The sequence below is a fragment of the Ixodes scapularis genome, unplaced genomic scaffold (genome assembly GCF_016920785.2).
Source record: "Ixodes scapularis isolate PalLabHiFi unplaced genomic scaffold, ASM1692078v2 PGA_scaffold13__105_contigs__length_92229423, whole genome shotgun sequence".
Classification (NCBI taxonomy): domain Eukaryota; kingdom Metazoa; phylum Arthropoda; class Arachnida; order Ixodida; family Ixodidae; genus Ixodes; species Ixodes scapularis.
This window is the reverse complement of record NW_024609839.1, coordinates 87770827-87875578: the sequence shown is the minus strand read 5'-3', so window position 1 is coordinate 87875578 and position 104752 is coordinate 87770827. Positions and strand designations below refer to the sequence as shown.

The 104752-nt window shown below is 45.7% G+C and overlaps 3 protein-coding genes across 3 annotated transcripts; 2 read left to right on the top strand and 1 right to left on the bottom strand.

Moving 5' to 3' along the window:
- Window positions 1–18403: 18403 nt before the first annotated feature.
- LOC115326839 lies at window positions 18404–66428 on the top strand. The gene is made up of 10 exons (XM_040211345.3): window positions 18404–19421; window positions 23126–23252; window positions 26263–26345; window positions 28498–28596; window positions 29678–29785; window positions 35978–36070; window positions 47134–47378; window positions 55046–55864; window positions 61384–61712; window positions 66038–66428. Exons 1-10 carry the CDS (start codon window positions 19332–19334, stop codon window positions 66064–66066), a joined length of 2022 nt encoding a protein of 673 aa, XP_040067279.1. The 5' UTR covers window positions 18404–19331; the 3' UTR covers window positions 66067–66428.
- A 682-nt stretch (window positions 66429–67110) lies between these two features.
- LOC8035508 lies at window positions 67111–87193 on the bottom strand. The gene is made up of 7 exons (XM_002411361.4): window positions 86902–87193; window positions 86544–86673; window positions 84370–84464; window positions 83599–83691; window positions 81636–81698; window positions 77217–77297; window positions 67111–69760 (listed from the first exon to the last, which is right to left on the bottom strand). Exons 1-7 carry the CDS (start codon window positions 87019–87021, stop codon window positions 69611–69613), a joined length of 732 nt encoding a protein of 243 aa, XP_002411406.2. The 5' UTR covers window positions 87022–87193; the 3' UTR covers window positions 67111–69610.
- Window positions 87194–87226: 33 nt separating this feature from the next.
- Window positions 87227–93617, top strand: LOC115322966 (BRCA1-associated protein). The gene is made up of 2 exons (XM_029983318.4): window positions 87227–88814; window positions 91107–93617. Exons 1-2 carry the CDS (start codon window positions 87408–87410, stop codon window positions 91473–91475), a joined length of 1776 nt encoding a protein of 591 aa, XP_029839178.2. The 5' UTR covers window positions 87227–87407; the 3' UTR covers window positions 91476–93617.
- Window positions 93618–104752: the final 11135 nt, after the last annotated feature.

The following is a 104752-nucleotide window of genomic DNA, read 5'->3' as shown; positions in this document are numbered from 1 at the left end:
CTTAATATCGCATGGTCGGAACGAGCTCACATTAATAGGCCGCCAAGACCGGCCATCTTGATTGTTAGTGCGGAATGCACGTTGCAAAAGAACCGCGGAAGCTCGCTGTCAGCTCGCCCTCATCAGTTGCGCCCACAGCTATGGCCGCCAGTAAATACACGCCTTTTTGCGATTTTTTTTTTTTGTTCTTTCTGCGAGGGCTTTTGCGTAAGTATGCGTCCACGTGTTTGCGCGCGTGCTCACAAGCTTGTGTCAGCATTGCTACCAGCGCGTCGCAGCGTCTCACAATTAACGTGGCCCTAGCACGCGGTGGCGCCCAGACTGGCGCGTCTGCCTGTTGAGGTGTCTCTCACTGAGCTTTAGCGCGCTTGCCTGTTGAGGCGTGGTCGGCGGTCCATTAACGGTGACGTCACGCGCAGGCCTTGTCTGCTTGGTGGCATTGGCTCACTGAACCATGACCGGAAACGGGAGGTTATTCGGAAGCCGCCTGCGTGCACCACCAAAGGGAAACAAGGGGAAAAGGGAGAGGGGGAGAAGGGGAACAAGAGGGATCATTCTTGTCCAGCTCGCTTGCACATTTGCATTTCACTGCATTATATTCATAAACTTACAAGTTGCGCGCTCTAAAACTCCCAAGAGTAGAAAGTTTTGATAAAAAAAAAGGACTGGGTGGAAAAACACTGGGCTTAGGAGGCCCTGGCGGCGTCCATTTCGTGAATATTTGAAGCATGTGATTTTTCCTTAATCTTTGATGACCGAGCGAAGGAACGGAAACTTTGTGCACTGTCGCTCGCGCGTCAATGTTAGAAGAACTACGGGAAAAAAACTGAATTCGAAAACGCATGCTTCTGGGAAGCACGTATTGTGAACGTTACGTTGTTGCAGTATATTGTGCGCTTTATTGGGGAAAGCAGTAATCGATTATTGCGGGCGGAACGTACTTAACGGGATTACTTAGTCGCCGTACTTGGAAAGAAACCGAAGCATTGTTCGAGGCAAGCGTTAGCACTTTTTTTTTTTTACTTTAGTGATATTGCGTAATAAGCTGCTGTCGTCTTCTTTCTTTGTATTTGCATATAAATGATTTTGGCTTAGTCTATAATTAGATATTTTTCCTAGCTAAAATGATGTTTCTTGTTTGTGCACATTGCGAGACCGTTAAGTGCTAAATCAAGAGAATTTTTTTTTTTTTCGCGTGTGCGCATTCGAAAAACATTGTGTGAGAAATGGGAGGTGCATTCAGCACACTCTAATAAAATGTGTTAAGCTCACTTTTCTGCAGTACAAGGTTCAACAATACCTGGATCCCAGCGAATGAACAACCTCATAATCAAGATTTTTGTATTTGACACTTTAAGTTAAGATTGATATTATTATTATTATTATTATTATTATTATTATTATTATTATTATTATTATTATTATTTCGTGAGCTCGTATGCACCCGGCTCAAGACACGGTATGAGGGCTACTCGTCCTTCCACGTAACGGCTGCGGAAGACGAAATGGAGAAACTTTTTGATCCCCTCCTCTGGCCAGAGGGAAGCCTCTTCAAGGAGTTCACAGGCCAGCTGACTGACAGCCGTACCTATCAAGCGGTATCTCCAACACCTTTCTCCAATAATGCCGAAACAGATACCTAAACTAGACATTTATTATCAAAATGTCCGAGGTCTCCGCACAAAAGCTAATGAATTTTTTTCTAACGTAACCCTAACTCATGCATCTATTATTGTGCTAACCGAGACCTGGCTCTGTTCGAATATTTCTTCATCTGATCTCTTCCCACCAAATTTCACAGTATTTCGACGCGATCGCACATTCTCTACATTGAAAAAGACAGGGGGTGGGGTGCTGATAGCAATTGATACGTCGTTACAATGCGTTAGGCGTCCAGATCTCGAGACATCATTTGAGTCAGTGTGGGTAGAGCTACAATGCGCTAATGGCGAGCGTATCCTTCTCGGCTCTTATTACTTGCCCCCTGATACCTCTCCTGATGATTTTAGCCAATGTCTACTAGGCATTGAGCGCACAACCAACGCCCTTGAAAAATTTAAATTTATGGTTCTTGGCGATTTTAATGTCCCCAACATATGTTGGGAAACAGCCTCTGCGTCCTCAAAACATTACTATATTATTCAAAAATCTCATCTTTTGCTTAATTTCGCATCATTTACGAACTTAAGACAATATAACTGTATCCCGAACACCCAGGGCAACATGCTTGATCTTTGCTTCTCGGATCTTGACTGCATAGATGTAACTGAGGGTGCGTCAGGCTTGGTTCCCCCCGACGGATATCACCCCCCTTTGGAGATTAGTATACCTGTCCGACAGGGCATGAGACGTTGTTCACGGAAACATCCTGAAGGGAATAGACACAATTTTTGCGCTGGAGATTATGTTAGTTTGTACGATCATTTTTCCAATTACGACTGGTCCTCAATTATCCTGTGTTCTGACGTTGATCAACAGGTTCGCGATTTCACTCGAATCGTCCGAGAAGGAATGGATCAATTCATCCCGCTTCGTAAAACATCAGGCTCAAAGTTTCCCTTCTGGTTCTCGCACGAATTACGTACTTTAATGAATAAGAAATTGCGCGCTCATCGAAAGTTTAAAAAGAACGATACCCCCGAATTAAAATCAGAATTTGGGCACTTTAGGTCTCTCTGCAAGGAAGTTTTTAAACGTGATCGTCAGGCGTACACTGATTCCGTCGAGTTGCAGCTAACTAAAAATCCCAAAGAATTCTGGAAGTATGTTCGCTCTCGGTCTCAGAAAAAAGGTAGAGGAGAGATCACCCTGCTGGACTCACAGGGAAACTCGACGACAGATGTTTGTGAAATTTTTGCACGCCACTTCCAGTCTGTTTTTAAGCATCATCCAATCCCTTCAACTACTGCCGCGCCAGCTGTCTCTGGGAATGCATCCTGTATTGCACTCTTTGACGAGGAGCTACTGCATGAGTGTGTAAAAAAAATGAAACCATCATTGTCTTCTGGCCATGATGGTATTCCGTCAGTCCTCTTGAAGGCATACAGTGCCATATTTATTCCTGTTCTAGTACAGATTTTTAACAACTGCCTAAAGAATGAGGTCTTTCCCGCCATGTGGAAAACGGCACTTGTTGTACCTGTGCATAAGTCCGGTCCAAAAACAAATGTGTCGAACTACAGACCTATATCTCTTCTTTGCACATTTTCGAAGCTCCTCGAAGTGGCACTACACAAAATATTGTCATTCAATCTCAAGCGTTATCTTATCCCTAACCAACATGGATTTATGGCGGGTCGCTCGACCACAACTAATCTCGCCTGTTTTATGTCAACCGCTGCTCACGCCGTCGCTAACAGAGGCCAGCTTGATGTGATTTACTTTGACTTGAGTAAAGCGTTTGACATTGTTAATCATGAGATGTTACTGGCTAAACTGTCAAAGCTAGATATTCACAACTCATTGCTTTCATTGCTCGAAAGTTATTTGCGTGACCGGAAGTGCTTTGTTAGCTCGAATAATAATTTTTCTGCTACTTATGAGGCGACAACGGGTGTGCCTCAGGGCTCCGTTCTCGGACCTCTTCTGTTTTCAGTTTTTGTTAATGATGTTTCGACTGTGATTCGTCACTCTTCATTTCTTCAGTACGCAGATGATATTAAGATGTTTATGGAGGTACGAGAAGACCGAGACTGTGTTTTGCTACAGAGAGATGTTGATGCTTTTGAAGAATGGTGCCGGGGGAATGACCTAAAGATAAATAGCTCTAAAACGAAAGTCGTGTCGTACACTCGTAAGACACATAACATTGTATTCCCATATGTTATTCAGACAGACCTTTTGGAACGTATGAACAGAATCAAAGATCTTGGCGTAGTGTTTGACAGCACCTTAATCTTCTCCAGTCATGTGGATCACATCGTGAACGCAGCTCTACGCACGCTCGGGAGTGCGTGCCGCATCACTAAAGAGTTTATTAACCCCTGCACATTTCTTATACTCTACAGTGCATTGTGTCGACCACAGCTTGAATACGCTTCTGTTGTATGGAATGGAATTTGTGCCACAAATTCCTCGAAAATAGAACGGGTTCAGAACAAGTTTCTTTCCATCTATAGACATCGTTGCTCAGCGCGCATTGTGCCCACCACTACTGATGTCCCTGTCCCTGTTCAGCGTAGCGTGGCACTACCTACCCTGCTTCGTAGGAGAGAACTTGCCGATATCTTATTTTTATACAAACTTGTCCACGCCGTCACTGATTGCACGGTATTGACGTCAAGAGTACTCTTAAAAATTCCTCTAAAAACAACAAGGCAAAATGCGTCCTTCTGCAACAGGCGTCTACTCAACCTCCACGATCCTGTGTCCAGACTTGGGCATACTTATAATTCTTCTTTTTCTGAAACACTCGACATATTTAACAATAACACGCTGCAGTTTGTAAAAACGTTAAAGGCCATCACTTAAATTTGAACTGTATGCACTAACTTGCGGCGTTCACGCCGAAATTCCCCACTTTGAATGCATTTTTTTTTTCTTTCTTTCTAGCAATTGGTGTTGGCGGTAGTACCAATAAGCTTATCGTGTGTTGTGACTTTGTGTTTACTTTTTATAATTTTTAAGTGTATTTTTCTAGGGCTTGTCCGTTGTTTGTGTTGTCCGTACTATTGCTTTATACCCTGTTCTGCCTTACATGTTAACACAGTGCACCTGTACCAAGACCGCAAGGTTGTTCCCGGGCACGAATAAAAACATTGATTGATTGATTGATTGATTGATTGATTGATTGATTGATTATTATTATTATTATTATTATTATTACTAAAATTATACAAAAATATGGTATGTGTGCGGGGACCATGAAGTACTATGTGTTGCCTAATTGTTGTTTTTTTTTTCTTTTTTTTTGTCAATTGACGTGCGTTTCAAACTAGACGGACACTACAACAAAATTTCGGCGCTTATTTCTTGGTCTGTGCGTGTTTAAGGGAGAAGTATCCTATCGGACACCCCAGTCTCTCGTTGAAAAGAACGCGAAAACAAATTTTAAAACGAATTAAAACCCTTCGCAATCGGCACCTGGTGGATGTCGCTAAAGCCTCGTCGTCTGTAATGTTTGTCTAGAAACATTGACAGGAAGTCAGGATGCCTGTCTCGCCCAGAGCTGTAGTTTCACTGGTGCTCCACGCGCGCAAGCATGTGCACCCTGCGCGAGAACGTAGCTTTGGTAAGCTTGTAATTGCACGCACATGCTCGCACGAGCAGAGACATGGCGATGGCCAGATGCCCTGCTTGCAACCGTCTTGTGGACGTCAGCCACGCCGCAGCTTTGCTCGTCTCGAGACAGGCTGCGTCACGATTGCGCCGGATGTCACGTGCTCTCCGCTGGCTGCTCTCCCAGCGCTTGCCAGAGTCGCTTCTAACAAAAATACAGCCATCAAGCTCAAAATGAAAACGTGCGATAGTGTGGATCGTATTCATCCTCATTCTTAGCACCACGGGTATATTTAAAATTTCGTTGAAGTAGCCCTTTAAAGCTTCATGTGCTCGGTTTATTGCAGCGTCAGTTCGACGCTTGCGCCATGGACCTCAAGGCCGGTTGACAGATTCGCGTTTAGGCGTGATCGACTCCGTTGCCAACACTTGTGACCGCTTACAACGAGAAAAAAAAAATACTGGCGCCATCTACCGGGCAGGCCTGGAACTACTTTTTTTTCGTCTGCGCATATTTTACGCGTCGCTCTTTTACAGTGTGTGTCCAATAACTCTGACAATGTTTTATACCCAGATTATACCCAGATTAGAAGAGTTCCGGGGGGCTTCCTGATAGTTGGGGGCAGTGTGACAGGGTATTATATTATTTAAGCGGTTACAAGCGGCCGTCACGCAGTGGAGCACGCTCCAATGCCTATGTGTGAAGCATTCTTAACGAGAGTGACTAATTATTGACTTAAAACTCCCATCACTCAAAGCAACTGCCGACCATCCCTCGTATTTGAGAGACGTCACCCACAATGTGTCTATCCCATGAAAATGTCCCAGCATGATACTCAAATTGATGGCACTACAAATGAAGCCCGCAGTAAATGATGTATCCCCCATAAGTGTCTTAATCACGTATCTGGACAAAAAAAAAGGGAGAAATAGGAAAACAAATTTGTCACTGTGTTCTCCGAGGTGGTCCGAGGTGAGTCAATAATCAATTTCTCATCAGCCGGAATAAACGAAGCGAATCGGCTACAGTGATTTCACTTGGAATGGGTAAAAGGCATCCACCGTGAAACCGGTCCGAAATATATATAAATAAAACAAAAGACAACAACACTAAGGGTAACAAACTTATCCGATACCCTTTTCTTTGTAATATTATTTTATCTCTTTGTTCCAATAATTAAGTAACATTTGCTAAGTAACTTTTTTCTTAATTTGTGAGAATAGACAAATGGTTACATTTAGGAACTTGCTGAGCGTTATCAAAAACTACTAATTCAACAATTTTTTTTATAAATACTTTGAGTGCGTCCGTCTTTTATCAGAGCCCCAGCCTTCTGCTCAAAGTCTTTCTGAAACTGGTTTAGTGATTTTGAATGACGCTCAGCAAGTTTCTAATTGGTACCATATGTCTATTTTTAATAATTAAAAAGTAAATAAACTAACTTTACGTTATTACTTACCAGACTGTGACAGTTGTTCACCCCTCGAATGTTTGCAGAGCTCAAGGAACATATGTGAAGACGGCCTTCACGTAGCAGTAAAGACGCCTTTTTTTTTTAATATCTTTCAAATAAAAAATTTAGCCCGGTATACTGGGTGTTTTTGCAAAATTTTTCAGAAAACTCTAAAAAATATGCTGTTCGGTATAAAAAGAATCTCTTTGCGGGAACAAACTATCAGGGTGGGCGGTCGTCAAGGATTGCAAAACCATGATAATCAGCATATTATTACCTACTTACTAATTATTTTTAATTCGCGAAAATAGACATATGTTTCCACTGAAAGACTTGGCAAGCATCATCGAAAACCACGAGATCAACTCCTTTTATGAAGATATAAGGGTAGGGCAGCATTTTACGGCGTTCCGTAAAAACGAAAAACTTTTACGCGTTTTTGCGTTTCGGTTTTTTTCATCGGAGCGCATCCCTCCAGCCGCGTTGCTTCTATGTTGCCTGGAGCGCGTCTCCGACTGGTGTGTTTAGCGTCCTGTGGTGCCCATACATCAAAAGTGGTCCCAAAGTGGCAACAAATGACGTCACAGAAGCCGGAGTGTCATCCCGCGATCCTGGCGGTTGGTTGTAGAAATACTGGCGAAAAGTGCGAGCGGACGCCAGGGTCGCTGTCGTCACGGCGTCCCAACTTCGGACTGCCTTAACGTCCGTGGACTGTCGATGTGAAGAGCGACCTGCAGCAGAACAGGCGTCTGCCACATCCACCCGTGCTGCTGTGACACCGCCAGGATCGCCACCGGCGACAGCATGACACTTGTATGACGTCATCAGGCGAAGATCGATTAACCACTTTTTTGGACGTGGACGCGGTAAACACACGGCGTTCCAAGCACCATAGTCCTGCTCCCCAGTGACCGAGATGCGCAACACACGTGCGCCATACCGCCCTCCATCCCTCGAGGGAAGCGAGGCAGTGTGGCTTCGGGCCGCGACCACCGGGAGCAGGACCGCGGGCGCAGAGATGATCGCGACATGTTCGCCACATTTCAATATTGCGGATCTGTAAACACTGAAAATGGTTGAACCGTGGCCCCAATTGAAGAACTTTTTTATTAGCTTTTAATTTTAGCTATTCGTTCTCCCACTTTGACCTGAATCAACTCTCAAACTTCGTGCGTTTAGGGATTAAGGGGATTGCTTCGCTAGCCACCACCTCGTATAACGACGTTTGAAGCTCTTACAAAGTCACAAACGACGCGCTCAGCGAATGCCGTCGACCGTATAAGTTGAGTTAGAAAAAATATCGGAAATTCGTTCAGGATCGCGCCAAGATCCCGCGGAACCTCTAAATTCCGCGTCACAAGGTCCCAACTCTGTCTGCTAGTCAAGCGTCTTATCATACGCCCCCAGCAGACGTAGAAAGGATACCAAAACCGTTCGACGTCAGTGGGATTTCTTTCATGCGAAAAAGACGTTCGTAGTCTATCGATGATATGTTTCTCTAACGTCAGAAAGTTCGTAAAAATGTTTTAGTTTATGTTTTGTTCGCGACCCGTTCAAGGCACTTTTTAAAGCCGCTTTGGCTTCTGTCGGTTTTTCGAATGCACCGGCATGCATTCATGCAGACGGGCTAAAAGCAGGCAACAGACAAGAATCTGAATGCGCTACGCAGAAATCGCCTATCTTCAGAAGCTCTCCAATCCAAACGGATTTGGCTTCACGCTTGTATAGTGTCGCATCGTTGTCGGATACGGTCGCACATTGGCACGCATGTTTCAATTCAATGTTATTCCGTTCAAGATGTTTTATTAATAGAAAGGCATACACGCTACTGAAAAAGCAGGAAAACAAACTTCTCGGGGTTTGTCCTCTGCAAAATTCAATGTGTTGTCAAAAAAAAAAAATAGTTATCGCGAAAATATTTTGGAAAACGTACCTTTACATCACTTTTTTACGCACTTTTTTGAGACCGATTACAAATTTAGGCCCGGATCGTTTGGTGTAGAATGACTCTGTACGCACCGGTGTTCTTCTCTATTGAATTTGATATTGATTGATTGATTTATATTTATTTTGACTCAGGAGAACCGCGGCGCCGCAGAAAGGCAGATTGCCCATACCGTGAAGGCCTGTGGCGCCGTAACTAAAACCCGGGCCACATTGCTTATGCATACGAAATACAGTCTGCATGCAGATTCGAACGCGAGTCACCGCGAGATCCGTGCTTCGAATGCCGCATGGCAATGAGTTCAAGAAGGAAACATAGCACGCGGCATTCGAACCACGGATATTGCGGTGACTCGTGTTTGCTGACTGTCTTCTGTATGATGGTAGTGCCACTAAATAAGCTACGCTTCAGAGTACCGTCACTTACCCATGTTACAGTGTTCCCATGTTGTGGCTTAAAATCATGGTTGCCAGCTATGTGAAGCTTTATCGGAAATCAGAGGATACGCTTTTCCGTCCTCCGTAAATGTTTAAACAGTTGGCAAATGAGCAAAGCAATATTATATTACATGAGCTTCCAAACACAGAATCTAGTGCTGAGGAAGTCGCACTTTTGAATCATGACGATCGGCGGTTGCGTCTGCTCTGCACTAGCACCAAAATGGCGGCGCTCACAACAATGTCGGGGAACAGAGTGCCGATAGTTTAAGCGCAGATTTAGTGGCTCTAGTATGATGTATGAGCAGTGTGACCCCGGCTGATTGATGGTGAATTAGAATGAATTAGAAAAAAAAATGTTTTACTATATGAAAGGATTTACTATATAAGAGGTTACAGAATCTTTGTCTTCCAGAATGCGAATATATTTTAATGCATGCGTGATGCCTGCTGAGTTGCGGAGATTGCAGCATCGCTAAAATAGCCTGAATGCGTCAACAAACTAGACCAGCCCGACACGCCGATAGAAAAACTCGTATACTCCGCCCACGTGAGATATGATACGGGCGTGTATTGAAGCAATTTGTGTGCGCAAGGAAAGTTACCCGTGCGCTTCGCACGCAGCAATAGGGCTACCTCCAGAGCCTTATATTGGGAAAGACTGGACAGTGGGTGCGATGACCAAGGCGCTGGAGGGGAGAAAAGTGAAGAAAAGGGAGGAGAGGAGAGCCAACACCTCCTAGAACAAAAGGCTGTAGCGCTCCGAGTGGTTACGTCACTATGACGGAGAAGGAAGTCCATGGCGCAACTACGTGAAAAAATATCTGGTATCGACGTGAAAAAAATGCGTTTTTATCCGACACTAATATACGGTTTAAAAGCGCAGTCTTTTATAATTATATATATATATATATATATATATGCAACGCGTTACCAGGGTTGAAAGTGCCAAATTTATATTTATGATAGTCCCCGTCACCGCGGGACTACGTGCAGTCCCGCAGCTCCCCAGACTTTTCGAATGAGCCAGCCCGGAGCGACATTTTCTTCCCTCATACGGGATCCGATTCTGGTAAATTTACGTTGTGTGTGAGCTGCTGACTGTCTGAAAAGGAACGCTGAGACATTTCAGAAGGGAAAGATACCGAAAAAAAATCCAGTCATCGCCGCTGGGAGCGCACACGAGCAAGAGATGGGTCGACAAAGTTAAGCCTTTCGTCGGCTTAACGTTGTGTTGACGTTAAGCCGACGTGTGGTTCTTTTTGTTCTTAACGTGTGGTTCTTTTGAAACTTGTTTCCTTCTTCCCGTCGTTTTTCTGCCGTCACCGCAGTCTCGGGTAGTTTTTTTAGTTCGCTTGATACTACGGCATTTACGTGGATTCACGGAACAAGTCCTGCTACGGTTTGAGTGACATGTGTGGCAACTAGTCAACGATGACACTGGTTGATTATCGATAGACCTCTCTCTTGACAGAGATACTTCTTGGAATTCGTATTCAACTGTTTTCGTGATGGATGTTGCGGGACGTATGGATGCGATGGACAGGTGGGAAACAACTTATTTACGGGCTTTCTTGGTCATGTAGACCACAAGTTAAGTGCTGCAATCGTTTTTTTTTTTTTTATCTGATAGAATGGAATTTCGTTTGTCGTTATCCGTGTTAACTTGCGTCGATATTTGTAAATATGCGTGATAATCTAGTTTTTAAAGGAAGGCGAATAACAAGTTTGTGCGATTATTAAAAGTGCGTTGTTTTTGCATACGTCATTATTTATACTAATATTATTTTATTGCCTTCACCGCGTTTATACTAGAACCTTAACTGTATTAGGGTAATAGTGTTATTGTATACAAAAAAAAGTTATATTTTGTTCTAAGGCAGCTCGAGCCCGTAAGGATAAGTAAATTAGTTGACTAAATAGTAAGTTTAGTACCCCTGGCGCACGGCAAAGTTAATACATTTTCATTATAGGTCAACTCCGCTTCATTTTTGGTTTTGGAAAAACAGTGCAGTCCTCTTCAGTATCGCCTAGGAAGACCACACGTCAAATATTACGACGCAGTTCTGTTAAATGTTTCTTCAACGCTCCGGCAAAGTCAGCAACTCGCCAAGTTGCCGAGATCGGCTGACTCGAGCGGGTGAATTCAGGCACAACGAACAGCGCAGTCAAGGCTACGGCATGGGAGTAGCCAACATTGAGCTAAACGTCATCACCATTCCCCCCTTTTGCTTGTTTTTACTTCTCCGGGCGAGTGTAGCGGATGACGTCAAAAACGTTTTCTTTCTGCGCCCCCCGCTAAATTGAGCTAGGAATTTTTTTCCGATGAATTTAGAGGGAAATGTAGCTAAACCTTTCCGCTAAATGGGAGGGAAGCAGGAGAGGAGGAGGTGAGGGAAGGAGGGTCATGCCTTCCTTTCCCATATCCTCCCCTCCTCCTCCTCCTTAAGAGCTGCGCTCTAATTCGGCGTTACAGGGGGTTGTAAATGTCTTTCATTTTTTTATAATACTCTAACATTCATTTCTCTGTTTAAATGCTTATCTAGGTTTATTTATCCAGTCTTTTTTTTCTTGTTTATTATTACTTTTATTTTCGACCCTCGAGACTACGACCGATACCTAATTCAAACCCCTAGCCAAAACGATTGGAGACCTTTCCAGTTTTCTGTAGGTGAGTGCGGTCCACTCTGGTGTCATGTTGAGCTGTTTTAGTTGGCAAATGAACTGGACATAGGAACACTATCGTGTGCTTTTGTAATGACAAGAAAACAACATAGAAGGCTCTTATTTTATTTTCTGGCCGCTTTTAGACATCGTTCCAGGGCAGACAGTTGATCTTTCGATCAACGCCCCCGTCGGAAGCCTGCTTGAAGTTCCGTGGGTTGACCTCCTTTTACAGTCCATGTGGTCAGCCCATGTGATCGTTTCCTGATGTGGCTGAACGTTCTACATGTTGTGCTAGTCACGGTTAGTGGTAGTATAGTTTTGAATGTACTGAGGATCACAGCTCTTTTTTTGGAACCAGATCGACCGTACCGCAACTCTAGTCGCAATGAATGGCTGCTGCTCCAAGGCAATGATATCAAAGATGTTATTGAAAATCTTACTCCATGTCTTTCAGGACGGTTGTTAGAATCTCGTCTCTTCCCTGGGGAGTGTTGCTCTAGACGTAAGTCGTCGCGTGTATCACTGGCACTCTGCCGATAGTTTCACTGGCAACATCGTCCGGTGGACATCCTGCACTCTGCTCGGGGCAGAAACCTTGGAGTGTTACTGCTCTCGAATGCAAGAAAACTTCTACTAGAAAGTGTGTAAGGTTTTGACCCAGTCTCTTTGTGGTCATCCCATGTCCTCGTCAAGAATAGATAGTGGCTGATTTCGGCTGCGTCTCTAAAACTTTCTAGGCTCACCTTTACCATCTGAAACAATGTTTCTCGAAAAAAGAAATTACCTACCCCCAAGCAATTTGCTACAAAAAAAAGTAGTTGCTCCCTGGCCCTTGATTAAAAAAAAAAAAGGGGGGGGGGGGGGGGGGGGGGGCTGCGGCCAATTCATCTTAGCGCAATGCGCACAGTTATCGTGTCACTAGACACCATCCGACTTAGAGTTGTGTGCGCATGGCAGGCTTAGTCTTGCTTCCACCTATCTCCTGCGTCTATTTATATTGAGCAAATGTCGTGCTGATAAAGACATTTGCCGCGATGTGAGCGATCACTTCGCTACATATTGGACGACTTCGCGTCACCGTGAATATCGGGGCGGCATGTGCCAAAGTACCACATTCCTCTTGTCTCGTTGACTTTGCCAAGGCCGCTTGATTGCGGTTCTCGCTGGGAACAGCCTTCCGAGTGGCTCTCCTTCCCGGAGGAGGGCTCGAGGCGGACGCAGTGAGGGGGGTTGAGCGCGCTGAACAGCGGTCTCAGTGAAGGCCCCTGAATAAGAAAGGTTGCGACGCCTTCTTTATCCTCCTTGGCGCGTACACTTTCTATATTTATTTTTAGGGGCGAAGCTCCTTAGGGTCTAGCCTTGTCCGTCGGCCCGTCCGTCCGTCGGTCCGGCGTCCGTGCTAACATAAAAAGAAAAAAAAATGTTTGCGCAGACGACTGGATTCGAAGCTGTGCGGGAAGATACCAATGGATTTCTAGTCCATCGCCTTAACCACTCGGCCACGACTGCGGGACGAGTAGGGGGCTCTGAGATGTGATGGTAACTCAAGAGCTGGGGTTTCTGTCATGGATGAAACGTTGCATGTAGCCGCTCAACGTCTATACAGGAGAAAGCGCTGCGGTCAAATGCGTATGTAATCGCGTTAAACTTTGCATGCATTGGCTCAACGTTTATAGACGAGAGGGCGCTGCGGTCGAATGCTCAAATGCGTATATAACCACGTTCCATACCACACATTCTCTTTCTGACATAGACCGTTGATCAGCACTACCTATCAACAATAAAATCAGTATCATCAGCACCACCAGAGCTTCGCCCCAATCAACATTATTCACCACGTGGAGATGCGGTCATTTTTGTTGTGCTCTTTCGCACTCCTCGAGTTAACTGTAGCGCCGCCTGGATCGCCCCAAATAGCAGATGGCCTTCCTATATTTGGTTTATACTGGCGTCAAAGCGCAGTTAAAGGCTGAAAGACACGCAAGCACATACACACGGACTAAACGCGCACTGTCACCGTCTACAAGCCACGAAGGATGTGTTCAAAGAAAGACGACGAAAGGCGTGACGATGCACCGTCGGCGTTATTTGATTGGCGACATGGGCATGCACTGCACTCCGACAGCAAAGGCATTCCTTCTCCCTCCTCGCCCTTCATGCACACTCCTTTAGCTTAAGTATTCTTTGGCTAGGTGTTCGGCATTTTGTGAAGCCCAGATAAACGCGTGGATAAGCGCTCGACACTGATTGGTTTTGGGTAGGGGGAACAGGCCATCGCAGTAAAAAAGCGTTTGCGCTTTTTTCGAATCCTTACAATTTAGATTATTAAGCTAGCGTCTTTCCAGCACATCACAAAAAAATCTTTTTTTTTTCTTTATTGTCTGTTTTTGGCTTAGGTGGCAAACAAACCTCACGTACAATAAAATATTAAAAATAAGCCTCAAGGACTATGTGCACATACAAAAATCTGGCTCATCAAACACCATCACAGACCTGTGATGGTAGCCAGCTTCTCAAAACGCCGCAATAAGTCCGAGGGTCACTGTTGTACTTTAAAGGGGCACTGAAGTCATTTTTGAAAAAGGTCGTTTTTATCTTGTATTGTTTAAAATGTGTTAGTTCCCACATATACCAAGTGCTATATTACAAAAGCACCTATTCATCTCAGGGCAAAAGAAAAACGTGTGGACTATTTTCCCTCGCGGACTACATTGTGTGGGCCGATACGAGCAGATTCCGAATGATTTTATTACAACTAGTTTCAAAAAGAATTCGATTCGGATAAGACTTTCTTTTTCTCCGCGGGCGAAGCCATCACTTGCAACTCGCCGATAAGAACCCTTCGTTGACAACTTCACTTGGAAGAAAATTCTTCCCAAAAAGGGCGTGTCGCGATCTTTGAACAGGCTTTTAACGAGGAAATGACCTAGATATGGTTGTGGTTTCGGGTTTATTGGAATGCTTAGAGCGTGTAGAATGAGTTTTCATTTTAAAAGGATGATCTCAAAATCGATTTTAGTACCCCTTTAAACATTTCCTTAAAAAAACGCATCGTTTCAACAAAATACTTGTGTGCGAGATTCACGTCGACGTCCGCGTGTTTTACAGCCATGTGGCAGCGCCATAAGCAATGGAGACCCACCAGCATGATCATATCATAGAGTACAATGTTGTCTCCTCCATCCACAGACAAATAACGAATGTTAGATGTGAGATGCTACCGGTAAATCTTGTATTTTTTTGTGGTACTTTGAAGGACATTCGAAAGGAACACTGCGTCCCAGCAGTTAAGAAAAACGTATTCTATCGTCTCTGTCATTTTGCAAAGTAAACAGTTTACCGACCATGCAACAGGAATATCTTTTCCCTCTAAAAAAAACCTTTGACCAACAAAATGTCACTGTGCAGTTTGAAAACAAAAAGATTTTGTGAAGTCGGGCATTTTCATTCGCTTGTCTCGCTTCAAGACATCCAGAACCATTTTCCTCACTGTTCAACGAGAAGTACAGCGGAGTAGGAAAAAGGAAACCAATCGGGTCTTTGGTCAAACGCTTTCGTGACACATTGGACAAATACTCGAGCGAAACCCGCGTTGCCCAAAACGGATTAGCAGAAAAAAACCTCTTCTAAAAAAACCGCGCACAACAAAAACGAAATCAATATCAATCGAAACAATAAATTCGGGCACTGCTCTACGTAACCGTACCTGAATGACCGAACGCAGAAAAGGGTCCTTCTGGTCCCTTAGAAAGCAAAGCCTATTAACGAGTTGTCTCACAAAAAGATGCGACAGGCCCAGCTCGCCATCACTGACACGCCGAAAACGATGGGTTCGGCTCGTTCTCTTCCACGTCGAGCTCCAAATAATCACAGCAAAACCACAGTGTATGCGCTGAATGTTGCACGTACCAGAACCTCGCAGCTGAAAGCCGTTACATAACGAGCCACGCGCAAAAAATTAAAAAGCCCCCCCGCTTCCACCCACCCAAAGTGGGTGGGTGTGGGTGGGGCACGGGGGGGGGGGGAGGGGGGTTCGCATTTCGTGAAGCCCAGATAAAATCGTGGCCGCGAGGCTCGATTTTATCTGGTCACGGCATGTTCACTTATGTTGATTTGCTTTAGCCAATGATAGCCTACTCACACAAAGGTCACGAACGCCCTTTTATCCGGCGTTTTTATCAGTTTGTCTTGCCCTACCTGTTCGTTGTGTCGGCAGCGTTCTAACTTAAGCTGAAACCAAGTAAGGGTGGGGCGCAAGTAGAATGCGCGTCCTAGTTACCGCCAAGACAACATTGTCCCATTTTTGCGAATTTTACGCCTAAAGATAAACCTCGAAGAGGCCGACCATTACCATGCCTCGAATTAGCACGTTTTGTAAAACCTGTAGTTTTTAAGATTTTTTTCTGCTGCTCAGAAAGTATGAGAGGTACCGACGATTTCAATCCATATAAGTAAGAGTGCAGTAAAGGGCTGGAAGGTACACAAACGCATACACACAGTCTAAAAGCGCAGGATCACGGCGCAATTTTTGTGTTCATCGGATGAACCGGCAATGAAACACGAAATGAAAGATGAGGAACGCCGTGAAGTTGCTCTTTCAGCCCTGCGCAATTGGTCCTATCGGTTCCTAACGTCGACTGCTCTTTTTTTTTTCCTTTTTTTTTAAAGGTGAAACGAACTATAATTAGCTACGTAGCTGCTCAATAAGCCACTTGCCATATCGTGGGTCAGTATTGTACAAAACAATTAGTGTGACGGCAGAGGACGTAGGGAAAGTAAAAATTATCAAGCAGTGATTATCTGAGTGATGACTGACATAAAGGTGAACACTTTGTCATCTCCCTGACTATTGTCTGGGCGGAATGAGTGTCTTACTCGGTGCCTTGGTGGCGCCTCAGTCCAGTGGGTCTGGACGTTTAAAGCAAGGGTATCAAAGGTGAATACTATACATGGCGTATAGCGTACCACATTTCATCGTAAAACATATCTTATTTATCGTAATAAAACATAAACATAAAATGCTAGCCGCTGCCCAATATTTGGGGCTCTGTCGTATCTACCTGGTTATCCAATAATTTAACACAGCTGTTACCAGGTAGAAGTCATCTCGATTTCAACCAAATGAAAACTGTGAAGATCCACCGGCGTCGAAAACAAACAACCGATTAGCACCGAAAAACAACAGTTACGTACTTAAATTGTAAAATTCTCCTTTCAGACCCAAACGGTTATATAAAAAAGTTTTTGACAAATTTCAAGGTTTTCATAGTCAGTAGATTGTGTGCTAAGCGTGTTGTATGAAGCAAGCTTCAAATAAGAAATTACATCTTGTCTGTATATTATTACGGTAGTCACATTTTCCCCTACTGAAAACATACTTTTTTTTTTTACAAACTAAACAAATTAAAAAGACATCGACTTGTTTTTTTACTCGAGAATAAAAACGGGAAATCGTGTAGCCTATCTGTAGCTTCGGCTGTCACGGTCTACAAAGTACGCTTTATCTGGCTGACACGTCTGCCAAGGTGGCAGGGTCTACGAAAATAGACTCTAGCAGATAGGGGCGGCTGACGGCTCGAGCCTGCTCCTGGGGCAATTAATATTTGTTGTTTGTAGTTGTTTTTTGTTCTTAATTACCACCTGTTACCCTTAACCTGACAATGTTTTTGTTTTTGCTTGTTTTGTTTCTCGAGAATAGAGTGAAACCTCCGTGTCGAAAATGGAATTGGTATATAGGGCTCTTGTGGATACACCCGTATCGATTAAAGCCCCTTCATGTTTTAAAAGTAGCGCAAAGTACGTCGATGCACGAGGCACGTGCAACGTGCAGCCCTTGGGAAGATCATGGCGGCACAGCGCAGCACTGAGCTAGATTTCAGACGCCATGTTCTTCCCAGAATTGGCGCGAGGGACGTGCATCTAGCATTCCTGCAAGATTGAATGGCGCCACTTTTCCCAGGATAGAGGGGCTTTAGTATCGATAAGGACAAAACTCCCTCTGTGTTGCTAACTAAAGGTTTTTGCTTCATGTCTTTTGATCTGTGATCACCCGAATCAAATCATTCAGTGTGCGAAGATTCGCCTAACCAGCTTAGGTTTATATTCTTAAACTGGTTCTAGTAATCGTCGTGACGCATACAAAGACACGTAGAGTTAGATATTGCAACGGCCACCACTTGTAACTTCTGTGCTCCTTCTGATAGTTTGAAACATACGCATAATTTATTTGCATCCCAAACACAGAATGAGTAAAGTAAGTATTATATATGGAACAATATTTCGCATAGTGTTTCTGTAAGGTACCGAATGTCGGAACGGAATCGCACGTGTTGCGGTAAATCTGCCCGGTTTCCTTTAAATTCATTAACAGTAACTTGGTTTACGCAAAATTTTACTTATCGATGCTTCCAGTGACAGGCTGAGGTTAACAAAGAACCGATTTTTAATGTTTTTACAATATTCAATGTTTATGTGTCAATTTTTGTTGATTAATAAATTAATAGGCTTATTAGAGTGTTTTTTTTTACTTGGAAGAGGAGCGTTTTTATAGAGCCGCATTAGACCATGATCACTTAAGGGTCGAGGAAAATGCGACCTGTACCTATCTGCGCAGTTAGTTACTTGCGCTAGCTTGTGCCATAAAGGACTCGCCGAGAAAAAAAAAAAGAATCCTGATATAAGTCATTGAGAACGTTCGTGGAACGCGGGCGACTTCGACCTATCGTTTATCTCTCCCCAGTCCTCTCGTCCGCTGTCAGAGCTATGGCAGAAATCCCGATCCCGCAAATACACCAAAGTCCACGAGCCGCAATACCTGTTGCAGGAGCCGCCCGGTGACGCTGCGAAGCGCCTTCGAACACCGCCCATAGAAGCGCTGCTATCTTATCGTTTCTGATAACGGCATACCGGGCACGGGGAGCAGCCGTCGTAACGGTGCCCCTTATCGGGCCGCCCGCCACACAACATTTGCGCAGGAGAAGGCGGTGACGTCGCCAGGGATGAGAAGTCGGACATCGATGACCCGGCCGTTGAAGGCAACAGGGATACCTGTGTGTGAGGCGGCGATGGAACTGCGTGTTTGACCCGTCGTTCTTTCTAAGGTGGTGGACGCCCTCAGCGAGATCACTTCAAGGATCAGATCACGTCACGGACTGGGCTTGTATTCTTGACGCGTGCAGTGGGTACCAGAGGGTTGTCTTCTACGGGCGGCGAGCGATTCAAGGCTGACGGATTGACCGGAAACAACGCTAGTTTGCATACCGTGAGAGAGAAAGAGTTGAACGGAAGGCAAGCGGCAAGAACGAGGCTTTTGAAGTGTCTGGTGCATTCAGGTTAACAAAAGGGTTATCTCCCAAGAACTCGCAAGTTCGTCGATCCTTAGGTTCATCTTCGTGGGTCATTAAGATTGCGAAAAAAGAGTGAGTTCATCAGCACTGCCTGCGAAGAACTGCAAGTTTTTAAGAGTCAAGGCAACATACCAAAGGTTCGCGCCTCAACCACAAGGTCCTGGTACAACCGAAGCGACCTTCGTCTCTCCGGACAAATTGTGTCACCCGTGGAATTAAGTGTCTGCCATCGAGGGTCCAAAAACGCGGTCGTCAAAAGGACACCATGGATAATATATTGAGCCTGTCGGAGCGCAGAAGACGTGAGGCCAAGCCTTACAAGTGCATGATTAACGTCGTTGCCCTGATAACCATTGTGAGTAATCCTGATAACCTTGTCGCGAAAAAGAGATCTCGTTTATGTTGATGAATTTCGGTTCTCGGCCTGTTACATCCTACTAGACGCGATTTGTATTCGTGTGAATTATTTAGACAAAGAACGTTTCACAGTGCTAAGCTTTAGATATGCCATAATATCAAGATGGTCGGAAGCTGAGCGGTTAATCTGTTATCCGGTATGTTGCGTTTCGTGGGGCTTACTACCATTGTTGAGTGCGACATTTACATCTTATCTCGCCTTCGACATTCAATGTACGTCACTTCCGTTGCCTCCATAATTGATGCAGCCATATATACCGGCCATAAATCCACTAGTAAACTAATAGACTGCTAAATGCACACCCTTGGTCAAGCAAACAGCCTATATTCTCGTAACGAAAACAAGTTATTCAGTAGTCAAAACGGACACGCTTCAGAAATAAAACGCAAAGAAAAGCGCAGTTACGCGATGCTTCGTCACAGAAGCCGTCGTGAAGCCGACAGGGTTCGTCGCGCCTGCGCAGTGGGGGAGCGGGATGTCACCGCCGTAGCGCCGTGCGCGATAGGAAGACGTGGCGCGCTGCTTGTAGAAATGCGCTACGTGTAGGAATGCGAAAGCATTCCTACACGTAAGCAGTTTTAAGTGTCTCTGCCGAATTTTTTTGACAAGGAGTATAGATAATTATACTTTTTTTAAAGATTTCTACTAAGGTATTCGATATCTTTGAACGGATTTAAAAATTGCTCTTTATATAAAGGCGAATTAAAGGAAGCGAAGAAACAAGACGCTTAAAGGGAAGCTAAAGAGGTCCTTCAAAAAAACGAGTTAGAGGTGAATTCTCGAGTATTTTTATTCCGCGAATCTGAATATGACGTTCGTTTCCCGTGAAAATGTAACTGAACACGAGAAAACACGAAAACCCTCCGACCACTTGTTACGTCATACACAGATGTTTTGGCCGCCGAGCGCGAGTCGCTCGTGTGGGCAGCGCGTGCAATTGCGGGCTTGCCAGGTATATTCCCTCGCACTGACACCAGTCGTGACGTTTTTTTTCTGTCCTTTCTGAAAATAGCGAAAGTGCACGAACATAGCTTTGACAGGCGTTGAAGAAGCGCGGGAGCTGAGATTCCGAAAAATCTGTATATCATGCCATCTCCGGGAAGGGCTTCAACGGTACTTTAAAAATGCCTTCTGCGCCCTCCGTGCACCAAGTTGAAAAATAATCTCGATATTCGTGATCCTGGAGGCCAAATTAAGACGATTTAAGTGTTTCTTTTTTTTTTCCCTCAAATACAGAAGCGCCTTAGTTTCCCTTTAACTCTCATGTGCCTGAGGTTGGCGCGTGACTGAAGGTTCTGTACTTGTTGGGACCCGAAGTACCATTATGCATTCGTTTAAATTTGTTTTTACTTATTTAGAACATATAGCAATTCAAGCAGGAGCGAAAAAAGAAAACGTAGAAGATACAAAACAAGGCACTTTAAAAGCAGAGGGTGCGGTGTTTATGAGTGAAGTACAGACGCGCTGTTAACTGTGACTTTTAGCAAACCGTTACCGTGTTCCGCGTACCGCACTACGGGCGCCCTTGAAGCATGCCTTTAAGCGCGCGCCCGGGTGACACCGTGACCAGGCGCCCGTAGTGCGGTATGCGGAACACGGTAACCGTTTGCTAAAAGTCCCTAATAATACATCTGCCCGTATTAAATCACAGATTAAAGGGGTCATGAAGCCATATCGGGTTGGAATGTTCATGACTTCGCAGAGGCGTGCTGGTCCTTTTCTGGCCCAACTATACTCGGAAGTGACCGCCACTGATTCAGAAGCTTGTTTGTCGCGGCGAAGTTGCGAGGATAAAAAGGGACTATTTCTTTTAGTTTTGCCTTCGCAAAAACTGATGACGTAATTGTAGTATCAAAACCACCCGCCTGACGACAGTCGAGCGCGGCTCATGGATTGGACACGAAAACTGCGTGAACACTAGACTTGGGCTCGTAACAATCAATGCCTCGGTGGACACTATAGGGTAGGGAGTCGTGTCCAGCCACTGCGGTGATGATAATACTCCAACTTTAACAATGCCTGAAGCTGAACACGTGTTTTCTTACCTTGCCAACCCCAGCGCGTGGCTATGATTAACGTTAGCGGCATAGGGTAGGCACCAGGTCACGTGGCCACGTTTTCTGGCTCCGAGTTGAGGGGATGAACGATGCTCATAATTCGCGAATTTATTTGGCGACTGCCATGGCCTAGAAAGAAAAGCTAAGGCAAGTTTATTCAGTTATTAACGTTAGGGAGTCATTCTAAGTAGTATTTAGGGAAACCAGAAAAATCGCTTCATGGCTCCTTTAAGAAGTCATCAGATGCATCGCTTCTAACACGCGCCAAAGCTACTAGTCTACCTCAGTTGTGGAACTCCCGCGGAGGGGGGGTACCCACCTCACTCACTGCAGTCCGCCTCCCGTCGTTTGAAGCGCCATCCAGATTTTCGTTTCATAACTGTGTGTTCCATAGAGCACAGCTGGAACGCTATCTTGACGCTGTGCTTTGAAACGTATACGTATTTCATAGAATACGCTGGAGTTGCTATAGCGGCCGTCGGGCGCGTCGAACGACGGGAAGCGAGTCGTGGTGCGTGAAGGGGGGTATTGCCCGTGCAAGCAGCGTCTATGAGCAGTTCCGTGACTGAGCTAATCTAATAACGTTGGCACGCGTTCATTGCCTTCCACTGGGCTTTGGCTGCGCGTGCGGCGAAGTGTTATCAAGGGCAGAAGACTCGCATTCAAAGCAGATAATCTAGTGGCTTCTTTCACCTGTCGCCGACTATAATTTTGCATATCGTAATAATCTTTCCGTGAGTGTCAGATGACGTTCCCATGTGCCAAAATTGATAATTTGATAGAACGTTAGTCTCGTATCTCTTCCCGTGCTGTCAGTATTTATGCTATTTTTATATGGTAAGCAAAAACACTTTTTTTTGTCAGTGGCTCGCGGGTGATTTTTTGGGACTGCTTATCATGCTTGCGTGTTTTGGTTAACTTACGCCTGCCAAAATATGTTTTTGAACAACATTGTGACGCTCTTCAGCGCGTCTCGGGCTGGTGTGTATGCAGCGTCCTCAAATCTGGTTCTTAGATTTATGTCTGATGAGGTCATAAAAGCACCTGCCGCGATCCTGGTGGTGTCACAGCGGCAGAGGTAGATGTAGCCGACGGCTGCTCTGTTGCAGACGCGGAACGCAATATCGTTTGCTTCCTTTGCAGGGGTTGTGGTGACGTCAGAACGACGAGCTCTGGTTGGCTCTGATTGAAAGATAGTGAGGAGACCTCAAATCAAGTTGCCTCGAAGTCCACCCACTCTCCTTCGATCAGTACCATTCAGAGCTCGGTGTTCTGACGTCAACCCCAACCCCTGCAAAATGAGCAGACGAACTTGCCTGCCACATATCAGACACGAGACACGGCGCCGCGATGACAGCGACCCTCGCGTCCGCTCGCCTGTTTTCGTCAACATTTCTACAGCAACCGCCAGGATTGTGACGTCCGGCAGCAGTGACATTGCGGCTTTTGTGACGTCATTTGTTGCAACTTTCGATTCGTCGCCGAAAGATATATAGGACGCTAAACGCACCAGTCGAAGCCGCCTTCCAGGCACAGTATAGAGAAAGCAAAGAACGTAATCCGTTGAATTCCGTTTTATTTCAGCTCGAAATCTTCGAAATCTGGGCATGTGGGTGGTGTCTGATCACCCTACTGTCGCCCGAAGACTACGGAAACCTGTGGGAAGGAAAGAACGGGTCCATACCTTTCAAGGAGATTAAATTACGCTATGGTACGTTGAAACCTTTGTGCGCGTATATCTGCCAATTTGGTTTTATTGTTGAAAGAAACGGGTTAAAACCTTTAGTTTGGGTATGCGAGCGTTCAAACTCTCTAATTAAGCCGAACGATTTTGGGGTCTTTGTTGTGGAGCGAAAGCTCGCGCAGCAAAGAACATGGGGATTCCGGTTTATCTGGCCACCCCTGCCCGTTTCGATCTGGATGAGCTTCGATACCAGCGTGTGGCTTTGTATCACTACTGAGGGATGCACGTTAATGACCCCAGGCTGGCGGTGGTACTTGCGAAGTGTCTCATCTACGGCAGACACACCCGAAGCCCACAACATAATTAGGTCTCTGCCAGGCCCCGACTGGGTTAGTTTTTAGTCTTGGGGTTCTCACCCTCTCCCCCTTTTTTTCTTTTGTATCGAAGTGCCTATATAACCAGGTTTGGAAGATAAAAATTTCAGCTGTGTTAGTTGTTGTTGTTGAAAAACTTTATTGAGTTGAAAGATTTAGGAAAGGGAAGGGGAGAAGGGGGAAGAAAAAGGAGAGAGTGGTTGTGTGCCCCTATTCCGGGAGACTTTTTAGTGTTGTGTCGTTTACCCGCAGTCTCGGGTTTTTTTCAACCATGTGCAATGTACACCAGCTCGTTTGCGCCCTTACTTTTTGTTCATTAGTTTTAATATTTGTTGGAGGGGGGGGGGGGGGGGTCGGGTCGGGTCGCGGTGACGTACTTATTTAGCGAGCTCACAAATATTTAAAAGAGTAATTAATCCTAAATACTTTATATCATCTACCTTTTGAATTTTATTAGTTTTCAAGTATGTAGCTGGGACAGAATTGGTAAAACGCCTAGAAAATACTCGTTACATAAAAAAAAAAAAAAAAAAACTGATTCTTGCCGAAAAAAAAACGGTGTCAATCAACTTGGAACAAAAACGTGATCTTATTTATTTATTTATTTACACTATTGATTTTTAATACTACCAGCCCGTTAGCGGCAACGTAGAAGTGAATGATCGAGATACATTTGGCTGATTTTTCAATAAAATAAAACGGCAAACGGTGCGTACATCTTTTGAAACAATACATCACTTGAGCTGCACAGTGAGAATTCATTTTTTGACAAAATGTGACGAACCATACCTAGTCGATTTATACGATTCTTGCACAGTTATAAATATATGCTTAAAAATGTATGAACTAATACAGTAACAAAAAAGTAATCAGCAACGTCACGAATACCTTTGAATATAGTAGCCAGGTATTGATCTCATCTAGTGGTAAATTTGTTTGTTTCTAATCGTTTTTTTTTTTATTTCTAAGTGTGCAAGATTTTTTTTAACGCACGGTTCCAGTTCTCCTCCGAAGCTTCCTCACTTGATATCTGAAGTTCCGTGTTTTCGGTATAAATTTTTGGGGGAAATTGTTTAAGTTGGAACTAATTTAGACAAGACAAATTATCACAAAAACACCGAATCTGTAGAAAAATACCCCCTCCCCCCCCCCCCAAAAAAAAACAAAAAAAAACACACATCCTGAATTTGAAAACTAAAATGAACACCAAACACACGGAACCTTATTTATTACTAAGTTTCATGTCCTCAGGTGTGTTTTTTTTTTTTCGAATTTAGGGTATTTTTGGCGGCTAATCCCCCCTCCCCCCTTCCCCCCCCGACACACACGCACACACACGCACACACACCTACACGCACAAACACACACGCACACACACACACGCACACACGCACACACGCACACACGCGCACACACGCACGCACGCACGCACGCACGCACGCACACAAACACACACACACACGCACGCACGCACGCACACACACACACACACACACACACACACACACACTCACGAACACACACGCAGACAGAGATTCTGAGTTTTACGGTGTCAAATTTTCGTTGTCTAACAAAAAAGTCGGCGTTGATCGGAGCTTATGTTGAAGAAAGCAAAACACGGGCGTAGGATTTCCCACCCTTCTGGGAACAAGGGCGTGACACGAATACTTAGAAATCGCCCCGGTACCGATAGGAAAAGGAAACGCGATAAAAGGGTGTGACTTTCTAAGAAACCATCAGCTTTGCCGACAGTTCAGCGCTGGCTGTGTTCAGTTTTGAACAGGTTACTCAAAAAAGTAATTGATTACAATTATTCTGAATCAAAAAGTCTTCAATTAGTATATTTAATTACTCTTTCCAATTAATTCAGATTTTCAAAAACGGCATATCTCTCTCGCGGCTTGAAAAACGGGTCTTTCGTGCCATCCGTTATTGGGTTAGAATGACCGAATTACAAACATTTTTATATCCACCACCACAAGGGGGTGGTCTACATCCACAAGGGGATGTAGACCATCCTCTTGAAAAAAGTCGGTTGGAGGATTCCTTGGTGGAAAAGTTCTGGAAACAAAGCACACAGTTAGGAAGGGAAATGAAATTAGTAACGCTTACGAATAATTTTATTAGTTTCAAACGTAATCAGACTACTCTTGTGATTACCACCCAACACAAGTAATCAGAAGGTGAAAAATGTAGTCCAAAAATCAATCGATTAACAGTAATTTGATTACTTAGGATGAGTACCGTCTAAAGTTGGCTGCTTTCCGGGTCAAGACAAAATAAATCTCTAGATAAATATTTCGTCCTGTAAAAATTGTTTTTTTCTTTATTTGAGGAAAAATATTTTTTTATTCGGAGCTTTTCGTTGTTTTTGTTGTTGTCGTTATTTTTTCTTCTGATTTTCAGATAACCCGTTTGGGAGTTCATTTTCGGCGTTTACCGGTATACGCCTAAAACGCAGAACCATATATACACTAACTCAACCCTCTGACATCACGCCGCTGGGGTGGCGCTGCTGTCGGTACTGCGCATGCGGAGGCGCTTCCTCTCATGCAAATATGGTTTCTGCGCAGTGGCCAGGCCTGGTGTGGGCACTCGCGGACTTCTTTGTAAACAGCATGTTGGTCTCTATAATGCACTGTGCTTGTATAACCTTGTTACAGAATACACCTACTGCGTCATCTCCTTCTTGGCCTTCCATCTGGTGTACCTGGTGCCCGCCCTTCTCTTAATATGGGGAAACCGGGTAAGCCTTTATCTCCAACGCCGAAGATATCGCTCCATAAAGGGCACGAAGATTCTAAGAAATGATAGTATAGCGTGTTTTTTTTTTGTTTTTTTTTTCCCATTCCGATAACTGTACCCGATACTCCGTCGATACCTTTTGCGGGTGCATCGTATTGTAATGGGCTATCATTATCGCAGCGCAACTACTATGTACTAAAAGTGCACCTTTTATAGTCGGTGACCAGTTGAGAATGCAATAGATTATCCGCTTCTAACGCGAGATTTCTACATTCGATAAAACTTCGTCGTCTCCTGAGCACATGCTATCAAATCAAAGCATGTGGCTCCTCAATACTATGATAAATTTAAACAATTTCCATTTTACAGTATATACAAGATGGTTGCTTTAATTCGAACAGACTTACTGTTTAAAGGGAAGTGAACGGTACACGGATCCCGTCTCGACCGACGCTACGGGGAAGTATAACAGTTTATGCCTAAAATTTGTTCATTATCTTTTTAGTAACAGTTTGATGGATCGCGTTACAATTGCCGTCTTGATGGTAATTTATATTGGAGGATAAATCAATTGAAATGCTTTGCGAAAAAGCAATCGCCTTATGGGTATTTGTCGATAAGTTTTCGCGTTTTTGTCGCCTATCTGAAACTGGATGCAAGAAAAGCTCCGGGAGCCTTGTTCAGAAGCAAGCGTAAGAGAATGGCGTACACGTTTTTGCAACAAGTCATTATCTCGGCAGCGTGCCGTCGGCACGTCTATCAAGGGCGCGCTATCGAGATAGTGACGACGTGACTGAAATGACTGCGTCGCACTTATATGCGTTATTGAGGGCACGACTTCCGGTGCTCTTCCTGCGTCCGGTTTCAGAATCGGGAAACTAAACTGCTCATCGATGCACATCTCAAAACCCGATTCGCAGATTGTTCTAGATTTAGACTCTGTTAATGAGTTCCTTTCAAATAGCAATTGCAACATGATCTAACTAACAAATCAAATTAACGAATTTTAGCTGTTTACTCACCTTATCGTGACGCTTGTTCACCCGTATAGTTTCCTCCGAGCCCCATAAAAACACATAAAAAAAGTTACGGGCCACACTTTATAATGTTGACATTAAAACATTCACCGTAATGACAGGCCTTTTATTAATATAGTAAAACCAATTCTAACTCGAATACCTTAGGTCCCCTCTGGGGTTCGCTGATTTAGGTTAGGGAACGCGGTACGTTGATGCTTATCGGGCCTGTCTCATTTAAAAAAAGTTGGATATATATGTATGGATGCTAGTGGCCAAACTCTTAATATGGGGTGGTAGCTTGCGCCATCTATCCTAGAAACATTTACATCCCTTCCTTTTAAATTTAATTTTTTCTGTGACTTTTGTTTCGGTAAATCGTCTAAACCACCAATTTTCTGTAACATTACGCTTCTTTAGACCTTTCCCTCTAATATTCTAGCCTCCTCTTTGTGTCTGCAATATTTTTATCGCCCGTTCTTCCAACTTCGTCTGCACAACCCAGCGCTCCCGCAAGATACCTTACCCCTTCAGACAGCGCTGAACACGAAGCTCCGTGCACATCAAAACCATGTTTCTAAGTATCGCCGTCTATATGACCCACGGCGCACAATGTTTCTACCTCTTAAAATTTGACCTTATATTATAACTTATATTTTAGCCTCAAACAGTAAAGAGGTGCACAAGTAAAATATCAAGTACCTAAATTATCAAACCCTTCATTCATATCTTGTTTTCCCGACCTGCGCATTACCGAAATTTAATTTCCCTTGCATTCTCGCCTCTCACTTTTTTTTTTTGCTTTTTTTTTGTTGCTTTTTTTTTTTTTTTTTACTTTTTTTAGTTGAACTAGTCTAGCACCGTCACCAGTGTGTAGGTATTTAAATTTTGGCTTCCGGGTTCGGTTTCCCCAATTTGTGTTTGAAATTTCCATGTATAAGTCCTTCTATCTTTCTCTTTACCGTCTAACAAAGGTGCCCGGCCTATGTCCGATTGTAGCTAGGTCATTATTTACTCTGTAAAGAAGACATCTCTTTGACAGGGTCTTAATGTGATTATCTTGTTCCGGTGACGGGACAGCAAATACGGCCAAGTTTGCGTTTATTTCTAACATTCTGGTGCTGTTGTTACTTCCAGGGTAACAAGGTACTCGCGTTTCTCGTCTTCTCCATCACTAGCGCCGTGGCGCTTCTGCTGTCGATTGCAGTGACTGTCTACTTCCTTACTCAAAACTACGTAAGTAAAAAAAAAAAAAAAATCAATCCATGGTAGAATACTAGGTTACGCACGCATTTGTTTTCATTCCTGCAACACTGGTCTTGGATATATGTAATACATTAAAACTGATTTTGTGCTGTTAGGAAGCACTTCGTAAATTATGCTTAGATTCATTTTTAGCTTATTAGCCGTATATTAAATGTATACTTTTACTACGCACACTCAGGCTGGATCGACTTGAAGACCGCACCTCTAGGTTACGAGCACTAAAAGTATACCTCAAATACTAAAAAGCAAAAAATAAAAGATATTGTTGAATATACTTTGCATACCTCATAAGAGTATAAAATTAGTCTACTTCAGTGTCTGGTGTTACCAACGCCGGAACTCCGACCAGTTGTCCTTTTTTATGAAACGCAATAGCTGAAGGAAATTCAATGCGCCTTCGAAATACTCCTTATATGAATAGCTTACATTCGCTACAACTGATAACTGCAACTGCAATCAGCGTTGGTGGTTAAAATGGAGGCGCCAGACGCCATTTTCTGGCGAACTTACTTTTCGATGTCGAACAAATCTGACGACATATAATGTGGTAAAACAAATATGCAAGAAAACAACCCTGACACCCCTGACCTCCTCTAGCGCTAATCTTTGCACAGAAGGTTGCGTCATTGGGCGCCCTCTAGCAAAGGTCATTGAAGTAGCCATTTTCCGGGCAGTGGCTGGACTTTCATGGGCTATGACGTCACGCATTTCTGCGAAGGGAAAGGGCGCCGCGTGTGGTGCTGCGGGGCTTTTTCTAGGCCTAACGTTCCTGATTTGAGCATATTCTAAAGTCACTCCGGAACAGAGCAGCAGAAGGCCCTTATAGAACACAGACAGCATCAAAAGCAAGTGGAAGTTGGCGTTCCCTAGCTAGCAAATTCTCAATCCGCCTGAATTGGGACACATATTGCGCAGATCAGACATTTTAAGGGTCTTATTAGGCAAATACTCAAATCCAGACCGTTGTGTGTCGAGCTAGTTTCTAAATTGACGTACTACTGTCTTCAAGGCAGTAAGAAATTCGGATTGTTAACGCTCTGTTTCCTCTCAGAATAAAGCCTTCCTGATCATTTCCGCTCCGGAGGATCCTCAAGCGTTGCCTCATTTCCTGCTCTTCCTCTACTTTTCCCGGTACTTCTTTATCGGCTGGATCGCCAAGGTGAGTACGCGGATCTTCTCTTTTACGTTGACTATCCCAAACGCAAGCGCATATTCGCGACTCCAGCGGGCAAAATGGCGAACGAAAGGAGGTCGTTTTCGTCGTTCAGCCCACGGACCACCATATATATTTTTTGACGGCAGATTAAAATCGGTGTTACATAGGAAAGCAAAGAGATTTTTCGACGGTAGAGACCTCCTTCTAGTTTGTGCGTATGCATGACAAGGTGGAAGCATAAAAATATTTACTGGAAGCTATGTCTGTTTCTATGGTACCTACGGGAATCAAGCAGCGGTAGCAGACGACAGATTCGGAACGACCTCCCCTTCGGAGATTCTCGGCGTTGCCGCTACGCGGCGTCGGTTTCGCTGATGTTTGTAAGGTCAGAGCTTCTGCGAACGTTGAAGAAGGCTTCTTGGGACTGCTTCCTGAAAGGCAAAAGTCGCGTGAACGCTGTCTATCCTTCCGTCGGCGCAGCGACGATATTGGAAGCTGTGATATTTTGTTCAACCGCCCGATAAGGGCACGTAACATAGCCGATGGTGTCACGTAACATTAATAGAGAGTCTTAGTAGATCGTGTTTTCAGGTCCCGCCATTTGTAGCTGGAGCTTGCGCTGCCACTTCGATGCATGCTCTGAAGCGCGTGCCCGTTACGGTAGCGGGCCCTGGAAAACGACCTACTTAAGCTCCCTAAGAAAAAAAATCTTTATATTCGAAGAAAAAGGAACATTTACGCTGCAGCCTGTAGTATGTCTTCTTGAGATGTCCATACTGCTTACTAATATCAATAAATTACGCTGAAAGTTATAAAATATAAAAGACATTTAAAGGGAGAAAACACCGACACAAAGACGGACAACCACACACAACGTCTCAACGTCTCAACCAATCACGGCGTCGTGATAGCCGTCTTCTTTATTTCTTCTTTTTTTGACTAGTCTTGGATGTATTACGATTAAAGACATATCTTGCGAAACCTGAAATGTAAATAATAACTGAGATTATTATAAAAAAAAATATAGAGCTTATCTTTTATTTATCTGAAATAACATTCTATAATTTTAATATATTGGAAATATTGCTGTGGGAGCACTCTCAAAACATATTGAAACACATTTTGTGAATCGGTATTTTACGCCCAGCGATTACTCTATGCTGTCGTTAGGGTTTCCTCGTCTAAGCATTCAAAACATCAAAAAAGAAGATTTTGTAATTTTTTTTGTTATTTAGTTCTGCAGCGAACTATTAGGTATAGTCACTGAGAGAGCAAGAACGGTAGGACGTTACCTTGGAACGTCCGGTGAAAAGGAAAATAAAGTAAAAATTAAAACTAAATTTAAAAAAAAATTATTTTCATTTAATATGTTGTATGCGTAAAAATAACTTAGATAAGTGGGTAAATAGTCACGTGATAAAATATTTGAGAAAAGAAATATTGTGAACAACAACAAAAAAAATCACTGTCTTTTCAAACAAATTTTGTCGACAAGCGAGGCAATGCCAAGTCTGCTGCACCCTCTGCACCACGCATACTATGACGCAACGACGATCACACCGCATGCGGACATTTTTCCGATAAATGTAGCTAACTAATGTTCCCGCAAAATGTCTCCATAAATGTCACGGCGTGAAGTGACGTCACATTACGCCACGGCGTCACGTCGCACTCAACGTTACTAGATCAGCTCAGATGGACGCTGCTGCTTGCTCAGATCAGCACATCTAAGCAAGCAGCTCAGATCAGATCAGATCTGAGCAGCAGCTCAGATGGAGCTGCTGCTGCTGCTCAGATCAGATAAGATCTCAGCAGCAGCTCAGATGGACGCTGCTGCTTGCTCAGATCAGCAGATTTAAGCAAGCAGCTCAGATCACATCAGATCTGAGCAGCTGCTCAGATGGAGCTGCTGCTGCTGCTCAGATCAGATAAGATCTGAGCAGAAGCTCAGATGGACGCTGTTGCTTGCTCAGATCAGCAGATCTAAGCGAGCAGCTCAGATCAGCAGATCTAAGCAAGCAGCTCAGATCAGATCAGATCTGAGCAGAAGCTCAGATAGAGCTGCTGCTGCTGCTGAGATCAGATGGACGCCGCTGCTTGCACGAGCAGTAACCCCTCTTTCCCCACGGTTCGCGTTCCGTCGTTTGACGCACCTCCGTTTTGGGGATGGCCACTATAGAGTAACTTCAGCGTACCCTGATGAGGAATGCATATATATTAAGGCACAGCCTCGATCAAGATCACCTATTTCTTTCTAGTCCCCATATCCCTTTCTTTTCATAAAATAAAAGATTTCCTCAACAACAACAACTTGATGCTGCTTGACCTCACGCTCTAAAAAATATCTGGTCGTAAAACAACTCTTAGGGGTTCTTCGGCTTGTCCATATTTCTCAACCTAAAATGTTCTTTTAAGCACTCCCTAAAAGGGTTCTTTGTGAAAAACCCTAAAAGGGGTTCTTTTAAGCTCTTTTTTTAATCCAGTTGCTCTTCTAGTGCGCCAGGGGGCGATGGTGCTCGAGGCGAAACCGTTCTGCAGGAGCTGAAAGAGGTCTTGGGGCGTCGAAGAACCTTTTCAAGAACGGACTTTTTTTAGAGTGCATATACTCTACGCAATAGACAGTTTTTGAGCCCCTTCGCGGGAGTTGAGCTAATCTAGTGACCTTGGTTGGACTAGGACGTCACTGTTGCGACGACCCTACATGAAAAAATATCAATAATGGAAAGAACACAAAACAAGGACGGACAAAACGACTTCCCACTTCCTCCCATCATTTATATTCTCCTTACCAGCACGCTGTCCATTCTAAATCCTGCATTAAACGTACAGGAAGATCCGCGGCGAAATTTCGTAAGCAACTGCTACCTAAAAAAAAAAAAAGAAAAAACGTTGCCGTGTGTAGGCAATAAATCGTTCGACGCCCGTTCTAAAGAGCCAATCGATAACAGTTAGGACAGCTTCGTTCCACAGGTAACCGACAGCCTAAATTACTTCCAACTTTTGAGGAGGATAGGTAAGTTTGCATGGCAGGGCGATAAGAGGGCTGTCCTGGATCCACGGACGGAGTGTCGTTATATCTTCTCTTTCCAAGTCCGCCCATACCCGAGGGCCTGCACGTGTATACTCCGTTGGGCCCTTAAGCTGACAGTGCGGTGGAAGCTACGTACTCGTTGGACCAGTCATACGCCTGCCTTTCGTCACGTGATCACCCTCCTGCTCATACCCAGGCGCACAGTGGGATCGGGTACTAAAGCGGAGGGCGGCTGCTTATCTGGCGAGCGCGTAGCTCCCACTGCACTGTCAGCTGCGGGCTGAGCGGAGTGCAGGGCCTGACGCAAGAGGTTCGCTTTCATCTCAGAAAACTTGAACCATTTTTTTTACGATTATTTTTTTCTATTCTCGAGCCACGCGTGAACGCGATCCGAGCCCCGAGAACGCTTCGGTTCCACGTCGGCCCTCATCCGGAAGTTCCTTCCCGAGAAGGAACCCTTTTCATGTCGTCTTGCGAGAACTCGTACTCTCCGAAGATACAAAAATAAAGGCGAAACTGAAACTAGTCGGTAAACAGGTTCGTGAAAAAAAAAGAAGAAAAAAGTCACTATATGCAATGACACGCTGCGCATTCATACATAAATACAATATCCGTTCTGTTGACATAACAACAAAAAAAAAAAAAAAAAGAGCGGCGGGGGAATTTAGGGTGTCTTGGGATCTTTAGCGTCGAGACTTCTCCACTTAAGGTGTTCGAATAAGCGTAACAATACTGAGAAGAAAAAGTCAGCAAAAGTTACACTGTTGTCATCTGTGCTGGAGGTGGAAGAATCTCGGAAGTGGGAGTGATCGCGAAAAATTTCGAAAATAGAGGCGATTAGGATACGTTTGGCATTCAAATGAGCACCGGAGTTCTCCGAGTTTGCCCTGAATTATTTCTTTTTCTCCTTAGCTTATATTGGTATAACCGCGGCCGTAACTTTTCGGCGCAAGTGGGTGGGAAACCGACCGAGCTCGCATAAATGTTTGGCGCATTAAAATAATGTCTTGGGATTTTTTGCCCTGTCGTTATCTTTTCTTTTTTCTCTGTCTGTTGTTTGTTTTTTTGTTTGTTCCCCGAACTTTTTTGCGGTTTATTTTGAAAACGACCGCGCACTTGGTTCGCCATGGATTTCAAAATTAGTTCGTGTACGCTAGAGGCTGTGCAAAAGATATCCACTAAAAACGCTAAAAGAAAAGTTTGGGGGACCACCGCAATTAGACAGGCCTTCAATCACCCCTGACTGGAGAATTAATGTAACTGAAATAGGGCTTAAATAATTAAAGTACGACCAACCAAATCCTAAAAATAGAGGCCCTCGATTCGAGGCCTACTCGACCCTTCTTCGGGGGTGACTATGGCGATGGCCGTTGAGCAGCAGTATTTTTCCATCTTCCTTTGCCTTTGCCATAGACTGCTGGCAGAGCACCGAAGCGCCTATTTACGTTTTCTGGCGTCGTTTGGATATGCCAGGATTCAATGAAAAGTCTATACGCCGGGGGTGAGTCTCCGCGTCGATGACGCTGTTGTTGGAGGCGATACCGTGGTTCTGACGTCGCAGTGCTCATCGACTGCGCTGCACTCGTGGTCGAACTTCCGCACGTCGTTTTTGCGTTCGGATTCTTTCACTCAAGTTTTAAGTAACGCCGATGTGGGTGGCTGGGGGGAGTCCGCATAAGGAATCTCATAAACAACGCCTCGCGTTCTTTTTTATTTCGGCGGGGGTCTTTTGGACGAGGCACGAGCCTTCCAAGCATGGACGTCTGCTTGTGGGCCACGTTGACTCCTTCGTTGGCTAGCACGTGCGCCAGTGCTTCGCTCGCTCTTTTGATGTAGGGTACGCAAACGCGCGAGGTTTGAGCGAGGCAGGCCTACCTGCCTGTGGCTGCTGGTGGCAATGATCTCAGGTTTGACAACGGGCAACGCGGCGAATAACGGGGCTCGTGCACCCCTTCAGTCTAAAAAAAAAGGGTATCACCTTACACCCTTTTGTCCCATATAATACACCCCAAAACTTCATTTCGACGTACAGCGCCCTAGAGTCGAACAGACGGCACGAAATTTTACCAGGGGCTTGATAACGGTGCAATATAACTTATTAAATTGCTAAAGCACGTATCAAAGACCAAAGAAATAAAACATGAAGCTTTTGCAGTGCGGCCAAGAAAACTCCGATAATCTTTTTTGTAGTCAATAATACGTGCATCAGCTATCTTAATAAACTGTACCACACAGCTATCAAGCCCCTCGTAAACTTTGGGGCCGCCTGTTCGATTATGGGGCGCTGTACGTCGAATTGAAATTTTGGGGTGTATTATATGGGACAAGGGGTGTAATAATACACCTTTTTTTCTGAGAGTGAATTCTTCTTTAGATCAGCACGGACGATTTGCTCTCCTTTTCTGCTGTCCGTTTCAGGCGACCATATATGCGGAGCGCAAGTTCGTCTGCTTCTTTTGCAGGGGTTGTGGTGACGTCAGAACGCCGATCTCCAGTCGAGTCTGATTGGAAGGATGGTGGCCAGACTTGAAAGCAAGCTACCTTGACGTCTACCCACTATCCTTCAATCAGAGCCAATCAGGGCTCGGCGTTCTGACGTCACACCAATCTCCGCGCAAGAAGCAGACGAACTTGCGCTCCGTATAGTCTTCGACCTACACAACAGTGTACTGACCACCCAAGCTTTGTGACAGGCCGAAATCATATGTGCGAAATCATATAAGCACGCTATCTTCTGGAAATGGCACTGCCAGACTTAAATCACTCTTACGATAAAAGATTGATGAGTAGAAAATTAGAAAATATGCGTGAACCGGAAGTGAGACGGGGCTACCCAACAGATGACGCCACTGAGTCTGTTGCCAAACAAAACAGGGCAAAAAGACCCGATGATATTTATTCGAACAGTCACGATGTATCCCCGAGTAAACCGTTAAAAAAGGGCGATTAGAAGGCTCTGTCCAGAGCTCCTGACGAAAGGTTAGGAAGGCTCGGACATTTCTGGTCAGCATGGCAAGACCAGTCAGTAACTGAAGGTTTATTTTTTACTCTAGCCTTTATAACTAGCGCTCATCCTGTAACTATAAATATTGCACGATATTGTACAGTAATATATCGTAAATACTGTCGAGCGCTGCATTAATTCTAGTTCTTTTTTTTTTCAGTTGGCCTTTATTATGTGCACTGGCATGCGAAGACGGGAAATCGAGGAAGACAAGGACGTGGATATTCAGACCGCCGTGGACAAAGCCTTCAAGGTAAAACGCTCCGCTTCCACCCTCCGGCAACGCCAGCGATCGATGGCTGCGCGCGCCTAAAGACAGCTACGCTTGAAAGAATTTCAATTAACGCTTTTTGAGAACTGTCGGAGCCATCTCCGTTTTAAGACCCTACAAAGTGGATTCATATTCTCAGCCCCTTCTTAGGGACCCTCCAAGCATGCTTACTCGCAACACTAATTATTAAACGCGGAAGTGTAAGGCTTGCTTCTAAAGCTGGTTTGTAAAACGCATCAGTAAAAAAAGAGAAAAAAAAACTATCCAATTTATTTTTATTATGCTTGGAGCGCTGCTTCACGGGCACTCAAAAAGCCTTCAGACAGGACTCTCTTAAAGAATCGGCGAATCAGCTCACGATCGCGATTCTGCACATGCCCATCGGCATGCGCTGAACGAGGAGTTTTTTTAAGCTATTGTCTTGTAAAATTTTGTATTAGAAAAAAGTGTATGTTCATTGCTTTTAGGAATATCATTCGCACAATATCCTAATTTTTAATCCTCCACCGCAACAAGTAATTCAATTTTAAACAGAGCCCAACTGCTCAGATTGCACCCGTAAAACAGACAGCGTGTTCGTTGGCAACAGCGAAAGCTCTGACGTAACATCAGGCAAAAAGTTATCCCCCACAGCTCTTGACTGCTGTTTCAGTCAAATAACTTCGTTCTAAGAAAGAGAAAATTTACGGTATTGAATGAAGCTCAATTCTTCGTCAACGATCTTTGTACGCGCCATCAACCATTCTGATCAAAACCGGAAATAAGTCAACGCCCGCGACTCTGACGTTCTCATGCCTGAAGTGACGTCACGACACGACCAGCCAGGCACACTTGTTAAATTTGGCGTGAAGTTTCCTATTTATGTTCATAAATGATTTAACGAATATTCGGCCGTCTTTTAATGAAATAAGGATCACATCTGACTAAATTTAGGCCCTCTCAACAAAACCAGCGCAAAAAAAAAAAAAAAAAAAAAACTTAGTAACTTATGGATATCATCGGACAATCTCTTTTAAGAGAGTTCGTCCAAACACTTTTAAGGTGCCCGTAAAAGAGGCCTATTAGTATGTGTAACGCAACTCCGACACTAGATACTACCGGAAGTGTTGATCGACTAATACCAATTATTATTGGCATTTCAAACAATAATCTATGGTTTTTTCCACGCGTCGAGTTCCTTTCGAACATGTTAGGATCGAATAATGATTGATTGTACAGTATAAATAGGTGCCGGAGTGATCTCCCTACCTCCGCACGAGGGAGATCACGATGTACGCCGTAGAGTTCAACGCAAACAACTTGGGGACGACCCCAAGCCAGCCTCCGCGTAGTCGATACATTTTTCATCCGGGGTCATGGTGTATACTTGAAACTTCAGCTACAATTCCACTACTGTCCCGTATTCATAATAGAGCCCCTATAGATAGGCTAGGCTTCAGAGTCACGTCAGCCATCTTGGTTCGTAAAGAAATATCCTTACCGGTTATCTAAGGCTTTATCTTAAATCCCGGTAAACGCTCTTCCATCATTCACAAATATCAAAACGGTTCGCGACAGAGAAAAATAATATCGACGGACATTCTTGACACGGCATCCAAAGCTCAGGGGGTCACATTTTGGAATCGTGACGGTCTCCAATTGCGCTCGCTCCGTACGCAGTTGACACCAAGATGGCGGCGCTCGCAACGCGGTCGGGGAATGGCATGTCGTGACTCTAAGCCTAGCTGAGTGGCTGTAATTCACACTAACCGCTCGTAAAGAAGTTTTAGTAAGTGCCCCATTAGTCACCCCGGCTTCAAATTATTATTTGCTCTGTTGCTGCTTTACTTTTTTTTTCTTCTTCCTCTCTCAATCTCTCTTCCCAATGTTTCCAATTTGTGCATGTTCATTTTCTTTGTTTCCCCTCGAAGAGAAAGTCCATCATCCGTGCGTGGAGCGGTCGTCGCAAGCGTTTGGTAAACTTTATGTTTTGATACAATAGTTTGTTGCAGGTTAAGAAGGTAGGAAGAGGGAAAGGCAGGTGGGAGAGGAGGAAGCAGACGCAACGCTGGCGAGGTGATGAGGTTTCCCCCTCTCCCGCCATCGTTGCGTTCATTTCCTTCTCTCTCACCTTCCATTCCCTCGCCCCACCTTCTCGAGTTGTCACCGACTATAGTTTGCATTGTTCAAAGCAAAAAAAAAAAAACGGTTGGTTTTGTTTTTGTTTCTAACATTTTATGTTCTATCCTCATGTCTGTGTTTTTCAGGTGTCTGGTTTTGTTATTTATTACGGTATTGATTAGCATTCTGACTTTCATTGTTTGTTTGTTTTTTTTGCAGAAAAATACAAAAATTAGTAAGCATCACTGATTCTCGAACAATCATTTCAATTAGGCTGTGTTAACTAGAGGAGTCCGCTAACGTGCGTATGCTACATAAAGCTGTATGTCTGCACGGTGACCAGTTCATGGAATTCGCTTAGTTCGGCTCAAAAAGCAACTGTCGGTGTTTCCCATCAGCGCCGCCGTTCAGCATTAAACAATGGTGCCATCTGACAGCGTGGCGTCACGTGACCTCACGGTGTCGCGTGACGTAAGGTGGCACCCATACGTCACCTCAAATTATGATGCCGTGTGGCACCGTCACGTGACTGTGACGTCACTGTGTCGTGTGATAACATCGACGACGGTCGCCCTGTAGCCTCTCGAGTGGGGAAAGAGCCCGTAACAGCCATTGCTGTGAAACACCGGATCGTAGGTTGCCGATTTGGGAATGATTGTGCTATAAAATAGTTGACGTGGCTGGTCACGGGTAAGAGAGAGCGATGTACGGATCTAACTTTATGCCTGCGGTAAATATTGTCACTCGCTCTTCCTGTTCTTCGCAAAAAAAAAAAAAAAAAGTCTTATAAACAACGAGATTAGTGCCCAAAAGCTTCTCTATGACAACATTTTATGGTGATCACATAGGCAAAATAAAAGGTAATAAATGAATATTAATACATTTTCTCTACATGATCGTGTTAATAGGGACAGAAAAGAAGTAGGGAAACCCAAAGCTCTCATGTATACTCCGTTTCGCTTAACTTCGACCGTAGCCCACGCTGCGGTCCGATGGAGCCAAAAAACAGTTTTAGGGAAGCGTTTTTCCGCATCCAAGACGATTCGATGGGCCCTCCGGTACAAACTGCGCACCCGCGAGCCTTCTGCGGTTGCACATGCGCACTTCGCTTTGGAGGGCCCATCGTACTGCTTAGGACGTGAAAAAACAGTTCCCTAAAACTCTCTATACTTCATTTCAGCTTAAGTCCGAGCGCGGGCGATGTTACGAGTCGAAGGGCCAATCAAACAGCGAAAGAGGCACAACGTCACGGCGAGCTCTGCAGTTGAAAGGCGGGATTCGCCGTCTCTCTGTGCGTACTCCTCCAGCCGGCTAGTAGCGCAGAGAGCACCCCTTGACGTTGCGCTTTTTGCGCTGTTTGATTGGTTCTTCGGCTCATAACATCGTCCGCGCTCGGACATCAGGTGAAACGAAGTATAGCCAAGCAGCACCAAAACTGCATTGTCACCGCGTTCGTTGCCATGACCGGTTGAACCGATCGTGCACAGAAGAAAGCACGTGAATCGCTGCGCAGTCATTAAATACGTGATTGGTTTGGTCGTTGATAGTAAACGCACAAAGGTGATGAGCGCAGGCCTGTGACGATGCATTTTTGGCCCTGCTTGATCGGTTTCATCGGATTGCAGTGTCGGTTACGGTCGGCCCTAAAGTGAAACGGAGTTTTTTGCTCTTCTATAGACCGCTTTCGTGTGACATTGCCACGTTGAAATACGACGCAGTTGGGTTGGGCGACAAAAACTAAGTAGTTTAAGCGTAACTATACAATGAAGATAAGATGGCATATATAAGAGAAAAGTAGAACTATTTGGCATGCGAACACGTTGAATTCTAGCACCTCCCAATCGACAAATGGATTTTCTATTTTGGCCCAACAATCGGCTACGTCAAAACTCAACATGTCGGCCGCCCCGAAAAAAAAAAGATCAGTCTATACAACCTTTTTGGCGCTTCTCACCCCGGCCAGAAATGAAGATGTTAGCGGCGTTCAATATTCCACAGAAGTGATCCACTGCGCATGCTTTGGACAGCCCGGTAGGCAAGAATGTCAGCACAAAAAAAAAGTGGAAGCCGTTTACAAATCCCTGTAACGCCGAATTGGAGCGCAGCTCTTGAGGAGGAGGAGTGAAGGGTACTGAGGGGAGGGTAGACCCCTCCCCCTTCTCCTCCTCCTCCCCTCATTCTTTAATATGCTCCGGGGGGGGTGTCACGTGACTTCGGGGAGGGGGTCACGTGACCTCGGGGAGGCGTGACCTGGGGGTGACCTCAAGGCCACGTGACCCCAAAGGTGACCCCCACGTGACCTTGGGGGTCACGTGACCTGGAGGGGTCACGTGACCTCGGGGGTCACGTGACCTCAGAGGGGTCACGTGACCTCAGAGGGGTCACGTGACCTGGGGGTCACGTGACCTTGAGATGACCTTGTGTGGTGATTTCGGACTTCAATGTAGAAGAAAAAAGAGGACGACGACGAAAAGGAATGCTGATGTGGCTGGTTGACTGTGTGTTTGTGTGCACGGGGAAAATTTGGCGCGAGTGGCGGGTGGTGGAAAAAGAAGAAGTTGAGGGAGGCCTGGAGGTGACCGAACAGGACAAGCGAGCAGGATCTGGTGGACGAAAAAACCGACCCGCAACGATAGGCGTGGTCGGCACGGCTTCAGTTCGTCGTCCACAAACACAGGCCTGGTCAGCGGGCCTCCGAGGCTGCCCTGCCGCTACTTCAGGCCACACTCTTCAAGCCACCCCGTCGTCCACTACCCAGCCCCAACGCGCCAATCTACCTGGCATCAAGACTTCGGCGTGCCAACCATGATCAGAACTCAGACCCGCTTCACGGACTATGTGAAGTACTCCTCTTTAATTACCCTTTAAGTGCTAGATTTTCCGATAATTAATTTTTTTGAATTTTCTCATTCTCTAGTGTTTAACGCTTTAATATATTTTCGTACTGGCCCAAAGATGTCGTCTCTTTGTCCATGCTCTTCGCGCCGCACACCCACGCAAGCGTGAACGCGGTCCACTACATATCTGGCGTCCGCGACAGGACCTTGCTCTTAACTGACACCCTAAAGAGCTTCACCTTGCGAATCGGTGCGACGGCTGAGAATGGATACCGAGAAATTAATGAAGGTTGGCCAGGAGTTGGGGTTGTCTGGGGCAGCTTTGAAACAATGGATGGATGAAGAGCGAGTGCGCGAGAGGGACCAGCGTACAGCAGAACGCGAGGCTACTAAAGAAGCAGAAGCCCTTGCTCGGGCTCGCTTAGACGCGGATGACCATACTCGTGCGCGCCTAGAAGCAGAACGTGCGGTACTGGAGCTTCAATTACGTTTACAGGAGCGACGAGAAAGTGCCGTAGAGGGAATTCCGAACGAGTCTGGTGCGGGTACACCTGCTGGCTTTGTGCAGGGGTACCGGAGCCCACACAAGCTTATCCCCGTTTTCAATGAGAAACGCGACGAGCTTGACGCCTACATCCAACGATTCGAGCGGGTGGCAACGTGCCAAGAGTGGCCACAGGATAAATGGGCCTTGTCCCTGAGTCTATGCTTGACAGGGGAGGCATTAAGTGTAGTCGGACGCATGGCTGCTGACGCTGCTACAAACTACACTGTGCTTAAGCAGACTCTTCTCCAACGATTTCGGTATACGGAAGAAGGGTACCGCGCCAAGTTCAGAGAGGCAAGACCAGAGGAGGCGGAAACAGGCAGACAGTTTACTGGTCGTCTGTTGGGATATTTTGACCATTGGCAAGAAATGGCCAAAACGGAGCGTACCTACGACGCACTCCGGGACAAAATAGTGTCAGAACAGTTTCTCAAGAGATGTCACGAAAAACTGACCATCTTTTTAAGGGAAATAGGCTGCCAAGGACTTGACAAGTTGGCGGAAGCTGCCGATCATTATCTTGAGGCTCAAGGACTAGTCCATCTTGGCAGAACAAATAAGGAACAAGAGGCGAAGCCACTGGGGAAAGCGAAGATTTCTAAACCTCCAGATGCAACGGGGAGACCCGCCTGTTTCCTTTGCAACAAACAAGGTCATCGTGCAGCAGACTGTTGGTCCAAGTCAAGAGGATCCAACCCAAAGTTGACTGTTTGCTGGAAATGTCGCAAAACCGGGCATAAAACAGAGTCTTGCCCTAACAAGACAGACGCGGGTGGACAAGCATCGTGTTCCCTGGCGCCTCAGAATGAGCCAGGGAAAGTTGGTTTGGACATTCATTCCCTTAAAAGAAATGTGAAAGCAGAGCAGGATGAACAAAGAATCGATGTTCAAACAGATGGCATGCCAACGGCTGAAGGACTGCTTGAACGACAGCCTGTCATTGTACTGCGTGATTCAGGATGCAACTCGGTCATCGTAAAGCGATCTCTGGTTCCTGATGACAAACTGACAGGAAGGAGTCGATCGATCTACCTTCTCGACCGGACAGTTCGATGCCTACCTGAAGCGGAAGTGGACATCGACTCTCCTTATTTCACGGGCACAGTAAGGGCAACCTGCATGGAAAGACCGCTGTATGATGTCGTCTTGGGCAACATCGATGGCGTACGGGATGCTTCTGCTCCTGATGTCAAGTGGAGAGCAGACCAGAAATTTCTTCCCCTGCAAGAAAAGCCCCACGAAAAAGACGAAATCTTGGGCAATCAACGAATTTGGACAGGGACGACCTCCTCACCGAGCTCCGGAGAGCAGAAAGGCGAGCTTCAGGCTAGTGTCGTAACGATGCGAACCTCGGCGACAACTGCTGGGCTACCAGTTGCAGAAATAAATCCACTGGACATCAACCCGGCGGAGCTAAGCGCCAAGCAAAAGCAAGATGCTACACTCAAAAGATGCTTTGAAGCAGTGGGAAGCAAGGTTGCCTCAAGATCAGCCGACATCGACTTCGTGCTGATGAACGGGATTCTTTTTCGACGATACAGACTTCCATCGCAAAAGGAAATGGAACAACTCGTTGTCCCAACTGGCCTCCGAACATTCGTTCTAAAAATGGCACACGAAGGAATACTATCTGGACATCAAGGAATCAAAAGAACGACAGATCGAGTGCTCGAAGAGTTTTACTGGCCAGGGGTACAAGGGGATGTCACGCGGTTTGTGAAATCATGCGACATCTGCCAAAGAACCGTTCCAAAACACTTGGTAGGCCGCGTGCCTTTGGGAAACATGCCCGTGATCGAGACGCCTTTTCAACGGGTAGCAATTGACATCGTGGGACCACTGTCACCAACCTCAGAGAAGGGCAACCGTTACGTACTAACCATGGTGGACTACTCGACCCGCTATCCTGATGCAGTTGCCCTGCCAAGCATCGAGACGGAGAGGATTGCGGAAGCTCTCCTCGAGATGTTTTCACGCGTGGGATTTCCTAGAGAAATCATCAGCGATCGGGGCAAATCATTCACATCCGGACTCATGAAGGAGTTTAGTCGTCTCCTCTCGTTTAAGCAGATGCCAACCACGCCGTATCATCCCATGGCCAACGGCCTCGTGGAACGGTTTAATGGCACGCTAAAACAAATGATACGACGAATGTGTCAAGAGAGCCCGAAAAGATGGGACCGATACTTGGCACCACTACTATTCGCGTATCGCGAAGTGCCGCAGGCCAGTGTTGGGTTTGCGCCATTTGATCTCCTGTATGGCAGGTACGTCCGAGGACCGATGGCCATATTAAAGGAAATCTGGACAGGAGAGCACCTTGACGAAAACACGAAGACCTCGTACGGCTACATGGTCGAGCTCCGCCAGCGCTTGGAAGACACTTGCCGGATAGCACAGGAGCAGCTCAGAAAGGCGAAGATAGTACAGAAGAAGTACTACGACAAGAAGACGAGAGTGCGCCAGCTAGCTGTTGGAGACAAGGTTCTACTTCTTCTCCCCTCCGAGAACAACAAGCTGATCCTGACCTGGAAGGGCCCCTTCAAGGTTTTGGAGAGAAGAAATGACATCGACTACGTCATTGATCTGGGAACAAGAAGTAGCCTATTCCATATTAACATGCTGAAAAAGTACGAAGAGAGACCGGTTTCTAACCAACCACCGCAGCATGCCTCAGTCGCGGTCCAGCACGAGGAAGTAGAGGAAGAGGACATACCTTCTGTGACACTCCACAAGAAGGAAACTCACCAGGATGTGAAAGTCTCGAACGACCTAACAGCCTCTCAACAAGCGCAGGTGTCTATCCTCTTGGCTGCGCACAAGGAAAGCTTCACAGATGTCCCAGGAAAGACCTGCCTGGTGGAGTGCAAACTGAAGACCACCACCGACATTCCTATTCGAGTACAACCATACCCGATACCGTTCGCTATCCAAGAAGCGGTGCAGGAGGAAGTCCAAGAAATGTTACAGCGGGGAATAATTGAACCCTCCGAATCGCCGTACCAATCTCCCATAGTGGTGGTAAAGAAAAAGGATGAATCAATGCGGCTGTGCATTGATTTCAGGCAATTGAACAAGGTCCTCGTCCCCGACAATGAACCCATCCCAAGGGTGGACATGATGTTCGCTAAGTTGGGAAGCAGCCGATACTTCTCAAAGTTCGACTTTTCGAAAGGTTATTGGCAGGTGCCGATGCACGAAGGGTCAAAGCAAATGACAGCTTTCCCTACGGCTTCGGGACTTTTCCAGTTTCGATTTATGCCTTTTGGGATCAAGACTGCACCGGCAGTGTTTACCCGGCTCATGAGGAAGGTGGTCCAAGGCCTGCCAAACATCTACCACTATTTTGACGACGTCCTCATCGCCACTGAAAACTGGGAAGAGCACCTGGAAACACTCAAGTCATTCTTTCAGCGGGTGAGAGATGCTGGTTTGACGATACGGCCAACGAAGAGCGAAGTCGGCTTTGCATCAGTCAAGTTCCTCGGTCACATCATTGGACATAACCTCCTGCAACCGCAAATCGAGACGCTAAAAAAGATTCAAGTGGCCGAGCCACCCGAGACAAAAAAGGGCGTCCGCTCGTTTCTTGGCCTGACAGGCTACTACAGAGATTTCGTTCCGCAATACTCTGAAATTTCACAACCCCTAACGGAGTTGACACGAAAAAGGGCCCCGAACAAAGTGAGTTGGGGGAGAAAGGAACAACACGCTTTTGAGAAACTGAAAGAAGTACTGTCGAGCCGACCCATCTTAAGGGCACCAAACTTTTCTGAATCTTTCGTGCTTAGTACGGATGCGTCATCCACAAGCGTGGGGGCGGTTCTCATGCAGCGGCATAATGGAATACTCCATCCTGTAGCTTACGCGAATCGTAAACTGCTACCTCGTGAAGCCGGCTATTCAACGATAGAGCGAGAAGGCCTGGCACTGATATGGGCAGTTAAAAAATTTCATGTGTACTTGTACGGGAAGCCATTCATTCTGCAAAGCGACCATCAGCCTTTATTGTACATAAACTCTGCAAAGCACATCAACAGCCGTGTGCTACGTTGGAGCTTGACGCTCATGGAGTACGACTTTACAGTCGAATATATCAAGGGCTGTGAAAATGTGGGCGCCGATTATATGAGTCGCATGTCTGTTAAATAAGAATCTCAACTTTCTTATTATTCTTTGTAGTGATGCATTGTGTACAATAGTCAAAACAGTTATTTTTTTCTTATGAGTGTAACGTGATTATGACAAGGTTGTTGAATCAATTACTTTGCATATGTTTGTGTGTGGGAGAAACCAAAAGTTTGAACGAACCAGATGTCAAATGTGTAAACTGTAATATAGTTTGTGGACAAGTTTTTTTTTTCTTTTTTTTTTTTTTTTTGTTATGTAGTAGACATTGTTTGACCGAAACAACGCTCTTAAGTGAGGGGTAATTGTGGTGATTTCGGACTTCAATGTAGAAGAAAAAAGAGGACGACGACGAAAAGGAATGCTGATGTGGCTGGTTGACTGTGTGTTTGTGTGCACGGGGAAAATTTGGCGCGAGTGGCGGGTGGTGGAAAAAGAAGAAGTTGAGGGAGGCCTGGAGGTGACCGAACAGGACAAGCGAGCAGGATCTGGTGGACGAAAAAACCGACCCGCAACGATAGGCGTGGTCGGCACGGCTTCAGTTCGTCGTCCACAAACACAGGCCTGGTCAGCGGGCCTCCGAGGCTGCCCTGCCGCTACTTCAGGCCACACTCTTCAAGCCACCCCGTCGTCCACTACCCAGCCCCAACGCGCCAATCTACCTGGCATCAAGACTTCGGCGTGCCAACCATGATCAGAACTCAGACCCGCTTCACGGACTATGTGAAGTACTCCTCTTTAATTACCCTTTAAGTGCTAGATTTTCCGATAATTAATTTTTTTGAATTTTCTCATTCTCTAGTGTTTAACGCTTTAATATATTTTCGTACTGGCCCAAAGATGTCGTCTCTTTGTCCATGCTCTTCGCGCCGCACACCCACGCAAGCGTGAACGCGGTCCACTACACCTTGGAAGGGGTCACGTGACCTTGGGGGTCACGTGACCTTGGGGAGGCGACCACGTGACCTCGGGGGTCACGTGACCTCAGAGGGGTCACGTGACTTGGGGGTCACGTGACCTTCAAAGGGTCACGTGGGGTCATGTTGGGGTCACGTGACCTTGAGATGACCTTGGAAGGGGTCACGTGACCTCGAGGGGTCACGTGACCTTCAGGGGGTCACGTGGGGTCACGTTACCTTGAGATGACCTTGGGAGGGGTCACGTGACCTTGGGGGGGTCACGTGACCTTGGGATGACCTTGGTTACGCCGACGCCGACGGCGACGGCGACGCCGACGCCGACGGCGACGCCGCTCAAGCCGGGAACGGGCCCCTAAGAGCTGCGCTCTAAAAGCGAATGCTCATCGCTACGTCCAAAAAAAAAAAAAAAACGCATGCGCCGGATATTTTATTGCGCGTATGTACGTTCCTAAGCCCAGTAGATAAAGGTGGCAGCGTGCAGAAGGACATAATTGGAATGGTGTGTGGTGACAGAGCGTCTTCGAAGAACAAGACGCGGACAGCTTGAAGGACGACCACAAGGCCTACGCCGAGCTAGGACAGGACCACGTGCGCCCGGAGCTCATTCCGGAGAAGATCCACAGGATCCCGAGAGCCAAGGCAGGCAGCGCTCAGCAGCTGAATATCGACCATGACGTGGACGCCGTCTACCAGGCCAGACAGGCGGCTGCCGTCAACGGGTATCTCAACCAGGGCTTTGAACACGACGTCGAACCACGGTGAGTCCCCGTGTTACCTGGTGCTCTGCTTGGCGTTCCTTGGTGTCAGTTTGGGTGCAGACCAGTCTTGTACGCGTTATTGAAAAAAAGTAACCGATTACAATTGCAATATTACTTCATTGAAAAATGTAACTGATTACAGGAATCAACTACCGCATCACAAAAGTAATTAAAAAATTACCAGAAAGCAATGAATTTGTTTCAAAGGTTCTTTTAAAACTTTTTATTACAAAAATAAAAGATGCATACATATGTCTAAAGTGGTTATATTCGAACAAATGATTAGAAACTGCCGAAGCCTAGTAAAGATTTTCCATTTTATAACTCCAGAGAGCGCACAAGACCTCATTCGCGGGCGCATTGAGAACTAAATAGGCCGTTGCTAATATAATTTGTGATTTCCTTTAATGACAGAGATATACATAGAAAGAGAGAGAAATAGAAGATATAAATGAACAACTACATGCTTAACTAGTAGAAACCACGATCTAGTAACCAAACAAAATTGTAGATAAGATAGCCTTATGGTCTTAGTGCGTTCTCTACAAGCACGCGCTGGTGAACTCTTCCTAGATGAAATGGCCCCCATTTCATCTAGGAAGAGTTCACCAGCGACAAAGACCCCCACCGCCCCGGTGGGGGTCTTTGTCGTGGCTGGATGCGTTCAGTGTAGAGCACAGTCGTCTATTCCGCGGCGAACGCTAATCGTAACAACACGTACACAGGAAACGAGGCTCTCTGGACGGCTCGACAATCAAAACGTCGCTGAGCTCGATGACATTCTAATCCTTCTGGTATCTTGGTATCTATGTTTAACGTTTAGGGGTTCGATAAAAGTATCCAACGTCGGTGCAACGTAGACGAGTGAGGCACGAACAGACAGGACGATCTTTACGTAAAAAAATCTCAATAATCTTAGCTCTTTCGGAACCATATAACTGATTACTCGTAATTGATTACAGAAAAATAGTGATACAAATACAGCGAACGTTATCGCAGAAAAAGATCAATGGAAGCGCAAAAAAGTTGCAATAAAAGGTAATTGATTACAGGTGATGAGTTGCTCGTAACTCGTCACGTACGTCCCATTCAAAAATTACGCCCTCTGACGGTCGATTTTTCTTTTTTTTTACACATTACATGGGGGAGTGGTACAGCCGTGTCTGTTGGTGTCTTGAGCCAAAGTTCGAGGCAAATTAGCGACCTTAAACAAATTGCTAGAGTGCCCCTTTAAAGATTTTGTGCACCCTTTGTAACAAATAGTTGTCGCTTTGTGGTTATGAGCCCACTTCGATCACACACGAAATGTGATACTTACCTGTAAAGTTCTCAATGATTATATGTTGTGGCAGGTTCATAAAAACAGGGCAAGCTCCTGAATTGATGAATGTTTATTAGTGAAAGTTACGCCGAGCCATCTTGACTTTAGTCGTCCGCGTCTGGGACAAACTGCTTCGAGGCTCATCTCTCGAAGCTCTCCACTCTTTCCACTTTAGCAGAGCCAACGCTGGAGAGGAGGAAATTACCAATCACGAGGAGCAGAGAGCTTTTTTGCGAAGAGAAACTTGTCCAACTTACATTTTCGTTTTTAACTAGAGAAGAGCGAATTGAGTCACTTCAACAACTTTGCAATAAGTACACGTAGATTGTGTACACGCTGCAAGTGTTTCTGCCGTCCGCACATCCGTCCACGTCACTTGTTGTCCAGGGGGTAGCAGCTGCGTGTGCGAGTTCCCTGATACGGAGCTGGTCGTAAATAAAACACGAATACGCTGCGGTCGGAAGTCTGACACGGATATGGGTCGTTGCGGGTCCGAATACGAGAGAGCCGGCAGCCCGAGCGTTACGATGTGTAACGCGCGAAGCAAATGCCCCCATCTTTTTCTTCTTTTTTATGGCCGCACACAGGCATATCTCGGATAAAACACGCGAGCGTTTTTGTTTTCATCCACCCGTGGAACGTGAACACCCAAGCGGTCCGGAAGGCCAGTTCTCGTTTATATTCATGCGAGGGTTTTACTTAAATCGACGCGTAACTTTAATTATACGAATATCTGTCGTCGTACTTGAATGACCGATTTTTTGAAGTATTTTTCGGCCAAAGTTGACTGCATTTCTCCATACGTATCCTATACGGATAAACGTATTTTCTGAATCAGGCTAAGGTGTTTTATGCGGTTATATTGATTGGATTTCTTAATTTAAGTCGAAGCCCCGAAACATTAGTGGAACCACTCGATGTACCTTAAGATCTGAAAGGCATTCATAAATATTCATAGGATAAAGTTTCGAGATTCAACAACCTCTTTGTCCTGAATTGGCTTTTATATATACAGCTAGGCTAACCCTGTCTCTGTAGCAACTTTTAGAGGCCCGTTCCTCTCAGCCATGGGTCGCGAGCGCGTTCGTAAAATGCGACCATGTAATGCTTGCATCGACGCTGCAGCGTTCGAACATGCACGATCCCAGGTGTCGTTTACAAGCGCGTGTCGGCATCTGTTTTTATACGCGCGGTAACAGAGCGTTGAAAAGATCGAAAGAAAAGCTTAAATAAATAAAAGTTCGTCTCGCGCTTTTAATGTCATATAAAAACGCCAAGAATGCTTTGCTTATGCGCCGAAAAAGTGAGAGAGAAGACGAGAGGAGAGGGGAAGTGAGAACGTTCAACTCTGATTGGAAGGATTAGTGGGTAGACCTAAAGCTAGCTTCCTTTGTCTCCACTGCACTCGTCGAAGGCGTTCGAATACGAGAGCCAAACGCCGGACGCTGGCGTTCCGGCTTCTAAAGCGTTCGACGAGTGAAGTGGAGGCAAAGGCTGCTTTTGTCTTTTTTGTTCTTGTCGTTTTCTTTCACGAATTTATATTTACTTCTTCCACCTTAGCGCCCTCGAGCAACGTGAAAAGGCATAATAACGGAAAACCAAAGCGCGATTAATGTATCTATCTATCTATTTTTTTTTTGTTTTTTTTTTGCCTGAGGCGTTTCTTAAACTTGAGAGCTACATGCCTATACATCTATAGGCTAAACCAGTCTCTGAACACACGCAGTTCCCATGCCGCATTTGATTTACTGCTCTGACTGCAACGCCTGACACTTATCAAAAGGGCTTCAGAGTTCGGAACGGGCTCTTCCCCAAACTCACGTCTGTCAATGAACACTTACAGGGTTGCTGCGACTCTGCCGATAAGGCATCCCACGTACACCCGCGCTGCGATACCACGGTCCTAAGGTCCTCCTTTTCGAGCCTTTCGCCCGGAAAAGACAATTGTCGACTTGCGAGCTTATCGTCCGCGCTACTCAAAGCGCTCCAAAGATTTCCCGCGAACGCCGGCAAATCTTTGGAAGCGCTTTCAGGCACATTTGTGGCAGGTCCGCATTCGTGGCAGGCGAGGGCTGGTTTTAGATAAAACTGCCGGGCCTCTAAAATCGTCAACACAATGACGGACCTTTGACGCCCGCATCCAATCGGAGCGCTCCGCGAACTTTCGGCTCCAACTTTGTGTTTGACGAGCTTAGGGCCCCTGAACAGTTTTTCACCGAAATGCATTGCTAAGCACTAAAAATATTAATAAAAAAATATTTTTTTTTACTTTGCGATGGCCCAGAGCGGACACTGCGCCTCATAAGGTCCTATCCAATGCCGCGTGTGGCTGTCACAAACTTTTGGAGGGGCGCGGTGACGCGCGGGTCGAGTAGTCACGTGACATATCCACAACTTCGGATTGGCTGGGACGGCTTGTAGCTTCCGTTGCGGTCTATCGTAAGGTGAAACAGTGTCAGTCCATGTCTTTAACTATTCCGCTCGTGACGGGACGTGTATTTGACATGGACACGGACTATACGAAGCGCGATAACAGCTATCAGAACCATATATACCTTCGGGGTTGGGAATAAGGCAGGCGTGAGTTCTTACCGCCGAATTCAGAAACCTCACTCAAACTACACTCAAACTGAAGGGCCCCTTCACTTCCTCGAGGAAGGCACGAGGGCCGGCGCTGGCCAATCGCGAGGACGGATCCGCCATCGCGATTGGCCAGCGCCGGCCCTCGCGCTTTCCTCGAGGAAGTGGAGGGACCCTTCAGTTTGAGTGTAGTTTGAGTGAGGTTTCTTAATTCGGCGGTAAATTCCTTGATCACTCAGTACTATATACCCCTTCCGAAAGTCACGTGCCGATTATTAGAATGTCGGAACCACTGTACACCCGCCGGCGATATGAAGGTGAACGCCGGATCGTCGACCGGTCGGTGCTATCAGCGCCATGAAGCGGCTGCCGTGGCGGCTCGCTTTCTTATCGCGCGCTTCGCTGAGATTAAATGCTTGGATCGAGCGCTTTTTTCAGATCTGCTGCTACTCCCCGCAGAAAGCGTGGAAATGGGATTCGGTTTCTGCATCTGTTTGTGGGCGTGGCTAACATCGTGTTAAGTGCGACGCGGTTGCTGACACATCACACAAATGAAACTATATTGTGTTGTTTTTAAAAAAGCGGAAAGTATAAGTTACTTTTTTATTTGTTCCGCAGCATTCCGGTTTAGCACATATCACAACAAAAAACTACTAAATCACACTGCCTACCGATAGCGTCTGAAATGCCCCTTCCGGAATCCTCGCGCTTTCTGCGGGGAGTAGCAGCAAAGGTGAGAACAGCGCTCGATCCAAGCGCTTAATCTTGGCGAAGCACGCGATAAGAAAGCAAGTCGCCGCAGCAGCTGCGTCATGGCGCTCATAGCATAGAGCAGTCGACGGTCCGGCGTTCACCTACATATCGCCGGCGGGTGTACAACTGACATCGTGGAAAGTGCAAGTCATTCCATAAGATAGCGAAGGTCGGGCCGCGGCCAATGCTAGGAGCCGACGAGCCAATCGAACAGTGTTGAAATTGCAACGTCACCTTTTTCTGTGGCTGTGTTTTGCCTTCTAATCCAAACAAACACACAAAGTGTGCCTTGACGTTGCGGTTTCAGTTCGCCATTGTTCAAAAGGTTTCCACAGCTGCCAACAGGGGACGGTCTTTCGAAAGGGGACTATCGAATGTTTCAACCAAGAGCGACAGTAGAAAGATTTGCGATAAGGTGCCCCAGTGCTCAGAAGCCCCCTATAGTCAGTGACAGGTTAAGGGAAACTTTTCCCGCACATTTCCGTTTTGACAGAGCGAACACTGGAGAGCAGGTCGCCTCCTCTCCGGCGTTGGCTCTGCTAAAGTGGAAAGGAGTGGGAGGAGTTTCCGCTGAAACTCGCCTCTCACCCACTATGCACGTTTGCAAGTACGGCATCAGGGCGCAGCCGTCTTGTTCGGTTGGGGTGCATTTGGGCAAGGTCATAATCCTAATATGACGCCTTAGCGAGGCTTTGTAACCGGATTATGACGCTTCCAAGGGCACCTTAACTGAGCAAGATGGAGGCGAGCTGAGAGCGCACTTGCAAACATGTATACACCAACTCATGTTTGGATGGATGGATGAACCCGGCTGAGCCCTTTGGATCGGGCGGTAGCTTGCTCCACCTAGCTATTTTGTTTTACCCTTTAAGCTTAGAATATTTAAATCTGAAAACTATATACACTACGCATTACAAAGAAAGTGAGGCTATAAAACCCCCTTGCCATCAGTTAATAAGAAAATACCTAGTTTTCTCTCGCTTTCTGCCACCATTCACTTAATCTTTGCTTGGTAATCTCTACAGTCTTGAAATCCACTCTCCCTTCGCTGTCTCTAAAACCCAATGACTTTATTCAATCTATGTTGTCGTCGGTAGGCATAGGGTGAAGCCCTTTACGGTAGAGTATCAAGCGCTCAACCGTCTCGTCCTCCTCTCCACAAGCAGTGCACACTGTATCCATTTCCTGGTACTTCGATCTGTATGCTCTGGTTCGCAGAACACCCGTCCTCGCCTCAAACAACAATGAGCTTCCCCTAGAATTGTCATAAATGCTTTCTTTGGCAATAACTGTTTTGTTTAATCTATAGCTTTTCAGAGCAGTCTTTGTCTGCATTCCCTGTAGCCACCGATCTCTTTCTGTGGCCTTAACTTTCTTCTTAACTGAGACCTGCTCTTCCGTAACTCCACTATAGCCTAAAAACTTTCCTCTTAATTTCCCAGTGCGCTGTCTCCACAAACAAACCGGAGCGCCCATAGCAGACGCCACCGGCGCCGCGCATGCGCGATGGGGGTGTGGGCAAGAAGCTCGCCGTCACCCATAAACAAACCATTGAAATGCGATGTTGTCGGCGTCGGTGTCAGTCCCCCTGCCCTTTTTGCGTTCGAATTGTTGATTCTACATCTTCCTGGCAACGTCACAAAGCCAACAGTGGCTTGTGTGACGCCGCCCAAAAAACGAGAAAAAAAAAAGAAACGGAGGTGGAATGTCCAAGAACACAGTCAGTAAAAAATTAGCACAAAGAAAGCAAAGAACGGGAAAGAAAATAATAATTTTCTTTCCCTGTAAACAAAATAACCATCACATTAAAGATGCACCTGTCTGTTGAGGCACAGGATGAGGCACAGGTTAATCAACACTAGCCACAAAATTAACAAACGCAATACACACATATATCAAGACGTTACAGATAACACAACGAGCTAAAATCAAAAGAAAACACAATCCTAGAAACGCAAACCATATTTATCCGCGTAGATGTCAAGATCAGGAAAAGAAAGCTCGTTATAAAGGTGCTGGATCCTAGACATTGGGGGGCATGGTATGGTGTATTTGGGTAAAATTGCAAAAGAAATCTACGAGTACGAAAAGGTACTTGAAAGTTCACAGATGATAAGAATGAAATACTTTCAATTCTACCACAGATGACCTTATGCAAAAACGACAAATCACGAATGGTACGCCGTTTACTTAGTTCTCGTAAGTTAAGATATTTAAGTAGTGATTCGTAACTATAATAACAACGACGATTAAAGTATCGTACGCAATTCGAACCAGACGCTCCTGGACTCTTTCAATTTCGTTGCAGTGATTCACAGAAAAGGAGTTCCACACTGCGGAACTGAATTGAAGTCTTGGTCGAACCAAGGAACAAAACAAAATGAACCAAACATCTGTAACTCGAAAACTCCCGCGTCATACGTGAAATCAGCCCCAGTACACGTAGGGAAGTACCCACCATTGAAGTGACTTGTTATTTGAATGAAAGACGGCTATCGACGATAACGCCAAAGTCACGCATGGTGGTCACACGCTGAGTCATTGTCGCATTCGGTAGCGTATATTGAAGAACAATCGGGTCGCGCCTTCTGGACAAAGAAATAACTGTTTTTTGTGTGTTAAGGAACAATAGATTAGATGAGCACCACACTGACACACGGTCCACATCCTGTTTTAGTAATAAACAATCGTCTAAGCCACGCACCGAGAAATAAATCTTGATGTCGTCTGCGAACAGTAGAATCTTAGTACTCTTGACAGCGGGAACAATATCATTTATAAAAATTAGAAAAAGGAGAGAGCCCAAATTTGAGCCCTGTGGAACGCTGACGTTCCACAGGATATTGACCGTGTGTCAGTGTGGTGCTCATCTAATCCACTGTTTAAAGGGATCATGAAACTCCAATTTGCAAAGCAGCCGTGCCAGAACGAATATAGAAGATAACAAAGCATAAAACATGCAACCATTAACTGTAAACCAATTTTTTGTTTTGTTTTCCTCCTTGGTTTGCAGATCGCCTAGATACGTAACGGACGACAGGAACTACATGAACACGAGGCCTCAGTCTCGTGGAGACCAAGACAAGCTTTCTGACACACGAAGCCGACACTTAGAAGATGGGCATCGGCGAAACCAAAGCCAAGACACACGACAGAGTCGCGACAGCACACTGGCCCTCCGCCCTGCGTCGCATTACGAGCTGCAAGACCGCCAACGAGTGCCTCTAGAGCCCTACGACCAGAGACGGCGAGAGAACCACAGCCGGGAAGCCGTCCACAAGGAGTATCCTCGCAAAGACCAGCCCAGAAGGGAAACCGCGTACCCAAACGATGACACCGCGGCTCAGATTGCGTACGAAGCGAAGCGTAGAAGCCCAGAGTACCAGGAGTACACGCCGGGAGTCAAAGAACCACGAAACGAGTACGGACGTCCTCTCCCGCTGTCCAGGACGTCCGTTGTCAACAGACAAGACTCGAGTCCCAGAAGCACCGGAGAGCCCCCGCAAGACTACAGCCCTAGGGGCCAGAGCCCGCCTGTCCAGTACGGAAACAGGCGTCCGGACTATCCGGGAACAACAGCTCAGCACGACCAGGACAGGAGGCGTCCGGAAAACGTGCAGAGTCATCAACGCGCACCGAGGACGGAGCCCAGGGAGTTTGAGTACGACAACAGGTCGAGGAGTGCTCAAGACAGTCCTCCAGGTCGAGATTTCGAGAGAAGCGAGTCGCGGCCAGGAAAGTACGCTGGCAGGGACAACTCCCGCGGCGCGTCTCTTCAGGGTTACGACTCCGATCCAGGATCAAGCCGCCAGGACGAATATAGGCGACCACGGTAAGCTGTTGTTCCGTTTCTGAACTGTCTAAACTGTAACGAAAGGTGTAGGGCACGCTTTACCTATTGCAAACCTGTAAGCAATGGAAAAGCAAATTGTACTCGGTTTTATTTTAAAGGGGTGATGAGACGATATCGGGTTGAAATGTTTATGGCTTTGCAGAAGCGTACTGGTTCTAACCTAGCCCAAGTATACTCGCACAGACCGCCACCGATTCAGGAGCTTTGTCGTGGTGAAATTGCGAGGATAAAAGGGGACTATGTTTTTAAAGTCTCGTCTTCACAAAGCTTGATGACATCACTGTGGGATCGAAACCACCCACCTGACGACAGTCGAACGTGGCTCATGGATTGGAAATCTGCGCGGGGACTGTACTTCGGCTCGTAACAATTAATGTTTCGGCGGCCATGCGGGTAGTGACTCGTGCCCAACTAGTGCCGTGATGAGAATAGCCGAACCTAGGGTGCCTCAATGTCCTTCTGTTTAGGGTGATGCCACCCTTTGTAGTACCCGATGCCGACAGCACGCGCTCACGGGTAAAATAAAAATAAATCGACGAAAACAAAATGTCGCCGTAGTACAGTCAGCGCCACGAGCGCGTGCAGGGACACGTTCTTTCACGCGCCTGTGAACAAAAAATAAAAATAAAAGTGTGAGACAAAATGGCCAGATGTCTCCACCCTAAGCATAGCGCACATGAAGGCACCCTAGCCGAACCCTAACAATGCCTGGAGCTCAGCACACGTTTCCCCCTTTGCCAATCCCAGCGCGGGGATATCATTAACGTTGGCGGCATGGGATAGACCCGTTGCTCTGGGGCAGGGGGCGCGAGCGTGTCCGGAAGACTTACGCAAGACGCGACCATGTTATGCTGGCTGCACCATCCGTGTGGCGCTGTAACGTTTGATTTTGCACGTGCCACGTTCGAATAGGGAGTATTCACTGGACGCCATATTTGTGGGTGCTGCTTAGAGCGCATGCTCAGAAGGAGCTCACATCAATAGGCTCTAAGACCGGCACTCTTGATGGTGCGGGTTGACGTTGCAAAAGAACTGTGCAAGCTCGCCGTCAGCACGCCCTCAGCATTCGCGCACACAGCTATGGCCGCCAGTGAATACTCCCATACAAGCATCTTTTAGCATCTGTAAATGCGGGGTAACAAAACGCCTAAAAAAATAATTATGCAGCTCGCGGCCGCAGCGTCCAATTAAACATTCCTTTCATCTTTGCTCTCTTTCATAGCTTCCGCGAGCACGTGTTTCACTTTACGTGATAAAGAAGCCGAAGATACTCGCAAAAGCACGTCCTCCTGAACGATGCTCGCACTGCACGAGCGCGCGTGCTTGGCATGGACGCTGAAAGCTCGCAGCTCGCTATTGTGGCTCTTGCTGCGCTGGCACTTAAAATGAAACAGAGTATAAGAAACTGCAGTGGGGACGCGTATTGACGCATGTTCGAAACGCGAGCCAAATATTCTATTTTGCTTGCCTGGAGCGCTGTTCAAAACTTGAGAGAGTATTCACTGGCGGCCATATCCGTGTGCGCTGCTGCTGAGCGCGTGCTGACGGCGAGCTTCCGCAGTCCCTTTGGAGCGTGCATTTAGCACCATCAAGGTTGCCGGTCTTAGCAGGCTATCAATGTGAGCTCGTTCTGAGCATGCGCTCTAAACATTACCCACAAATATGGCGTCTAGTGAATACCTCCTATAGGCACCAGGTCACGTGGCCACTTGCTCTCGCTCCGAGTTGAGGGGATGAACGATGCTCCTATTTATCGAATTGTATTGGCGGCTGCCATTGCCTGGAAAGATAAACTAAGGCAAGTTTATTCACTTATTGACGTTGGGAAGTGATTCTGAGTACAATTAAGCAAAAATAGAAAAAATCGTTTCATGACCCCTTTGTTAGCATAGCAGAAGCCACAAGCGCGGGCTCCGGGCTTTCAGCGTCCCTGCCAAGCATGCGCTCGTGCAATGCAAGCATCGTTTAGGCACCGCCTCCGATATAAGTTACACTGTCCCTGTGGACTCCGAACAGTGGCAAGCGGAAGGAAGACATGCAAATAGTACGTTTGGCTGCCGTGCGGTGGAGTCAGGGAAGCGTTCGCCAAACTGGGCGGGCGGTGAAGCCCAACGCAAGCTGCCAAGCAACTGGCCAACCATCAACTGGCAAACCTCGTTTCGTCTCCACTTCGCGTAAGCTCCTCGGATTCGCTGAGGTGCTTGACTCTTCTGCAGAAAGATGCTCGGAAATGCTGGACTAGCAGCCATTTACTGAAGATAAACCTCTTCCTCTTCCACACCCATTAGTTCCGAGATATGAAACTAATGGGTGTGGAATACGATCTTCAGCAAATGGTTGTTAGTCCAGCAGTGTGCTTGTCTTCTTTTTTTCTCTCTCTCTCTCTCTCTTCGTGTATCTTCCTACGTTTAGCTGGCATCTTTCAGAAGCATGAATCATCAACTAGCTCAGTATCAATGAAAAAACGGTTAAAGTGCACGCGAGCTGGTGTAAGTTATACATGAGGATTGAAACCTTAGACTGTGGTTCGAAAAACGGAAACTCGTAAAGTGGGAAGAAAAAGGGACAGACAACGTCTCAAACTCAGTATTGTTTACGGTTCGGTGTATTGTGATTCTGGTATATTGCTTGCAGTTCGGTGATCAACCGTCATGGTGGTGGCGACGTCCGGGGGTGGTGTATATAGAAGGTTAACGCCCTTCATTTCTGTGAAAGCTTTACACGATAGGATAGAAGCGCCGAAGGACAGGGGCAATGGGAAGGTAACGACAACACGGAGCGCTCCGTGTTATCGTTATCTTCTTCACTTTTTCCCAGACCTTCCGCGCTTCTATCCAGTAATGAACCAACTAACCCAACGGAACATTTTGAAGCTTTAGACGAACAGAGGAATTGTAGTTCAATCACCATAAGATGTTGCGAAACAAGGATCTATGCTTCTCTTCTGTAATTCTATACTATGTTATAAAAAAAAAAAAAAAATGTCCCGAAGAAAACTGGAAGCTTCCTTTCGTTTGTATAATTGGAAGTTCAATCTTCCCGAATCCTCTGAACGGCAGTCGAAGAGTCCACACTATGGAACGAAAGCTAGACGTGTTCGAAGACCTGGTCCCCGAAGAAGCTCGGTCTCTTTCCAAAGCTTCAGTTACCGTTGTAATGCCTTTCAAATGACTCCTGTTCTAGAGTACCTCCTACCTATGGTACTTCTGTGTTGCGTTTTTGTTTTGTTTTGTTTTTTTGCTGCTTAACAATAAATTCCTTACGAAAGTCTGCCCTCTGGAAGATGTGGAACCCCTGCACAATGGCGGACACAGATAACACATCACAGACGACGGTACGAGACGATGGATGCAAACACGCACTGACAAAAACGCCACGTCACGGCGCTGGTTGTCTGTCAGTGCGTAGGTTATCATTGGCAAACCCAGACGTAAGGTAATTCAACTGCACTACTTTTTTAAAATAATTTAGGAAGTTTCAATTATTTTTTTATTTCAGTAATTAATAGCCTACTTTAACTGCATTTCCCGAGTAATTTCTGCTAATGTCACAAAGTACATTCTACATTAGTAGTTTTTTTAATTATCAACAAACATTTAGCACTATAAAAAAAAAAGGATATCGGAAGGGCAGCTGGTATTCGCAAAGGATGGATAGATCTAAAGCCAAGGCAATCCAAAGGGAAAAGTGTCTTTTCAGAACCCCAAAGACAGTTAAAACCGGACTCCAACCGGCGGGCACGCATTGCTAAAAAAAAAAAAAAAAAAAGGGGGCTTGTCTCTCCCCGTAGACATCTCTCCCCAATTACACGCATCATACATCCTCACCCAAAGAAGGCAACAAAATGCAGCAACGGCTATGAAGCTGGTGCGCACGGTGCTGTTCGATTTTGCGCTATACAATAGACATCTCCATTGTTTTGTGCTGTACTTAAAAAATCGCGCTCGATTTCTTTTTTAGTTGAGTTTGAGGTTTTTGTTTTCCTGTAGGGAAAACTGGAGAGACGGGATGGACTGAGGGCTTCTTTTAGAGAAGCAGTGTTCGAGAAAAATATTAGTGGTGGCGAGGAAAGAGGGGAAGCCGGAGGGAACAAGCCGGTAGCTGCGCGGGAGAGCCAAGTGATATATTTAGGTTGGCCTTGCGCGCCCAGAATTAAGAATATGCAAGTCTTCCAGGCTTCGACTTTTACAAAAAGGAAATAACAAACAATCAAGCAGAGTGCCTGCAAAACCAAAGTCATACAGAGCAAAACCTCAAAGTAGAAACGAGAAACATCCACAGCGTACGCCCCCCCCCCCCCAAAAAAAACAACAAAAAAACACATTGTTTGTCATACAACAAACAAAACACACACCTACACAAAAGAACAAAGGCATGCGAAGCAGAACCTACTGACAAAGTAACTTCGAAAGCAATGCAGAGCGCAAAGTATTGTTTCTTTTGTTTTGTGAAGAGAAAAAAGAAACTCGCGTTTTGAACAACATACCAAAGCCCGTTGGAAATTTTTATATTGTTGTCTCGCGACCTAAGCGCTTACATTTCTTCTAGAATTTACAATATTTGTTATTTCGTCAATGAAGACTGATGTTAGAACGTGTTGCAGAAATCAATAATGCTCGCAAAGTCTTGCAACTCCACAAGCTTCTGGAGCGATTCGTGGTCGTGTGTACGTACAGTCGGGTTCATTGTCAGGCCAAAGGTTCAGCTTCACAAATGGTATTGATGTGAGCGAGCACTTGTGATCAAGGACGCGCGGCCATGAAACGAATTTTGGGTTGGGATGAATGGTTTTAAATTGGGACTTTACTAATCGCATATCGTTTAGTTGGCCAAAAGAAAGAGGCTAGAAAGTCAAAAGCCAGCTTTTCGGTACGAACATTTGAAAATATAGCGGACTATTTTGTACCATCTTTCCTTCGAAAGCTCTCCGCCTTTTCACTATGATACATCCGCGGTTCCCCATGCGCGTCACCGGCGCCAACCTGACGTCAGCCGAGCCCATCTCACGCATTGGACACGAGAACTGCGTCACTCGGACGTATGCGCTCGTCAACAATCAATCCGTCGACAAATATTCGGATTCGTGTTCGTGGCCAATGAGTGCCCTGGCGGAACTTATCGTCACTGGGGAATGACAAGTTCTATGGTGTACATAAAAAGCACGGTGGAAGCTAGGAGTCATCGCACCGGAATATTGTAATTTCTGTTCGCCTTATCACGAACCGCAGCAAACGGTCCGAAAATGCCATCAAAACCAATCTAATGACGCGTGAGTATGCCGTGACTTTCGAGAAGGGCGCAACGGCAACCGGGGAACGTAGTCACGTGTTACGATCGCAGCGTTAGATTGGCTGGAATGGCTCAGGCTGCGGTCCATCGTAACGTGAAACAAAGTATAGAGTCGCCCAGGCACCGAATCTCACGTTCCTAGAACTCAAACCCGTGCATGTAGGGAACGACACTTCCAACGTCCCATGTTCGCGCCCGCGGTCTCACAGGTCGGTGTCCCCGCAATCGCTCAGCCCGGGCCACTACCTCCGCAACGGTACGGGCAACCGCAAGCCGCGGCCCGTGTCCGCCTACAACGCCCGAGACAGCGGCCGCTTCGACTACGGACCGGGTCCCCTGGGCTACGAGGTCTCGTCGCCGAACCAGCGAGCCCGGAGCCCCGTGGCGGACGACGAAGGGTCGATGAGCCTGAGGCGCGATGACAGCATCGTCAGGCAGATCTCCCCTCGTTACGACTCCAACATCGGCGGGGGACTGAGGACCGGCCCACCGCCCGTCGGAGGCGTCCCCGCCATTGGGCCTGCCAGCATCCGACGAGGTGACGTTCTGAACTTGGACAGGTCTTGAGGCCTCGGCTAGACCAACGCCACCTAGAATAATCAGGGCCTGCGAACATCCTCCCCTTCCCCTATGAAACGTCGTCACAGCCGCATGGTGCTGACTCATCAATTGGACCCGAGCTTGGTACCGAGCGTCTTTAGACGCGTTCATTGGACACGAGGTCATGCCGAACGCTGACGTCGTACTCGTGTCCAATCAGCGTCGTCGCTCGATCTCACTCTGCTGACGGCAAAATTCTAGTGCACAGGCTTTGGTTACTCTAAGATGTGATATTCGGCTATAGACCCGCCGTATGGATGTGTCAACTAATCACACAAATTAAACATATAGCGCAGCTCAGCTACACCTAATAAGCGTGATTATCGAGCCTTTCCCGATAGCGAAGTCTGCAGATCCCTTTAAGTTTCAAACTAAAATGGCAGAAAGATCCATTGGTGGATTCGTGAAGAATGCGTTAGCATGACCCGTAGCCTCCTTCACGACCCTTGGGAAGGGCCACACATCCCCCTTTGGGAATCGCTAACGCTGCCCCTTCACTTTTCTATTTTGGCTTTCTCTTTTCCTTCCTCTATTTTTGCTGCCTCTTTTTGGCCTCGTTATGGGGTCAGTGTTATCGTTTCCCAAAGAAGGACGTGTGTGGCGTTTCCCAAGGGCCATGCTAGCGTATCCCCCAAGAATGCACCAATGGATCTCCCTGTCATTTTTTTCACCCCTTTTCTGTACTCTGCCTGTCAGAATCCGTAGATGTCCTTGGATGCGGTGGTCCATACTACTCGTGGAAAGAACCACATTCATACCACTCGTGAAAGGGACCGCATCCATATCACTTGTGGAGGGAACCAAAATCATCGTTTTAACTACACACAGATAACGGTCCACGCACCGCTACTACGGAAACACAGCGAAGAACAACCGGCGACGACAGAGCGGCAACTGAGCACGCCCGCATTCCACCTTGCCGCGGCGCGTCCTACTAGCTGGCTCCGTGCCAACTGTGCACGTGACTGGCGAAAACGAAAGGGCTCGTTTTGACGAAAACCCGGTGGTGTCTGTCAGTATGTCAGCACCGGAGAGAGAGAGAGAGGTTGACGCGTGCTGACGTCAGCGGTTCGGGCGAATGGGAGCGTCCCACGCGTCACCCTCTCCACTTGCTTCTCCCCCTCTTCCCGACGCTGACAAACGAAAGACACCGCCGGGTTTTTGTCAAAACACACGTTCTTATGCAAACACACAAAAAAAACTACGGCTACACGCAATTGGTCAGGATGTCGTAGTCTATCATGTAAACTAACCAGTTTTATTTTGAAAATTTTATTGCAATATGTATGCTCTCAGATCAGCATTTACTAAGTACTGTATTCTCCGGTCTATAGCCCGCGGACAATACAGGAGTTTTGATTTTCAGTATTGCTCATTATGACAATACGTGGCGGATTTCGTTAATGAAAGAGTATGTTAATGATTAGTAACTTATAATACCAGCTTCTTTGTGACTTAAGAAAGCAGATATTTGTCAAGGTGAACCGTGTATGAGAAGATTTTCGTGTCGACTAAGCACCAGGTGCGGAATATGCACGGCGTGCGGACTATACACCGGCTGCGGACTACAGCCCGGAAAACACGTTATTTTTTTACATTTCTTTTTTTTTTTTTTTTTTTTTTATTTTGTTCAAATACTGAACGTGCTTTACACTCCTCCTTGGAGGAGTGTTCTGCCCCAACACGAGGCTGTGGTGCGGCGAAGCGACATACGCAGAATCGCGATTTCCGCTCCGTGGGCGTAGCTTCTTTGCAGCACTCCTGCGTGCTGGGAGAAGCGCACTCAATGGAGGTAATTAAACAGCCCGAACAGACCACGAACAATGAGGAATGCCGCGACCGTCCGAGTACCGAGTCGTGTTCGACGCGAAGTTCAACAGCATCGTATGTTATCTGAAGCAATAGCCGAACGTTCCGAAAATTCACTGAAGCTTAATGTAACAATCCGGTAATGCAGCAACGTCTGGACTGTGTGTCTGCATTGAAAACTGGAGCGAACTTTTGGCACAATAGGGACGCAAGTTCCTTACGTTTCGATTAAATATAGCTATAGCTGTGCCATCTGCACTTTGGTGCAGATGGCGCAGCAATCACATCAATGGAATCGGCAAATAGTGTTGAGGCTTTCGTAAAGTTGAAATACTTGTGACAATACTACAAGCAACCCTTCCTCGTAGATAGTGAGTAGATTTGATATACTGGATAGATAAGCCTTCAGTTTAGTTGCATATCTAAAATGGGTTTCAGGGCCACCCGATGGATGGCACCAGTGTGCGCTCTTGTCCAGAGCCGTGTATCGGGAGAGTTTGGCAGTTTGTGTTCTCGCCGCCGTAACGCCCCCCTCCCAAGTGAGCCAATCAGCCTCCAGCGCAGGGTGAGAGGCGCGAGCGGCGCGTGAGCTCCCGACCAGGGTGTAAGATAGACAGGTGGGGAAACGAGAGCCAAATGAGCGACCGGATTGTGTCCCTCTCGGTTTTCTCTTTTTCTGTGGCGCCATCTATGTGGAGCTCCGCGAACTCTCACTCCGGGTGGGCGACCGGTGGCGACCGGCTAAACTGACCGAGATGGTTTCTCGTGAAATTTTATTGGAGGACTTTTGGGCTCTCGGTTTATTTTGCGCGCTCTCCCATAAATTTACATGCAAATCCGATTCCGATGTTTTTCCTGTCGCCGCAGCGCCATCTGTCGCAAATCGGTGGTACCCGCAAGCAGACGAGTACACAATCCGGTCACGGCGCTGTGCTAGGCTTCTACGGGCCGTTTCCCCACCTGTCTATCTTACACCCTGCTCCCGACTGCTCGCAGCTGTGCGGGGAGGGCCTCCATTTTCATTCATTCGACTGGTGGAATGCATGGGACCGACATCCAAATTTCGCTTCTTTCCTTTTATTTCACTGGCTCTGGCAGGAAAATGATATAGTGTTATTCCTCTGTGGGTTAAAAAAGCTAAAGAATGAAGTTTTTTCGACGTTTGAGCGCAAAGTTTTATTCGGGCGAAAAAGAAGTCGGCCCATAGCAGACGACACATAGCCTCAACAGCGCTCTGCGCCGAAAGCGTGTTGCGTCAAAATGGCGGTCGTTTCCTCTTTGCTCCCTCCTTCCTCTCTCACTCCTTCGGCACTCTCCCCCTTTCTTCACTTTTCTCCTCTCCAGCCTCTTCGTCGCCACGCCTTACTGGCCAGACTCTCCCAAATATACGGTTCTGCTCTCGTCGTAAAGTGTGCTCTTGCAACACAGCCGGTCACGCTCAAACGCAAACGTATAGACCGGCCTTCACTCACATTGCTTTACTGTTGGAAACGACGTGCAATCTTTCTGGATTGTGCAGTCCGCGCGCACTCGGCATACCCGAGATCACTATCAAGGCACAAACCACAGAACTACACCGAGGTTCTAACGAAACAGCGACTTTCATTTTGTCGTGCCTTCCGCGTTACCTTTAGGTTCCAAACAATCACTCAATCGTCTTTTATTGTGACCCGAGATAGCTGGTAGACCTCAATAAGGGTGCACATACACGTGGCAAAAACAAATATATATATATATATATATACTGTAAAACCCTTAATGTTCGCCAGCCCTCAATTTTCGCGAACTTCACGAATTGCAGAATTCGCGAACTTTAACGGCGCGCGAAAATTTCGGTCCTCAAGATTTTCAATGCAAGCGTCTGGAATTCGCGAAATTTAGTGGTCGCGATTATGTCATCTGTGACCGATTCGCGAAAAATAGGGGCCGCGAAAATAAAGGGTTTTACAGTATATAACTAGCATGGAAACATGAGAAGTACCCTTAAATTTCAATTAAGAAGTCTACGTCGGAGTTATTGTGTTGTGTACAGTCCTCGTCAAACTTATACGGAACACTTGTGGAATGTAGAATGCAGAAAAAAGATAAAATATCAGAGAACTACCCATATTTATGTGAACTGAAGGTATGCTAAGGATATAGTGGGAAACAAAGAGAAATAGCTTAGGGCTAGCGCGAGCTGTGCACGCACACATAGAAAAAAAATAAAATAGAACAAGCCAAAAGGAGGCTTAGCATCTGTTCCAGATAAGTTTGCTGAGCACTGTACATAAGCTGCATGCGTGTCAGTGGAGGGCCAGGTTCTCAGTAAAAAGAATCTTAAAAGAATTTGCGGATCTATTTTGTCGTTAGGGAGCATGGAATTAGATTCCACTTAGCAACAGGAGAGAGTCTATTGGGCAGTTATTGATTCATAATCCGGACGTTGCGACTTTGATCCCACTCTCGTTTCAGTACCACCGAGGAACCTGCAGTACTACTAACTCCATAGGGACCTGCAGATCCTGCTGGGTGGAGTAAGACTACTGCTGTCCGGGCTTCTTTTCCAATTTGCCGAGGTTGGGCTTCCCGCGTTTTGACAAGATGGGTTCAGTACCAGTAATCAGCTCGTCTATCTCGAATGAGCTTTGCATGCTGTTGTTTAGACATGATACTTTGACTAGTTTTACTAACCAGATTTGTGAGGGAGAACAAGTATCAGCTGCTCTGCCTTCAAGTTGATGTTCTGGACTTCAAAGTTTTTAACCACTAAAAGATGTAAAAGAAAAAAATGCTGTTTTAAATAAGGCAATTTGAAATGTTTCAGTTTTTGTTGGAAATAAAGCTGGGAAAATTTTACAAAAAATATGTTTAATATTATGAAGTCAGATACATGCAAGATTAAAAGGCTAATTGGAATGATTATGCCATTATGAACAGTCTGTAATAAAATTCAACTAGTTGGCAAGCAAACTCTGCATGCACTGGTATAGTAACATATGCACGGAAAAATTGCATGGTGTACTGAATGAAGATGTTTGATGGCTAGTGTTTGAATATGTTCAAGGAACATATTCAACAATCAAGTTCCTTTTTTGCTGCTCTTGCAGTCTTTCGTTCATGATACTGTTTTTGTACGGGAAGTTGCATGTTGCCAGACAAAGAGAAATTCTACCAATCTTGATGGACTTCCCTGTCTGGCAATGCTGCCCCCTTGCTTCATACTCAGTATTTTAAGGCTCGTGGAACATACCGCCAAAATTGGCGGAATCCCGCACCAGTCTGGTAATATTGTGTGAGGCTGCACTGATCTGGAGGTAAAGATCTACTTTAATGTTTGTTTGGCAGAAATGAGCGAAATCTAGTTTTGTGCATGCTTATATCTATTTTCAGGCATAGCAAGGTTTAAAAGCTCGCAATATTGACTACCTGATTCATTCTAATTATTTTCTTTGGGAGATCAGAGGTAGCAAGTTGATTTAGTTAAGGAATTAGAAAAATACAAATAAAAATAAACACGAATTACCTGTACATATTGCATCCCAACAGATGTTTTTATAAAGAATATTTATTCTGATTAATGTCCCTTACATTTTTACACTTGCTTTATCATCAAACTCTGATATGGAAATGTGTATATACATAACGAAAATATATTTATTCATTTTTTATGTAAAAGTGCAACGCACTTATTCACAGGGACATAGGAAATGAGATTCATTCCACACTAATAATAAAAACATGCACCAAAAGCCAAGATTAAAAAGTGACACAGGGCCAGTTTTCTCAAGAGCAATGAATCCGAAATAAGAAGTGTGTTCAGCCTCATTGTGTATGCTTACAATGAGAGCAATCATAAATGACAGTCACCATAGCACTCATATCCATTATGACAAAACTGGCTGGGCAGTGCTAGGCTAAGAAGGTTAAAAAAAACACTGCAGTGAATTTTTAGTTTTCATTTAACAATGAATATTCCTAGACAGTATTTTTTCAAGAGTACACTCCAATTTTAATGTTAACAAACACAGGCAGAGCAGATCGCTTTGAGGACTTGGGCTAGCTGTGTAGTTAATGCTAAGAGCATGAACTCCGTGTTAATGAAGTACTTTCCTAAACAGCCATACGAATGCGACATAAAAAAGTGTCCTTCCGGTGTTTACAAGAAGAAAAAGCTGTGGAGACTTTGTTTCCTTTTCATTGTGAAATGAGACCACAATGAAAAGTTGAAGTAGATTAATACACTCGCTTGACACAAAGCACTATTCTACAATTTCGTAAAAAAATGCCCTGGTTTTATAAGCATCTTTTGAAGTACAGAGCACATGCACTATAAACACAAAGTTTAAAATGGTCTGCAGTGTCCATTTACCAATGCAAACACTTTAAATAAAAGCTCTGTTAACCACCACCTCTAAAACTAAACGAACTCGTAAAGTATGTCGCAAGAGCACCATCTTTTGCAATAGCATGATCTGCGTATAGTAGGAAAAGAACACAACCTAACAAAATATGCCATCTTCAATATCAAAGTGACAGCTCAGATGAGCATCACATGACAGCTCAGATGAGTCCTCGAGTTCAACTCGGCAATTACACAATTTTTCAACATCCTGACGCTTTTCGGATTAAACTCGTTTTAATGGGTGCATTATTGAAAACACCGAAGAGACTGAATAATGTTATATTTTAGCCCATTAAGCAAATTTTAAGTTGATAGAGTGCTAAAAATGTTAGCAGTATTCAAAAAATTTACAATACACTAGTAAGCAGTTAGGTAGCTAGTACCTGAACTGTTTTAGAGATTTAATGAAACAATGAACAGGTGTTCATGTATGTGAAATCATATTATGAGTAGAAACAAATGATTTGATTATAGATCAAGCGGCACAACCACCATTGCCACAGTCTCACTTTACACATATGTAAAAATGTTGCAGATATAAACACGGAGAAACACTTTCATATCCACGTAAAAAACATTTCCAGGCACTCCTAGCCTCAAACATGCGATAAGGCATACGAAATAAAACGCCACAGTTTGGACGGAATCTTTTCATGTCACAAAAACTGATTTGTGACAAAGGGCTTTGTACAAGACACATAACAAATCAGCTGCAACATGCTTTTCTTCACTCTGGACTCTAAGCCACAAAAACTCTCACTATGTAAAAGTGTAAAAAAAAAAATCGGGGCCCCTTATACACTTTAGGCAATGTAAAACTTGTCTCAAACAATGTGCAAGACACGTTGCCCTAACACTAGTTATGGTATCTAATGAAGTACTCCATCAAATGGCTAGGCAGATACACCGAGTATAGCAATGCAGTAAAGTGATCAGAATGAGATTCTCAATGAGACATAAAATTGCCTCGGCACATGAAAGCCACGCAAAAATGCTAAAAAGATGCTAAAGTCCAATGCAAATGACAGACTTAACTGCTATGTCAACAACTCCCTTATCTGGCTGAACAATGTCACAATCTTAGATCAAGAATGAATCTTCGTAATTGTAAAGATCTCTGGAATGTGACTTGAAAACAGCAGCACTTTTGCACTAAACTTGGAAAAACTACAAAAAATATGCATTTGTGCAGAAGGTCGATTAAATTCAGCCTCTGAACTTTCGAATTTGCCTGACGTCGTTGGTAAAGCTGCACCTCAATTTCAGCACTGTAATCACAATCTATCATTTTTCTCGATTTCGAGTGGTAAGCCTTGAAATGGTTGAAACCGTTTTCTGAGAATCACAAGTTCAAGCTAAACATAACTTACCTACACAGATGAAATCTTGATCCCTTGAACCCTAACCGGCGACAGCCTCAGGATGCACTTAAAATATTCAGCGCTGGAAAAGTTACCGAAAACTGTGCCCCATAAAAAGCACGAAGGGTGCTGCGCTTAGATGCTTCGCCAATAATCCGGAGGTCTGCGCGTCGCTTTCAGACCGACGGAAAGTAAAAACTCACACAGCCGGGTTTCGGAAACCCAGTGCAAAGTTGAACAACACGGACGGAAACTCGCCAAACATTGAACGAGTCTGAATGCTCAGGCAGAGGCTGTTGACAGGGAGTACTTGGCGCTTGTTGTCGACTGGAAACTGATGTTGTGCGGCGTGGCACTGTGAGAGTTCTTCATAGAGTCGATGGAATGGTGGGACACGGAGCGTGATGCGTTGAGGCTGCTGAGAGTTCCGAGCTACAAGGAAAGATTGAATTTGCCATTTAGAAAGGGAGTTGTAAGCACAGAAGGCTCAGAAAGAAGACAGCTGGCTAAGCCTCTTGCCTCTGCAGTAACATTGTCTCTCCTGCACCGCAGTCTGCTACAAATTTTTTTGTGACAGGGTTGCCCTCCATCACCCTTGCAGTAGAGGATCATTAAAAATGACTGCATGGTTCACGGCTGGGAAAAATTTTAATGTGGGATCACTTCTTTCAGAAAGTGATTCGGATTTTTACTTGGTTGTTTTCAACTCGATTTTCTGTTTAATTAACACCCTTCACTGATTTGTCACCCATGCATTATTCACAACTGAGTTCTTTAACATTAATACCACGCTGTACCTGCTACGTTGCATTGGCACTGCAGGTTCTTTTTCTAAATAAAAGTAAATAAATGACAAATGGCTAAAATGTAGTGCTAATTTAAATAATAGGTATATACAGAGGAGGCATACGTCTAAACGGCCAATATCAGGCACTTCTTGCCAACGAAAGAAATGCGGCTTGTCACAGTCATTGCCGCTGTCACTCTTGAGCATCAATCAGAAAATGAGCATGCAAAATAAGTTGTCTGTGTAAAGCTGGCATGTTTCAATGTGTGGAGGGTGGCCCCAGACACTTGAGCACATTGCGAATAGTTTTCATTTAGTTTTCGAGGGAAACTACTTTTAAAATCATAATTATTAAGACCTGTGTTCGGTTCAATCTGAAGAACAGGGGATTACTACAAAAGAATGTCTCCAGAAGAGCTAACTAAAATTGACTCGCAGAATCATTTACATGATACAGTCACAGTCACCCTCTCACTTCTCGCTTCCATATTATTCACAATGTAGAATGTGAAGATGTAAAAGTACAAATGTTGATACAAATACTGTTGGCTCTCAGTAATTCAATGGCATTTTAATCAAACATGTGCATTTGCATGCATCGACCCTGTAACTATGCTGATACACGCCGAACATGCAACCAATAATGTTTCGATCGATTGCCGCGGCCATACTGTAATGACATGGCACGGCGTGCGTGTTGCCTTTTGTTTGTTGCCTTTTTCTCAGTGAAAAAAGTGAAAAGTGTAACCAAGTTGAAGCACCACACGGTGCTTGTGTCATCAAAAGCAGTTAAGGGAAAGAACTCCATTGAGACGCTCCGTTCGAAAAAAAGACTGGTGTCGGCAAGCAGACCGTGGTTTGCGGTTTGATTTCGAATGATGAAATCAAGCAAGTCCCTAGGCCTAATGTATGGTGCAGAAAAAGGGATGATTAAGACGAGGAAGCGTCGGGTCGCCCTTTCTTAATTGCTGGTGGTGCGGAAATGCATCCGCTGTTGCAGAGCACTTCCTTCAATGTAGAGGAAGCCAGTGATCATCATTATCATCATCGTTTATCATTCTTGAAGGCCCTTACCAGCATTACACAAGAGAGAGGTAATATTTTTAACATTTTTTTCAACTGAACATTTTGCAAGCAATTTTAACACAGTAGAAGAAGGAATTAGGTAGTCGGATAAGGCAGAAGTGAAAGTGGGTGCAGAGGCAGCAAATTTATGTGCGTCAGTTATGGTAACATTGCCGTTTGGTAGTATGTTCCAATCGCTGACGGCCAACGGTAAAGTTGAGTTACTGTATGAAGAAGTTGACGGCAAAAATGGACCAGAACTTACAGGAGTGTTCAAAGTAGGGTATGTTCATTATATGCTCGTGATTGGCAGGGTTTGCACAGTGTGGCCGTGTGTGACAAGACAATGTCAGACTTCCTCTCTAAACGTCTGAGTTCCTCGCTGAATTTGACTCGTTTCAGCGTCGACATCAACGTCGAATTACCGAGAGTACGCACTCACCCTCTCGTGTCACTTTGAGATGATGACTCATCGCATGTGGGCATACCTCGGCAAACCTCACTCATGAGGGCCCTCACTCACCCTCACTCACCCTCATCTTCACAGGTGAGGTGAGGGTGAGTGAGTTTCGGAACCAGGAAAATTCATGAGTGTGAGGGTGAGTGAGGGCCGTGAGGGCTGTGAGGGTGGTGAGGGCCGTGAGGGTGGTGAGGGCCGTGAGGGCGGTGAGGGCGGTGAGGGGTATGAGGGCGGTGAGTGGCGTGAGGGTCATGAGTGCGTGAGTGGTGTGAGGGTGGTGAGTGAGTGAGGGCCGTGAGGGCCGTGAGGGCAGTGAGGGCATGAGGTGTGCGAGGGCCATGAGTGCATGAGGGCGGTGAGTGCGTGAGGCGCCCTTCAGATCGAGCATCTTTCTCAGCAATTTTGGTGTTAATGGCGGGTTGTTCTCTAGCTTTCCCTAGATCGACACGAATTGCCGAAATCGGGTCCGACTCGAAATAAACAAGCAACTCGGAGCAATTCAAATACGTTTGCAGCGGCTACATCCAATCAGGGACGCAAAATTTTCACGTGATACCTCGTGCCGGTGATGATGACACCGAAAGACTTGGTTCTGGTTTGAAATCTATCGTTCTTTTTAAAATAAACTGTTTCAGAAAGGTGCATTAGTATTCTTAACGAGATTTAAATGCATAAAAACATGTTTATAACGCGTAATTGTGTATAAATAGTGCAAGAAAAATAAAATTTTATGATGACGATGGCAAATTGCAGCAATTGGTTGCTGCGTGTGATCGCGGGCGGCCCGTGTTGCTGGTGTTGCGACGTAAAGTTTCTGGGCGAAATTGCCCCATCTGAAGCTGGCCTGAGTGGCGTGAGGGCCATGAGTGCGTGAGGAGTGTGAGGGCCGCAAGGGCGGTGAGTGTCGTGAGGGCGGTGAGTGGCGTGAGGGCGGTGAGTGGCGTGAGGGCGGTGAGTGGCGTGAGGGCCGTGAGGGCGGTGAGTGGCGTGAGGGCTATGAGTGCGTGAGGGCCGTGAGGGCGGTGAGTGGCGTGAGGGCGGTGAGGGCGTTGGGGGCCGTGAGGGTGGTGAGGGCCGTGAGGGCGGTGAGTGCGTGAGGGCCGTGAGGTTCAGTGAGGGTGAGTGAAGGGCTGAAGGTGAGTGTGACTGTGAGGGTGAGGATGAGTGAGGGGCTGAAGGTGAGTGTAGCTGTGAGGGTGAGTGAGGGGCTTAGGTGAGTGTGGCTGTGAGGGTGAGGGTGAGCGAGGGCGACCTAAAATGCCGACCTCTGCATGTGGGTGACAGTAGCAGTAATTGAGCTGTGCGTGCCACCAATCCACACAATTAAGCGGCAGTTGGGGAAACACATAGCGGAATTAAATTGACCAATCCGACAATCTGCCTACCGTGAACGCTGATTCCATTGCAGCAATTAGTTAAAAAAAGGACAAAACACGAAAGCACTCTTTAGATACGATCAAGGCTTACAGAAGTGCAACGAAGGTCAGAACAAGTAGTGCATCAGCTTGTCTCAGCGGCAACACAATTGCTGGATGATCTTTCGGACTTGATGTGGATCGTGCAAAACCCAAAACGTTTAGGTAGACCGGCAAACGTAATTTAGCTGGTTAGATCACCGCTGTCGAGATCCGGTAACCCTTTTGCTTGCTTGCCCATTTTTTGCTCTCAAGTTTGATGGAAATATCAAATTCACACGCCACTTCCACCTGGTATCAGCCGTATTAGACTTGTTTGCTGATCACGGCGTTCTACTACTTCTCAGTTCTACTTCTCAGTGTGGTGTGTTTACCACGTTTTGTAAGAAATTTCCAGTGTTGGGTTATGTATGCCTAAAAAGTGCTTGAAGTGAAGTATAAAGTAAACAAGATGTTATGTACTTCCAAGTAAAGTGGTAAGTACGCTGGGCACAATAGACTTGAAGTAAAGTACTCTAAATACAATCTAGTGAGAGCTACAAAGTAGCTCTCACAATGTGCTTTTATTGTCCTATACGGTGTTTTTTTTTATAATCTAGTATGTATTGCCTTAGGGGTGGTCGGGGGTGAATCAGTTATTTTCGGAAATGGTGGCAAATATTGGAGGAAGTTAACTGTCCACAGAGTAGTAGTAATTTTCTGAAATGGGCGCCAAATTCGGAAGTACCTCAGACTTCTGAATTGGACGTTGCTTGCTCTGACTCACACGCATGGGGGTTAACCCTACTAGGCGAGAGTATAAAGTTGGCCCTGTAGCTTCTGCAGGCAATCTGCTCGTGGAGAAGTGTTATCTCCAAATGCTTTCAGCATCTTTAACCTCCTTCCTTGCGCCGACCGTGCGAGAAGTAGCGAGAGTTCGAAATGCAGCGGGAAACCTGCCCACAGTACAAACGGAGCGATGCTTCGTCTGCTTGCGTTTCTGGTGAGTAGAATATCTCATTTTGTGATAGAAATTTAACGAAACCGAATTTGGAAAGCACACTTTGAAGTCAGGAGTTGCGCTTCCCTCGTAAAGTACCGAAACAAATACTTTAAGTAAAGTAGAAGTACATACTCGGAGGATGTACTTCAAGTGGAGTACAGGTATTCTAAACCTGCTTGAAGTGATACTTTAAGTGACTTAGTAAGTACTTCCCAACACTGGAAATTTCATTGGCCCAGAAATCAAAATGCAGTTGCACCATTTTCACTTTGCCGTATGCCTATAGGCGCTGGGCAGGGTTCCACAGAGCGCCTCCGTCGGTTGAACATCAGTGCCACTGTGGCCAAATGAGGCAACACTGGTACGGCTAAAATCGGCAGCGTCGCCTGAGATTACACTATTACCAGCTCCCAGCGTTGTGTTTTCACGCACCACACTACCGACTGTTTTAAAAATGTATCTAACGTTAAATATATTAATGTGTATGACTGTGTGGTTGTGCCATTCTAGCATCATAGAGTTTTAGTTGGTGCCTTTCCTCTTGACCCTTTCTGGAATTTAGTCTGGCCACTTTGATCCCTATCGTTATCTGAAAAAATGGCATATGTGGTATACTATAATGATGACCTACTGTTTACTGATGAAGGAAGAACTTGAAGATGCTCCTAAGTAAATGATTCGAAGCCTATACATTCTAGACCTTGGCGCGACGTGAATCAGGAATTGGATGCAAGAGCTGCGTAATCATTCATTTCTAACTCTGGCCCCGTCAATCTGTTAGTAGCACACACTCGGCTCAAAGCCCCCTGATGTATAGAACTTTATCAAGGCGTCTATGTAGGTTGGCACTTCGTTCTGACTGGTTGCATCTTTTTCGCCGTCGACACTGAGAGAGATTAATAAAGAATTCTAGAGTGAAGTGCACATTCTCGTTTACCGTTGACTTGCGAAAATGACGGCGCCCCATAAAATAGTGTACGGTAAAAGTTAAACTTCCATTTGAGTCGCCAGATGGCACTGATTTGTCGAAAAGGTCTATAGTTAAAACAACCCACAATGGGACCTAGCAGGACAAAACCGAACCTCCTGATATTACAGTCAAATATTAGGGAAAGCAAGTGGAAAAGGGCAATTCTCTTCTTTTTCTATGTTGTTTGCACGTGCCTTAAACTGACAAAAGCGGAGATTTCGTCGAGCATCCCTCCTCTACAAAAGCCGAACCGAAAGTGACGTGCCCCCTCCCCCCCTTCTCCCCTCACCTTCCCCCACCCTTTTTTCTTCAAGTGAACTCTTCTCGCATGAATAGCCAACCTAATTTTGAAGATCACCTTGTTTCCAGTCCCCTCGTCATCCTGTTGAGGATGATTATGGTGTCCGAGGAAGATGCTTTTCGTGCAAGCTAGCCCTAGTTCGGACAGTGTCATACAGAGTTGCTGGTCTCAAGCTGATGCTCGTTCTCGTCGATTGAACCTGCTCTTCACTTTTACATAGAACACAAATAAACGCCGCATGGATAAACTTTTCTTGTAGGGTAAGTATATATATTTTTTTTTTCTTGAGTAGACCGTTTTCTTGCAGCCGGGACGAAGTTAGAACCGCATAGACACGGGTCGAAAGAGAGCAAACATCTTGGGCAGGTACGCGGTGAATACGACAGTCCGGTCTGCAACCGGTGAAGCAAAGAAAACGCTCACTTCGGTTTTCGGTAATTACGACAAAACGTCCAGAAAACGTTGTTCATTCAAGATGCGTCCGCGGAGCAGAGAGCAGTGAGAGTGTCAAAGGACTGACCTGACTCTAGAGTCATCGCAACGAACCCATAAAAAAACGCTGGACTTTGGGCACATTAATTCCAAATATCGAGTCAAATAGCAGATTTAGAAATCCATCTCAAGTCGGGCAATGCGAAGGGAATGCTTATTTTACATGTTTTACGGCATTTATTCATTTCCGACGGCGTTGTATTTTCTATGGCCTCGACGGGAATCTGCGGAGTTTCATGGCTGCTAAGCTTCCGGGGTTGGGACAGTGCCTACAGCTTCGACGTTTGGTCTTCTGCATCATCCGATAGCAATGTTAAGAACAAAAGACCAAAAACGTATGAATCAGCACCTTCAAATTGATGCGTGACCCGCCCCACGAGCAAGCAGGCTGGCGAAAGGGCCTTCCCAGTGTTGCAAATATTTTGAGCTAGATGGCGCAATGCGTCGCACCAAACTTGATTGCCCCATGGGTATAGCCACTGAGAGAATGACAGGGAGGCCCTGCAATTTTCCCACCTCGAGAGCAACCTTCCATGATGGTCCCAACATGCACACGCAGCAAAAGCATGCCAAAAGGCAATGAGCATACGCTGGAGGCGTTTTAAAAGAGATTCCCTGGCGTTCCCATCCTGTTGATGATTAATTAATCCAGCTTCTGTATTCAGTTGGATGTGGTACCGAGGCTTTAGGTCAAAATCAAACTGGTGGATACCCGTCCTGAAGGTACGAGCCAAGTCCGAAAAATCGAGCAACGGGTTGTAAGGCGTCAAGAATTTAAGTTGGTGCTATACATTAACTCTGGAGCAATCAAGACTTCTCAATAACCAAGCATGCCTGAAATGTGGGGATCCGAAAAATCGGCCAGTGACTATATTTCGGCGTGTCTTACCATTAAGTCGGGTTACTTTTAAAGTACCGTTTTTGAAAGCTCCAGAACTGGCACAAGCGAGAGAAAAAAAAATCCATTAAGCCTGCTGGGTACTACTAGAAACATCACCTCAATCTTTATTTAAAAGGCAATGTCGACTAGACCGTGCAAAGACCCAAGGAAACTGCTCGAATAATAGTGCCAAACTTTTGGTGTAACTGAGTGTTTTTTGCCCTTCCAATTCATATCTGTATGAAATGTTTGGGCACACAATGGATGGCTGCTGATTTGTAGAGCTGAAGTTTGAGAAACAACTGCGCTCTTGAACTGACTGGTCCATTTCAGCATTCTGGGTGTTTGGAATGCCTGCAAAAGATGTTCACTTTTCATTATTAAATTTTAAAAAATATAAGATTGCTCAGGCTGACTTAGCTGTGTTTCCACACTACTCCAGAACTTCTTGTTGTTGAGCTTTGAGCGAAAGTGAACATCCATATTAGTTGATCCCCCTCGGCTACGGTAACCCCACATGAAAGGAATGCACCCACCTTAAGCTTAGCCATGTCTTCCAGCCTGGTGATGTCAGTCAGTTCCTGGTAGTTGGAGTAGACCACAAGCCACGCAAATATCTGCCGAGAGAAATACAAGCACATAATTATTTGTTAGAATGACTAAGACACAACACAATGCTGGTGGCCTAAACAACTTGTCGCTCAATGGTTTCTCCCATATTCATAGCATGGCTAAAGTGTGAATGTGTGCTTAGTACATGACATTAACCTGCAGTCAAACTTTCAGCGGTGAATCATAACTCACACCAGGAAGGAAATGGTGTGGTTTGTTGAAACAATCCTGTTAAAAAAAATTACGAGGCAATTCTTTCTTATTTTACTTCGCAAACACATTAAGGAGCAGGTATTCACTTTAATAAAGTGTTGAACGGGAATGACTCAAATCCGTCTTCCTCTTCGAACTACTGGGCCAATTAGCGGTTATAATGTGTGCAAGAGATCTGGTGCTGGTGAAAATGCCTTTTTCCAAAAGAAACAGAAGCAGTACCATCTCCTGGCAATAAATAACATGTGCAGTTGGGCCCGCGAGATCTTTAAAAAGATGCAAAGCTACAATAGACCACTTCTATAGATCCCTGCATGCAACACCATGCACATTGCATTCAACAGAAAGTTGACCACAAAGCGGAATGGCATGGCTTCATAGTAGATCGACTCGTCGGCGAAATTGTTGCTATACACTTGAACCACTTTATAACGAACACTGATATAGCGAACTAATCACGAAGGTTGGTTGGTCATGCTTTATTTGGATGGGAGTTCTAGTTATATAACAAAGCCGAAACCGTGAAATCTGACACGCTATCCGTTATAGCGAAGCAATTCCCGCTTTTTCTTGCGTCACAAAATACTATGAAGTTAGTAAAAAGTAGGAAAAATACACAGTAATTTCTAAACGAGAAATCCTGAAAAAAAAGTTTAGATCACCCAATGTGCAAAAATGCGTGTTTCGGGAGGTAGCGGAGCTCTATGCGAGCCGTCAAGAACCAGTGCAGACTAAAGCCAACCGCCAACCACGCCACTTGTATTGGAGCCGCAAATGGCGACGATGCGAAAAGCTGTCTCTCTGGAGACGAAAGTGAAGGTTTTGAGTGCGGTGGACAGCAGTCGGAAGAAAAAAAGACATCACTGCGGACTTCGAGCTTGCAACAAACACGATACCTACCGTTCCGAGTGCAAAAAAAAAAGATTGAAGACTGCTGTGCAAACAACACTGTCAAGACTGACTGAAAGTCTTAGGCCTTGCCTCAACTTGGACGTGGAAGAGGCTCTGTTCTCATGGTTTAAGGACATAAGGGCGCAAAATTTGTTGGTGTCTGATCAGCTTCTTCAAACAAAAGCAATCAATCTGGCATGTGTGTTAGGGCATGATGATTTCATAGTGAGCAGCGGTTGGCTCCAGCGCGGTGGTTCCATGTGAAGAGGCACCAGCCCTAATTCATGTCTTCAAATAAATGGAATAAGATCCAGCCAACGTTGTTTCTTGTGTTGCGAATTGATATCCTCATGCTCTGATCTATTTTTTTTAATGATGCTTAGTGACAGGCGAGGGTGTCTACCAAATTTTTTTTTTTTAAATTACCTGACCCACAACTACCGACATCAAAACACAATATATGACAAATAGACACTATTCTACCAAATTATTTTTTTTAATTCTCTGACCCACAACTACCGACACCAAAACACAATATATGACAGATAGACACTATTCACAACATAAAACATTTTATTTAAGTTAGATAAAGCAAACTTTGGAAGATGTTTAGAATACAGCATTGACCCGGGTTCACTGTTTCAGGGAGTTTGGTCCCAGTACCTGATCAGTACATCCATTTGTTCTCTTTGAGTTACTTTGTTCAGTGACTCATCAAAAGCAACCACCAGATATGGCACGCTAGAGAGGCTCGCTAGCAACTTCTCTTGAAAGTATGGGGTGATACCGTGACATATGGTATATCCCACTCTGTCTTTTCCAAGCTGCATTTTTCTGGCGGTCTCACACATGGGGAACATCAACGGAAACAGTGAGGCAGACGCTGCCGCTGAACGGAAAGATCCATGAGTGTTCAAGCACCACATGATCCCCGGCCTTTGTGACTTCCTTCTTCAATAAAATGCCACCACCCACGTCTTCACAGAGGGGCTAAGAGCTTCCGTGGCGGTGGTTAGACGCATTGCCGGAGGGAGCCCTACAAGCACTATAGCTAGCTCCGGACAAAAAACACCAGTTCCTGTCGCGGAAAGCAAGTCCGCATTTGTCGCAGTTTCGAAAAATATGATTGGGCTCTGGGAAACACTAAGCAGATATTTCATAGCAGCTGGATGTTTCTTACCCTCAGCATGAGTAGTAATCGCTCTATTCCCCATGTTGCTCAGGGAGAACATCTTGCAGCCCACTGTACAGTGAGCACTATTTGGATCATTTGGAATGGGCCGAATCCCGTAGCATCCGTGGATATATCCGGGTTTGTCCAGTTGAGGTTGAAGCACTTCCTCGACAGCGACATAGTCACTTTCACATATCTCCACTTCCGGAAAATAACACAATAGAAAGCTCAACCCAAAGCCACAAATGCACATGGCAGAGCTCGCAGAGCGCAGGCGTCCAGGTTGTGTTTACAGGTAAGCGCGAAAACATCATATCTGACAAACGAATGTATCGCTAGGCGCGTGCCTCTGAGAGGGTAGATGAATGAACGACGACTGTTCTCTTTTGAGTGAGTGGTGACTCGCGCCACCTAGTATCGGCTAGAGTAACTGTTTCTCCTCGTACTAGAGCAACACCACCTTACTAGAGTCACGAACTAAAAAAAATGGCCGCTACTACTCTGCTTTACTAGTAATTCTGAGTAACTCTTTAGCTGTCATACTTAAGCGTTGCTACTCTAAAGTGTAGCTTATTTAGTGGCTTTAGCGTGTACTAAAAGAATGACGAGCCGCCAGCTTCGCACATGCTCCGGTGTGAAGCGCAGCGCGTGGAAAATTGGGCGGGTCGCATCGCACCTAAGGGGTCGCGACGCCGCACCTGACTGTGCTCGTGGCTATGCCTGCCCTTGCCTCCTGCTTCTAGCGTAAGCGAGCGAGCATGGGATAAATTCCCTGACTCGGCAATCTTTTTGGAAATTTCCCTGACAAGTCCCCGACTTTTCCAGGTGTCTTAAAATTCCCTGACAATTCCCGGTTTTCCTGGTCGGTAGACACCCTGCAGGTAAGGGTCTAGCGGTCTCCGATAGCGCGTTTTATATTTTAGTGCTGTGCGCATTCTTGCATGGGCTCGATTGCGGGAGCGTTCGCGTCAATTTTTGCGTGTACTTTTATGACGAATATCACATATAGCGAACAAATTTCTGCTCCTGACGCTAGTTCGTTATAACAAGGTTCGACTGTACTCGGCATCAACTTTTTTATGCTATGCTGCCAAAGTTTGGATAGATTCCGTAGTGATCCAGTGCTGTCAAAGCTACTTCCACAAGCACTTGGGTTTATCTCCTTCGCACGAGAGCATGTGCAAATGAGACATGACATAAAGCCACATGCTAGGGCAACAGTGCGTCTGAGCAGAAGTCCCGCAGAAACTACGCTAGAGTTAACAATGCAGCAAAACACGGACGACGCCAACTATAGACTGCATAAAGCATGAACTATGCAAATCTCCACTTTTTTTTTTGCATGCACTCTGGATAGAAATTTTGGGAGCACCATTTAGTGGCCTCTGAACTATCCTGAAGGTCCAACCAAAAACTCAGTGGCAAACGCAGAACACACAGCATGGCAGCACCAGAGGTATTTTGATCTATTCAGCTGGACGTCCTCTCGAAAACAGCATAAACAGAAAGTAAAAATAAAAACCCCTCACCACCAGAATTTCACAATGATTAAATCTCATGAGGACAAGAGGAACTGCTTGAAATCCTTGTCACAGTGACCGCTTACGGCTTCTCCAAAATACCCTCAACCCTGTTTAGGTAGACTAGGTATGTGCAAGAACGCATCAGGAAAAAGGCATTCTCACGAGCCAAGGTTGCCGAAAACTGCGCTAAACTTTCCACAGCCCTCTTATAAAACAAAATTGTGGAAATCAAAGCTACTTCTGTTGTCTCACACACAATATTTCTTTGTTCTCAACAATGGGAACAAGCAAAAAAACAATTTGCTGCGATTGACTAGTGGAGTGAGAGCTTCACAGAACTTAGAAATGCATTCGTGGCTTGCTAACAATCTATGGACAACATATGAGAACCACTAGTCCACTTTCTAACTATCAGCTACCATTTAATGGTACCTTAATTAAGGTGTCCTTTAGGTGAAATTTAATTTTCATACAAAGTGTCTCGTGCAAAGACACATGGGTGCTCTGCTAGTAATGAAAAACACTGAACAGTGCAAGCTTACATTTGCTGCAATTAGGAGAATCCAGATGATCAGCATTGCCTGATGATAGGAGTAATAGAGATCCTAAAAAAAAAAACAACAACATATATTACACATTACACAAAGTACATGGTGCGCCAGCCAAACCCAGAGTAGTCTTTATGCATATGCAACATGTTTATTGGCATCTCACTCGTTAAGGGTGCTATGACTAATAACAGTGCACCGGGGCATGGTTCAAAAGAATGCCTGTAACCGTGATCTTCAGTTTCAAGATTTGCATCGTTTCTGTGCGACCCCTTTCAAAAGCTGGAAAAATGAAGGCTATATATGTTTGTGCAGGCACACAGCAACCACAGGTAGCCCACGTAGTTGGTTAGGCCAAAAGCTATCGGGGGTGTACCATATTGATTTACTTTCTTTTCTTGAAGCAGACTCTGGCCTCTTAGGGGTTGGTAGATACGTCCACCTTCTTGACATACTCCCCCTAATGCTAAGCATACTGGCAGCACCCATGTGGCAGCCTTTTCATACCTTGTTGAAACCACTTTTTGGAAGTGCATCGCACTCATGCTTGAATAGCTGCTTCCAGCTCACCGAAGACTGCTAAATGGCATTCTTGCAGGGGTTTCCTCATGGCCTCAAACAGGTGATCACCTTTGGGAGCCAAATCGGGGTGTACAGATGCACGACCAAATGCCCGGCAGGTCGTCTGAATGGCACGTCAGAAAGACGGCCAAACACAACCAGGCACTGGTCAATCACGGCACAGGTTGCCTAGCAAATTATTATTTTGAAATTCTGACATTTCCAGGTTTTCCCTGAAATTGTCAGGGAAATTGACGGGGACCATTGTAGAGGCAGTTAAACATATAAGACCATTACAACACAAGGCATTGAGCACTGTGAGGATAATTTTGCACAGGCTTGATCCAACTTGCATATTCCGAAATTTTCGGGTTCATCCAGTCCAAATTAAATGAGCAGTTTCTTGCCGCCGACATCGTCAGTGAAGAGGCCACTTCCGGAAACACGACGTTCAACCACACTAGTCAATAACCAAAAGGCAGCATGGCTGCCAGATCCACACTTTTGGGTATTTCAACTTAAGGCTTGGATTGGATTCGGGCCTGCGGCTTTTCCATTTGTTATTAAATCTAGTACCTCCAACTGGATCTAGCCTAGTGTCACACCCTCAATCCAATCCAATCCAAGGCTTGGACTGAATTTGTCGGCTGTTCCCTTTGCGTCGGGTAGCGCACTCTACAACGGGTGAGCAGAGCCCGTGCTTCGTTCTAAGAATTTACCTATTTTTCTGTCCAAGTATTTGCTCAGGGCACTCGATGTCATTTCCGGCTCATTTTCCCTGAATGGGCTCGCTTTCTGACAATATCCCTGGCAATTAATTAAAATTTTTCTGAATATTCCCTGTTTTCCTGGTCGCTAGACACCCCGACGGCATCACTTGCATTCACACGAAACCGTAACTGGCCAGTGCCTCGTAAGGTCTGGCCATGTTTCTGATGCATATTACGACCTGTTAAACGCTTGGTCATGCCCGTGCGTGGACACGGCCCCATCTGGCTCTTAGCGATTCTCATCTGATTGGGTCTATATAAAAAAAAGCCCTGCGAAGATGCCATTTCGCAGTCATTGGACTAGACAGCTATCTCCCAGCTTTCTAATCTTCGGTGCAATGTACTTCCCCGAAGAGGCTCCAGCAGAGCATAGAAAGACTACCACATCGGTGGCACAACTGCATCCAGCTCCAGGGGGAGTACGTTGGGAAGGCGGACATATCTCGCCACCCCCAAGTGGCTGGAATCTGCTTCATGAAAATAAAGGGTAAATTAACAATGTATGCCTCTCCTATTTCCTAAAATGCTACTGCACAACTAGATACAAAGTATTAAGTCACATGTAACAAGTGGATGCCAGAGACCTCCTCTCATGAAGGCTGCACAGACAGACCGGACAGGCTTACATTGCAGATGGACCGAAAAATGATGGCAAGGATTCGCCAAGCTGTGAACGTAAACATGATGAACAACCATGGCCGGAACTTGGCTTCTTTCTCCTGCGGAAACAAAAAAAGGCCTCTCAGAACCATCCAGTTGAAAACGCAATACACAATGAAAGCCACAGAGAGAGAGAGAGAGAGAGAGAGAGAGAAGAAATAAAGAACCCCTAGAAATTGTTAACTGGATCCAGACGTTGTGTACAGTGTAGTAGTTAATATGACTTATTACAAAGCCAGCGTTTCTTTGGCAAATCAGAATGCAATTGAGAAAGCACAGTTCACCCTTGATGTTTCGTCTAATGCAAAACTTGTGGTATGGCTCAGGGCAGCTGTTGCAAGCATCACTAAACAAGCAGCCAAGTCTAGCTTTTCTTTTTTGGTTACACAAAAAAAGTAAAGCCACCCTCCCTTTTCCCACTATTATTATTTTGGGGTGAAGTGAAAGGGGGAAGCCATAAGAGCTGTGGAGGGCTTCCAAGAGGGTTAGGCAACATTTCAGATGGCGTAAGATAGGTGGCGCAAGCTGCGGCCCAATTAAAAGGGCTCAGCCTTATTCGTTTATCTATACCCACTACTGTATACGACTGACTGGGGATTTCTGCCAAAGCCTGTCACCACGGGATCTCTTAGGCATGCAACACAGAACTTCAAGTATTCGTGCTGTACTGCATGAAACACACACAACATGTTGGGTCTCACAAACACTTAGAAACTCAAGCACGTGATGGAACCTACCTTTCGCAGAGCGACCACCTTGATGACTGAAGCCGCCAGCAGGCAAGTACTCAGTATGAACGAGATGACCGACACTGTGATCAACAGGTTCCGCACTGAAATGATAATAGTCAAGCAAGTGGTTATTACATACTATTAAATTATTTATTTCTTTACAGGGTGTGCGGAGGTAAACAAAAATAAATAATGACCAAACTTCCGGGGACAGTATGTTACCTCCAACTGGCTATTCATTTTGCTTGCTTTTGAAAACCCTCGGAGAGTAGCGCATACCTTGAAAGTCTCACCGCCAAGGACTAACTATGGTACCTCTTGAAATTGACTCGTACAAGATTGATATGCCTTTCTGGTCTCTGTTCCTCAAAGGAGTGACAAATCTGCTGAAGGTATTGTGGGCACATCTTCAGGACTACTTATTCGACTAGTTTGGTCTATATACCAGAGAATGACTGAAAACCTACAAATCCCTAAACACGTTCAACTACTTTGTGGACGACAAGGCATCGGCGATGGGCAGCCACCTCCCCCAGGCGCCAAAGACATGCGCTGAGCTTCCCCGCAGGGGTCGCCGAGGAGGGCCTTGGTTTTAGCAGACAATCTGCTAAAAGTTTTTGTTACGCTTCCTTTAGCATGACGTGAGTGTCCAATGCACAATTTTCTAGTGTTTTCATTTGGTTGCTTTGGTATTCAAGGTTCCTTTCCCAGAGCATCCTGCACATTACACTTGTATGTGCCATAATGGCCCATTGTTGCATGGAGATGGTCAATCACGGTGCTGCATTCTCGCGTTGCGCCATCTGTCGGCAGCTAGAAAAACAAGGGTCGTCGCTCACACTCCCAAACGCAAGGTAAATATAGGAGAACCGTAAGTATTTCTCTGCCCGTGTCATAACGACCAGAAATGTGCAAACACCCTGTATCATGAGTCAACCGAGTGGACTGCATAAATAGACCTTTCACTGAATTACAAAAGCACCAAGGAGCATGCCGTGAGTGCAATGCAAAACCGTTATTGCAGCAGTAATGGTTTCAAAGCAAAAACCTAAAGGGACGTTCACACACTTGTGACTCCTTAGTAGCGAGTGTCTTAAAACCTCTTACGACAGGAATACACTGACGCCATCTATGCAACGACCCTGGAACTTCATTTCACTAGAGTGAATGTTTGGCGGTATTTGCGAGGTCAAATGAACATACTACTTATGAGAAATGATTGTCTATAACATTAATAAAGGTTTTTCAAGCCCACCAAAAAAAAAAGATGCACGAAAAAATTTTAGAATATACGGGACTGCTCAGTGTTCCACTGCTACCCGCTAGGTGGTGCCAGTGTGTCCTCTCGTCGTAAGAGATGTTAAGAGGTTCCAAGGCACTTGGTTCTAATAAGTCGCAAGTGTGTGAACGGGCCTTGAAAGAAATGGCAGTTTGCAAGTGCGTTCATCAATGCCTTATCGAGGCTATTTTCTTCAAATCATTTATACCATTACAACCAGTCCATCCAGTGTGTGTACCTACATTCCCAGCATTCCCCTTGGCGCTTGGGTAGCTTGGCGGTCAATGCGGAGAGCAAGTCGTCTGCTTCTTGCGCAGGAGCTGCGGTGACGTCAGAACAATGCCGAGCTCTTATTGGCTTTGATTGAAAGGATAGTGGGTAGACCTGAATGCTAGATGTGTTGAGGTCTATCCACTATTTTTTTCAATCAGCCAATAATAGCTCGACGTTCTGACGTCATCGCAACCCCTGTGCAAGAAGCAGACAAACTTGTGCTCTGCATTGGTTTCTTGAATGTACTAATTGCAATGTTCCAAAAGGACATGAATAGGTGATGAACACATGTTATTAAAGTTTCAGCATGCACATTAGCATGTCCTCAGGAATTAAAAACAAAACGTTGCTCTACAAGACTCAACTGCTCACCTAAGTCTATTTCTTATATGATACTTAGCCCAAATCTACCAACAGAGGCGACTGCCAGTGGTAGTGAAATGAAATGACATGCAATAGTAATACTTGTAATGGCTCAGGAGAGCCGAAGAACAAGTTTTCTCTCTACTTAATTATGCTTAAAAAAAAAAAAAAAGAAACGGAGCTAGCCAAACGTCGAACTGACTGCTCAATAAAGTTCCTCCAATTTGAAAAGTTCCCGACGATCGGTGGGAAGACGAGTACCCACCGTGTTGGTTTCCGCTGTAAACGAAGAGGAAGCTGAATCCAAAGTAACGGTAGTGCATCGATCCGGGCGAAGCTTCGGCAAGGCAGTAGACGTCGAACACGGTAAGTGTGATCATGAAGATGCTCTCGACCTGAGAAAAACGAATACAGGGATCGGTGACAACACTCCTCGCACGCGTTGTTGTTGACAGGCTGACCCCTTTCGACAAAGTCGGCGTTCAAAGGCATCCAAAGATCTGACGAGACTGGAACGACTTCACCGTGGAACTAGGAACATGCGGTGTGTGCCGACTATTCGAAGACATTTGAATCGTGTCGCCTTGATCTTTGCGCGAACACACCCTATGACGGCAACTCACTATGGAGAAAATTCCAGCGAAGTAGCTTCCGTTCTGAAGATCGGTGAAGTACGCGGATCTCAGGAGTGGCCGTCGTTGATGCCACTTTTGGCGAGATCGGTCCATTGTCGACGGTGGCATTGTTACGTCAACTTAAAAAAAATGTGGAAACAGTGCGAACCCGAAGAAATGCCAAATGCTTGAACAACCAAGAGACCAAGAACACAACGCCCGTTTGTTGACGAAAACCCGGATGTGACGTAACGGACGCGCCTTGAAAGACGACAACGGACGTTAGAGGGCAGAAAACAACAAGGCTAGCCTCGAACCCGGCGACTTGATCCGTGCTGCAGCTGTCAGCTGCTGTGGTGTCGAGGTTAGAAGTGTTGTGGAAAGTTGTCTGTTGTATTGAGTGTTTGATCGTGTTGCGTTTCTTGCGTCAAATCCGAATCTCGCTCAGTTTTGCTTGAAGAAATTCGCGAAGCTCGGCGGAGTGAGATGCAGCTACATCTATACGGCGCCCGAGTATGTCTATATCGCTGGTGGTTCTGCGACTAGAGGTAGCGGCGGACTACGCGATTTTTCCGCACATCAACTACGTTTCGGCCAAGGCGACTCGGCGACTCGATCTTTGTGCTTCGGCGACTCCATACCGAAGTGGTGCTGGTGAGTGGCGTTCATCGAGCAGTAAGTTCGAAGAAATCCGAAAAGAAAGCCGGGGCTGTCGCGAACCGCACGACATCGTCATCGAGTCTGTGACGATCGAGTTCGATGACATGGCGAGCAGCAAATCGTCCTCGCGGCCTCCCCGAAGCGACCGAGTTAGTGCCGAGTCATCCCCGCTTCGCGAGCCGGACCCTGTTCGACGCATGGAGGCGTTGGACCTCACGGAAGTCGGGGCTGCCGAACGTTCGAAAGCTCTGAGCACCCAGATACCGTTTTTCAGCGGTAACCACTGCGTCGAAGTGACCAAGGGAATCCTGCACCTGTTCAAGGAGAACCAGCAGACTCCCTTGGGCGAAGCGGAGCGCAGCGAGATGCTTTGCATGCTCGCCGTGCCCGCCATGATGACTCTGCACGACCTGCTCCAGTTCATCGCCCCGGTGAGCGCGCACGTCGAGAACATCCGCGTTATCAGGGACTCCAAGCCCAACCTGTACATGGTCCTCCTCAAGTTCAGGGACCAGAAGTCGGCGGACGACTTCTACCAGAACTTCAATGGCGTCCGCTTCAACTCCATCGAGCCAGAGACTTGTCACCTTGTGTACGTCTCCAAGGTCGAGATGGTCAAGGAGGACGACCCGGCATGCATCGTGGTACCAGGCCACACGGAACTGCCCACCTGTCCCGTCTGCCTGGAGCGCATGGACGAGTCGGTCGAGGGCATCCTCACCATCCTCTGTAACCACTCCTTCCACGACGGCTGCCTGGCCAAGTGGGGAGACACGAGCTGTCCGGTGTGCCGGTACTGCCAGACGCCGGAGCTGGTGCCGGACAACCGGTGCTTCAGCTGCGGCTCGCAGGAGAACCTCTGGATCTGCCTCATCTGCGGACACATCGGGTGTGGACGCTATGTGGAGGCGCACGCCTACAACCACTACGTCCGGACGCAGCACACGTTTGCGATGCAGCTCGGCAACAACAGCGTCTGGGACTATGCCGGAGACAACTACGTCCATCGTCTGGTACAGAACAAGACGGATGGGAAGCTGGTGGAGCTTCAGGGCTTGGGGACGGACAGCGACGAGAAGCTGGATTCGGTGCAGCTGGAGTATACTTACCTGCTGACGAGTCAGCTCGAGAAGCAGCGGCAGTACTTCGAGGATTGCATCGACATGGTGCAGAAGGAGAATGTGAAGCAGATCAATGAGCTGAAGGAGAAGACTCAGATTGCAGTGGAGGAGAGGAAGGAACTGGAGCGCAAGCTGAGTCAGGTGATGAGCAATGCCTGGGATTGATCTAATTGGTCGACATACTTAAAAAAAAAGCTGCAGGAAAGGTGGGACACAGTCGGATAATCACGCAGGATAGGTGCTACTCTGTGAAGCTCGCGAGACAGGTGCTGTCTTCTGAAGCACACAGGACAGAAGCTGTCCCGTGAAAAACACAAGACAGGAGCTTTCCTGCGAAGCACACAGGACACTGCCTGTCTTGTGTGTTTCTCCAACTGTGTCATTTTTTTCCCCCACTTTTTTAAAAAAAAATTTTTATGAGTCGCCAGCTACCCTAGCAGTCATCAATTTTACACAGTACTGCTATTTGGTTGTTTTTCTTGCTTTGATTGGACTGCGCCGTGGCAACACTGGGACTAAGAGTAGGACGCTTCTACTGTACGAGCTTACCTGTATGTTGTGTCGTCTTTCTAGTCCCAGTGTTAATTATTGGTAATCTTGCAGTGCAGTTCAGTCGAAGCATGATTCAAGCGAAAAGGTTATTATCGTCTGTACTTGCAGTAGGGCTCCCAGACGTGTGTCCGACGGATGCGTCTGTCACGTCCTCATTTGTCATCCCTTGTTTTCCATGCGATGACATTGTAGATGTTAGTGTCATGCTGTTGCCTGCCTGATCCTGGTGGTGATAGGATGCCTTCATATGTGCTTTGCTTAGGGGGATAACTTCTAACCATTTTTTTTTTTCTGAAGCCCCTGAAAGAGCATGTTTCTGCATGCGGTCGTTGTGCTGACTATGCTACAGCGACATTTTGTTTTTGTCAATTTCATAGTATTTTCCCCGTGGACGCATGCTGTAGGCATTTTTGACTACAAAGGATGACATCAACCCTAAACAGAGGCACATTGAGGCACCCTAGGAGGAGACACAGTGGTAGAGGTGAGTATGGTGGACACCAGTTCCGCTGTATGTCACGCTCCAGCTTGATAGTCTACAAAGGTTCAGCAGCCACGACTCGGGACGCTCTGACGATAGCGCCACTCGCGTCTGCTCGTGCTTTTTGCCAAAACTTCTACAACTGACCGCCAGAATGATGATGTCCAACAGCATGACACCCTGGCCTCTGTGGCGTCATTTGTTGCCACTTTGGGATCGCTTTCGATGCTAGGCTGCTGTAGAACACTAAACACACTAATCGAAGATGCGTTCTAAGCACTGTACTTATGGGGCCGTTTCAAAAAGTGCTCACGGTTGACGAACTGCAGCTTTGCTCAGGATCGCACGGATTGAAAGTTGTAACTCTCAGTGGCTGGAAAGTTATGCGGGGATTGTTGTGATGTCAGAAGGTTGAGCTTTGATGGAAGGATAGTGGATAGACCTCAAAGCAAGCTGCATTTAGGTCTCCCCACTATCCTTCAATTGGAGCCGATCGGAGCTCGGTGTTCTGACGTCACCACACCCCCTGCAAAAGAGGCAGACAAACTTGCGAATAGCTTACAGGTTTTTAAATCCCCCTAAAACGTGAAGGCCATCCTGCTCTCAACCTAGAAATTTTAGAGAAATGTCGTTATTTTCAACTTGGCTGTTCGTAACTAAATAAATGGTCTACAGTCCCGTAAATTGAGTAGATGGAAGTGAATTACTAAATCAGGAGCGAAATTACTTTGCACTTCCATCACTTGTTTAGTGATGTTGTGCAAACACACTTATGGCTACTGTCAAGGGAGGTGGCACTGTTTGTGAGTATCTGCAATAATTAGATGGTGATTTCAAGTTACTCTTTGGATTTAGAAGGCAACTTCTTGTTTTATTTTCAACTCGAAACTGACTATAAATTTCATCACTATTAACAGCTTGGGTTTGCGCAGGCTCTTTTCCGAAATTCAGTATGGCCACTTTGATTGTTCTGATCTGAGGACTGGCATATTTGCCGTGCTAATGGCAGCTTTATGGCTTCTGATGGAGGGAGAATTTGAAGATGAACTTAAGTGGATGATGTGGTGCCTATACATTTGATACAAGTGCTGCGTAAGCGTTCATTTCGAAATAGGGTCCATTCAATCTCTTGGCAGCACGCAATTGGTCATAGAGCAGTTCCTGTGGTTTGTGGATGGAATCGCAGTATGCTCCCTTTCACAAACCAATTTTTGCTGCTTGCTAGAATCACATTCTTTTTACCATGCAGCTCTTAATAGATTCATTAGATCTTAGAACAACGGTACTCTGTGTCATTTTGGGTGAAGGCTCGAAACAGTCACAGTATTTACCGTTTAGTAGCTGTCTTTTGGCAGATCACATTCGTTTCTGTCTGTTGCAACATCTAACGGTCTCCGCAGGTGACAAAGGACAAGGACGCACTCCGCCGCAAGAGTGAGCAGCTCTCGTCGCAGCTGAGCAAGGCCAAGGCCGAGCTCCAAGAGGAGAAGTACATCAACAAATGCCTGCACGAGAACCAGGTCGGCTGGCAGACGAGGCTCAAGGACGTCGAAGGAAAGCTGCAGGAGCTTCAGGAGGCCAAAGACAAGGAAGTTGAGGAGCTCCAGGAGCAGCTCAGGGACCTCATGTTTTACCTGGATGCAAAGGACAAGATCGACTCGTCTTCTAACGACATTCGGCAGGAGATACAGGAAGGTACCGTCATCGTCGGAGCTCCTGGGCCTTCTGGATTGTCCGGGCAAAAGCCGCGGAGACGTAGGAACCGTTGAATCTCGCTCTTGTGACTAGTTTGCACAGTCTGTACAAAGTTGCTTCGTTATTTATGTCCTTTGAAAAGGGGCTTTTCACAGCCCGGATATTTCAAGGATACTGCCATTGATTGCTGCTATTTCTAGTGTCCTTGCAAAGGACTGGAGGAACGGTGTCCAACCTGAGTCAACCTTTCTGCGTTTGTGCACGGACGTTGGGCCGAATTATGACTGGCACCACTTTGTCGAGTTTTTTAGGGTTTGGTGAACGCGGGTGTCCTGTATGCATATGAGATGTTTGAGTTTTCAACAAACTGCTCATTCACTTGGTCATATACCGTGGTTTCACAACGCTTCAAAGACGGTAGCGTGTTGTCTGCATGCCTTAGTTTTACCAAGACTTTAAGATACAGTTTGCACAAAGAACTGTGATCAAGTCAATCTTTTTATCCTTCTGTCACCAGTGGAAGGCTTGTTCTGAAGGTTAAACAAACTTAAGGAATTCTAGCCTTTGCACACTAGGAGGCAACTCCATTAAATGAATGATACCCGACTGTGGTGACTCGCTTTATTGGCAGTTGAAAGATGCCTTATGTGCAGTCAAGGTATTTACTTTGATTGAGGGTTTGGGTACCTCATTGTTTGCCAAATGACTGTGATAAGGCCTGTTGGTGGGATAAACCAGTCTCTGACGCTTGTAGTGATGAGACATTGGGGAAGACGCTTCACTTGTTTGACTAAAAATATTTAATTGATAATGGTGGCCAATTTTGTGGCTATTTCGAGGACTACATTGGCTAGAGTATATAATAGAAAAATTGCATTGTATGAGAGAAGTGCATTTTATGTGGTTGGGTACTTTATCTAGAAGTTACTGCACAACATTTCCATTCAATCTAGGTCAAGGCTGAATTTAGGATTTTGTTGGGCTTGCTGAAACCTAAGCATCCTGCAAAATATGTTTACTCCGTGCCACCCAAGCATGCAATTGGAAGTTTTGTCAGGTGTGTAGGTTCACACTTCTGTGTCGGCTTCCTACTGGGATTCAGGCGGCACCTTGTTTTGTTGGCTAAACAAACCCTACTAAGTCAGCAGACTCTTGATACACATAATGAGGGCACGTTTTCGGGTACTCACTGATATATCAGTTTTGCCAAAGTTTGTCAGTGAGGGCTGCCTCTGTAATAAGAACAGGGTTCTTGTCGCATGTGAAGACATTAGACCAACTGACCTAGTGTCAGCAGGCAAAGATATTAACAACCCTGGATGCATACGTAGCAAACCATTCTAGTTGAGGGCATAATCCTGCTTCTGTGTAGTGACTTGTTGAAGGTTATATTCATTTGACGTCAGGCGGGCCACACCAAAGTGTCCTAAAGGATGCCTGCAAAGTGTTTCCAACCTTTCAGCGAGCATATTTGGTTGGATATTTGCTATAGTGAGACCACGTTAAAGGTAACCGGATGCAAGATGGATTGACATATGTAAGGGATATGGTATTGGCATTGTCTCTCTTGCTTGTTTTTGTTTAATAATGTGGCCTGCTGGCATTGTTCCAGGTTCTACTTGGAAAGCCAGTCGAATGAACCAGCACTTGCCTGTATGGCAGATGCTGGTTCATTTCATTCTTTTCACATCAGTGCATTTCTCGAACCTACCACAAAGCTGTGTTGAGGTGTCTGTTTTTTCTGCCTGAACATCTTTTAAGCATTGTTTCTGCACATGGAGTACTGTGTCTTCTCTGCCTTATTTGATGTAAGGTTTGATTGAAAATAAACAACAAACCTTAATTGAAAAAAGTCTACATGGAAAATTTTTATTCACACTGTAAAGGTCATTTTGGATATGCAACTTGCAGGGATTTGGAAAAATTAATTGTGGATGCACTTTTTCTGTATTTCTTGTTATTAGAATGATTCTTATGTCATTTTATATATTGGAATATTCTATCCTTGTTAACTGCTCTTGCCATCAGTGAAAGCATCTATGTAAAAACTTGTATTTCACTTCTTTTTGTGTGAGAAATGTTTGATAATCCTCTAGCTGAAAGTGATTGCTGTAAATGGAATCTGTTTTTGGGGACTCAATATTTCGTGTATTTGGGAATGTGCAAGTTTTGGGGATATTTCACGGACATGAAATTTCTTGATTAGGAGTAGAAAGTGTGTTACATTTTCATTACTATTAGGTCGTTTCTTAGTGTGATCAATTTCCGCACTTCTTTTTTATCAGATCGCGAACTACAAAAAAAGGTTTAGTCGTTTATGGTATCTTTGGTGTTTCTTTTTTCACAAAATAATGAAATGTTTTGAGTTAGTTTTCTCAAAAGGAACCTTCCAGTTGCTATTGTTGCTTTTACTTTGGTAACATAGAACATTCACACCACAAAGAACACACCTGCTGCTGTTTGTAAGTGGAAAGGACAGGTAATCAGAATTATTACTATTTTGACTGCACGCGCCATCACAAGTTCTACAATAACAAAATGTTTTGTCGTTTCCCATTTCTAAAGGCAAGCCCCGCTTATTTCCGAGAGTGTCGGCCACAATTTTGTTTTCAAAATGTGCCCGTGACTTTCTCTGTGTTAGTCTTTAGGTATTGTTTTGTGCAGCGAATCCTCAAAGAAGCTTGGACCCAGTGCTGGGCGGCCCAGTTGGCAGCGGTGGATCCAAGGATGCAGGTTCGCTGGCAAAGGGGAGGACCAGCTGCAAGCAAGAAAACCTAAAAAGGTAGGCCGAAGAAAAAGAAAAATGAGCAGTCCTGCGTTAATCTACAGTAGAGTTGCAGCACTAGTTTTGATACGTTGCGGCAGAATCGTGGGGCGTCGGCGTTGCATCCATGCACCGTGGGGTGTGCGAACAAAAGCGTTCGAAACAAGATAGACAGCCGACCATTTTGTTCCCAGCGCTTGTTTGTTCTTTGTTCCGTAGCGCATGAAAATGCATCTCCTGGCACAAGCTCTCGACATTGACAGTGCTACAACAACATTTTGTTATCGGCTTTTTTTCTTGTTTTTTTTTTTGGGAGAGGGCCCGTGCAATGGGCATTGCATACTACAAAAAACACTGAGTATAAAGCAAGTTGTTAATGTGGCGTAGCTCCATGGTGACCCCTCCGCTACGCACGCAGCGGACCCTGGTTCGGTTTCCGCGGACGTGGGCGATCTTTTTCGAGGATTTTGCAACGCCGACGACGGACACCGTACGCCCCACTACAGTAACTATACTACGTCGTTGTCAGCAGCCACAATCACAACGTCCAAAACGGAGCCCATCACAGCTATCGCTGTGAAAAGTAATGGTTTGAAAATGTCGAGATGGATGTTTTCAGAATTCACCTTTTTCTTAACTCATGTAAGGTTTGACACTTATTTTAGCCCATTCTGAGTGTAAAGATTCAACCATAAAGGGATTAGCCACGCAACAAATTCACCACAACCTACCTTTTTTTTAGCAGCTTTTTTATAACTTTGGTTCACAGAGTTTCATTTGAGTGCATTCCATTTTCTCGTAACCACTTTCGATGAGAGACCACACTGGTGCCATCTGTCGGATAGCCCTGGAATCGCATGGTACTGGACCGAAGGAATCGCGGTATTTGCAAGATCGAATTTTTGCACTATCAGCGGGGAATCATTGCGCATAACATCAAAATTATTGCAATCCCAGAGTAAAAATCTGATGTTTAAAATATTAGAAGAAAAAACAATTAGTGTGTCACGTGACACATTTTTCCCGCTATATTTAGCGGGGAAACCGAATGGTTCTATAGGCCAGGTGACGTCGATTGCCCCCGCTAAATTTAGCGGGAAAACTGAATTGGGTGCCTGGGTCACAAGACGCAAATTTTCCCCGCTAAATTTTGCGGGTGACTGAATTAGCGCGTAGGTCCGCGTGACGTCAATTTCTCGCTTAACTTAGCGGGGAAACTGAGCCGACGTATAGGTCGTGTTGTGTCAATTTCTTCGAGGTGTATACGTCACGTGACAGCACTTTCCCCGCTAAATTTTTTAGAAAATGCACGGACAGGTGGACGGACAAAATTTTATGATTCGGGGGGTAGTGTTAAAGAGTACTTCACGCTTTAATACAGATATTAGTCGAAAGCGTTCTGGAGTTGTTTGATATGTGGCTCCTTTGTGTGAACCGGCCTTTAGGGTGTCCTGCCTTTCCAAACATTTGTCCCCAAGCAGTGTGCTTTTGTGCTCGGACTAAGAGGTCTGACTTCCACTCCTGGATAAGCATGGTGGGCTTTGTGCCTGGAGTCTCTAATTCAAGAGAAATTAACTAAATTTGCAAAATTGTTTCACTTTTCTTTTTTGTGGGAGGCTTAGCACGTGTTTGGAGGAAATTGAGTTTAACCCAAAGGCGTCCAGTTGTGTGAATGGTGCATTTGATTCGTTGCGCAGGTGTGCGCCTCGAGGGAAAGCCCTGGGCTCCTAAAGTATGAGACCTGCTGCCTCCGTTTCCTGGCAGTCCTCTACCGCGGGAGATTGAGGCCGCGACTCCTGCTTACCATGCTGCCCCATCGGTAACCTGATGATGATAATCATAATATTTATTGTTTGAAAGAGTGGAGGGACACGAGGGAAAAAGACAAGCCCTTAGCCCCATACATTGACAGCCGCAGCATCACGGAAGGAAGTCGCTCAGAAATGCAAAAAACGAAAAGGTAATTAAAACACGTGCGACGAATGCTTCAAAATTAGTTTGTGCAGTGCCTTCGTCTTATACTATGATGACGTATGCAAGTGTTTGCGGTAGTCTGCATTTCTTTAAAGCTATTGAGAGATTGAAATTGTGAATTTAAAAATCGCCATTGTTTGGTTTCTGCTGCAAAACCAGGCTTCAGTGGACTCTTAGGAAACATATTCGGAGGTGAAGTGCATATAAAGTAGGTAAAGTTGGGCCTTACCCAAAATCTAACCCCAAATAGTAGTGGCTCGAGTTTAAAACCAAGTTTGCATTTTATAGTCATACAAAACAGTTGACCATATGCAAGATTGTACTCAAGTTTAAAGCCCCATTGCTTGTCAGAGACACATGTACATGTGCCAAAATGGTCGCTGCAATATGACCATCATTGTGACTTGCACAAAATTTCTAGGTGCTGTGAAAATGTCATGCAGGTTCTAAGGTCTAGAAGACCTCGAGGCTTCAAGGCCATTTAAATCCTCAAATGTAATCTGTGCCGATCGAAACAAAGTGCATGAATGCATTATTTGATTATGGCAATGAAAAAGCAAATTAATATGGACGCTTGGCAAACGGCTCCTAATTAGCGAGAAGCCGCACCTCCAGGAGACATCTGCTCTGGTAGTCGGCTTCTCCTTGTGATAGACCTTGGGAAAATTGCATGAAGCGGAAGATGCTCAAACTGATGGCAATGTTGAAAGCTCTGGGAGCTGGGCTTTCTCTTGTGACATGCTCTAAATATCCTTGATGCTGGTTGGAGGCAAATAAATTGAAAAGTATTGAACAGTACCGAAGGTCATCACAATTAGGTTTATTGTATTCTGCCATCAATCACACCGACTAAAAAGAGGTTAATATGATTGTTCAAATAGCCTCATAGCAGTGGTGCAGTGATATGCCCCATATAACCTTGTACACAAATTTAGAACTGAATATGAACATTTAATGAGGTGGTCTTGTGCCGTTAAGAAAACTAAAAGGATACGGTACATCCTGCATCGGCAACAGGCTCGATCTGGCAGCTGCAACTTCTTCCATACAAGTCACGATGTCGACAACTTCCTGGACAAGACGACGCCATAAGCTTGGAGATTCGCTCCAAGGTTCCAGACCAGCAGCAAATATAATTTGAAAGGTAGGCTGTCTGGGTTCGAACCTGCTATTTCCAGGTGACAGCCGCGTGCACAGTCAATTCGGCCGCGCTTGCCACAGTATCCTGCTAAGCGGGCGTACAATAATGATTAAATGATTAATAATAATGGACATAAAAGTAAAATAGGGGGTTTCTGCGTCCCAAATTTGCGAAGGGCATCTGGCACGCCTCAGCATAGGACCGGGGATTTATTTCGACCATTTTGGAATCTTTTGGCACGCAACCGAAATCTTGGTTACCTTCTGCGCAACCAGCCTCCGCCAGATTGTGGCGGGCACCTCGACCAGGGTTCGAACCCGCCACCCGGGAACCCTAGGTGGACGCTTCCTTGCAGCCACTCAGGTGGCGGCTTTGAGCTGCGAACTGGTTGCAGCAGTCCCACTAGGGATCAGGTGTACATAGGGAGCACGATAATTGAGTAATTGAGCCTACAATGCAGGACATGCAAGCGTGTAGACCGTGCACTGTTGCAGCGTCACGGCTGTTTTCATTCTGATCACCGTGCTCCATCTGGTAAGATCGAAAGGCTGCTGGTTGCCTCCTCTTGTGAACTCTGTTTCATTAGCATGCGATATAAGTCTGCCTCCAGTCCATTCATAGTGTAAAGTGTGGGTGGAGTGCTGCTGACCTTTCCATACAGGAGTGTGAACCTGTTTTTGGATGCTTTCACGTGCAGGTGTCTCTCTTACCCAGACATGTACAGATTACCTGAAAAAGTACCTAAATACCGTTACCTGTTACTCGCTCGAAAAGTAACTAAATGCATTGCTCATTAACAATTCTCGAAAATAATGCATTACTTTACCCCCAGAGTAACGAGTCACTTTTCTCTTTGCTTTGACGACCAAATGCACAACTGTTTTTGTTTCACAGTTTATTGTTTTCTTTTCAGTAGTCGTTGCACTTCAGCAGTAGCAAGTTTTCATGGGTTGTTTCCCCACTTCCTTGAAACTAAATCTCCAGCAATGCTGAAGAGTCGTTCTACTGATGCGTTCAAAGGAACAGAAGTGAACAATGGGTCCTGTGCTTTCCCGTGTTGGCAACCTCCGAGTCTACATTCGGTCTGTACAAGATTCTAGAAGGTTCAGCCTTCTAGAAAGGTGAAGGACATTCTCAACTGTAGAGTTTAACTGACGTGCTCAGCGATAAACGTTGCTACATTGTCATACCGCTAAGGTAACTGTTTTTCAGGTTGCCCTTCTACTTTTGCTGCAGTAGATACATACTCAGCTTGGAATAAAAACTAGGCATTTTAAACGGCGTGGCACACATTACCTCTCCAAAGTAACGAAACACCATTACTCGTTATTCAGCCTCAAAAGTAACTATAGTAAAATACCGTGACAGGCCGACTTCGTTCAAGCTACCACTATTAAAGGAGCACTAAATAGGATTGTGCAATCATCTGTTCTTAGTCATGACTTATTCTTCAAGCCCTAAGCATCCTAAAAATCCAAAAATTACAATTATGCGACGCCGGTTTTCCTATTAAACACGTAATGAAAGGTCAGGACACACACCACCTTCTGAGCTGATTTTAAAACGAAAGCTTTAAGGAGCTTGTGTCGCAGAAAAGACCAGAAAATCCTGATTGGTTGATAAGTAATTAATTTGCCTTAATAAAAATTAAAATCAATTTTAGACAGAAGGATTCAACCCACGACCCTTCGGTAGCGAGTAAGATACACTACAAAGTAGGCCACGCAGACACTCTTGCACAGTTTGGGGACTAGCAGGGGTCTATACCTATTTAGCTATCGCGTTCCACTTTTAAAGGCTAAGCTTAAGTATCCTCCTGTAATTTTTCTGCTCAGGAAAGGCGGGGCATACCCCAGCAGTGGTGTCAAGGCGGGGACGATGGGCGCTTGTTGGTCCAATCGCCAGCCGCCTTTCTCGGAGAGGCGGCTTGCGATTAGCTGATGAGCGCCCATCGACACCGCTGCTGGCGTATGCCCTGTCTTTCCTGAGCATAAAAATCACTCAGGAAGTGGTGTCCCAACCTTTATCACGTTTTTAATAGGAAACTTGGCAGCATGTGAATATAATTTTTGAAGTTTTAGGATGCTTAGGGCCCATAGGATCAGTTATGATCAAGAACAGACGAAAACAGGGAATCATTTAATTTTCCAATTATACAGGAAAGCAATGCACAACGGTCGCCACCTAAACTTTTTGTCAGAACCACCCCACAACTCTCAAATGCTCTGTGGAGTCGGCGCTCTTTCGACACGCCCTCAGAACCTACTCAACACAGAAGTCGCTTAAAATGGAAGTTAATCTTATAAAACGAGACCTTTGAAGAATCAACTAGTCAACAAGATCTACAAGAAACTGCGTCACCCTCCTGCAGCCAAGAACAAAAACGCCTCCAGCTGCACGTGCACCTCCATACCTCCATGGCACGAGCAGGGTCCTCTCCCGCTCTCTGAGACCGTACGGCATCGAGTTACACATAAGCTTGTCTTAACCGTAAGCCATTATCTTTTTCTTCCAAAGGATCATCCCCCGGAAGAAAAAGCTGAAGAGCTGATTTACCGAATATCTTGTGCTGAATGTGACGCCTCATGTGGGGGAAACAAAGAACTTTTCAAAACGGCTGCGCCGACATTAGTGTGATGTGAAGAAGAAAGACGTCCGAGGCAACGTGCTGGCAGAACATGCTGAGAACACCGGCCACGTCATGGCCTTTGACCCCAGTTCCATCCTCGACAGAGAAAGAGACTGGAGGAAGCGGTTCTTATTAGAATCGTAACATACACAAAATACAAGCAACAACTTGAACCTATCCACCGGAACACTGCCAAGCAGCTATATACATGGGCTACGTTGCACCACTCTCAATAAAGGAAGAAAAAAAATGACAGATAGCTAGCTAGCTACCTACATTTGGGCCCACATATTGTCACCTCCGAGCAAGGAGCAGAGCCGACTTCGCAACGTTGGCCACATTGAAGAAATTGGTTACAGTCTGCTAAGAACCCTTTCTTATTATTTACCTAACCAGACATCCTGAGATGTTTACATTTAAGAACAGATGATCGCAGAAACCTCTTTAGTGCCCCTTTAACATTTCCCAAACTCGGGAATTCTGAAAATTATACATCAAGTGCCAATTTGACCAAACAAGCACCCATGTCTTGAGAAAAAAAAAAAAATTGAGTTGTGTGTATGTTTATACAGCCTAGAACTTGGTCTTCCCCAACAGGCGACGAGTCTCCCAGCTGTAGATGAGGAATTTAGCCAGTGCAGTACAACCGCTAGCCCGGGGTCTTTAACGTGCATTACGCAGTACATGTACAGTCGGGGACAAAAGTCTCCAGGACACGCGAGCTGCGACTGAAACGCATTGCTCTGCCATCTGCCGGTCGGTCGCCTGGTTTCAAGATCACAGAAAAGCGCATGCGCGTCCTACTGTGCCTGCCAACATGTGCGCTTTCCCGCTTTTCTGCGGCGCGGCACCTAACTCGGAATCGGGCGCGTGGTACCGCCTCGGAGATAGCGCTTAGTGACATGGCACCTATCAAGCAAGAGGTCACGGCATCTCAACTGAGCGATAAGCTCAACTGGTTATAAAGCAAGGTGCGCTGACACGGCGAAATGCGGCGAAATGCCCCAGGCGGTATCTCGAGTTTCGGAATGTGTAGCAGACGCTCGTCAGCCGCCAGCGCTATCTCCGAGGCGGTACCATGCGCCCGATTCCGAGTTAAGCACTGTGCCGCAAAAGAGCGGGAAAACAGACATGTTTGCAGGCAGAGTAGGGCGCGCATGCGCTTTTGTGTGATCTCGAAACCAGGCCACCCGCCGGCAGATGGCAGAGCGATGCGTTTCAGTCGCAGCTCGCATGTCCTGGAGACTTTTGTCCCCGACTGTACATACAGTCGCCCAATTTTTTAATAATATCACGCGAGCGTCGACCGCCGGGACGGGCAGTGCCGTGCCGCGGAGAAATGCAGCGTCACGGGAGAGATGAAGCGCGTGCGCACAAAGTTCTTTCTGGTGGGAGCGCCGTCTGCTAGGGTATTCCGCTGATCGCACACAGCCCCCTGCTCCGAAGCGAAGGAGCGCGTTGCGGCGGTTTACCGCAGCCGACGCTACGAGCCATCTTGGCCAGTCCATCGCTAAGAGAGTGTCACGTGGCCTTCCTGTTGGGCACAACTGCACGTGGATGCTCGGTGTCACGTGGCAGGGTGACAGCGCTGGATTGGTTTTGATGGCTCATAGCATTGACTCCGGTATATAGTTTAATGCATCGTTGCATTCAGCTTGTCGCGTCATCGTATTTTTCTTTTTTTTTTTGGTGCTGACAAAGTAAACGTAAACAAAAAATAAAAGAATAAAAAAAATACTAAATTAAACGAGATGACGCGCGGTTTCTTTCACGCCTGAGCAGTATCACGGTATCACGCAAGCAAGCGCTCTTCAGATGTCTGCTTAAAGGCGGTCAGCTATGCCAGCAGATAAGGAACGGGGGCTGTGTGCGGTCAACAAAATAGCCTAGCAGGCGACGCTCGCACCGGAGAGAGCTTTGTGCACACGCATCTAATCTCTCCCGTGACGCCGCACTTCCCCGTGGCACAGCGCTGGGTGTCCCGGCGGTTGACGCTCTCGTGATATTAAAAATTGGGCGACTGCACAGTGTGATCAACTGTTAAACATAATGCGGGAGCGGTGGCCGAAACTGATAGCCGAGCTGTCTATACTTCGTTTCAGCTTCGGTCCGAGCGCGGCCGCTGTTATAAGCCGAAGGGCCAATCAAACAGCGAAAGAGGCACAACGTCATGGCGTGCTCTCTGCAGTTGATAGGACCAGCCGGTATTCGCCGTCTCTCTGTGCGTGCTCCTCCGCCGGCTACGTCCCGTCGAGCGCAGAGAGCACGCCATGACGCTGCGCTTTTTGGGATATGGGATTGGCCCTTCGGCTCATAACATCGGCCGCGCTCGGACCGAAGCTGAAACGAAGTATAGCGATTAAATCAATGACGGGGCAGAGAATAAGTCGGCTCTTCTTGGGATTGTCGCCAGTCCCCGATACAATTATCGCACGACCTCTTCGTTCCTTTCTTTATCACCCACGCTTTAAATTTTTACTTGTTTTTTTTTTTTTTTTTCAGTCTGTTTAGTCACATCTACGCATTTACCATGCCGGGCTACCATATCTCGGTGATCTTGCAGTTTCTCTAATAAAGGCCACCTTCTTTAAAAAAAAAAAAAAAAAAACAATCAAAAAGCGATTTTTTTTTTTTTTTATCGTCGAGTCACGCATTGGTGATTGTTTCGGAGCTGGGAGTGTAACTCAGAAAACAAGAGCGGCATAAGCTTCCAGCGTGAGCCGGTAGATGACACATGCAGTCTCTCCGGCCACCGCTCCCGCGTTATGTTTAACTGTTGAGTACACTGTACATGGACCTCACGCCGGTACGATGCTGATTCAGATCGAAACGGGCAGGGGTGGGGATTGAACCCCCCATGTCTTGATTATCCCAGTTGTCAGTGAAAGTGGTCCCTTGCTATTTTACGGTAAGTACATTACACTGTCTTCTAGAAAAGTAACAAAATATGTTACTCATTATTAAAAAAAGTAACTAGGTAGAAGTAACTCATTATTAGTAACGAGTTGCATTTGTGTCTGCTTTCACCTTTTTATTTGAAGAAACTAAAGCGAAGTATTAGTCATGTGCAAATAATGGATTTTGAGTTCAAAGCGAATAGTGGTTTTTGCCAAATATTTTCTGACTGAATATCAAATAGTTTATCCAAGCCTTTCACTACCGTTGCACCATGCTTACTAAAAATTCGGCTAAATTCGTGAAGGTTTTTCCAAAGTTTCCACTTGTCCATTTGTAAGAAAATTTTAATCCATATTTATAGACTGTGGCCTCAGAACGTGTGAGGCCTTGGGATGGAAACTAAACACCGTATTTGACGTAAAGTTAAGCCTAGAGAGATGCCAGGCGCACGCTTGCACCTTCCCGCTTTGAAAGTGTGTTTTTCTTCCAAGCGCGCAATTGCGATATTCGTGCTCCTCAGTCTCCATCGCGGCGGGTTACCCCGTTGAGTGCGCTTCTTGCCAAACACCGATGCACTGCGGGGGAGCATCACCCGCGGAGCTCGCTTTTGTGGGTGTTGCTTCTCCGCAGTGCACCCGTGCTCGGTAAGAAGCGCGCTCAACGGGGCTAAGCCGCCGCGATCAACACTTCGAAAAATACACAATATCGGAGTTCATCTAGAAGCGAATATCAAATAGTGTGATATTCGAAACTATTATTAGAAAATTTTTAATGTTCGTGGAACGAAAATATTTGATCTACCAGGATAAGCTTTGATTACGTTCATCAGAGAGGATTGTCTCCACTAAAAAAAGCTTTCTTTAATGTAATATGAATGCCTAACAGTCTTAATTAACAAAACGTGATCGACAATGTAATTGGGACCAGGCTCAAATTAATGCACCAAAAAGATCAATGAAGTTATTTTTTTTCCAACATTTACTTAAAATCATAAATGGATTCTTGGAAGTGCCGCTCTAAGAAATGCAGCCTCAGATAACAAAGGAAGTGTTTCTTATGGCACTCTGATATTTAAAATGTTCAACCAATTAAGAGACGAAACCAAACCTCGTGGCAGGCTCGGTAGAATACACCTTTATTATATTTCGAGGAGGGGTTGAGGGGTCACGACGAGATATGAGCTTTGATGTCCGCGGTCTTTCAACGCTAGACGACTTTGATTGTTTATAACAACTTCGACTTGATGGACTCAGTGAATCTCTTGATGGATGGGGCTTCCTCTGCAAACAAGGGGCAATCAAGGGCTTCAGTAATTTGTAGTAATTGATAGACTTTCGAGCACATACCTGCGAGAATTTGTACGCAACGTACAACACACATATTTGGGTCGTTCCCGCCATTTTAATTGCTTCCACAATGCCCGTTGGGTGTCACATTCATAATGGCCCAGTCAAAAACCACTCTACATGTGCTTCGTATTCCACAAGGAGTGGAGTCTAATAGAGTAAATACCGCCCCCATCCCTAAGCAAAGATTAGGATACCACTGTTATGGTCTCACAAAACTTCAACATACCCTTTATATTCTGTTTCTTTGTGAAACAATCTAATTGCAATTATAACTGCGTGAGGACCTTCGAACCGTTGTCCTCAACTCCAACGTTCACTAAAAAAGGGCCGCGCAAGATGTAGCGCAGGAATATCTATCACTTTACGCGGTCTTACTACCACGAGTGCGACTCCAGCTAGTATGCTCCTACACAGCTTTGCCGACCAAGAAACTCATTTGTCGATGTGTAATTCCGAGAATAGAATTGGGATTTTTTTTTTTCTTCAGTCTTTTCCTTGCAAAACTTGACGACACAGTCATGGTGACTTTCCCCCTAATGACGATGATCAAACGCGGTTCGTACAGATTGAACGCGAGCACTGCGTGAGCGCTCAAT

Coding starts and splice junctions, on each gene's coding strand:
- LOC115326839 (XM_040211345.3), top strand. CDS start 19,332: ATGGATAATATATTGAGCCTGTCGGAGCGCAGAAGACGTGAGGCCAAG. Junction 29,786..35,977: donor TTATCGGCTGGATCGCCAAG/GTGAGTACGCGG, acceptor TTTTTTTTTCAG/TTGGCCTTTATTATGTGCAC. Junction 61,713..66,037: donor GCCTGCCAGCATCCGACGAG/GTGACGTTCTGA, acceptor CTCTCGTTTCAG/TACCACCGAGGAACCTGCAG.
- LOC115322966 (XM_029983318.4), top strand. CDS start 87,408: ATGTCTATATCGCTGGTGGTTCTGCGACTAGAGGTAGCGGCGGACTAC. Junction 88,815..91,106: donor TGGAGCGCAAGCTGAGTCAG/GTGATGAGCAAT, acceptor CGGTCTCCGCAG/GTGACAAAGGACAAGGACGC.
- LOC8035508 (XM_002411361.4), bottom strand. CDS start 87,021: ATGCCACCGTCGACAATGGACCGATCTCGCCAAAAGTGGCATCAACGA. Junction 84,465..86,543: donor TTACAGCGGAAACCAACACG/GTGGGTACTCGT, acceptor TTATCATTTCAG/TGCGGAACCTGTTGATCACA. Junction 83,692..84,369: donor AGGTGGTCGCTCTGCGAAAG/GTAGGTTCCATC, acceptor TTGTTTCCGCAG/GAGAAAGAAGCCAAGTTCCG.